We start from the raw sequence: 144,179 nt of genomic DNA, 5'->3' as shown, positions 1-144,179 counted from the left end.
CAAACATGTACTAAGGATTTCTTGTACCTGATGGGACCCTTATTTCTCCAGAGTAACTTCACCTACCTGCAGTCATTTGGAACTCCTGGGAAGACACACCTGTGTCTGGAAAGGAACTGCTGTACTGTCTTCCACTTTGTGTAATTCCCTTACTAAATATCCATGAACTCTGGCATTAAAGAAACCTGTCACCTTCTGACTTGTCCTTGTGTCAAGGATATCCATGGTCCCATTGGGACTACCACATAGAGAGCTTTAGGGAAAATGAATGTAGGACTTAGACACCACAGAAGTAGATGCACATTGGAGGAATAGATGAGTCTCCACTAAGGAAGTGAGAGTTGGAAAACCTATCTAATTCATTATTTTTCATTTTTGAACAATATAAAAAGTTTAGGAAAGTTCTGACACAAAGGAGCTTGATATTTTGTTTTTCAAGCAGATACAAAGGTAGTACATACACATTTTAATAAAAACATTTACTTTTTCCATTTTAAGAGGAAAAAATATAAAGGCACTTGCATTTAAATGTATCTGGGCTTCGGATGTAGCTCAGGGTTAAAGTGCTTGTGTATCATGCAGGAATCCCTGGGTTCTGTCCCAACACTGGAAAAATAATGCAGAAAAAGTCTAAAGAAGAGAATATATGCATATTTTTTTAAATGAAAGTTACCTATTTTTTTCCCATCAAATCTGATCTTCCACTTGAATTTACCTCATGGCCTCAAGGAAGCAGGGACCGCATTCTTCTATCTTATCTCCAGTGCTCATGATATTCTAGTAAATTTTTTAAAGTAGCAAAGGGCTGGATGTAATGACGTATGCCTGTAATATAAGCAACTCGGGCGGTTGAGGCAGGAGGATGGCAAGTTCAAAGTCAGCCTCAGCAACTTATCAAGGCCCTAAGCAATTTAGCAAGACCCTGCCTATAAATAAAAAAACATAAGAATGGAGCTAGGGATGTGTCTCAGTGATTAAGCATGCCTGGGTTCAATCTCCAGTATTAAAAAAAATGTAGCCAAGGAAATAATAGTTCTAAGAACTGTATACCACTTTACTGAACACCAAATTGGTGATCTTTATAGTAAGAACATGATAAATGGAAAAATGTGTCTAAACAAAATAAAACAATGAAAAATTTTAAGTCATTAGGACAAATTTAAATTCTGAGAAACTGTGCTTGTGAATATTAAGTGAAAAAGCATAATTAAGAAGGATATTCACTACCAAATTAATTCTAATTGCCTTCAATGCTAAATGTGTGGTAGAACAATGGATAATTAATATTTTTTGAATCAAGTACTCAAATATTTTTACAAAAACACATGTTATCATTAAAAACTCATGATAAAGAAAGAAATAATCCTCCCTATGACTTCTTTCAGGAAGTTGTTTTCAAATTAAAATTTTATTTTGGAAATGTTCAAAACTCACATAAAAGTTGCAAGAATGCTTCAAGTTGACACTCACATGTTCTTCTCCATTCTCCAACATGAGTACTTTGCCTTGTTGGCTCTCTCTATCCTTGTCTCTAACTCTTTTTCTCTATATTTCTGCCCATCTTTCCTCTTGATTCCTTTTCTTTAAAAAATTGTTTGGTGCAAGTCACAGAGATCATGATCCTACACCAGTACTGATTTAGTGTGCTTACCTTAATAACCAGATCAATCCATTACATAATCATAGTACCATTAATAATTTAGAAAACTTAATGTTGATAAATACCATTAGCCAGAATAAGTTGACTCTCTATCAGTAAGTTGCTTTTATGTGAATTCAATCCACTTCAAGTCAAAAACATTTGGAAAAAAAAATGCATCTATACTGGACACATATAGACTTTTTTCTTTGTCATTATTCTCAAACAATATAGTACAAAATTGACTAGTCAGCAATTACAGTGATCCCTCTGTATCTGCAGGTCCCCAAAAGTATATTCAACCAACTGCAATAGTGGGAAAATAATTACATCTGTATTGAATATGTACAGATTTTTCTCTTGTCATTGTTCCTAAACATACAGGATAGCAATTATTTACATAGCATTTACATTGTATTAGTTATTGTAAGTCATCTAGAGATGATACAAAGGACGTGGGAGAAAGTGCCTAGTTTACATGAAAATATGAAGCCATTTTATGTGAAGGAACTGAACATCCCTGGATTCGGGTATTCGTGGAGGTTGGGGGTGTCCTGGAAACATACCCCTTCAAATACCAAGGAATGACTACATGGTAAATGTTAAGTTTTCCTGACTGTCCCAAAATTGTTCTAAAAGCAATGTTTTTCCAGTTCAAGACCCCTCTTGGACTATGCATTGCATTTAAATGTCATGTCTTATTAGACTTCTTTAGTCTGGTGTCATTTTTCCATTGTTTTCCATGAAGCTGGCATTTCAAAAGTGTTCAAAATCGTTGTTTTGCAGCCTGTCTCTCAATTTGGTGTAGCTGATTAAAGTGATATCATCCAGAGTTGACACCACCCATTGATTAGTAAATAATCTATGGACAGATGCTAAGAGACTATGATGACTCTTACCTGAACCGATTATCATTTGTGATGATTTCAGAGTAGCATTTTTCAAATGTCATTATTTCTTCTTCATAGCTGTCTTGGCATGAAGAAGAGCTTTCCCTTTCATTTCTTGACTCGTTTGTTCATTTTCTGCCATTATTATGTATCCACAGGATGTTTGTTTTTTTCATTGAGTTGTAATCCACAAAAGTCACTGTTCAAGTTCAAACTCTATTTGTCTAAAGTGTATCCAGTGGCAGCACCTGCCAACTAGCCCCTGTGTCCCTTTTAGCATGCCCCCATCATTTTTTGAGGATTTCCCAACTTTGTGGCTCATCTTGTACTTTTCTTGTTCATCTAAGAGTCAGTCATTTTTCTGAAGAGCCCTCTGGTTCTGTGAAGTGGAGAGAGGGTGCCTAGAAGAGGGTAGATCAAAAACATTTTTTTTCAGACTTAAATTTTTTTATTAGCACATTATAGCTACACATAGTATTTGGATTCATTTTGACATAATTGTACAAGCATGGAATAGAATTTGCTCCAATTCAGTCCCCAGAACTTCTTTTGCTTCCCTCCTCCCTACTCCTATACCCTTTCCTCTACTCCTCTGGTCTTTCTTATATATATATATATATATATATATATATATATATATATATATATATATATATATTTAATTACACAAAGGTGATGTTCACTATGGTATATTCATGTATGTTCAGAGGATGGTTTGGTCAGTTTCAATCCATCATTCCTCAAAAATAGATGTGAGCTGGCAAAAGAGTCATCCAATTTGAAGATAGATTGATAAAAGTTATCTAGTCTAAAAAGGATCAAGCAAAAGCCAATTTGGGAGAGTAATAAAACCACATGACCATCTGAAGAGACAAAAAATTAATATAGCACAACACCTGTTCAGGATAAAAGAATTAGAATAAGAATAGAGGGGAACTTTCACAAGTAGAAGTGCTTCTAATAAAGGAATGTATTTAAACCTGGAGGTAGCATCATAGTTAATGGAAAAAGATCAATTCTTTTCCACCAAGATCAGGAAGATGATAATATCCACTCTTGCTACTTTCATTCAGCATTGTACCTAAAGATTAAGTCAGGGAATTTATGCAGAAAGACAAAAGGAAAAGGGTGGGGGGAGTTCAGAGTTTAAAACTCTGGCCCTTTTGCTTGCTCTTTTTTAGACTAGATAACTTTTATCACACACATTCTTAACAAGGAAATTTTGTTCCCACTGACCAATCTTTCCCCATCCCCTACCTTCCACATAGCATCTTGTAATCACTGTTCTACTTCTGAGACCCACTTTTTAAATTTTCACATATGAGAGAGAACACGTAGCAATTGTGTTTCTGTGCCTGGCTTCTCTCACTTAACATATGTTCTCCAGGTCCGTCCATGTTGTTGCAAATGGCAGAATTTAATTCTTTTTTATGGCTGAATAGCATTTGATTGTGTATAGATACCACTTTTTTTTTCATTCATTCATCCACTGATGAACACTTAAGTTGTTTTCACATCTTGGCTATTATGAATAGTACTGCAATAAACATAAGAGCACAGAGGTCTTTTCAACACAGTGATTTAATTTCCTTTGGATAAATACCTTGTAGTAGGATTACTGGATCATATGGCAGTTCTATTTTTAGGTTTCTGAGGAATCTCCATACTGTTTTTCATATGGCTATAGTAATTTACATTCCTACCCACAGTACATAAGATATCCCCATTCTCAATGTCCTCATGAAAATTTTTATTATTTTTTGTCCTTTGGTAATAGTATACATTGTAGTTTTGATTTGATTTGCATGTCCCTGATGATTAGTGATGCTGAACATTTTCCCACATACCTGTTGGTCAATTGTGTGTCTTCTTCTTCTTCTTTTTTAATTGTATGTCTTCTATTGAGAAATGCCCAAATGCCTACTCAGGTCTTTTGCCCATTTTTAAATTAGATTCTTCATTTTTTGTTATTGAGTTTCTCATTTATTCTAGACATTAATCCTTTATCAGATGCAAAGTTTGTAAATATTTTCTCACCTTCTACAGGTTGTCTCTTCACCCTGTCAATTGTGTGCTTTGCTATGCAGAAAGTTTTAAACTTGATATACTCCCATTTGTCTATTCCAGAAAATGCTATATAATACAATTTAGATTTTTAAAGTTGATCCTGAGACCCAGTGGAACATTCTGGCAGATATGCCACCCTGCTGTAGAAGGTACAGATCTTCAGCTTAAGGAGCATCTGGATCTGCTATTGGCAGTCGGTGTTCAGTCAAGTCAGGAGTCTGGCTGAGTTACCTGGTGGGAATTCTCTATGGTGATATAAACATGATGGAAGGGAGGATAATGTCCTGGAAGTCTGGGGTTGGGCCAGATGCTGAGTCTGACCTGTGGAGCACTAAGCCAGGGTCTTAACAACCACAGGAGGTACAAGTACAAATGCCAGTGTTTGGGATGGTCAGGCAGGTGCTCAATGCCCACCTGTGCCAACCTTTACAGCAAGGCTAGATTGGAGCCTGAGTATGTAGCATGGTCTTTACCTTGGATACCATGCAAGCATGTAATGACAGACCCTCGCTAAGGGAAGCCACTTCCAGCCAAAGAGGATGATGGAGTTAGGTGGAGGGAGGGCTATAATCATTCCTACCAAAAATCACTTTTGTGTGGGGAGAGAAACTAGTATCTCTCTTTAGGAGCTCCTGACTATAGTTTCATGGTAGAGAAGAAAAGGAGTCCAAGAAGGAAGTGAAGGAATGTGAGACAGGAAGAAAGCCCAGGAAGGCATTGTTACCCACAGAGGGCACAGATGCAGGCAGACCTGAGGTGTGGTATAGACAACTACTACTGTCAAGCACCATGTAACCAGTCAATGACAGACTCCATATGTGATGGTCATCCTAAAAGATTATACTATGCTGAAAATTCCTATTGCCTAGTAATGTCACAGCTGTTGTGGCATCAGAACACAACAGATTCCTCACACACATTTGTGTTGGTGCTGATGTAAACAGACCTACCATAGAAAAGTACAGCACGTATACGTATACTCATGCTCAATACATGATACTTGATAATGATCATCAAACACTATTTATTGGGTGATGTATTTATTACACTGTCCTTTCTATCCTTGTTTTGGAGCATACTCTTTGCACTTTTTCAGGGGGGAGGGTAAGTTTCCTGAACAGAAGGCTGCTGTGTGACACCCGCAGCAGCTTCATCTATTCACAGGTATCTTCTCTGGATTGCATCAAGTGCTCATGTCATGTGATTGACATAAACACCTAGCACTCTACCTTTGGTCACATAGCAAAAAATCTCCTGTTCACACATATCTTAGAATGTGTCCTGTTGCTAGGTAACACATGACCATGAATGGATGAAAAGGAGCACGGGAGAAGGCCAGGTGGTCTACTGGTAAAGCTGAGAATGCAAGGTGAGGGATGTGAAAATTCATTCATTCAACTTAACCTTGAAACAAAGGAGGCAACTGGGATGATGACTAGAAGATGGGCCAAGCAAGGACCATGCATGACAGGTTGAGTTTATAGGATCTACAGCATCTCATCCTGCTCACAGTTGTCCTGATCGTAAAACAGGAGCCTGTTGGCCAATCAATTTCAGTCAGACCCATGTCCTAGGGACACCCATGTCCTTCCCTGACAGCCCAATGGTGTCTGTTCTCTGGAAATCTAAGAAACAGAATTTCTTAAAACCAAATGTCTCCTGGTACCACCTGCAAAAACATCAAATAAGCCCAAGTTGAGGGACATTTCACAACAGAACTCCACAAGTATCCATATTATGAAAGACAAAGACAGAGAAGCTATCCAAGACTGGAAGAGCCTGAAAATACAGGACACCTGAAGCCAGAATGTGATCCTGGAGGGACCCTGGACCAGACACAGGGCAGTGGTGGGAAAATTGGAAAGCTCTGAGTAAAGTCTAAGATTAGTTGACAATATTGTTCTCATTGTTAATTGATGGACCTTGGTCCTGTGCTGTCTTTATAAGAGTAATAATATTCAGAGGAGCTGGATGAAGGCAAAAGGGAATGCTCTCTTATATTTTTTGTAAGTCTGAAATAGTTTCAAAATGAAACATTCAATTTTTTTTAAAAAAAAATTAAGTCTGGGCAAAAAAAATTAAAGCCCCTGAAATAATACTTTCAATATACAGTCATTCCTCATTATTCTTGGAGGTTGGTTCCACAACAGCCCATAGATACCAAAATGGTATAATATTTTCATATAAACTAGACATACTCTCCTATATACTTTAAATAATCTGTACATAACTTACAATAATGTAATATAATGCAAATGCTGTGTAAATAGTTGCTATACTCTGTTGTTTAGGGAATGATAACAAGGGAAAAATTCTGTACATATTCAATACAGATGTAATTCTTTTTTTCTAATATTTTTCAGTTGTAGTTGGTTGAATCCGCATTTGGGGAATCTGCAGACACTGAAGGTTAAATCAATTTTAAAAAAATATATTGTCTATTTCTTGAAGAATATAAGGTCTTTACAGGTTCATCTTGGCTGACAAGAAGAAAATAACCAAGCCTGAAAATGGTAAATACATGGTTTATAGCACATTTCCTAGCAGCTGCTTCTGCTGTGGAAGCTTGTTTTAAGGAAAATTTTGTATTTTAATAAGTGGCTTACAGTGAGGAGGCAGGGGTGAGTGACCTGCCAGCTCTGGAGCTGGGTTGACCAGGTCCCAGCCCTGAAATTGACTGCACTTCTAGTGTCTACCTTTTCCCCCTCTGAATTTATTCTTTTCCATATTTGGGTCTCCCTTACCACATGTTCTTAACTGATATGGAAGGTGCCAAGACTAAGGACTTCCTTTTCTTTAATAACGTTATTTTACAGCAGGGAGGATTTTTATATTGGAGGTAGTATACAGTCACAGAAAGCCTTAGTTTAATTTTTCTCAAAAGCCCTGCTTATCCTGATCATCTTATATCCATTTGTCATATCCCTAACACCAAAGAATATGCAATTCAATTATTATAGCATAGATGTAGCAGCATAAATTTTCATGAAATTAAAGTACCAACGGTGGAAAAGTGAGACTGTTGATTTGTTTCATATCCTGTGCATTATTTTATTTTGACTCAGAGCATGTATTTACTTCCCTCGCTGGAAAGCATGCCGGCAACAAAGGGCAGATGGTTACCACATTTTCCCATATTTTAGAGAAAGTTCACCAATGCAGATTATTATGGGAGGCAAAATTTGCTGTAAACTTGGAAGTAATGATTGTTTGTGGCCTATAGAACCATTGTTCCATGTAGTTCTCAGGAGCTGAACTTAAATTCACATCAACATGGGGAAGAACCATACTGTTTTGAGAGGGATTTGAGGTTAAACTGCCACAGCTACAAAGCCTGTGTCTGAGCTGTTCTGTTGTCTTCCTTCTCAGATGGTTGAACTAAGATCAAGCTTACTCAGTAACTCATGGATTATTGAGCCACACAACTTGCTCTTTAGGTTCTTGGCCCAGTGCTCTGTTCTGCATCCCCAACCCCTGCTTGTTTGGGTTTCATCATGGAGTTTATATTAGTGTGTTCCCTACCATGGTTAGTGGAGGTTAAGTGAACATCAGAAGATTCTGTGTGAGGCAGAAGCTGGTCCAACAAACCATTCTTACTCTCTGATGCTTATGCCAGCATCATTGGTCTACCAGATTAAAATGGAAACCTTCCATGAACACAAGATTTCTCCTTTGTGATCTTTTGAAAACAGCAGCAGAGACCACCTCAGAGTGCTTTGATTTTGCTCATTTTTGACCTCAGAAGAAATCTGTATGTTTTCAAAGCTTCAAGTGATCCCTGAACACCAGGATTGAGGGGAAATCATGGTGGTCCTCCCAATGCACTTCGCCACCACGAACATGAACCTTATGGGTCATCTCCCAGTACAAAAATGAAATAATGTCTGCATTTGACAAAAGATATCTCAACCTCTAGTCACCTAGTTGGTTTAAACAGGTATTTTTTTGTTTTGTTTTTTGTTTTTGTTTTTTCGCACAACCAAATTTTGGTGCAACAAAGTATCTGAATGGCCATGTGAAGCATTCTGAATTGATACTGGTCCTAATGTGGAGTCCATTTGGCACAATGCCTGCCCTTCCAAGTAGGGTAGTCCTCTACTCTGCAGAAAGAGATTATCTGGGAGCATCATCCTCCATTTAACCTTTTCTATCTCCAACTGGAGCCTAATGGCTTATGTTTGTGTTTTGTTTAACAAGGTTGTGGGGTTTTGTTTTTAAGAATTATTTTGGAATTCCTTCTTTGACAAAATTGTTAATAGACTGAGGCCAGATCAGGTAAGGATTGGTATTGAGAGAACCTACAGATTGTCAAGAAACAGGCTCACGAATACAGAGCCGTCTGAATTGCAGAAAGCAAACAGCTTGAGGCGACCAGGAGGCCATGGGAATGCCAACCTGGGCTTTGTCTCTTCACATCACTTCACATCGCTCACCTCTCATCAGAGGTGAAACCCAGAAGAGGACCCCTCCCTGGTTCATAGAGGACATCTGACGGCCAAGTACACCTCATGGGTAGGAGTTCAAATGTCGGTCTAGAGCTGCCCCACGAAACTTCTACCCATATCAAACTCATAGAATGGAGAATTCTTTTTCTTTTTTTTTTTTTTAACCTTGAAATAACACCGGTATGCTACCAAAAAAAAAAAAAAAGGCTTGCAACATAATACATTAGCTCCCCTCTTTATCTGCAGGGGATACATTGCAAGATCCCCAAGGCATGTCTGAAACCACAGATGATAGTGAACTCAGGGTTTTCCTAGATAGACACACCTATGCTCAAGTTTAATTTATAAATTAGACACAGTAAGAATCCACAATAGTAACCAAAGCTAAGTCAGAATAAGTCAGAATAACTATAACAATTTATTGTAATAAAAGTTATTTAAAACTTTTAAATTGTTTATTTCTGGAGTTTTCCATTGAATATCTTCCCACCGTAGTTGACCAGAGTGACTGGAACTGCAGAAAGAAATGCTGAAGATGCCGATGTGGGAATATCCTGATACGTGTTCTATTGAGGAGTGGGAGTGGGGGGTACGTAGGGAGGCTAACACATCACAGAACACTTTCTGCATGGTTTTAAGGGTTTATTGTTTTCCAGAAGGATGGGAGAGAGACTGACTGGGTACACAGAAGACAGATGAATGATAAGTTTCATATATTCCCTGTGACATAAGGTAAAACAAACTTACCCTGTTTTTACAAAGACTTATTTCCAAAAGTGATCAATATGGATTTTTTTTTAATCAAAAAAAGTGTCACAGACGTTTATAGAACCAATTATGAGGGCATAGGCTATATGTCTTTTTTCTATGAAACTTAGGCACATTTTTAGCAGTGTCTCAAAAAGCTCATCAGACAAGAACAGGCACCACATTTCAAGGGCATGAACCTTCCTCGCAGGCTTCTGAACCTCACTCCACCCTCCACAATCCAGGTTTACAAAAGCAGAAAAAGATCAAAGTTCCAAAAATTATCTTATGCATAAAACTGAAAAGCAAAGCAATTCATGAGCCCTGAGATCCACCCAGGGGAATTTTGCTCTCAGCTTCTTCCCTCCAGACTTCGGTATTTTGGGGATTACATTTCTGAAGACATGGTTTCAAAAATTTAACAATTCAGGTTGCCAGTATAGAACCATACAGCCTAAAAAGTCATTGAAAAATGTGGATTTTTAAAAATCATTTTTTGCACTTCAGGGGACCAAACCCAGGGAATCACATATGCTCAGCAAGTGTTTCTTCCCGTCCCTAAAATATGGATTTTTTTTTCTATCAACATAAGAAGTTTTGATTCCTACCATCATGTCAAGTGCTTGTTTTGGAACAGTAAATAAGATCAGAATTAAGAGCTAATGACAGAGGACATTGCATTATTTAGTTTCCTACAATAGCATAGACTTGGAACTCTATTATTGCTGCTCAGACTTGAAGACCTTGACCTCAGAGATGATTCCTTTAACCATTTCTCTGAAATAATTCCATTGCTAGTGGACATATTCCCATAAAACAGTACAAAACAGTCTACAAACACAGCATAAAAGATATTCTGCATGGCTTTTCTGTGGACAGAGTTTAGAAAATCTTGCTAATAAATGTTTCTGACTCCACTGCATACAGGGAAGACAGAGAATGTCCTAAGAGGTCAGGTTTCTCTATGATGAAGTTAGGTTAGAGTTTCATGAAATGGCGCATTGAAAGCTCCTCTCAGGCTTCCCAAGGAAGAAATGGGTAACTTCTGTAAGAAACAGAGGAAGTCTCACAGATGAACAAATCATGACTCTTCCATCATGGATGGCTCAGATCTACGAGTTGTTTGACTTCACCCAGCTTGGATGCTTCTTGATGCTTGTACTGTTTTTTCAAATACAATCAGCCCTCCAAATCCTCAGATACTGCATCCATGGAATCAACCAACCATGGACCAAAAATATTTGAGAAGTCAAGCACAGTGGTGCATGCCTGTAATCCCAGCAATTCAGGAGGCTGAAGCAGGAGGATTGCAAGTTTGAGGCCAGCCTCAGCAACTTAGTGAGATACTCAGCAACTTAGCAAGACCCTGTCTCAAAATAAAAATTAAAAATCCTGGGGATGTATGTCAGTGGTGAAGTGCCCCTGGACTCCATCCCCAATGCCCACTTCCCAAATATTTTTTTTTCAAAAGAAAAAAAAATTGCACCTATAGTGACCATGCACACACTTTTTTTTCTTATCATTATTCCTTAAACGATACAGAATAATAACTACTTACATAGCCTTTACAGTGTATTACTTATCATAAGTTATCTAGAAATAAGATTCCTCAGAATGTGACTTTATTTGTAGGAAACTTGATTACCTTTAAAATGTCAATCAGGTTAAAATGAGGCCATCCATTATGATTGCTATACTTCTAAAAATGTAACATCTGGACAGAGACAGAAATGCATAGAGAAAAGACAATATGAAGATCATCATGGTGTAGCCTGGCTTGGATCCTAGGCCCAGAGCCATTTAACTCTTCGAATAGGTGAAGTTAGGAAGGAAAGAGAAAATAAAGGTCATAGAGATAAGAAGACAGGTGGTCCTCTTCCCAGGGCCTGATAGAAGAACCAAATGTGGTAGAGACAGGCTGCATGTGAATGGCACAGCACAGGTATACCCAGGTACACTGGAAGCCCCTGGTGGAGTGCTAAGACACCTGTGATCAAAAGCACATGGAACGTGGACAAAAGTCATCAGCAAAATGAGAAATGTGTGCCCTTCCTTCCAAACTAGAGAGAGAGGTGGGACTATCCGGCTCCTGACACTTACTGGCTGTAGAACCCAGAGTGCTTGAAAATGTTTCTTGTGTGTTGTAAACTTTAAACAAGATTATGCACATCTGGTGTGTAGTAAAAGGGAGATCTCCAAACCAGCATTATATGGTATACAAGGTTTCTATTGTATATTCCAATAGGTAAAATAGCTTTTGTATCAATGGGATAGGTGATAAGTTAACAGGCACAGAAAACACCTACAGTCAGTGCTAGCCTGGGTTATCAATAGTATTCCTCTTTTCCTGCACACATGCTATTGGCCTGCAGACCACATCAGTGTTTGTCAGCAGTATCCACTGAAGCATGTGGGAAATGTGACTCACTAGGATGCTGAGATGGCGGGATTTATTGATCCCCTCTGCAATAATTTATTGGGGTCCCCACCCCATGCCAGGCAGTGCCATGGGGGCTTGGTGCTCCAGCATAGGAAGGTAGACCCGTAAATTTGGAGACTAATAGTGAGGGTTGTGATGAGGTTGTGCCAAATTTCACCTGTGCAACATGGCAACACACAGAACACAGGTGACACCTGTGAGCCTCTGAGAGCAAAGGAATCTCCTCAGATACAATGGCATCAATATGATAGAAAAGCCTTGCCCTCTTCAAGATTTGGCACAACTTCAGAGTGCTTTCCTGCTCCAGAGATTCTCCCATGGAGAAAAAGGAGAACCACGTGAGACTGCAAGGGAGACCAACTTCTCCTGCTTATACACTTCCTTCTCTTTCTCACAGGTGTTGGCCCTGAGAATGTTTCCAAATAAATCCCCATAACAAAGTGTGCTCCCCGGGAAATCTGATCTGCAACAGCAACGTAAGAGCATGAACTTATTGAAAGATGTTGTTATGGTTTAGATTTTAAGTATCCCCCAAAGGCTTATGTGTTAAAGCTTGGTCCCCAGGCTTTGGTGCTACTGGATGATGGTAGAACCTTTAAGAAATGGGGCCCAGTGGAAGGAAGTTAGATCATTGCACACCTACTCTTCAAGGAGATATTGGGACCTGACCCTTCCTCTCGACCCCTTCTGGCTCCTCACAGCCACGAGGCAAGCAGCATTGCTCAACTATGCACTACCAGCCATGATGTTCTTCCTCAACATAGGCCCAAAGTAACAAGACCAGAGACTATGGGAACCATAAGCCAAACTAAATTTTCCTCCTTCTAAGTTGGTGTTCTCAGGTATTTTGTAATAGCAATGGAAATCTGACTCACACAGATGTTGACTAAAAAGCATTTATAATTTGGAAAGAAAAACTTGCCTCATAAAATTATTCATGACTACTTAGGCAAAATTATTAATTTATATTTTTGCTACTCTACTATCTTGGGGACCAAATTAGACTTTTTACTTTTTAAATATTCAGGTTTTTTTAATCCATGAATTTTTATATTTAATTAAAACATTTCCTTATAAAATAAATGGTGGTACAAAACCCCAAAGGGAACAACCAAACAAACTAGCTTTATCAGCAAGCTTACCTGCATATAGTCTATTATTTATTTCTTATAAAATTTATTTTTATACAGAAGAGTAAATATAGCATATATGTTCTATTTAAATAATAGACAAATACTATCATATCTTCCACACAACATAAGAATTAGAACATAGACAATAACATCGATTGAAGTTCTTTGGCAGTATATTCACTGTGGTCCTGAATCATTTGGTGATAATTATCTTAAAGATGATAGACAGACAGATAGATAGATAGATAGATAGAAAGAAAGAATAGAGGTGACAGCAAATGAGATGAAAGAGGAGAAAGAGAGAGAGATGCACACACTTAGTGCAGTTTTTAAGTTTTTGTTTTTCTGTATTTTATTTAACTCGGGTTTTATATTACACAAATATATATGATTTGCTTTTTTACTAAATTATTGTTGGTACCGTTGGCTTTCATCACTGTATAGTACTCCACATATGATTACACCACGATTTATGTATACATTGTACTGTTGTCAGACATTTGGGTGGATTCCAGTTTCTTGATAACTATGTTCTTTTCACAAAGTGTGTTTATTCCAAATTTTTACAGTGTTACCATTAGCACTGCACTCATGTCTCTGGACACACGTGTGCCACCTTTTCTCTAGGAACGTATCTAGGAATAAAGATCCTAGTGCATGGGATATAAGCACATTCACTCTGACAAGTCATTCCAGACCCTTCCCAAGTGTTTGTCCTAATTCACACTCTCACACATAGCAGATGAGAGTCTGCATCTCTGCGCACCCTCACTAACACACAGTTCCACCTGACCTTAATATCCTGCCAATTTAGGAGGAAATGGAATGGAATGCCACTCGTTACCAACAATGAAAAGCATCTTTTTATTTGATTATTGGCCATTTACATTTTCTCCTCTTTTAAGTGAGAATTCAATGATCCCATAAAATTCTATTGAGCTATTTGACTTTTTATTATAATTCATAGAAGTAATTCAAATATTTAGTACACAAATTATTAATTTGCAGTGACAAAATATTTTTCCCATGTTTTATCTTTTTATCCCCTTTTCTGTTGTCTTTTGATAAATATGCTAAATTAAACTAGTTATTTAAGTAAAAATTAAATTCTTAAATTTTAATGTGGTATAATTTATAAAATGTTGTCCTTAACATTTTTATGTTATTGCCATCTGTTCCTGTTCTAAATTTGTAAAGAATTTTTTCTACATAATCATCTGAACATTTTAGGTTTGTTTTTTGTATTTATTTATTCTATCTGAAATTCATTTTTATGAGTGGTATTATAGAGAAATTCACTTTTCCCTCATTTGGACCACTAGCAACATTAATATTTAAAATTGTTTTAGTTGATAATGTATTTACATAGATCAACGAATCAGAGAAATGTCAAATTACCTAACTGAAAATTCTTAACTTTATTCTGCCTCACAACCCATTTCCCTGCCTATGTATCCAGAAAACCACTTTAATAATTCTTCTATGAACTTCAAGAATATCTTTATGTAAACACAAGAAAACATGAAAATCTATTTCCATGTACTTCTGTGCTGAATTCTAACAAAATCTGCCTTCTTACATGGAAGACTAGACCTAGAGGTGGTTGAGCAGGTCTACTGAAAACTTCTCATTCTTTCTGTAAGAATTCACAGTGTTCCACTATAGAATGAAATGAAACCACATTTTAGATATTTCTGTTTTCATTCATGGCGGAGTAACAGCGACCAGATTTATTCTTCCCCTTTAAGCAATTAGAATTTCTGAAGCTAAAAGCCAGAACGCAGGAAGCTGCATATAGAAAGAATCAACTGCCAAGATCTGAGGAACATTCTCCTGAGTCGGGCTGGATCATTTGAAGAAAACATAAAGTTAAATTCCTATTACCTTGAATTTGGCAAAGGACTTTTCCATGTGATGCCAAGTACATAAACAACAATAAAAATATACAAGTTGAACTTTAAAAAACATTTGGGTTCCAAAGAACACCATCAAGAAAGTGAAAGGAAAACCCACAAAGTGGTAGAAAGTATTAACATCCTGGTATTAACATTCAGGTTACATAGAACAGTTACAATTCGATCATCAGAAGACATATAAGTCAATTTAAAGTGGGCAAAAATATGAATAAATATTTCTCCAGGAAAGATGTGCAAATGTCCAATAAGCATATGAAAGATATTCAACATCATTTGTTAGAAAAACACCTTAAAAACCTCAATGAGATAATCTTTTATACCTCCTACGGTTGTTAGACTAAAAAAGTCAGATAATAACAAATGTGGGTAAGAATACAGAGAAATCATAACCTGAATACTCCACTGATATGAATTTTAAATGGCATTATCATTTTGGAAAAGAATCTGGCATTCCCTCAGAAGGATAAACAGAGAGATATCATATGGCCCACGAAATTCATTCTTAGATATAAACCCAAGAAAAATAAAAGCATATGCTCATACAAAACTTATAGATGAATGCTTATCATAGCATTATTCACAATAGCCAAAAGAAGGAAACAATTCAAATGTCCATCAACTGAGGAATGATACGCTGGCCTATCTATACTATATTAGTCAACTTTTCCTTACTGTAAAAAGAATACTTGAGATAATCAACTTAAAAAGATGAAAGGTTTATTTTGGCAAATGCATTTGGAGATTTCAATCTATGAATGATTGGCCCATGGCTTTGGGCTTGTAGCAACTCAGTCCATCATGGTGGGAGTGCTTGGTGGAGACCTATTCATCTCATGGCAGCATGCAAAACAGAAAGGAAGCAACCATGCCCCAACATCTTCCTTCAAGAACACATGCCCAGGGACCTAAGACCTGCTCTGCCATGCTAACCCAGCCTGCTTGTGGAGAACCCTTCCTGCTGCAGATAACCACATAGGCCATATCAGAGAAAAATGGTGGAAATTCAGGAGAACTAGTTAAAATTGTACAAACAAGTAAATTCCTTGGGAGAAAATGAATGTAGCAAATTATTAGGGGATTGAGAGGTTGACAGCTGGTTTCGATTCTGTCCCTTCAACACTTAGCCATTGAGTATCTACTTCATGCCAGAGAGTAAGGTGTGTGCTCTTTATATTTGTACCACGGAATTTAGAACTTCGGCTACACATCACTTCCACAGCTTCTGTAACATTCTGGGGCGAGTGGGCATGTGATACTGAGGCATAGGAAGGCAATGTTTAACTTCATACTATAAATATGATGGCTTGAGTTTATTCAACACTCTAAAAGTAAAACAATTAAAACCCTAGGAAACGCTAAAATGCTGCCATGGAATATAAACATTCACGTTGCCAAAGTATAACTGGAGTACTGGATTGCATTTTGGATCCAGGTGGAAGTAGATGAGCAGTAGGAGTTTTCTGCTGAACACTGTGTTTCCATAGGGACTGTACCCCAAATATAAGTTGTAGGCATTGCTTAAGTCTATTAATATCATCTGAATTGCTTTCCATATAAGTTGACTAGATTGCTGTCATTATCATCTGGCCTAAAACCCTGTCCTTAAACAAAAGGAAGCTACTCCATAAAGCATACCTAATTAGATTTTACCTACCAGCCCCACCCATCTCCCATGCTGCCTTGTCCTACCTGTAAAAGTTAGCCCAAGGCTTTGGGGCAGAGTCACTGAATCATGAATTTATACTGTTGGAACATGTTTTGTGTGTTTAAAAAAAAAAAAAAAACACCAAAATATTGAATTAAGTCAAGTTACCAGGGTGATTGTAGCTTGGTAAGAGCCAGATAAACTCATCGACAGAGAGAGATCAAGATATGGAAGACGGCATCAAAAGCTGCCGCTGGCATTGCTAATCACAGTGCATGCAGGCACCTGTGCTCACAGGTAAAAACCCAGGGGTGAGAGGAGGTAAAGCACTAAGCTGCATGCTTTTCTCTAGTCATGTGATTCTGTGCCCCAGCTGTGGGTGGGACAGAAGGGGTGTGTGGCCTGTGGCATCTTCAGTCTTGTTTCATTAGTCTTCGGGTATTATATCTTCTTTTTACAAATTGCTTTTCAAAAAATTTTCCCTTCAGTTTTCCTTTGTATTTTTATATTCTCTTTTAAATTTTTACATTCTCTTTTAGTTTAGACTGAAAGTTTTACTCTCTGTCCATATAATCTTTTCTAAATGAATGAATTATATTTACTCATGGTAGTAGGATTCATCATGCCATATTCATATATGCAGATACCATAAGTTTATCAATTTCATTCCCCAGTATCTTTCCTTTCCCTCCCTCTTCCCACCCAATCCCCTTGCTGTGCTCTACTGATCCCCCTTCTATTACTGTTATTGTTATTTTATGAGTGCATTATAATTATATGTAATTGTTGTTATTGTTTTAATTAGTGCATTATAAACAATTATAATCACAAATATATATGATATATTCTGTGTGTGTGTGTGTGTGTGTGTGTGTGTGGTCATTGTTGTTTTTCTTTGAGAAAAGTTTATATGACTGGTAAGATACTGGTCAGCTACAGGCCAAATGCATATTCTAAATGGTCACCTCTGGACACACCGAGACCGCACTCATGGTACATCATGGTCCCTCACTTGTATCACAAGCCATTTTGGACTCTGGGTTTTTAGGAGATTTGACACTGTGCAAAGTTTTTCAGCTGAATCTCTATGATATGCCCAGGCCTGTTTCAATCTATGCAGTGGTGACTATTTTTAAAGTCATACAGATGTTTCTGATCACAGCCCTACAGGAAAATATGGATGTAAGAATACCTAGTTTCCAATGGTAGCCCAGGATCTTAGTGTGATTTACAAAATCATTCTGGGTGACTTATGTAGGATCCAAGGGGCACTGTGGGATTTCACACACAGAAAGGGCCTGGTTGGTGGGGGTGGAGTTTGGAGGGAGCCTTTCCATTATGACATTGTTTTATAACTTTTTAAATTACCTATATAATTTTTAAAATGATAAACATTAAAAATAGGTATTTCATATATGAAGCCATGTAGAATTTGGTTTGATACCAAAGAGCTACAGAGAATAGCAAAAGGAATGAGATTCTTCATTTGTGGAGCTGGCCCAAGGTCAACTTTTCAAATTCTAGATGGTCAAGAAGTTTTGAAACATATTGCCAGATTCACGGGTAACTTAAACATGTGGAAAATTATTTATGCACTATTTACATAAAGAGAAGAAAAGTTGATATTTCAGGTAGAAAACAGATCATATTCATTCCTTTTTAAATTTAAATTTATTTTTATTTTTTGCAATTCTAGGGATTGGACCTAAGGCTTCATCATGCTAGGCCAGCACTCACCGCTGAGCTACATTTCCAGACACTCAGGGCATATTCAATGTCTCATTCCAGTGACGAGGAGAGGGGCATCCAAAGATATTTCACAATGCTTGAAGTACACAGAAGAGGATTGTAAAGAGGTCTATAGAAAATAATTAATATGTGCACCAAGAGGTCCATCACCAAAACTAGACACATAATTGCTGCTTTCCTTAAAAATGTACCCCTTCAAAAATTTTTTTTATAAATCAAATACTCAATGTGATATATTTCCCAATTTGTCACAGAACACTTGCAGTTTTTAAAAAATCAAGGATAAACAATTAACCTAAGATCAAAAATTCTAGATAGGGCAGAGGATGGGAGGGAAAGAGAGGGGGCAGGGGGTTAGCAAAGATGGTGGAATGTAATGGACATCATCATTCAAAGTACATGTATGAAGACACAAATTGGTGTCAACATACTTTAAATACAACCAGAGATATGAAAAATTGTGCTGTATATGTGTAATAAGAATTGTAATGCATTCGGCTGTCATTTATTTTTTTAAAAAATCAATAAAAATAAATAAATAAAATTTTGAGACAGAGTCTTGCTAAGTTTCTTGGGGCCTCAGTAAGTTGCTGAGGCTGGCCTTGAACTTGTGGTTCTCTTTTCTCAGCCTCTGGAGACTGGGATTACAGATGTGTACCAGCATTTCAATTTACATTTGGATCTCTTGTCTTGTTCTGAAAGTCTTGTTACTTAATGACATTAAACTAATTGCTTTTTTTTTTTGCTTTATCCTAATGTGTATAATACATTCACAGTAAAGCAATATCGTTGTAATTATTATAAATATTGCTTCTGAAAAAAAATTTGAAGGACACTTTTGGAATTGTTTGAATTACCAGGTAAGTCCATTAAAGCTCTAAGAAGTCATAGTCTTCAAGAATTGATCAAAAACAATGAAATCTTTTCTAGTCTTTCTTGAGAATCTTTATTCTCCAATTCTCTTATTTCTTTACTTCAATTCAAATGTATTAAGATGCATTAAATTTAAACTATTACCTTTTGAAGCCTTTGACTCTCAAATCTCCTGAATGTGAATGATTTGGAATCTCTAGCTCAGGTGAATTCATTATGTGTCCAATATTCATAAGCAGAAAATATCAGATCCTAACTTTCACTACTGTTGAGGAATCTTGTTTTAGTACATCCTTCTCCTCTGTTTATTTTTTCTTCTTCCTTCAATATTAAATTTTTTGAGAAACATTTGTTTGGCCAAAGGATTAACAACTTATAATTTCACCTGCTACTAGTCTATTTAAGCCCATTTATTCCATTTAAGTATCAATAATATTTTTCATTAATGTTAAGAAACGAATAAGCCTATTCTTTTTAGCTTTTTACCATCCAACCCTGCCATATAACCCTACTCATAGTTAATGCTGTCTCCCAAATGTGTCTTGAGAGGAACTTTCCTATGTGGTCTATGCAGGCAATGTACCTAACTAAGCAAAACCGTTCAGAAGATTCACAGTGCCACCACAAAATGTTACATAATGTGGAAGTGCTTTAGTTTTTCTAAACTTTCAGTGCAAAATACATTTGAGCAGATTAAATATAATTGCATTAGTTAAGGAAGTGTCTACTTTCTTAATTTCCCTAAATTGTCATATGAGATTCAATCCAATTGTCATATGAGTTTGAATCCAAGATCAAACCAAGGAGCTGGTTACTTGGTGAACAGGAGCAAGGAAGTATTTTTTTGTTTGATTGTTTTGCAGGGCAAAGCAAACACACAATTGCTTTATGGATTAGTAACTTCATTAAGAAAGAATAATAAAGTGAGTATACATTCTGAACACCACCCATTGACCCGAGATAATATTTATGGATCACAAACCAACTATATAGATTATTTTTGTAAGGTTACAAAATAAACTGCTGACAGCAAATACTCAAGTGTTTGAGGGGCTATATTAGAAGAATTGGTTTTGTACAGTATTTCATTTTATAGCTGATGAATGGGGAACAGACCCTAATAATTATCTTCTTTTAAAAAATCCTTCAGAAAATTATAAAATATGACTCTGCAAATAAATATGAAAAAACTGAATGATATGAAATGGATGGTTTTCCTCGAACATGTGAAATTCCAAAAGAGACTTCTGAAAAGGAAAAACTTTTAATAGACCACAAAAGAAGCAGAACTAATCCCCAAAGAGCACTAGGCCCATTTACAGTGAAATGCAGAAAATAGCGTGTACCTCATTAATTGAGAGCAATGAAGAGACCCAAAGAAGAAACCCAAATCCCATGTGCACATGTGATTCAGTGTAAAACTCTATGGTTTTCCTTAAACTCCTCCTAGGAACCCAGATACTATGCTAAGTAGATCACGTGCATGATCTCTTTTTAACCCACTTAAGAAATCTTGGTGATAAGGAAAATAATAATTCCAGCCTCAACCTGCCAAGGCTTACTCTCTATTAAACACTCATCACATATACATTAATTGACAAACCTTGAGGTTTCTACTAAGTGTATATAGTATGTCTTTTCACGCTGGAAAATTAATATATACATAAAAATTAAACTGAGGGCTGGAAATAAAAGAAGATATTTGGGCCAACATTTCAGACTTATGCTGAAACAGTAAGAAGTGTATGATTCATGCCAGAGATATTTAGGGTTAAAATCGACTCTAATTTCACAACCCAAACGGGGAGTATTTAATATAATTATTTTTAATTCTGTATAAGAGTGAAAGTTAAATTACTTTTAGGTAGGGTACCTATCTGAGCTACTTCCAAAAATAAAGCAAGTGAGTTATGCTAGCTATTGTTAAGCAATAAGCTTTTATATGTTTTAGGTATAGGTGACTCCCACATGCCCTTGTGATCCCCTTTCCCACAGTTTCACTGATTATTAACATCTCTTGCATTAACATGGTACCTTTGTTACAAATGATGAATCAACATTAGCACATTTTTTAAGAGAGAGAGAGAGAGAGAGAGAGAGAGAGAGAGAGAGAGAGAGAGAGAGAGAATTTTTAAATATTTATTTTTCAGTTTTCGGTGGACATAACATCTTTTATTTTATTTGTATGTGGTGCAGAGGATCGAACCCAGCGCCCCTGCATGCCAGGCAAGAGTGTTACCGCTTGAGCCACATCCCCAGCCCAACATTGACACATTTTTAACTAGAGTTTACAGTTAACATTAGGACTCACTCTTGCTATTGTACAGTTCTATGAGTTTTGGTAAATACATGATGTCCTGTAACCAAGATCACTGTATCTTACAGAATAGTTCCATTGCCCTGTGTACTCCGCCTATTCATCTGGCTGAGTGTCTAGAAATCACTGATTTTTTTGACTGTTGCTGTAGTGTTTTTCTATTTCTAGAATATATATGAAATCATACAATATTTTCACCGTGGCTTCTTTCACCTAGTACTGTGTGTTTAAGATTCCTCTTTTTTTTAGACTTGATGACTGATTTCTTCCTAGAACTAAATAGTATTCCCTTATCTGGATGTACCATAGTTCATCCATTCATCTACAGAAGGACATCTAGATTACTTCTAGGGTTTTTTGGCAATTATGAATAAAACTGCCATAAACATCCCTATGCAGGATTTTGTGTAGACATAAGTTTTCACTTATTTGAGTAAAACTGATTGCTGAATCTAATAATAAGACCACTTGTCACTGTCCCATTGTGCATTCCCACCAGCAACGACTGAGAGCTTTTTCCTGCTACTTATCTTCTCCAACATTTGGTTGTGTTAGTGTTTTGGATTTTAGGTATTCTAACAAGTGTGTGGTGACATCTCACGGCTTTAATTTGTCATTACCTAACGATATGTGATGTTGACCATCTTTTAATATGCTTGTTTGCCATCTGTGTGTCTTTTCTCGTTCAAGTGTTTGTTCAGATCTTCAGGCCATTTAAAAAATTTGGTTAGTTGCCTTTTGACAGTAGAATGTTAAGAGTTCTTGAATATTTGGGATTTCCATGCTTTTAATTATCCCTTTTCGGAATCAGAAGTTTTTAATTTTACCAAAATCCCACTTATCATTTTTTCTTCTTTCACAGTTATGCTTTTGGTGATGCATCTAAAAACTCATTGCCAGAGTGATGAAGACAAACAACAACAAGTTCTGGCGAGAATGCAGGGAAAAAGGTACACTCATACACTGCTGATGGGACTGCAAATTGGTGCAGTCAATTTGGAAAACAGTATGAAGATTCCTTGGAAAGCTGGGAATGGAACCACCATTTGACCCAGCTATTCCTCTTCTCAGACTATACCCAAAAGACCTAAAAACAGCAAACTACAGGGACGCAGCCACATCAATGTTTATAGCAGCACAATTCACAATAGCTAGACAGTGGAGCCAACCTAGATGCCCTTCAGTGGATGAATGGATAAAAAAAATGTGGTATATGTATATATACAGTGGAATATTACTCAGTACTAAAAAATAATAAGATAATGGCATTTGCAGGGAAATGGATGGCATTAGAGCAGATTATGCTAAGTGAAGTTAGCCAATGCCAAAAAAACAAATGCTGAATGTCTTCTCTGATATAAGGGGAGTGACTCAAAAAGGAGAAGAGAGGAAGAGCATGGGAAGATTACCTCTACATAGGGAAGAGGGGTGGGAGGGAAAGGGAGTGAGAAAGGGAATTGCATGGATGGTGGAAGGAGACCCTCATTGTTATACAAAATACACATATGAAAATATGAGGGAAAAAAAAGAATAGCGCTACCTTAGATTAGGTAGAGAGAAGTAATGGGAGGGGAGGGGAGGGGTTGGGGAGATAGAAGGATAGTAGAATGAAACAGACATTATTATTACTGAATATATATATATATATATATATATATATATATGACTGCATGACCAGTGTGATTCTGCAACCTGTATACTCAGAAAAATGAGAAATTATATCCCATCTGATTCAGATGTATGATATGTCAAGGTCATTGTACTGTCATGTGTAACTAATTAAAACAAATAAAAAATAAATAAATAAATAAATAAAATAAAAACTCATTGCCAACGCCATGATCACTTAGATTTTTACTTTTGCTATCTTTTAGGATTTTTACTGTTGCATATTACAGAGAGTCATTCCACATATTGATAGCCTGGGAAGAGATCAAAACTTGAATGAAATATGGTTTCCACTGAACTCCTGTTGTTTTTGCACCATCATAAAACTGAAAAACATTAAGACCATCTGTACATGTATTTCTGTGGGTCTATTTCTGATTTCTCTATTCTCCTCTATTTTTCAAACTGTCTCTTCCTTTCCCCTCATGACCTTAATTATTATAGTAAGTACTGAAGTTGGATATCTAACTTGGCTTTAATAATTTATTTAAATTATATGGTTTTGCCTGTTGCTGATCATAGCAACCTGAGTGGGTGATGGATGAAAATATTCATTCACAGGGAAACAATTATATATTTTTTTAAATTATGGGAATAGAGGTAACTTAAAGAGAAAAATAATCTTTTAAATGCATTTTCTTTAAGAAGTTAGGGGAGCTTAAAACACAATTGTTTTTTAATTCCACCAATTCAAAGTTTTTAAGCAAAATGTCTCCTCAAAAAGTTAGTCTGTCCTTCTATGTCTTGATCCTTTAAATACTTAAAATGTGAATTCAGCATAGTTTGATCTCATCTTAAATAAGTAGAAGCCCCAGGTCAGGGTTGTATGTACATCTGACATTTTATTTTACTTTACCATGTGAAGCGACTTAAAAACACATCTGATAGGTGTATTAATGAGATGTGAGATCATTTTCTTTTTTTACGTAATGCTAATCTGACACTCCATTCAATAAAATCATTTCACTTTCACTCATGCCCAACATCATGGTGGCCTGTGTGTGAAATACAGAAATGAATGAAATATGATTAATTTCCTCAGAGAACCTATAGTCTAATAACCTATGTAAGCCCAGCCAACTTTGTGATTAAAATACAGCAGGATTATTTGCTATAGCACCCCTCACCCCCGACACACACACACACATACACACACACAATACTAATAAAAATTGGTGTGTCTGGAGTACAAATATCTAGAATAGTATGGAACTAATTAATAGTTTGTTAGTTATTAGTAATATAATAACTGTTGATGACACTCTGAAACATTAACTGAAGAATAGAGAATTCTCTTCTCTTTCAACCTTCCTTTTATAGCACATATGTATCAAAACAAGTCAATCCAACTTGAGAGCATAGTTTCATCTGTACACATAGTTTTGCCTGCTTCCAAGAGTGGAAGAGTTTAGAGTTGGGGTAGGGTAAGGCAATTGCATTACCTGTTTTCATCCTCCATAGACATCCAAGTCAGACTCTGTGTTAGTAAACTTTCCATTGTTGTGACTAAATTTCTGACATAAACAACTAAAAATCTTCTTTTTCAGGATTTATTTTGGTTCAGAGCCAAAGATTTATTTTGGCTTTCAGTCCAGGGTTGGCTGACTCCATTGCTATAGAAGGAGTACCTGTGGTAAGGCAGAATATCATGGCAGAAGGGTGTGGCAGAGCAAGGCTGTTCACCTCAGGGCAGCTAGAAGCACGAGGAAGGGTTTGGGACCCTGATATACTCATCAAGGATTGGTCTCCAATAACCTACTTCTTCCAACTACACCCCACCTCCTAAATTTTCCAGCACCTCCCGATATGTCATCAAATTATGAATACATTTATGGATTCTCCATCTCTCCATTGATGAGATAGAATTCCCATAGTCCAATCTTTCCCCAGAAGCCTAACCTCTAAATATTACTGCATTGAAGACCAAGTTTGTAATATATGGGCCTTTAGGGGACCTTCCAGATCATAACTATAAGAGGCTCCATACACAGCTATCATCGCTTGCCTAACTCCTTCCTCCAGGCTGTGCTAGAGACACGTCCTACATTGCTTGTCTTCTATTCTTGTTCTTGTCAAGACCCTGACTACAGTCTCCCTCAGGCTACTCTCGGATCTGGAAAAACTCCCTAGATGGATTCAGTCCTTATTCTCTGTCCAGAAGCAGCACAAATTGCACCTTGGCCTTCAAGCCTGGGGAGAGGGGTAGAGTGCCTGCCCATCAGAACTGTACTGCATTCTCCAATGGACATCCTCCAGGATGATTTTCCTTATACACAACATTCACATGTTTTCATTTACTGAATAATAGCTGTGTGAAAGTAAAGAATTGCCTTGTGGGATCAAGTAAACAAAGAGAAAAATAGCACAAACTTTCCAGTTGTAGCAGGTTTATTGAAGAAACAAATCTACTCCCAAATTCATCAAGGCAGCTTGGCATGAATGAATGGAACTACTCACAGGGAAATGGTTGTACTTCATTTTCAAAATTGTGGGGCAGGAGATATTTTTTTAAATTTTTTGAAAAAAAAAGTGGGGAGAATGTTGGATGAAGGAAAACCCCAATGAATATTCTAATGAGCAAGATCCTAAGTTTGCTCTGATTTTGATTATTGAGAAAGAAGCAGGTGTACTTCTAAAATATATACCTTAGAATCGTGTTTATAAATGAGTGCCACACTCTGTGATGGTTAAGATTTTCAACAAATATCCACAGATCTAATAATTTCTAATTTTGTGCCATTTCCCTCCCACTAAGCATATCAAAATATTGGTAGGCCAACTTTAAACGGCTAAAGGATCTTTTTAAAGGTCAGATGAAATGATGAATATTTCTGCTTTGGAGTCAAGCACCCACTTGGGACCAAGATCCACCTCCTCTGCCTGTGAAAGATGAGTCTGGGGACAAATTTCTTCATCATAATTATTCTCATATCTTATGCAGGATGGGTACAATGTAAGGTGCTACATGTTCAAAAAAGAAGAATATAGATTCAATCCATGTACTGAAAGGTTACAGTATGGTGAGTAAGAAGATCAGTAAACCCGTCATAAAAGGATAGTGAGTGCCATGAAGTAAATATTCTCTAATCTGCGGCAGGAAATCCATGTAGATTAGCCGTTGACAGTGTTTTTAAACTCATTTGAATCAGCCTGAGAGCTTTAAAACACCCCAGCATCCAGGCCACAACCCAAACTGAGGTTAGAACGTAGGCAGCAGGGAATTTTGAACACACAGGTGATTCCAAGACACAACCAAGTTAGAGAATGATGGTGCAGAGTTGGAGAGTATCTGTCCTATTATCTGATAGTAACTGAATAGTAAAATCCAAATAAGGTGTTATTTCCTGTAACACAATTGTGAGGAAGAAAAATTTTTCAGAAAAACCAGGCATCTAAGTCTTGATTTCATCTGGCCTAGGCATGTCACCAGCTGTGAGAAGGCCTTGGGTCACAATCTTGTGGTTTCCATACAAGGAGGGTCCTCTACACACACACACACACACACACACACACACATTTTAAGGTCAGCAAATATCACCAAGACTCTTCCCTGGGCTTGCTTTTGTTGCTCAGGAAAACCCAGGCAAGCCCAGACACTCATTCTGGGCATATTTGCCTTATTCTCATCAAACCATGAAATTCCAAATCACCTTTATAGGAAATGCAAACCTTGCTAATAATTTCCTAGGAGTTTTATTTCTTATCTGGTTTCCCCCATAGTTTCACAATTGATTCATTGTGCTATGAGATGAATTGTGTTTCTCAAAATTTGTATGTTGAGGTCCTCCTCCACTATCATCACCTCAGAATCTGATTGCATTTAAGAAGTTAACCAAGTTACATTGAGGTCATTAGGGTGAGCTCTAATCCAAACTGACTAGAGTTCTCATAAGAAGAAGAAATCAGGACACAGGGAAGACCAGGTCAAGACAGAGCAGCCTCCTCTAAGTCAGGAGAGAGGTCTCAGTTGAAACCAGTCCTGCCTGCTTATTGATCTAGGACTGCCAGCTTCCAGAATTGTGAGAAATTTAATTTCTGTTGTTTAAGATGCTCAGTCTGTGGTATTTGTTATGGCAGCCCTAACAAAGAAGTACCTATTTCTTCTAAAAATTTTTATCATTTTATTTGTGTTTATAATAGCAAAAATTTGGACTCATAGACACATACTTTTTTCCTACTTTAGAGAGCATGGTTTCTGGAACATGCTTTCTTAAATAGAAATCAGATGTTTCTTTTTTTTTTCTTTTCCAGAACCTATACCATATGTATTATTGTGTTTTCCAATTTCAAATACTTACTTCCATGTGATGTCAATTAGAAATGAAAATACAGACTTTCTGTATATCACCATCCCCACATTGAACTGTTCAGTACTCAGTTTGGAACATGTTTACCCCTGAGGCACTGTGTGATTGCTTACAAATTATTTTATATATGTCACTCATTTAATTACAATTTATCTGCCTTGTTTTGTCCCACATGGCTTCTAACTGACAAAAAAAGTATTAACTGAGGTTGCTTTTAGAAGTTTTTACTGAATAATATTATACTGGAATGTAATGCAAATTTCCTAATGAAAATCATATCATTTTATCAAAAGTTAAATGTATTTCCCAATACCTAGATTTAATCCCCATAACCAATTAGTAAATAAATAGACAAATAAAAGGTTTCCCTATAAGTTGGTCATATACATGTAAGGAAAAAATGTGTTGTTTTTTTTAAGAAACTTATTACAACCCCATTTGGGAAAAAAAATGTATCATAAGTAGAAAACAATCTGAAAGGCTGTACACTGGTAGTAGATTTTATTGATTACTTTTTGCTCATTAATTCCTGCCTCAAATTCCTAACTGTCTTGATTTCCAAAAAATCAGAATGAGAAAATATAGATAAAGCATCAATACTGGAATTTTAATAATTTCAGAGAATAGAAGTGTGTGAGTTTCTTGATTGATAGAGACAGTAAGCCCAAAATTATGAATAAAAATAGTTCCATATCAACTCAAGTCATTTTGAAAATTTAAAAGAGTGAATATAACATAAGTAAGATACCATAGTTTTCTGAAAGAAAGCTACAATTGTAGCAATGATATCAACCGGTCAAAAGAAAGGAATGAGAATTAGATTTTATCTTTGTCTTTTCCAGATAGCAACACTGGAAGATAGAGAAAAAACAGTGCTTTCAAAATTCTGAAGGAAAATGATTTTCAACCAAAAACTCTATTCCCAGCCAAACTATCAACTTGAGTGAGAATGTAGAAAAGCATCTTTTCAGACACTTTCTTAAAAAGTGTTCCACAAAATAAGGCCAATCAACTAACAAAACAAAACTTAGAAAACATGAGATCTGAGGCCAGAATGTGATTAAACAACTGTCAATAAGGATAGTATGTGGGGATGGTGACTGCTATATAGGAATGAAGAGCAAGTAATTCAGATGGAGTAGTTCAAATATTTGAGATTGAAGAATATTCAGGAATCTTTATTGTTTGCCAACCTGCAGGCTGAAAACATGACATGATAGAAGTTAATGGAACCATCTGTTCTATTGATCAAGTTCAAAAAGATGATAGCATGTAGCTGGGTCCAAATGGAAAGACAAAAATATGTTCCTAATCTGAGTAGTTACACAGACACTGGATACCTTCTGTTGGCAAGAGCTTTCTCCTCCTTACAGACAGCAATGAGGAGGAAAACTCAAATCTATCAGGACAAGATAACATTGTTTATATAGAGATGATCTTTGGCGTACAATGGAGTTATATCAGATGTGGTGCTTTGGGCAGTGGGTGTGGATGCTGCCCTCACCTCTCTTCTGACCTGAAGAGCTTGTAGTTCTTGATGCCTCTGAGAAGTCCTTGATTACTGCCATCCTTCACTGCAGCCCAAGAGACCACAGGATAAAGGCAAAGACTAGAATTTGTAAGACACCAGAAGATCCAAGATGGTAGCTCAGAGGCATTCACAGTGTTGCAGCAGCTCTCCATGAGGGAATTAAATTAGCAGTTCTGCAAAGGCAAATTGAAAGGCATTGAAGGTTGGCATTATTACTTCAATTACACCGAGCCTATGTGTTAAAGTTAAGATATACTGATAGCACAGGACAGCATGAAAGGACTCCTCATAAAAGAGGAAGAGGAGTCCATCTCAACAGGTGCACAAGTCTAAGACCTCTGAAAACATGAGGAAACAGGCAAACAAGTCTCCCCTCAAAAATTTACAGTCCTCCAACAAAGAGCCCTGAGACATTAAAGAGAATGAAATTCTAGAGGAAGACTACAAAAATTGATTACAAAAATGATTAATGAACTAAAAAATCTAAGCAATGAATTAAGAGAGAAAATACAGGAGGTGAGCAATTATTTCTATAAAGTGTCAGAGACTATGAAAAGAAACAATGGTGTTGCATCCATATAAACACCTCATAAGCTGTAAGTATTGTTAAGCCAAAAATTCATTGAATTCACTTAATGTAAACACCTGTCCTTCCAAACATCACAGCTTAAGCTATAATACCTTAAATATGCTCAGAACAGTTGCATTAACCTATTTAGTTGGCCAAAATCATCTAGCACACAGCTTATTTATAATATATCATTTAAAATCACACATGATTATTAAATACTATATTGAAAGTTAAAAACAGGATGGTTGTATGGGTATATTTTTGCACTATTATAAAGTTGGAGGAAAAATCATTCAGTTGAACCATTGTAAGTTGGGATCATCTATAAATGGGACATCTCTGGAAGCATGCATAAGACACTGGGTACCCTTGGAGTATGGTTGGGGAAAGCTGTGAACTAGAAATATACTCTCCACCTATTTGTTACTAAAAAAAGAATAAAACTGAAGTCATTCTATGAAATAACAGGAACAAGAAATAAGAAGAGAAAACATGAATATCCAAAACAAAAGGCAAAGTAGCCAACATATTTCTCTGTGGAGGCTGACATGGTTCATTGTCCTACAGAGCAATGGGGATTGAATCTCAAGACTCCAGAATCCCCAGGGTAGGGTGGTGAGGAGATAAGATTGAGCTGTAGGAAAGAATTTGTTTTAAAAGTAATAGGAAGCTTAAACAATGAAATCATGTTGGAGGTAAAATACATTAAAAGTCAAGCAAATGACAAAGAGATGTAAAAAGAGAGAGAAATGTTAAGAAAATTACAGGGCCAATGTTTAAAAGGAATGCACACATGGCTGTCTGCTATGGTGCCAAAGGGTGGGAGATGGATAGCCAAGTTAAGAGCTGAATTTGACCAACCTTACTCAGGAAGTTGGAAGCCTTTGAATGAATAGACTCCAGAACTCCAACAGCCACATGGGACAGATTGTGCCAATGCAATTGTTGTGGGGAGGATGATTCCTAGGGCTTTCCCATTACCACCTTCCAGAACATCCTATTACTTTATTTTCTCATTTCTTCTAGCTTATTTTTAATTTTCAAAATCATACGTTTATTGGGCAAAAATTACCTTCAGCATTCTGTTTTGTTGAAGTAGATCCAATATTGTGTGTGTGTGTGTGTGTGCATGTTTGCATGTGTATGTGTGGGTGTTGTATTGAGGAGTGAATACAGGGATAGGGCATGCTAGTCAAGTGCATTCCCACTGAGCTACACCCTGGACCCAGATCTAACATCCTCTTGGGTTTTTAGGGAAAGCCTGATGGTAATGGTTTGACTGTACCTCTTTAACTGGTCAGCTGGTCAGGTTTCCCCAGAGAAAAGTCCTGTCTAGAGAATGGAAATCGCATCACCAGACGTCTGTAGGCCAAGTGAGAACAGGGAGTTGGGGGTCTCATCCTATATCACTCAGTTTAGACACTGATAAGGATAAATTATCCCAAATCTGGTCTGGGACAGAACTTTTTAGATGGTGTAAATCACAACTTCTTTCTGGAAGAAGTTATGATTCCTGATCAAGTGTTTAAGCAATTAGCCGATAAAGTTTAATGGTACTGAGATCTCTGCTAGTACACTGCCTTCTAATAAGCTCTCTGTCAGGACTGTTAATGATCAGACATTCTTTACTTCACAGTCAGGATGAGTGATGTACAACTTTCTTTTGGTCTCTAAAATGTTACTACTATTAAATTGGATTAAGTTTGGCCTAAATCTTGTCTCCCTACCTGGGTGATAAATTGTGGCCCAAAGTGGCCTCTCTATATAGTGAACTGTGTGGTAGCTTGAGGTCTAAAGGAGTTGTAACTTAACCTAGTTTCTCACACTCATAGCTAAGCAACTGAGTTTTAGCCAATCGTAATGGCTAAACCCTCAGCCAAGCCAAGGCTAAAAAATTGCAAAATTATGCCCAAATAAGGTAAATGTTGAACTATATCAGATAATCTGTCTCACTGCCTATTTTCTTTTTTCCTTTGGCACTGGGGATTGAACACAGGAGCATTCGACTATTGAGCCACATCCCCAACCCTATTTTGTACTTTATTTAGAGACAGGGTCTCACTGAGTTGCTTAGTGCCTCGATTTTGGTGAGGCTGGCTTTGAACTCTGATCCTCCTGTCTCAGCCTCCTAAACCACTGAGATTATAGACCTGTGCCATTGCGCCCAGCTCACTGTCTGTTTTCCGATGATAAATATAGCTCAGTAGTTGGAGTAGGTACCGTCTGTATCATCTTTGGTCTGGAACGGTGTCTGGTTCAAGAACTAAGAACTTTTATTTATTTAGTAACTTATCTATTGAGTTATTTATTTATTTTTTACTCCAAATGAACTTTGTTATATTTATCTGGTCTCAGATATTTTGTTTAGTTTGTAACACTAGCAAAATTTATTTATGTAGGCCTGTTTCAGGTCTTTTTCCTTAGAATGAATTTGAAATAAAAGTATGGCTCATGTTTTTCGCTAAATTATATGAATATTTTTTAAGCCTTGTCATCGGTTCATTTCTGTGCTTTGGGTATAATATAACAGTTCCTAGAGCCCTAGACCAGGAACTTCATCTTTAAACTCTTCAGAGAAGCTGGGACCAGTGGTGGGCGTGTATAGTCCCAGTCAACTACTGTGAGGCTGAGGCAGGAGGATCTCTTGTGGCCAGGAGTTCAAGACTAGCTTTGACATCATAGTGAGGCCCCCATCTCAGAACAGAGAAGAAAAAATTCTTCAGAGAAAAAAAACCTCCAAAATACATTCCAGTCAAGAGAGAGAGAGTCATGTCCAGTTGGTAATGAGGCATATAATCCTTTTTTATTTTACCCACCCACCCCTTCATCCCTCTTCCAGGGCTCTAGAGTCTTGCTAGATTTCCTTCCTCTCAGGTGGCACACTGCCATCTCAGGCTTGCCCCGTCTTAGGGCTATGAAGCCAGTTCCCTCTTCTCTGTCAACCCCAGCTTCCTTGACTCGGCTTCTCTTATTATTTCCCATTTTGACTGTCCTCTTGTGCTTCTGTCTCTTTTCTATGGCTTAATAGAAGTTGGAGAGCAGAATGAATGCCTGCTGACCCTGAAACTTCTTGTGCTTATTTATAATGTTTTATCCACTCCCAGAAAAAGCCTGATAAATTCCGGGGGAAATAGCCTCAATGTAAAAATTTTTTTTAAAAAAATTTATATCACAGGGATCTTCTTTCCTTTCGCTGCATTCCACGTGCTTTCATAGGTACCTGAGGGTCATTCCAACTTATGGTCATTATTCAATCCACAATGGCATTTTTCTCTTCTTCCCAAACCGATTCAAATGCATCCATTCAAATGACACCAACTCAGACTTTTCAATACAAAGATCAGTTTCTTGGAAATCTAAGCTGAAATTTATATTTCCCTGCCCTTCATCTCGGAGTACTGTTTCCTTTTTTTACCTGAACATTAGCATAGCCCCACAAATAGCACTGTTGCATTTAGATCCTACTACAGAAAGGCTGATGGAAAACTGGCTAAACACATCTGAGATCAAAGATTTTGAAGCTCTCAGGCAAATATTTATCTCAGGAATGTTTCTTGCTCTCCTCAATAAGGCAGCTTAAATATTTCACATTCCCAAAGGAAGGAAAAGAGACACAGTAATAGGTAGGGCACTTGTTCTGTCAAAGAATGTTAGATCATCTTCTCCAATACCTGCAAGTTAGAACTACGATAGGGGACCCAGGAAGTCGCAGTCACACAGGTCATGTCATTTACCCAGGTATGTCAACAGGTCGTTATAGTCAGTCACACAGTTTGTAAAAGTCACATGGATTCATTACAGAGAAGCGGATTGCTTCTGTTCTGTAGGTCTCACAGGTTGTTTCTATTTCTTAGGTCATTATAGTCCCACAAATCCTTGTAGTCCCACAGGTAGTCACAGTGACACAAATCATTACAGTCACACAACAGGTAGTTTTGTCACATGCGGTATCTCAGTCACACAAGTCATTTCAGTTGTACAGGTAGCTACAGTTGTATGAATCATTTCAGCCACACTGGTTGTTACAGTTGAACAACAATAGGCTTATTCAATCGCGCAGGACCTTTTATTTCAATAGGTAGTCACAGTTGCACAAGTCACTTTAGCTGCACAGATTTTCACAGCCTAACAGGTCATCTCAGCCACACTGTTACAGGTGCCCAGGTAGTTTTTGTCATGTAGATAGATTCGGTGGCACAAGTCATTTCAGTCCCACAGGCAGGCAGAGTTGCATAGGTTGCTCACTCTCACAGGTAGTTCTACAGTTCATTTCACTCTCACAGACAGTTATAGTTGCACAGGTCATTTCGGTTTTACAGGTCCTTATAATCCCACAGGTCATTTGAAGCCACACAGAGCATTACATGGGTACTGTCAGTCATATGGGTCATTGAGTTTGCACAGTGCGTTTCAGTTATGCAGGTAATTATAGTTCCATAAGTTTCCGTTTCACAGGTAGTTTCAGTAACTGAGATAGAACTACTAGCCATCAGTGTCCATACTCCCTCAGAACAAAATGATCACTGTGATGGCTGACCAGAAGTAGTGGCCTTGTCTTTATAAGCTCCATTTCTTTTTGTGTATCCATCACATTAAACTTAATGTGAGTGTTTTGGGAGCCCTAATGTTTTTCCAGTGTTTCATCCCATTTCTTAAATGTTTTCACTCTGGCCAAACCCCAAATGTATCTTTGCCAAACTCCTTCCTCTTCAATCTGTCTACGTTTCAAAGAAAATTTGAGCCATCTGTTTCTGTTTCGTTGGCTTCCCTATTCAAAATTCTCTTTGGTAGAAACTAAGTGCAAGAAGTCTTTTAAATCTCTGGTTAAGCCTTCCACACCCTTCTCTGAAACACCTCACAATGAAAGGGTCGGCAGAATCAGGATCTTTTTAGAACACTTGGTTTTGACCAACTGCCTTTCCCATTTCCGCTAAGATCACACACCTGCTCACCAGTGAATGTTAATTGGCACATGAGTCCAGAGGGGTTGGGGCCATTTTAGCATAAATGTATCACTGACCCAAATAACCCTATTCCCTCTGCATTTTTTAATCTACTCTCTGTTTGTTTAGGGGATTTATTGCAGGATAGTACAGTCAGAATTTCTTTTTTTGTATACTTTTCTGTGTTTTAATAAATGCTATAAAAACAGAAGCCATTTATATTAATATGTTAAAAATAAAAGAAGAATATAATGATATTGTGCTTCTCACTTTAAGCAAAATAAGAATCCTATATAATAGGGGAGTAGTTTGTTTCATACTGACTTAAAAATAATTATTGAGAATAAAAAAGAACTTGGTACCAATATATTTTTGTATCCTGAAATCTTTCATTCAGCATTGCATCATGAGCAAATTTTACTAAACCTTATCTTCAAAAACATGAAAAACAGGATTTTATGGCTGTATAGCATTTAATGGCACAATTATCCTTTAATCTCTTTCCAATTTTTTATCTTTATAAATCATGGTCTGGAAAATCCTTGCCCATATAACTTCCATGGAATAGATTCTTAGAGCTAGGATTCATAGATGAAACAGTTTCAACATTGCCAAATTACTCTTCATTGTATGCTTTAAGACCTTTAACTATAGACTTATTTAACTTAGCAATTGCCCTAGAAGTCAAGGAGCATTTCAGTTCTTATAGATTCTTCTGCTACCAATTATGTGATCCTTTTTGTATTAATTTTAAAGCACATTTATTTTACTCTTTGATGGAGACTGAAATAGCTAAAGATTCATTTTCTGATCCTCTCTAGCATACTTGAAGGAAAAAAAAAGAGAAATATGCCACATAACATTTCAGTTAATACTGAACCACATATACAATGGTAGCTGTACCACACAGCCCATCTTTATTGAAGATCCTTGTTGTAAAGATGAAGGTGAGCCACACACTCAACTTCCAGCAGTCTAACAAATCCTGTGGCATTTCTGTCCCTGTTATGTTTACATGTGAGGTGTCCCCCAAAAGCTCTCAGTGTGAACACATTCAAAGGTGAAATGATTGGGTTATGAGAGCCTTAACCTAATCCGTGTGTTAATCCACTAGTAGGGATTCACTGGATGGCAACTGTTGGCAGGTAGGCTGTGGCTGGAGGAGGTGCATCAGTGGTGTGTAGTGGGCTATACCATCTATGTTTGTTTTAGTACACTCAACAATATTTGCAAAACAAGGCAATTGCTTAAGGACTCATTTGTCAGAACATATCCCCATCATTAAATGACACTCAACTATAATGATTTCTGTTTAGAAATATAACTGGCAACCTCCAATGATGAGATTAATCATAGCAACTAGCCAAAATAATTAAATTGTGTAAAGAAAAAAATTTTTAATATCTTTATCTAATAATGCATTTCAAGGTGGAGCTATAAATAGGATGTTGGGAATGACAGATATGAGATTCCCAAAGGCTTGGGAGAGAAAAACTGACAGCGGCATCAATAGAAATGACACAGAAGAAAAATAATAATCAATAAGCCAATATGATGGAATGAGATTCAAAAAGCAAATAATATCACAATTGTTTGTAAAATGTGTATTTGATAAGAAGATAAAGGAAAACAATGATGGAAAATTACAAGTAATGAGAGACCAAAGGACAGGACTTAACAAGAGGCAAAATGTGAGCAATCATGTGTGGACAATTTTGAGCAAATGTTTTAAACTTTGATGACGTATATCATGAAACCTAGAGGGTGACCAGATAACCAAACATTTTAATGAATCAGGGCAAAAGTTCATATGCAATAGAAAAGCAGAACAATCATTTTTCTGAAACCAAACAATAAACAGAAAGAATGATGTCATTAATTATAGAACAACTTATGCACCCTAGATAAATTATAGCAAAAGGAGGAGGAGGAGGAGAAAGAAATCAAAGCTATTGAGGTAGCACTAGACTTTAAATTAACAAAGCAGATCATGGCCTTAAATTGTTTGCTTATTAAAGTATAAGTTAACTTTTCTGAATTTTATTTTTTAAGTGTGTAATATGGAATGAATAAAGTCTATATCACTTGTAACTCAGTTTCTTTTAGGAAGAGGATATCTGTAAGCTGTGAAATGCCCTATCAATGTGAGTGGTCTCTCAACTGAAGACCAGGAAGAGCTTTAGGAGTTACCAGCACTGAAAACCTTCAATACACCCAGAGCACAGAATAGCCTTCCCAGTCTTTGTACTCTGTTGACCTAGATGTGAATGTCAAGTTTCCTTTGAATTCCTTTGTCCAAGACCATCAGGAAACCATGCCACCTTTATTGAAGATCTTTGTTGTAAAGATGAAGGTGAGCCACACACTCAACTTCCAGCAGTCTAACAAATCCTGTGGCACTTCTGTCCTTGTTATGTTTACATATGAGGTGTCCGCCAAAAGCTCTCAGTGTGAACACATTCAAAGGTGAAATGATTGGGTTCTGAGAGACTTCACCTAATCAGTGTATTAGTCCACTAGTAGGGATTAACTGGGTGGTAACTGTAGGCAGGTAGGCTGTGGCTGGAGGAGGCGGATCAGCGGGGGTATGCCTTTGGGGTATATATATTTTGTCCCTAGTGAGGAATGCACTCTCTGTTTCCTGTTTGTCATTTCCTGAGCTGCTTTCCTCTGCCCCACCCTATCACCACAGTGAAACTGCCCTCTATGAAGACCTCTGAAATCACTAGACCCCAATAAACTTTGACTCCTCTAATGATTCTTGTCAGATTTGGGTCATTGCAGTGAAAAAGCTGACTAAAGCAATCCCCTAATGCCGTATCACTCTTCACAGCTGAACTTTCCCTCTTCTACACCCATCCTCACGGGCTCTTTTCTTTTCTCTCTTCCCTTCCTCCTTTCTCTGTGCCACATGGAACAATCTGCTCTCTCAGTTACTCCCCACCCTCAATTATAAACAGAATTCCTTCAAGATGCCCAGGGACACCATGCCCTTTCAATTAATAGGATCCATTCTCTTTGGAAAGTACTTGGCACAATGGAGCAAAAAAATAATAGCCAATAAAAAAAATGTTAAAAAAAAAACTTTTACACACAAAAAAAGGGACTAGGAGAAATTTTGACTACTTTACTGGAACATTATGCAAATCACATCTGTTCGTTGAACAAACAATTTTTGGTGTCTGAAGAAGGAATGAAGAAAGCTAAGAAACACACAAAAGCATCAGAGGGAGGGTGTCGTAGATGCTCACAGGGGGAGACTTGGCCACTTGAAATACAGATCCCTGAATCTATGAACCTCAAGAAATTTCCCCTACGAGTACATAATCTTGTGCAGAAGAAAGACTATGGAGGTGAACACTAAATGAATGATACATAAGTGAAATAACGAAACTTCTCAAGACAAAATTAAAAGAGGAATCAGAGATCAGTACCCAACTATTTGCTAAAGAAGTGTGGAATCACTAACAGCCACAAGTTAAAAGTAAGAAGACATCATTACAGGCTTAAATCATCCAGGAAGCTTCATGGAAAATGTAGGCCTTCATCATGCATGAAGAAGCCATGGGCAAAAATCAGGGAACAGCATTTCAGCCAGTAAGCACAGTGTGAAAAGGGAAGCCCAGGCCCAAGAAAGAGAGACAAGAGGGTGTAATGCAGACTTCACTTGTGGAGGTGAGAGAATGAGGACTAAAGCCGTGCCTGGATAACTTTGATTGTCAAGATAGAACCTACTCAGCAGGAATTCAATGACATGATGGTGGTGGGCCGAAGGAAGGTTAGTTGAACAGAGGGATACAGGATGGATTTGGGCAGTGACCTGTAGGAAGGTAGGGATTAAGAGTCAGGAGGAATTGTAATGCTTAAAATGATAAGGCCTCTGGTCCAACCAAGTGATGGCAGAGGAAGCAGAAAGGTTAAGTGCAAATCTGCAAGATTTGGCAATTGATTCAACTTGAAGTTGGGGAGATAAGAAAGGTAAATAAGGTGTCAGTTATTATCCTGCAGTGAAAAACGAAATATAACAATTAGGAATGTGAATAGAGAACCAACCCTCAGGTGAGAAAATCTTTGCTAGCCATTCTTCTGACAGAGTATATGATATCTAGAATATATAAAGAGCTCAAAAAAATTTCCCCCCTCCAAATCAAATAACCCAATTAATAAATGGGCAAATGAACTAAATAGACACTTCTCAAAAGAAGAAAAACATATGGTCATGAAATATAAGAAAAAAATGTTCAATCATTAGCAATTATGGAAATGCAAATCAAAACTACACTGGGATTTCATCTTACCCCAGTCAGAATAACAGTCATCAATATACAAGTAATAATAAATGCTAGAGAGAATATGGACTAAAAGGAACACTTTTTACACTGTTAGTAACATGGCAAATTAGCACAACTGCTATGGAAATCAGTAGGGAGGCTCCTCAAAAGACTAGGAATGGAATCATTGTATGACCCAGTTGTACCACTTCTCAGTATTTACCCTGAAGAATTAAAGGCATCTTACTACAGTGATACAAGTATACCCATGTTTATAGCAGCCCAATGCACAATAACCAACTATGTAACAAGCCAAAGTGTCCATCAATAGATGAGTGGATAAAGAAAATATGGTATACATATACATGTACGAATATGTAACAACAAATCCCATCACTATGTACAACTGTAATGCACCAATAAAAAGTGAGGAAAATTGAAATATTACCACCTCCTGATTGGAAAAGGAGATGTAGGAGACGGAGTTGGTAAACAAAGTTGACAGGTGAAGTGCAGCTTGTGTGCCAAAATGCACAACCCAGAGTTTGAAAAGTATGAAAGAAAAGTCAGGCAACATCAGAAAATCATCAGAGCTAATGATCAGAGCATGTCTTTCCAGCCTCTCCCTTCTCAAATGAACCATCCCAGCTAGGGATTTTCTGCTGGAAGTTTCCATTTGTATCTGGAATGCCCCTCACAGCCCATGAAAGAGCCTCCTTGGAAACCTCAGTTGGTACTGGCAAAGCCCAGATGGCCTCTGGCTCAGGGGCACAGTAGAGTCTAGCATCCTGGGGGACATGCTAAAGTACAGGTGCCTTCATTTCCTGCTGAGTACAGCTTCTTGGGCAGCTTCTCCACATGGATATGTCAAAAGCCTTGCAAACAGTCAGCCAAAAAGGGCAAGATGAGATAGGGTAGCTCACCTGACAGGTGGAGGTGCTGAAGCCCTGTGTGCACCAAGCCTAAGACATCACACCTGTGGGGGTAAATGAGGCCGACTCCTACCAAGTCCTTGTGTTAACCAGTTGTTGCTTTTTTCCTTCTGAAAGGGACTCAGGTCCTCTGAAGCATTTTAGTGAAACTTTTGGGGCTGTTGACCAGTTTAATACTTCAAAAGCGCTTGGCTCTAGGCCAAGGGCCTTCTAGAACACTGTATTGTTGATTCCATATCGAGAAAAGTCGTGTCTATGCCTGTCTCTTTCCAACAGAAACAGAGAAGTACGGCTTGGTCAGTTCGGTCCTGCTGACCTGAAAACATGACATCCTGTCTGGCAGTCACTCTGGGGTATAAGCAGCATGGACAATGTTCCGACTACTTCAAACATGAATTTTTAATGAGCCAAAATAATAAAATCTAAACTTGTAAATAAACCTAATACGTTCCCAAAATGTTTCTAGTCTCTAATGAAAATAGCTACTGTTTAATGGAGCATTTTATGGTTGTATTAATCAGTAAAGCATGTCATTTCATAAAACTGCTTTTTAACTAACCACTGAATGTCTCACACTTTATAATAATTTTAAACTAATCATGTTTACTAAACTGATCAGGCTTTCCCCTCCTCTCTTTAGGTTTTGATTTAATGTTCTGTGGGAGAACAGAGCACAGTCTTGAAAGTTTGTCTTTTAGGGAGGAAATGAAGTTAAGGGGGGAAAGTATTCGGAGGGCAGAGATAAATTATAATAACAAAACTTGCAAAAGAATCTAAAGAAAGTCACTGGCAAGATCACCTGCTGGTTTGTACACCTATGAAAACAAACCATTGGTTTTAGAATAAAAATAGCATCTTAAGTAAATGATAAGACCACATTAACTGGGCCTTCCAGGTATCAGGATGGGCTCAGATACTCAGGAACTTGGCCTTCAAGTGTTATATCATTCAGGGAGAAAATCTTTGCCAGCTACTCTTACAACAAAAGGTTGATATCCAGGATATGCAAAGAACTTTAAAAAAAATTAACATCAAAAACAAACAAACAAATAACCTGGTCCATGAACTGCACAGACACTACTCAATAGAAGTACAAATGACCAATAATTATATGAAAAAAATGTTCAATATCTTTGGCCATTGGGCAAATGCAAATCAAAACTCCATTGAGATTCCATCTCACCCCAGTCAGAAAGGCTATAATCAGTAATACAAAGCCAAAAAATGTTGGCAAGATTGGCGGGGAAATGAATGCTTATACACTGTTGGTGGTAATGTAAATTAGTACAACCATTATGCAAAACATTATGGAGGTTCCTCAAAAATACTAAAAACAGAGCTACCATATGATCCAGGTGTTCCATTCCTTGGTAGATAACAGAAGGATTTAAAGTCAACATAATATAGAAATAACGACATACCCATGTTTACCTCAGCATAATTCACAATAACCAAGTTATGAAACCAGCCTAAGTGCCCATCAATGGATGAATAAATAAAGAACATGTGGTGTATATATACACAATGGAGTATTATTCAGCCTAAAGAAGAATGAAATCCTGTCATTTTTAGAAAAATAAATGGAACTGGAGATCATTTTATTAAGCAAAATAAGTCAAACTCAAAGAGACATGTGTCATTTTATATATATATGAAAGTAGAAAGGAGACTACTAGAGAAGAGGAAGGGACAGAGGGAGGAGTCAAGTAAAGTAAGGGAGGGTAATGAGGGCGTGGATGTGATCAAAGTATGTACAAATGTGCCCCAATGAAAGCCATTATTCTGTATAACTACTATGTACTAATAAAAAAGATTTTATATTATTCTACCAAGAGTGGTTGTGGAAATTAAAGACCCAACCTCACTTCAGTTCAAAGAGCACTTGCTCTTCAAGACTGAACTAGGAAACTGATGAAAAGAAAAAAAAAATACCCGCTAGCATATTAACAAACAAGAACGAATTTACAAGTTGCTGCTTGTACTTGTGTTCTAATGATTTGATAGGGGAAGAATTTCATAACTATGCCTCACTGTTAAGAAGCTAAGTTTATATTTTAAGCCTCTGCCAATTTGCTAGTAACTAAGAAGGTAAGCATGAAGACAGATGTATAATTATGAAGTTTTATGTTACAATAGTGTAGTATTAAGTTACATGTAGTATATATTATAGTACCTATAAATTTAAGTATAAATACATTCTCAGAGTTTTCTACTACTTGTTCCTTATAAACCATAATTGTGAATTAATTCCCCCCTTAGTTTATTAGAATTACTATCAATTAAAATTTATTAAGCAAACTTTTCTAAAGAAAGTCACTTCCTGATTGTAAAAAGAGCCCACTTGGAGGGTGAATTAACAGCTTTTTTTCTTTTATAACTAGGGTATAATTTAGTAACTGATGGTTGCACTGAATTTTTTACTCAAACTGAGCGAAAAGAAGTCACTCTGATATTTCAGAGAGCTGAAAAAACAGAAAAGACTTTCCATTTATATCAAGACTCTAGCACTATTTAGTTGAAACAGAACAATAAATAAAAATGCATGCCACAGGTGAATTTTAAATTTTTCAGTAGGTTGGAGGCATAGCTTATGCTTAGCATGTAAGAGGCCCTACATGCCTCAATTTCTATCACCAAAAACAAAAACAAAAGAATTTTTTTCCAGTAGTTACATTTTTAAAAATCAAAGAGGAAAAATTAAAATCAATTTCAAAAATTTATATATCCAAAATATTATCATTTCAGTTTTCAGTCAATTAGAAAATATTAACATGTTTTACACTCAAAATATGGTATGCATTTTACACTTGTAGCATATCTCAATGTGAATGAGCCACACTTAAGGTTGTCAATAGCTACCATATTGCTATACTGATAGTTTGGTACCAGAATGTATATTAATTAGTTCTGGGTCAGTAATTTGCTCCCCAAAAAAGGCATACAAATTACATTACTATTCCAATTATCAATTTGTTTTAAAATTTTTATTGTGGGGAAAACCAGAATAGATTGAAGGAGACTGATACGATTAAATATATTTTAAATCTATTATTTAATTACTTCTTCAGAACATACCCGTATTTGGAAATACAACACAGCGTTAATGTTCTAAGTATGGAAATGATTAATTAGAGATGACATTTTCTGTCATATTCCTTTCATATAAAAATAGATGGACTACAATGCAAAATATCTGATCAGAAAGATATGTGTGCAATTTTCTTTCAAATTTCAATTGGAGGTTTCTAATGTAACTACAATTTAATGGTCAATAATTTCTAAGCTATAAATAATAGCAAGATTTTCAGATCCATGCCTTAACATACACCCTTGAGAAAAGTTAGATGCCATCATATCAACATAGAAACAACTAAAGATGATGATTAAAAATTTTTTAAAAAATTACATGAGTAAAGCAATCTTTGGAATAACACCTGTGCAAGATTGCCTCCATTCATATTTAACCGTATTAAAGCTTGAGATGGAAGGATTTGATTCCTATGCTTCTCCTTAGTAGAATCATGGTCTAATGGATTACAGAAGGGTAAGCTCTTCACTTGAGACAATGACTTTGTGGGCTTTAGACTTCTTGGAAACAAAACCCAGTCTCTGTGAGGTTAAGTCAGATCTTTCAGATCTTCCTCCCCTTCCGTTGTCTCCTAGAGGAAATATTTCAGGGGAAGCTCTGAAAACTGTCCTGAAGCCCCTGTACATGTGACTACAGGTCTTAGGCTGTTTGTAGAAGGAGCAAAGAGTGCCTATGTCTCTTTGCATACTTGAGTACAGTGTGAATTCTTCTATTTCTGGAGATCCCTGAATCTAAAGGAAAAACTCCAATTGATGATGTAAAAACACAGTGATGCTTCAAGCATCAAATCAACAGGAAATGATTGGTCTGGGTTCCACAAAGGTCTGCAAACTTCTGAATTTCAAAGAACAAAATAATTCATTTGTAAGTGGCCCCAATGGGAATAGCTTATTTTATCATGCAAACCCAAGATTCAAATCCTACCTAAGTTCTTTACTAATTGTACAACTTTCAGTTTCAGCATGAGCTGACCCTCTGTGTTCCCACCCATATAGAAATGACATCTATGTCATAAAGAAGTTAGGAATATGAGATGTCATCTACAAAGTATTGCCTGACAAATTGTAGCAATAAATGGCAGCTGCTATTATGAATTAATTAATTAACCAATTAGCCTTAAAACGTTGTTTGTATTTCTTTACTGTGTTAGTCACCTTTCATCACCTATAACAAATATCTGAGGCAATCAACTTATAAAGAGAAATATTTGGACTTGGGTTATAGCTCAGTTGTAGAGCACTTGCCTAGCATGAAAAGGCATGAGTTTAATCCTTAACACCAAAGAGAGAGAGAGAGAGAGAGAGAGAGAGAGAGAGAGAGAGAGAGAGAGAGAGAGAAGGAGGGTGGAAGGAAGGGAGAGAGAGAGAGAGAGAGAAAGGGTTTATTGGGTTCACACTTCTGGATATTCCAGTTCATGGTCAGTTGGCTCCAGTGCTTTTGAGCCTGTGGTGAAGCAACACATTGTTATGAAATAGGTACAGAGCAAAGCTTCTCACCTCATGGCCAGGAAACACAGGAGAGGAATAGGAAGAGGCTAGGGTTCCATAATTCCCTTCAAGGACATGCCCCCAATGACCTGAAGGTCTTCCATTAGACCCCGCCTCTTAAAGGTCTGACCACCTCCCCAAAGTACCACGGACAGGAGGCCACACTTCTAACACAAAACTTTTTAAGGGACACTTATCCAACCACAGAATATTCGGAGGGGGAGGGGGACAACCATTAAGGTTATTTACCAAAACAGAAAGCCAAACCAACCCAAATTATTCTGTCAGAACATTTGATTTTTTGGCACCTATACTTATAGGGTATCTCTTTGTTGTTAGTATTAAATAAGTGGACTGACCATCTAAGTTCTGGGCATTGAGATTCAATTCCCACACCTAGCCTATGCCATCTCAGATTATCTAATATCAGCATCTCAGATGAAGCCTAGGGAGAATGTATGTGAATATTTCTGGCCCTTTAGATACTTGGAAATAGGCTTTTGCTTACAGGGATTATTCGATAAAAAGAAAGTTTGCCTCTACCAAAGACAGATGGACTGGTGGACATCAGATTTCCAATCCACTAAGCCTGTACATTCCAGTAGAGGACAGCAGAGAAGGAATCTTGTTACCAGTACCTTGCCCTCTTTGAGATCCCTCCAGCTCAAATAACCACTGAAGCAAAAGTCACCAATTGGTTATGTGTTATAGGAATGGTTTGGGGGTGAGGGCTGGAGGGTATTGTTGAAATGCAGCAGCAACTGGGGAGTTACATCACCTCTCTTTCTGCTTTCTTTGACTTGAAAAACATAGCAAGGGGTTTGTCTTCAGAAAGGCATACCATTGGTTGATGATTATGATTATGTATCCCCGTGGCAGAGGAGGTGAAACAGGCAGGGTGTGGTTAGGAAGAAGCACCTGATAAAGCAGTGCTTTTTCTATGTCAATTAATATTAGTAGATTAACAACGAGTCTGTGTCCACTATGGAGCAGGCCTTGTTCTACATGGTACAGGGAGATAGTTAAGACCATTCATGTAAAAGTCTTGCACTTTCAATTCTTGACTGTGTGACTTTGGACAAATTGCCTGACCTCTTGAAGCCTCACTTCTTAGAACTGTGAACTGGACATCAAAATAGAACAAACTATTATCATTGAGAAAAAATAGAAAATGTTTATCATAGTGCCTGACATGGAACTAACAAGCATTTTCAAGCTATTTTCTGACAATTGAAGAATTCAAACTAAATTTTTTTTGTGTGGAAAAAAAAGTGACAATAATACCTGCTATGTCTGAATTCCTGTTACTTGAGTCCATTAGGCAACATGTCCAAAGTCACACACCTGGCTAACTGCACAGACACAATTTGAAGACAAGAAGCAGGCACTTTACATCTGTGTAAGGTGCTACCTACACTGTGGGTGAAGCCATTGTCCTTGGGAGTGCTGAAACAGACTTTGGCTGGGGTGGAAGTTTCACTCCAAGAACCACTTCAACCACAATTCTGTATGACCTTAACTTTTCCACAGCAAGACCAAAGCTGTTGCACAGAAGGACATTAACAGAAACAAGCCTCAGTCACTATTTTACCCAGGTTGTAGGGCTATTTACCCTTTTGATAAGATGATTGAGAAAGTCTCTCCCTGGAGACTTTTTGGCCAAGAAGTCCTAATGTATTAATACAATCCTGTTCTCCTTTCTTTTCACACTGTGATTGTTATACAGAGTTATAGCTGTTTCTCTTTGAAGAAGAAAACATTATTAGTCTAGCAACAAAACCAAACTTATTCACCGAAGAAAGGTAAAAATTGTGGATAGAAAAATCTTCATAAAATCAGCCCTCATCACCACCTGATTAAAATCTTTGTCAAAGCTAAAATAATTCCCATGAAGAGAACAGGAAAATCTAGCTAAAGACCAGGTAAACCTACTCCTAAAAATTTATCATACTTACCTACTATTAGTGAATAGTTTTTAAGTAGGGCTCTAAGAAAAGGCAAGTTCTAGAATGTTCACCTGGTGCAGACCTGGAACACTGGGTGTGTGTTTCAGAAACTATGAGTCAGGTTATGAAAAGCAACAGTTTCTTCCTTGGCACTAAATAGGCAGCTCCTTAATGTCCAGAGGGGTTTCTTCCCTGACTAGCTCTAATGCTCAGTTCAGATCTGCATTGCATCCCGAGTCCTATATCAGTTTCTGTTGCTGCTATAACAAATCATCAAAAACTGGTGGCTTAAAACACCAGATTTATCATCTAACAGTCCTATAGGCTGGAAGTCTAAAATGAGCCAGAATAGGTTAAAATCAAAGAGTTGGCAGGGTCAGCCTTCTGGAGGCCCTAGGGGAGAGCCAGTTTCCCTCCCTTTTTAATTAAAGGCCATCTGCATCCCTTGAATACATTGGCCTCTGCTTCCTTCTGCTTCTGTTGCCATGTTTCCTTCTCTCTCTGACCCCCCTGCTTCCTTCCTACAAGAATTCTATGATTTCATGGGCCCACCCATATAATCCTGGATAATATCTCCATCTCAGAATTCTTAACTCTCAGACACGTGCAAAGTCTCTTTGCAATGTAATGGGACAGATCCAAGTTCTAAATATTAAGATATGGACATCTCCGAGGCCAGCTAAACATAAGGCCTAAAGATGGGAGACCAACACTGGACTTAGAACAGAACTTCTGACTATCTATCCCCAGGCAGTGAGGGCCACTAGAAGTGCACCTGCACAGCTTTGGAGGGTTTGCCTGTTCACTAGTTCAAATTGATAGCTCTTCTTGGAAACACCATGAAACTTTGGGTTTATTCACTGACAACATAATACACAACTGAGAAAAAGCTTCCGCCTAACTTACTCACTTCTCTCCCCCACCAAAAAAAAAAAAAAAAACTGAATAAGGGATATATGTATAAGAATAAACAGTGTCATAATTTCCAATGACCAAATTACTGAATTTATTTCTAGACTTAGGTATCATAGAATTTCATTGGGTTTTCCATTAGGACATTTTTTGTGGGGGGCTCTGACATTTTCAGAACCATGACGTTCGTTTCCATGGCTGTTTTTCAAGAGTCAATAAGAAAAAATAATAGAAAGTAATTGGAAAGTAAAACATATTTGAGGCCATAATATCTCAGTTAATGAGCAAGAGAGATTATATTGATTTTGTTTTATAAATAATATTAACCCTCAATAGTAATTAACACACAGTAAGATTGTTTAACTTACCTGATAAGACAGGTGCATACATTTAGGGTATTAATCTTTGAAAGGATATTAGTATCCAGGAAGTCATTGATCTGTTCACCAGAATTCATGTCAATGAAAACCATACTGGTTCTGCCCATGAAACCACACGTGATATGTGAAATGACTTATCCTTCCTAGAATACTTATGATATAATAAAAGAGTTATAATAAAAAAGAAAAAAAGAACAAAATAGAAGCCACTATGGTCAGCATTTACAAAACAAGTTCAAATATAACAATAAAATCATGTCCCACCAATCTACGGTTAACAATTTGAAATTTACCAAGAAAGATCCCTCTACAAAGATCATGTGTTATCCTGTAAATGTATCTTTTTATTATTCTAGAAGATATTATCTTTCACTAACTCTTAATCTTTCCAGTTTTTCCAAAGAATTCATGACTTGATTTCTTATGTTTGAGAATTGAACATTTTTGACAGAGAGGCAAAATATCCAACCAATTCTGAGCCATTTATTCATGAAACAACACTAGTCATTTGTGTTCTGGGATCCTCTGGGTAGGACATTTTAATGCTTTTCATTTTCCCAGCTACTGGTTAGCAATAGGTCAGAAGTGGAATTGATAAGGGTTTTAACACCATCTAAATAATTAAATTCAATTAAATCTTAAGGGCTCTTTCAAAATATAGTGAAACAATGCACATGAAGTTCAATATGTACTATCACATATTAGGCAAGACAAAGAAAACACTGCATGGATCAGAATATAGAATCATGCAAAGAAGATATATTGAAGCACATACTGTATGCTGGAAAATCAAGACAAACCTCTTAGTTGATATTAGAAATACAAATAATATCTATTTGGTTTCTAACTTTATAATCTATCCTTCAAAAATAGTTTTTAGGTTGGATGTTTCATGTGATATGATGAAGTTAATCAAATATATGACACTATGTAAGCTTAGATAGATCATTCAGAGAGAGCTGATATATGATTTTTTTCATTTCCTTTTTATTTTGTATATTGTCCATATATTTTTCAAAGAGTACAATTACTTTGATGAACATAAAAACAATTTCTAAGCAAATGGATATATGTGTGCATATATATGTATATGTGTATATATACATATATACAAAGATGTATGTGTGTGTGTGTGTATGTGGCTACATCATAGATGGAAGAGGAGCAAAAATGAAGTAAATGCACTTATAAGAGATGCAGAAACGCAACACAATACAAACTAAGGCAAAAAAATAAAAGCCACAAAATAAAATTGAGTCATTAACAGAATAGGGTTTAATTTTTTTTCCCCTGAGGTTTCTCGATTTTTGTTGTAGAAGAAACATACTACTTCCAACATAGTTTGACAATGGGAACTCTATATTGACCCAGTTCACACATTCATGGCAGCAATACATATTTATAAGCTGCAGTTTTGGAATAAAAAATAAAAAGAAAAGATGCACATACAGTAAAGTGTATTGGGATGGAGCAAAGCCAGCTAATGCCACCACCCTCAGGTTTCCTGTCTAAATGTGATGTCTTCTCATGGTAGTTAACCACTATTGATTGACAAGACCAGTGAATATTTGCTGACTGTATCTTGACAAATTGTCTCATTCACTATTTGCTAAATCAATGGATAATATCCCAGTGCCTAAATATCATAAAATTAAATGATCTGTGGAGATTTAACATTAAGATTTGTACAGTTTCTCCCTCCCAACCTTAAAAAATATGATTGTTTTTATTATCAGTGGCTCCAAGCTACCTTAGAAGGAACTGAACTGATATAATGAAGGAAGTGATTTATTTTTGCTGACAGCTTTCTTATATTTCATAGTCACGTGACCAAGGTGACCAAGGTATCTTTGATCTTTATTGTATCTCCTCTTTGAAACTTCACATGGAATTGCTTTCCTCTTGGGTTTCATTGTGTCCTTATAATCAAACAAGTAGCCTAACTATGTAACTTAAACTTATTATAAGAATATATAGAATATAGGCAAGATACTGACACTAAGCAGTTAAAGAACTATGGTGATGTAAAACTAGCAGAGCATTTAGAAAAAATTTTCATCTACTGGAGGCATGCTTGTTTATTAATGCTTGATGAAAAAAATGAATGAATGAAGTACCAAAATGTGACACAGAAAATGGGTATTTTGTGCAATAAATTAGAGGGAGAGATATAGAAATAGAATAATGGAAAGTGAGATTATGGGCAGGATTTTGAAAGGCAAGAAATCATGCTAGGTAACAAGGAAACAAGGAGTGAAATGAGCCAACACAGAAAGACAGATACTGCATGATTTCCCTCCATATATACAATCTAAAACTGTGACTCTCATAGAGGTTGAGAGTTGAATAGTAGTTACCAGAGACTGGGAGGAAAAATTAGGAGAGGTTCATTGATGGGTACAATGTAAGGAGAAATAAGTTCTGGTGTTCTATAGCATAGTAGGGTGAGAGGATTTTGAATGTACTCAGCAGAAAGAAATTATAGAAGTATAAGTTGCTGGATATGTCAATTACCCTAAGGTGATTACTAGCTACATATGCATATAGATCATATTCATATGCATGTTATTGAAAACATCACATTGTACTGCAGAAATATTATGTGTTCTATCAAAATAGGATAAAATAAATTTTTAAAAATACAAAAATGGAAGTGAAATAGAACAAGGAGCCAAACTGAGACAAGGGGAGCCATTCTGTCTTTGACAACTCTTGAGAGGACTTCCTGGGGCAGGGGGCTATGCTGGACAACAGGCAGGTGAACTCGATGTAGCAAGCTAGTTCTGCTTTGAAGATGATCTAGAGTGGTAAGAGGGACTTTGGACTTGAGGAGTAAGCAATTGAGAAACTTCTGGAAGATCTTGAGCAAGAAAGTATGATGCTAGAGGTGGCATTGTTTGAGACAGTAGATTGAACTGGAACCAGGAAAGATGGGAGAAAGAGGAGAATGAGAAGTCTTCTAGGGCTGAGATGAAGAGAACATGGCCCAGGATGGTTTCTGTGCTACCTAAGACAGGCCTTTATGGCATCCCCAGCAGGGACTTCAGAGAAAGAGTGAGCTGAGTTAGTTACTGGTTTAAATAAAGGGAATAAGGCAAACACAACAGGGAAAATTCTTCCAGTTTTCAAATATGATTTCCCAAGACAGTTAAAAATCCATTAAACTGAATGAAGAAGTTGGAGAAAAACCACACAACCCAGTCGTAAGCACAGAATACCAGCAAAATGAAGACACCAACATCATACAAAATAGTTGAATCTTTTAGGCAAAAAAAAATCTTCCAAGTAGTTATGTTGGGAACATTATAACTTAGATTTTATTATACTTTTAAAATTGTATAGGATAGGTTGGGATAAAGGGTCATACAATTTTTTTTTCCATTTTGTAGCATATGGTAGACCCAGGAGGAGCAAGAATGGCAGAAGTGAACTGGTTTGAGATGTATTAAATTTGGAATGGGAATATAAATATCTGATTAGCTCCAAGAGGCCATTATAACACAGTCTTGGAGTTCCTCAAAGTCAAAGATGAGAATGTAAGAAAGACTTGACAAGTTTCATTTTGACAGAAGATAACTCCAGCATACAAAGAAATTAACAATTTTTATTCTTCATATTCTATTTTTGTCCTTGACAGTATCTTTGTGTGTGTCATGTGACTACAATTATATGTGGAATTTTGCATTCTGTTTTTTTATTATGTCCTCACAAGCAAGTTCCCCCAAACTCTAAAATCTTTGCAAAAATATTTTTATAGTTACATAATATTCCATTGAGTTGTAGCATCACAACACATGATTTACTTGAACTCTTTCCAATAGTACTCCATCATGTATTATGCTACAGTAAACATCTTCATATACCAATTTTTTGTTAAATTACCTCACTTAAGATAAACCCTCAGGATACCAAATCAAACTATTTGAACAATCTTTAACTCTTCAATTCCATGTTATATTTATTTTTGTTTTGTTCAGTTCACAAAAGTTATCTGGACATCATGAAAATTTCAAGATTTTAGAACTACAAAGGAGAGAAAAAGAAAATTCCCCAAGATCTAGACTCCCAAAAGGAATCACTGTCAACAATTTGTACTTATCTCCTAAATCACTTTTTCTTTTCAATACGTGTACTGACATCTTATTAACAATTTATATGAAACTTTTATCATGTTCTTTTCACATGTAAATCCTTTATTCTACTTAATGGAGTCATAAGATGTCTTTGTATGGTTAGATCATGATTTATTTATCCAGGGAAATGGATAAATAAATCTAGGAAAATATATCTGATCAATTGTAATTTTTTGACATTAGAAAAAATGCTACAATAAATTTACATGTGCATGCATACACGTGTCCATGTGTATAATTGTACTCTATAAGTATTTAAATGGAATTCATTGATGTTTTAAAATTGTACTCAATAACACATTGTTTAGTAGAAAAAGCCAGTCACAAAAGACCAAATTTTTTCTAATTCCATTTATATGAAATGTCCAGAATTGGCAAATCCATAGTGATAGAAAATTGATTAAGGCTGAGGCAGGGGTGGTGAGAGGAGTGACTCCTTTTGAGTACAGTGTTTCTTCTTTGAGTGACAGCTGCACAACTATTTGCATATACTTAAAATCATCAAGAAGTAAAACAAAATAATATAAAAATAAAATAAATCGTATTGTTTTTCAAAAACAGTTTCCAAAGCTGCACTGAACACTCTTTTCACCTTACTGTAAGGTAGTCTGGTCCCTTCCACTAGGATGATACTACTTCTGACCTTTTCAAGGGTAGATTTTTTTTTACCTCTGGTACCCCTCATACCATGGGAACTGAAGGATTCTTCTTGCCCTTCATTTCTATTTTTTATTTCTTTCTCCCTCTGTTACAAAAACAAAGCAAACCAAACCAAATAGCAAATGTGACTTTGAGCTTCACATAATGCAGACCACATATCCCATTCCCAATGGTAGCCACTCCCAATCTGATTCTTCATGATGGTCCTTCCAGGTAGATGATCCTTTTCCAGTTGCATGGTCTCCACTTTCTTGATCTTCTCTCTTCCAATGACCTTTCCTTGACCTCACCATATCAGTAACTGTAGTCATCCATGATCTCAAGTTCAAGCATTCATTCTCCAAGCAGGACCATCTCCCCTAATTACCTCTGGAACCACGATGCTCTTTCTCAGCTTCAAAGAAAAATCCCTTCTGACATCCATCTTTTTTTTTCCCAACGTATACTCCATGAGTCCCAGAATTCTGAGCCATTGAGTTATCCCTCTACCTATTTGTCCTTCTGCATCATCCCCCATTCCCTCTGGGGGGAAAAAAAAAGTCTGCTTAAGTACAATCCATTGCCAGTGTTCTACTTGTACTTGTGCAGTTGAATGTGACTAAAGAAATTCACAAAATGATGATGACATATCTCACATTGAATGTATGACCACAAACCTCCAGAGGCCTTTCCTGCCACTAGGCCACCCCTTAAATGTCCCTCACCCATCCACTATCCTTTCTGTTAGGTGACAATTTCATTCCTTCTACTCTCAGCCAGCCTCCAATGGCTCCTTTCCCTTCCTAGGATTGAGATGAAGATCTTGTTTCCTATTGAAATGGCAAAACAGAGGAGCTAAGAAAAGAAGTTTCACATGCACCTGCCACCCTATCTACACAGCCACCAGGACAGCTTGCTATGAGCTCCACTTCCCCTCACAGTCTAGATGAATCACCTGTTTCCATCTGCACTACCCAGGCCCCCTCCCAGCCCTTCTCACCTACTCAAGGGGTGCTGTTTCAGCAAATCCCCTCTTTTTATCACAACTTCACTATTGGATCATTGCCTTTAGTTCTTCCATATTTGGAAGTTCGTTGCTGTTCTTTATAAAAAAAAACAATAATAATTTTTTAAAATTTAACTTTTTAAATTTAATTTCCTTTCTAGCTACCAGCTCTTTATTCTTCTCATTTAGAACAAAACTTCTCTAAAGTTTTCTGTGCCGAGTCTTAAATCCCTCTCTTCCCATTATCCTTTCAATCACACTTATCAAGCCATTGCCATCACTGAAATGGCTGTTTTCAAAGTCTTCACAGAGCCAAACAATAGTCAATTCAGTCTTCATATTACTTGCTTTTGGTAGCATTGAACCACAATGTCCCATTCCTACCCCTGTCCATTTTCTTCTAAGTCTCGTACTGTATCTTCCTACTGTCTCAATATTGGAGATCCCAAAGGCCCTCTTTGGACATCCTTATTTCTTCGTATATACTCATTTTTTTGGTGGTCTTATCAAATCTTCCAGCTTTCAACACTAGCTATACATTTGTGTCCTCTAAACATCTGGCTGGACTTCTACCTAGAGAGTCCCCTTCCTCCCCATCCTTCATCCCCACAGCCCCTGTTACCTTTATGTTCCTGCCACAAACCAGGCACACCTCTGCCCCAGGGCCCTTGCACATGTGGGCTCCATCACCTGGAACTCCTCCCCCAGATGTTTATAGCCTTTCTCTTTACTTCAAATTTTTGCTGAAATGTCACATTCTCAATGAGTTCTTCCTTGACATCTTACTTGGAATTATAACACCACCTGTCTCACATCTTGGTATATCTTTCACATGTCATAACTTTCTCTATATCACATGTCACATAAATTCCTATTATTAAATTGTTCATTCATACTCTATCCTTCATCTCACTCCACTGAAACATAAACTAAATGGCAATGGGGATTTTTGTGTGTTCACTGATTTATCTCCAGTGTCTTAAATAGTCTCCTATTCTCAATAATTATATGTTGAATAAATGAATGCCAGGGACATCATGTAAATGTGCCTTTTTCATTAGAACATTGACAGGTCAGAGTATTCCAATTTAAAAAAAAAATGTTTTATTTAGTTGATTCTAAGAGACCTCAAGTTTCCTAATTTGCATTCATTTAAAAACTATCAATTCCTTAGTAAAATTTCTGTCTGTTTATTATGCCTATTTAGGGCTCATATTTTGTTTGCCATGATCTCAACCTAAAATAGTACATATATAATGAAAAGTCCTGGTGATTTGAAGATTTAAAATGCTGCACAGAATACACTGCTATTAATAACTACAGCCAGCATAAAACTTTCTCATATCTTGAAATTAAAGTATGATTTCAATGATCTCACTAAAGGGAACACTGCTTTTATTCCTTGGATGTGCCTTAAAAAGTAAAGTGCAGAATATTAACATCAGTCAAAAATTCAAGGATTCTACCATGAAAATAAAGAGGTGGGAAGATCTTTACTTTCCAATGCATACTGAGTACCTAAATGTGGCTGGTTCTTACTGAGAGCTTCAGTCAATGTAAAACACAGACCAGATTTTAAAAACAGCATAGAAAAGAAAGGAATATATAATTATGTATGTATGTGCTTATATTGGTTATGTGTTGTAATCATGATTGGGATATGCTTGGTTAAATAAATTGACTTTGACTGTTTTATGTTTTTACTCATTAATGCATAGATTATTTTAAATCACATATTTAAACAATACTAGTTTAGCTGATAAAAGACTAGATAGACATAAAATTGTGATGTGTGGCACTAGATTGAATCCTGGCTTAAGAAATAGCAAAGAATTATTTCAAAATATTCTTCGGGCTGGGGTTGTGGCTCAGTGGTAGAGCACTTGCCTAGCATATGTGAGGCACTGGGTTCGATCCTCTGCACTGCATATAAATAAATAAAATAAAGGTCAATTGACAACTAAAAAATATATTAAAAAATATTCTTGAACCAATTGGAGAAATTTTATTATGGGTAAGGCGTGAGAAATTATGGAATTATTGTTAATTTTCTTAGTTTGATAATAATATTTTAGTTTTATAGGAGATTGTTCTTATTCTTAAGACAAACACGTTAAAGGAAATAAAGGTAAAGTATGGCTAAATTTATTTTCAAATATGTGTCAATATATGTTTACAATTTAATATTTTATAATAATAATATTATGTTTAAGTATTTGATTTATTTGTCACAGAATATATGCATATAATCATTTTTATGTTTATATAGTTACACATTGATACATTTACATGTATCTCTATATACATATCTGTATATATACATATATAGCAAAATACTAACAATTATTGAATCTAGACTTAAGTTAAATTGCTTTTCCTTGTCCCATGCTTTCAACAATAATTTTCTATTTTAGAAATTTTCATAACAAAAAGGTTGCAGGAAAATGAATGGCCTCCCTGCAATTTGTTAGATTAAATTCAAATGTCACAATTCTATCACAGTGACATCCTCTTAGAAGAGAGCCCATATAAAATAGTCACTCATGGTCACTATATAAATTGTGTGTTTGTGTGTGTGTGTGTGTGTGTGTGTGTGTGTGGTACTAGGAATGGAACCTGAGGTCCTCTACCACTGAGATACATCCCCAGCCCTTTATATTTTTTACTTTGAGAGAGGGTCTTACTAAATTGCCCAGGCTGGTCTAGAACTTGTGATCCTCCTGTGTCACTGGGCTTGCAGGTAGACACCATGGTTCTCAGATATAAATAGCTATTTTTAAACAATGTATAAATTTCACATAAGCTTATGAACTAATTTATCTCTGAATACACTAAAATCTCCTTAAGTCCTTAAGTCCTCAAGCTGTTCATTTTGTTTTGAAGAAGCAACCCTTTAAGACAGCATACTACTAGTTAGAAATTGCCACCTTCACTGACAGTAGGTGGGTAGGTTTTAACATTCTGTGCCTTTAGCTCTTTCCTTTGGTATCATGGTATGTAGATATCTCTTGAACCATATTCACAGGCCGTACCTGAGATAACCTCTCTCAGATTGATTGACATTTCCAATTTTCCCATTCACACATATTTCTGCAGAGCTAAATTGATGAGTTAGTCTTAAATGCCCAAGGGCTTCTGTGGGGAGGCTCTTAGGATGACATGCAAAACAAAACTTAGAGCAGCACACAAGACTACTGACACTGTGTTTGACAAGTTCAAAGACTGAGTAACACTGGTTGTGAAATAAAGCTAGTTTCGGTAACATTTATTTGGAAGAAAAAATGTTGTGATATTACCATATTACTTCAACAAGGAAAGATTCCCAACACCACTACAAACATAAAATGGTAAAGCCGAACAGATTTGTATATTTGATGTTGCTCTTTTATGGAAAATATTTAATATGGTCTAAAGAATATATCTTTGAGATATCTCAGGCATAATGTAATGCCTGGACTGCCATAGCTCTTGGGCCTCCAGAAAATCATTCTAAATGAAAAATGGTCATGGGATCGGGTGCCCTAAAGAACACCCAAGTGGAATCAGAATGTTTGGAGGGTGGTAGAGTCAACATGTAAACTCATGCTGAATGCATAAAGTCAAGATTTTCTAGAACTGTCCCCCAACTGGTTTCTATCCTGAACTCCCTTTCCCCCAAAAAAACTTTCTTTCCCTATTTCTTCCAATTTAAATCTCCCTACTTGTTCTTCTCTTACTTGCCTCTTTTCCTGGCAGGACACTTAACATGTGTCACTCCCCTCTGCCTACTAAGCTTGACATTGGACAGAATTGAGCCCTCAAGTTTAGTGAACAGCCTGGATCATAGTAGGTGCACAGCAAGTACTCAGAGTGTCTTTCAACTTATTTTATTGAGAGCCCACAGTCACAAGTACAGTTTAAGAGCAGCTCAGTAGACACACACACACACACACTCAGTACACATACACACAAGCCTCACTGTAAAAACTGAAACAAAAGTTTCATGAAAAAGTATTTTATATTACTATGCAAAATGTATTCTGTGCTTTTAAAAAAATTGTTAGTTTTTATGTGTCAAGACCAATAAATGTATTTCAAACTTAATAGTGAATTCCATTTTTAAAATTGTGGAAGTAGCCCCTGTTAATTAGCTTATCAAGGAGCATTACTGTGGAAAAATGGTCTTTCACTAAAGGCAAATAGGTTTTCTTGAGGTCTTTTCTGCAGTCACCTGTCAATGTCTGCAAAGGATTAATTCCAAGGCCCCCCCCCCACAGACATCAAAACATGCTCAAGTTCTTGTTATAAAATGGCATAGTATTTGCATTTAACTTACACACATTCTCTGGTATAATTTAAATTGTCTCAAGAGTACATATAATACCTAACATTATAAATGCTATAGAAACAGTTGTTATGCTATATTGTTTAGGGAATAATGACCAAAACAATCTGTACATGTTTGGTATAGATACATTTTTTTCCAAATATTTTCAGACCATGGTTGGTTGAATCCATGGCTGCAGAACCTACAGATACAGAGGGTTGACTATTTACTACTAGTCTAATATTTATCTAGAGAAGAATCACTACTTTGGATGCTCTATCAACTTCTTACCACCTACTTCCAACTAAAAAGCATGGTGATGTCAGCCTCTGTGTTGCTCCTTCCACTCTGTTGCTACAGTTACCTCTATTTAACCCCAGTACTTTCTTGGTGCAGATATTCTATGCTCTCAGTCCTTGAGCCAATGCTGAGGAAAAAGTGGGGGAAAAAAACTTAGCCCTACCATGCAGGCAAGTTGGGGATTGAGTCATCCTCCTCAGACCCAGGACTGGGAGACTGGTCTCAGCTCTGGGTTGCCATCTTTTCCTCCTCATCCCACCCAAGTTCTCAGTGCCTAAGTAGCCCATGAGTGGCAAATGTCCACACAGACGTGCTTTAGTGTCTGAACAGGGATCCTGCCCAGACCCTCTGCTCTTCTTAAACTTGGTGCCCTTCTCTGAACCCCAAGAAGAGTTAGAACCTTGAGAACCCAGTCTGGTTCTGGTTCTTCACATGCTTCGAATGCCTTTCACATCCTTATCAGGTCATTGGTGGGTGCTCAATAGGTCCCAGGCTCTGCCTATGCTGGTTGGAAGGAGAAGGAGTGAGGCCCTCTTGAAGTGGTCTTTCTCAGGATGGTCAGGATATGGGCCTTCTGGAACCAACTACTACTGAGTCTGGCTCCTTAGTGAGTTAGCTTCCTGGGATCCTGAGGAGTCTCACGCTCCACCTCCACTGGTCCTTTTGAGTCATGCCCTGTTTGCTATGTCCTTGGTATACTATGAGTTGTGTACTTGGCCTCATGTTCTACAATGAATTCAACATCATGGTGAATTAAAGATCCCAAGGAAATATGAAACTAGCTCCCACCTGTATCACTGAGGAAAATAGAAAGTGAAATGAGAAATTCAAATTCTTCTTCCTATCCTTTAAGTCACCAACACTACTTCAGCTCATTTCAGCCTACAGAGAAGCTTAGCTTTTGTTTACTTGTCACGGTCCCACAGCTACTTGCCACTTAGGGAAAATGAGTTCACACTCTGATTAACAGTACTTCTGTTTTCCATCTCAGTCCTCATTTCTTCTGTGACCTGTTTGAGTTGGCCTCCCTCCCCTGCCATGTAGCACCAGCCATGCCTCTGCCAGGAAGACACCTCTAAGCATCTGCTGGAATGGATCAGTTTGGGGGCTTTGAGTACCACTCTTGCAAGGGATAGGGTAAGAATGGAGGCTGCATTGTCCATCAGTGTCCTCCTCTTTTCTTCCCCTGGGGTTTGGCTACTCAATTCCATCTCTCACAAGAATCACTTTAAATGAAGCATGCAACTGATGGAGGCATGCTGGGCTCATGATTGAATGGAGACAGAAAAGAGGATGAGAACCACTTTGGGATAACTTATCATGGGTCTATGAGTATAAGGGTATCAGGGTAGCACAGGCATGGGGAAACTGATGGCCAAGACTACCCCTCCTGGAGCTGAAGGGTGTGGAGACATAACATGGGACGCAGGGAGGACACTGTGCTCTTCCCAGCTCTTCTCTATCATGCACCTGGGGCAATAACTGCCACTCCTTCTGTGAGCCCATAGCAGGAGCAGTCATGTGACCTGGACTTGTTCTCTTCCTGGTGCTGGGGAGGAAGTCCAGAAGGAAACCACAGGAAGGAGGAAGAAGTGAATATTGAGTGTGGCCACATCAGTGAAAGCAGCTTTATTCCAGCAAAGCCCAAGCCCTTGGTGCTCCTGAATAAAACAGTTCCTCCTCCACCCCATCAACTGGGTATTGTACTGACCTTTGGGCAGGCATGGGCTAAATACCTGCTGCCATGGATATGAGGTGGTCCCTGAATACAGGCTGCCCAGATATGCATCCCAACCTCTCCCTCTCACCCTCCTTCTATAATATTTCCTATATCATAAAGCTAATTGGAAGACTAACTTAGTTAATAATATATAACACTGAAAACAGTCATACATTATAATTGCTCAGTAAATGTCACTTATTATTTCCTACTCTATCTCACCAATGAAATGCTTGAAATCAGAGAGGTTAATTAGATCAGAGTGGTTAATTAGATCAGAGAGGTTAAATAATTTGTCCAAGATCACATAATCTAAAGAGAAAGATTGGGGACTTGAAGCCAAGCTTATCTGGCCCATTGTCCATGGTCACTATTAACTATGTTTTATCTGTATATGCCATATGGCCCAAGTCTTTTTTGTCCTCCCTTGTTCCCCTTGTAAAGAAGAAAAGAGCAACAGCTTCATTGTCAATTGATCCCAGGAGTTAGTTCTGCCCCAACACCTGCTTGTGCTCAGAGCTTGGCTGTCATTTTTTCCAGGTACTAGAGAGTGAGGGTCAGAAATCTGAGTTCAGGGTAGAGATGGTGACTCAGGTTCAGCATTTCAGCCTCTACCCAGCTTCTGCTAATAGAAAGGAATTGAAATTAAGGGCATAGGAGATTAAAGGTGTAGAGACTGACTGGAGTCGATCTTGAAGTGATTTCCCCACACACTAGAACTTACTGGCATGTGAATGCCTTCCTTCAAAGTCTGTGTTTCTGGCTGAATGATCAGAAGTGTGGCTGATCAGATCCCAGCTGGATGTGCCAGAGTAGAAACCTCTGGAAGGTCCCCAAATGCCTCTGTGCATGGAGCCTGACTTGATGATGAACAATACAAATGTGGGAAAAAAATGATTTGCCAATCTGGGAATTGGCCTCTCTATGTTTAAAAATACACTGTATTAATAGAAATTTTGAGGTTCAATAAACCAACAGATAAGGACATGATCGCCATTGAAAGAGTTATAGATGCACTCTGTGCCACGGGGGGCCACATGGGGAAGCACCAGGGTCAATCAATAGGCAGGGGGAGGGGAACTGGTCAAGGACATTTATGGTGCTTTCCAAGGGAAGAACAGGCAAGGCAGGGCTAACAGGCTTAGAATTCGCCAGTTTGGATCCCTTCAGTGATTCTGGGTCATAGATGGTCCCTAGTTGATGAGCACTTGGTAGTGGGTGATTAAGACATGTAGCCAGTGTCCTGAGTGTGAGACCTCAGTAAAGTAGGTGGTACCAGTGCCACAAGGTGCAGATGTTCTTAGTGTGAAGGTCATTAGTCCCTGTCACATGGCTCCCCGGATGAGAACTCGCCCTTCAGTTTACTGGCCCAGGCCTGTCTCACCCACAGCAAATTCTGATGCCCAAAGCCAGTCCAAGGGCCCAGGAGGGCTGCACATATAGCATATCAATATTGGATTCTCAGAAAAGGAGGTGCTACAGTTAGAGTCCATATAATGATCACTATTTACCCAAGATAAATAAAGGAAGACTCCAGCAACCCGGCTGTGCTGTGCTGGCGCAGCAAGAGTTGGTCACAGCTATATGGGAAGAGGGCTGCCCTGGAGCTAAGGAGACCTGAAATCCAGCTGCAGGTTGCCATATTATTAGTCCTACAACTTCGCAGAGGGCATTAACCTCTCCCAATCTCAGTTTCTTTAGCTGTAAGTGAAGGTTGGGACAAGGCAGTCTCAGGATAAAGCTTTTATTTTTGTTTTTATTTTATTATTTTTTATTTTTTGGCAACACACTGAAGATCTTTTTTTATTTTTGTTTTTTTAATTTGTTCTTTTAAGGTAAGGATAAACTTTTGAGCCTTCCATTTGTTAGAGATGTAGAACACAGCCTGTCCAAAAAGATGTTTAGAAAGACACAGAAAAGGCTTTAAGATATTCTTCTTCTGCTTGAGAAGCTAAATGGTTTGGAGTATTTTTATTCTTCTACACACCAGCATGCTTTTCCTGAAGAATTGATTTTAACTACAAGTCTATTGCCTCTTTCATTGTTAAAATTGCATTTTTTTTCAAATGTCTCCCAGGTTCAGGTACTATCCCTTTTGTGTGATTCTTCTCAGTTGTCAACACACTGTGTTTTATACATGTATCCATACTGGGGAAAAAAAAAAGCCATGGTTACAAATTAATATGAAAGGACCTGAGCACAGGAGGAGGGTAAGAAAAAGCATTTTAAAAATCCAAGAGAATGCAAGAGATATGTACCTAGAAGGGTTTTCTCTATGAGACAGGTACTTAGCTTCCAGAAACTTCCTACTCAACACCAGCAGAGATCTGGTCCCCTTTGCTCTTGGGCCAGAACTTTTTGCTTTTTGTTTTTTGTTTTGTTTTGTTTTCAGATTTTTATCTCCAATCTAGTGCAGTGAATGACTCTTGATGATTGCTATATGAGAAAAAAAAATGTGAATTTTCAGTGAATAAAGTCTTTGGAGAGCTAGAAAGACATTAACACATTTACAGGTGAGAAAACTTCTCACCTGTAACTTGCATTTCCTGGGCAGCGGTGAAGCTGGAGCTGAGACATGGGCTTTGGATTCTGTCCAGAGGCCTCCGCCTGCTATCTTTTCCACAACAGTTTTCAGGAAATCAGCTGAGAGAGAATTTTGTGCACATTCGGGAGGAGGCTGATCCATACCCAGGAGAGGTCTATGAATTTAGAGAACTCTAATGGAATCTCAGTTGACATCAAAAGTTTTGAACTGGGATTCTAGTGTAAGTCTCACTGATCTCTGAACATTTACCCACTCCCTTGGCCCAATGGGTCAGACACTACAGTGGCCCTGCAGCCACTGTGCCAGAACACTACAACAACATCTCCAAACTTCACAGTCCAGAAGCAGAAAAAAGATCAAGAAAATAGGAAAAGGAGGACATGACAGTGGGGACTCATCTGCCCATAGGATGATTCTGGTGATTCCTTTCTCCCTTTCTCAGACCTAAAAATATCTTCCGTTTCTTACCCTCCATGTTCCATTTCTTATTTTTGCTGCCTTTTGAAATTTTATTTGCCTCTGGAAAAGGTAAAACCATGAAGACACTTAAAAATATCAGTGGTTGCAGGGAATTGGGGGGAGAGGAGAATAAATAGGCAGAGCAGAGAGGACTTTCAGGGCATTGAAATTTCTCTTTTTAAGGTCTGATACCATAATGGTGGGTATATGTCTGTGGACATTTGTCCAAACCCATTGTTTTAGTCAGTTTTTTTTTTCCCTTCTGTGACCCAAAGACCTGACAAGAGCAATGTAAAGGAAGAAAAAAGTTTATTTGGAGGCTTATGGTTTCAGAGATCTCACACCATAAATCACTGACTCCTTTCCTCAGAGCCCAATCATTTCACCTCTAAGTTTTCTTCTATTGTCTCACAAATGAGCTTCCGGCAGACACCACCCATCTAAACCATAACATGTCACCCCTGGCCCCTAAAAGCTCATGCTCATCTTCACAATGCAAAAGTATATTTAGTCCATTTCCAAGAGTACTCATAGTCTTAACAGTTACAGGATTGCCCAAAAGTTGAAGTCCAAAGTCTCCATTGAGACTCAAGGCAAAATCTCAGTGTGAGGCCTGGTTAAAAATCAAAAGCAAACTATAGATTCAGTATGTAAAAGCACATAGTAAACATTTCTACTCCAAAATGGAGAATTTGGAGCATAGAAAGAAGGGATGAGGACAAAGCAAGATTGAAATCCAGCTGGGCAAACAGTCTTATAGCTCCATGTCCCGCATCTGGGCTACATGGCATGGTGATGGTCTCTCTGAAGGGCTTGTATAGCTCCACTCCTCTGGCTTTGTTGGTTGTAGCCCACAGAGTCTCTCTCTTGGCTGGTCTGTGCTCAATACCTGTGGATTTCCTCAGCAGTTATTCCTCATTACTGGCTTTTCTTAATCTCAGGGATCCCTACTGAGACTTTAGCTTTCCTTTCAAGGGCAACCCACAGCCCTGCTGCACTTTGTGTAGCCTCCCAGGCCTTCCTTTGAACTCTTGGTGGAAACCTCCATAACCCCCTAACTCAAGCATCCTGCATTCCTCCAAAGCCAGCATCATGTGGCTCAAACCAAGTTCAGGCATCATCTTGAGCAGCAGCCAAGTCTCCCAAGACCGGGACTGCAGCCGCCTCTAAGTGGCTGGGCAGCCGACTATGGTGAAACAACTCCTTAGGTCTTCCTGTACAAACAGGGTGCTCTTATGGTCTCTTATAAAAGGATTTTTTACTTTTATATCCTTGAGCCTGAGATGGGTATGGTCTTACCATTTCCTAAGTTGCCCTCAAGCCATCTTTTGTATTGTTTCTGGGTGAAGTATTTGGCAGCATATCTTTAGTGGCTATGATATCTTTAACAACCACAATTCCCTTAGCCCCAGTTTACTCACATTTTTCTGGCCAAACTACAAGTTTTTCAAATCTTTTTTGCTGTGCTTTCTTCTCCTGATGGTCACAATAAATTTGACTAAAAGCCTCTAGCAATATCCATGCCACTACCTGAGGCTGCATTGTCTTGAAATATCTGCTGTCAGATTAATTAGTTCACCATCTTTAAATTCAGCCTCATAGAAAATCTCAGGACATGGGCAAAATATAGACAATTTCTTAACTAGAGTGTAACATGAATGACCTCTATTCCAATTTCCAAAAGAGTCCTCTTTTTTTCTCTGAAACCTCATGAACCCCATCTTTAATGTCCACAGTCCTATTAGCATTCTGGTTTTCTGAGCTTCCATCAGAATTGCTCATTAAGCTCCACTTATAACATTCCAAAGTTTTTCCAGTTTTGAATTTCTAAACTGTCCAGAATTCCTCCCACAAACTCCAAAAAACTCCAAAGGCTTCTGAACCACATGGTCAGTTTAGTCATGGCAATGTCCCCATTTCTTAGCACCAATTTCTATTTTGGTCAGCTTTTTCACTGCTGTGACCAAAAGACCTGACAAGAACAATGTAGAAGAGAAACAGTTATTTGGGGTTCACACTTTTAGAAGTCTCAGTCCATAAACTGCCAACTCCATTCCTCAGGGCCAGAGTTGAGGCAGAACATCATATTAGAAGTGTATAATGAAGGAAAGAAGCTCAAGATTTAGCAGAGAAAGAGACTCCCCTCACACAGACACAATGTGTTGTTTGTCAACCACTGCATTATGTTTTGTGGCAGATCTTCTTATGTTGGGATTCAGATAAGCCCTCAAGGGGTAGATTCTGAGACTCAGCAGATGCTCAGTGGGAAAATAATTATTTCCAGTGAATGAATGAATTGCCCTTGACATGGCCATCTCCTCTGATTCCAATCCTCATATACTCTCCAAAGCTGTGTGTGGCTACCCCTTCCAATAACCATGTTCTCCCTAGTTCTCACTTGGTTCATAGACCACACTTCAAGTGGGTTATCTTGTGAATCTGAACCACACAGAAGTCTACATAATGTGATTGTGCTCACACCCAGCAACCTTGTTCACATGGATCCCTCTCTGACTCCACTAAATTCATTGCCTTTCAGGCCCTTGAGCCCCATTCCTTTGGTGCTTTATATAAAAGGAGAAAGGAGAGAGGGGTCAAATTCTTCTTCACCTTTACAACTTTTAATGACTCTAGGTCAAACTTACATTCTCTTCTTTGTTTTTTCAGATTCCCATAGGTCTCCCAGAGACAGCAAATAAACTTATCATGCTCCCTCCCTTCCCAGGAGGTGGAGCAGAAGCTCCTATAAGGGGCCTCCTGAAGGTCATACACTAGAACTCACAGTAAGACAAGATTCAAGGGCATCCAGGCTGTCTGAGAATCAAGAATCTTGAGGGAAGTCCCTCTGGGTTCTATGCAGCTACTGCACACACAGAGAGACAACAAATGTGATATTCAACTATATTTTCTTAGCATGGTTTAAGGAGCCGTGGCTCCAGGCTGTCATGTACAGTTGCACATTATTTGCACTGAGCAAAGAAACAAGGCTGAAGTCTAATCTTGTACTTTGTAATTTGACAGTGGCATGTTTCCCTCCTTCTTCCATGCAGATAGGACTCATTTTTTAAATTCACACAAAACTGTCTTTTTACCTCTGCCTCAAACATTCTCTCATATATTTTTTTACCCACCACCCCAGTCAAGGCCCTCAACGAAAAGCCACACAGATGTTCTATGTGTCGCAGTCTCTCCCACACCTTCCACTGATCAGTCACCGCAATGCAGAAACACAGTGACAGTTAAGTACACATTACATTTCCCCCCACCCTTTGCTACCATGGAGTGAACCTAGGGGCCCTTAACCACTGAGTCATATTCCAAGACTTATTTATTTAAATTTTGAGATAGGATCTCACTAAGCTTCTTAGGACCTCACTAAGTGGCTGAGGCTGGCTTTAAACTTACTCTGAGACAGTCTTAGAACTTCAGGTATTCCTTGAACTATGGTGGGATCATGTCCCAGTAAAAACATCATAAGGTGAAAACATCATGCACTTAGCATATCTAATTAATCTACTACACATCCTAGCTTAGCATCATATCACACTTCTGGGATGCTGGTTGTTTCTCCTCCTGGTCATTAGTCTGGGAAAAGATCTAATGCAAAATTCACAGCCCATTTCTACTGAATGGTATTGGTTTCAGACCATTGTAGAGTTGAATTTGTAAATCTAGCATCTTAAGTCAGGGATGTCTGTAGTTGAGAATACTCCCTGCATGACCAACTTCCCAACAGGGCCACTGACACAGCATACTGAGTGCTGTACCAGTGCTTCCTGAGTGGTTTTCAGGAAGCCGTCCATGAGATACAGGAGGATCTTCTCTCAGCAAGGAAGCCAGGGAGAGATAGGCCTGGCATTGGGAACTTTCTGTGGCTCTCCCACAGCAATAGATTATCCAATGCACGTGACCTTTCCCTTTGCTCTTCTAGGAAAGTTCCTCATAGTAGCTCCAGAGATAGGCATAACCCATTAGGAACTGCACAGCCCACCTTTAACCTTTTTTTTTGGAGAAGAATAGTCTATAGAATCTCTTTGATGTTTCCAGATATAAATAAAACAGGCGCGGGCTCCATTTTGTCCAGAAGCTCAATCCATCTGATCAGCTTGCCCATCCTGCCCCCGCTTTTAAAACTACTTTTTGTGTTCTATGGTTTTTTTGCCATTTTATTTCATTTACAGCTTTTATTTCTCATTCAGCCCATTCCACAGAGGGGAACCCCATTCCCATTACCCATGTGGGACGTAGGTGAGAGCGGCTCTGACACCCAGTCATCTGAACGAGCCCTACACACCCTTCTCTTCCCTTGCACACCTGATCCAGCAATTCTGCTTCCTGTAGAATTTAACCATTTGTCATCCTCCTTGGGAAAACCTTCCCTGCACTGTCTAAACAAGGCTCTTTAGGATCTGACATGCATGTCTGTGCAGCTGCCTCTGTGTGGGGTCCATTTATATCCTGTCCGAGTTCCAAGGACAAGGACAGTGTCATCATTTTGTGGCTTCAATACCCTGTGCAGAGAAATGTGTTTTCAGGGCTTCCCACTAGTGCATTCCATCACAAAAAATTAACATGAAGCAGGAATAAATTTTATCTTGGCAACATTAATCCTGGCTGTACATTCTGCTCTCTAATTAGGATGAGCATCAAATTCCAAATATACAGGAACTGTAGTACTTTCAGCCACAGCACAATTTCATAGGAAATTATCCTGACCATTATTCTTTTGTCAATCCTGTTAATAAAAGGATCATTTATATTACCAATCTTAATTATTACCCCAAAATATATATGATTAATAAACATTTAGACTGCAGAGAAATATGTCTCCAGTGATCAAGAGTCTCTATGCCTTTTTTTCCTGAGGATCTTTCACTTCCTTAATTAATGATGATGATGATGATTGTTGTTTTGGTTTAGATAGCAGATAATCCCCAAAAGCTCATGTGTGACACAGTACAAGAATTTTCAGAAGTGAAAAGATTAGATTATGAGAGGTGTAACCTAATTAGTAGATTAATTCACTGATGGGTTAACTGGGCAGTAACTGTAGGCAGGTGTGATGTGGCTGGAGGAAGTAGGTGGGGGGGGGTGAATTTGGGATTTACATTTTGTCCCTGTTGAGAAGAGCTCTCTCTGCTTTCTGTCACGTCACGTCTTGAGCTCCTTTTCTCCACTACAGCCTTCTGCCGTGATATTCTGACTCACATTGGGCCCACAGCTATAGAGTTGACCAACCTTGGACTGAACCTCTGGAACTGTAAACCCAAATAAACTGTTCCTCCTCTAATTTTTCTTGTCAGGTCTTTTGGTTACTGCAACACAAAGATAAATGAAACAGTGGTGATATGATGCCCATATGATGCCTGATTACAGTCTTCCTTATATTGAAACATTTCAAACATACAGAAAAGCAGAATAACATCATGACAACCTCTACCTTCAACTGAGATTGAACAGTAACTGACAATTTATTACATGATTGCAAACGTTTTGTTTTAAATAAGGCTCCACAAATACAGGTATATCCAGATAAACCTAACTCCACTTCCTTTCCTCCCTGATATAACTTCCCCACTCAAGTTGGCATGCACTAGTTAGTCCACATCTGTTTTAGACTTACAGTGTCTGCATGTGTTAAAAAACTGTATTCTTCTTCAAACTATGTATTTAAATACTACACAAACAACATGACATACAATGTTTTATAACTGTGGGTTTTTTTTTTTAATTTAAGCCTTAAAATTTCTCCACGTTGATATAGAGATCCAGTCTATTGGTTTTTAACTGCTGTATTGTTTTAAAACTAGTTTACCGATTGCATTAAAACATCATCAATATGCACCTTTGTGCACTAAGTTCCTGGTACATGGTTGCAAGGGTTTCTGTAAGGTATATGCCCAGGATTGCAATGCCTAAGCTGTGCATAATATGCAATGCAGCTTTGCTAGATAATGTCCAAGTGATTTCAGAATGGTAACAATGGACACGAAGACTAGATAAGTCCAAGAGCTCTGGCCCCACCCCTACTCCACTGCCCAGCCCCGCCCCTACCCCCACTGCCCAGCCCCGCCCCTACCCCCACTGCCCAGCCCCGCCCCTACCCCCACTGCCCAGCCCCGCCCTTACTCCCACTGCCCACACCCACACCAGAAGCTAACTGGCTGATTACGGGATGTGGATAGTGCTTCATTTTAATCTGTGCTCACTTAAGACATCTCGTATTCATTGGCTGTTTGAATTTTTCCCCTTTGAATTCCTTTTTATATCTTTTACCCATTTTTCTATTGGCCTTTGGGATTTTTTTTCCATAGGGAAGAGAAATTTTAAAAAATATTTTTGATATTTGTCAGATTTATTTATTTATTTATTATACATAACTTCACCCACTGTCAGAGAGGTGTTATGTATTTCCTGGTATGTTATAATTCTGGTATGATTGTGAATGAGATTTTTCTCCTGTTAGCTCTTCCATGATTTGTAAATTGATATTGATGGTATATGGGGATTTTTTTATTGTTTTGAATTTTGATATTTTATTTAACAATTTTGGTGAACTATCTTGTAAGCACTCAGGAAATAATGTCACATTTTTTCTTTTCTAGTTCTTACAGCACTTGTTTCTTCTCTTGTCTTGCTCACATTGGCAAGACCATATAGTTTAAGATATGAAACATCATATTGGGCAGCCACATCTCATTCTTGATTTTAAAAGGGACATTTCAAGTTTCATAGTGAAGTGCCAGACTTCTTGTACTTTCTAGTTCACTTTTTATAAAATGTACTGGTTATTTTCTTCCATGGAAATTTCTCATTTGGTCTCTATTAACTAATTAACTTGCTTAAGATTCATTTATATTTGCTCATGATTTCAATCTCCTGTTGAGTTTACACATCTCTTACCCATTTTATATGGATCTTTATCTTTCTATCTTGATTATATTTTCCAGGGATCTATTTATATCTTAAGCTTATTTAAAGCAACAGATTTTTAGTTGTTAATCCTTTATGTTATTTTTTCCTTTTTTATTTCAATGATTTCTGTTATGTGATTTCTTTCTTTCTGATTTCTTTAGATTGATTAGGTTGTTCTTACCCTAATTTATGGAACAGGAATGTGAGCTCATTAATATTTGTAACATTACTATTTAAGATGATAAATATCCTTTTAGTTATTGCTAATTTAGGTTTATATCACAGTATTGTTATGCAGTATATTCATTGTAGAACATATCTAAATGTTTTTAAATCACATTATAATTTAAATAATGTTTGGTTTTGTCTTGAGTTTTATATAAATATGTTCATTATTTTAGTTGTAACAATCAATGGATTTTTGTTTACTCATATGCCTGTGTACCAATCATCAAATTATATGATGTGTTAGTAGGTTTCTGTGACTGTGACAAAATACCTGAAATAATCAATTTTTAAGGATGAAAACTTCATTAGACTCACAGTTCTAGAGATTTCAACCCATAGTTGACTGGCTTGATGGCTTTCAGCCTATGTAAGGTAGCACATTCTGATGTGATGTGTGCAAAGGATATTGCTCATCTCATGGCATCCAGGAGAAAAAAAAAGAAAAGTAGGAAGAGGCCAGCATCCCAATATCCACTTTGAGGCTACGTCCCCAATGACCTAACTTTCTCCCACTAGACCCCAGTTACTAAAGATTCCACCATCTCCCAATAGCACCACTGATGACAAAACCTTGAGCACATGAACCTTTGGGGAACACTTTTAATCCAAATTATATCACAAACAGAAGATTTCAGGGCTGCAGAAGATTTCATCATACCTCTTCCTAGTCCATTCCCATCTCCCTGCCCCTGAGGAATCTGCTGTTCTAACTTATATTTTATTTATAAGTTTTGATCATTCTTTTGTGTGTGTGTGTGTGTTCAACTCCATATTTTATTTGTATACAGCTCCAAATTCTGCAAGTAGGATGGAATACATCAGTAGAGATGAGTCCCAGAGGTACTTCCAGCAGTCAATCGACATTAATTACACTGAGCCATCTTTTAAACTTCTTCCTCTATGTAGTATTTTTCATACCTTTATTTAAACATAGAAAGCATACTTATTTTATATTTTGTGTGACAATTCTACTATCTTAAGTCTCTTTGGCTTGGATATTGCTATCTCTCTTCTTTAATAGGGCCCCTTTGCATCAAATTCTCAACTTGAGATTTTTCAAATTCTCAGATTATGTGGATTCAGGATGAGAGCTTACCTGAGAGCCAACTTAATATCTAAAATACTTAGGTGGATTTTTTTTTCCTTCTTTGGTTATTGACAGGTTTCAAGGCAGATCAATTCCTTTGCAGTACAATAGTACAATATGCATCTGTGTTTCTAAGACTCCTTTACTCTGATGTCATCATCTTTTGGATTGGGGAATTCTCCCACCTGATACTACAATTTGGGTAAGATATGGATTTGTCTTCTCATCTCTAGGCAGTGAAAGGTTCTGAAAAAGCAAGTCATGGGTATTGAGTTGGGCGACTGTCCATAGAGGGAATACTAAATTTATGGCTTCATTTATGTTCTGGACTCTATGGGGGTAAAGCATGGTGATCCTTTTCTTTCAAGGTCTACATAGTAAATAATTTCTTATTTGCAGATAACAGACCTGAAGGGCACATGGTTTCTGTTGACTGTACCTCTGTTTTTTTTTTTCTTAATTTGTCATAATTCTTTAAAACCACACAAAACTAAACTTAACCCTTGATATGTGCGATGCAGACCATTGGGCACACAGCTTGCAAATTCCTGATCAAGAAGCTATGTTCCCCTTTCACTCTTTCTCTCTTTACTTCCTTGTTTTGTTTTGGCCAGTGAGATTCTTCACAGTTCACTGATACATGTTTAAACATTATAAAATGCATTGTTTCCTCACGTTTTCCCTAGTTTTCAGTTGGATTGTCGGGATATCCAGTATAATTGAGAAAAGAAGTTTCATTTTTATTTTATGCATTCTCTAATTTATTTAGATTAATGTTACATTTGCTATTTTCTATTCTTTTTATTTTTTATTTATATATGACAGCATAATGCATTAAAATACATATTATACATATAGAGCACCAGTTTTGCTTATTCTTTTTCATTTCCAAATATATTTGAGTATCTGCTCCCTACTGTCTTTAGAAAAAAGTTAGTAACTTGATTGAGGATTATACTGCATCTACAGATTAATATAGGGAGCTTAACATAAATAGCACTGAGTTTTCCAAAGCAAATGCATATTTCATCACAGATAGGTTTTGTATAATTTCTAGCAACAGCACTTGCTATTTCTCATCTTATCTTTTGTTATTCTTAGATTTTAGAGGCTATTGCAACTAAATTTAATTTTTTTCTTGTGTGTTACTAAAATATAGAAATTCAATGAGTTTTATAGATTGACATCCATGTCAGTTTCCTATGAGTCTTCTAAATCCAGTATTAGAACAGTCATTTTTATGAATCCTTATGTACATAATTTTGTCCTTCCCTTCTGAACTTTGTGGCTTTTATATCTTTTTTTCTGCTTTATTGCACTAACTAGTGTCTCTAGAACACTGTTGAATTGACTGATGAGATGGACATAATTGCTTGTTCTTGGTTTCAGTGAGGAAGCATTCAATATCTACATTAAGTATGATGGTAGTTGTAGAAATTATCCTAGATCCCTGGTTTGCCCAGAGTTTATTATATGAACAGGTTTCTAATTCTATCATTTTTCCTTGTGTGTGTTAATGCAATTATTTGGTTTTCTCCTTTATTCTGTAATGGCTTGAACTCTTTTAATAAACTTTTGAATATTGAACTAAATTTATATTCCTAGATTTAACCCAATTTAATCATGTTGCACTATACATATGTGTGTGTGTATATATATATATGCACCTATATATACATATGTGTGTGTATATATATATATATATATATATATATATATATTTGAATATGTTTTGATTTTGAGTTAGCTGTTTTTATTTTGAGCACCGTAATGATATTATTCCACTATTTCCTAGACTCCACTGATGTTGATAAGACATTATTCATCACTTGGGTCATTCTTTCCCTGTAGGAAATGTATGCTTTTCTCTGGCTTTCTTTGATATTTTCTTTTTATAGTACATTTTCAGAATTTGACTGTTTGTGTGCCTGAATAGTTTTTGTTTGTTTGCTTTTACCCTATGTGATTTTTGATGAGCTTTTTAACCTAGAAAAGTTAATGTTGTTTAAATAAATTTGGGATAGTTTTAGTCGTTATTTCTTTTTTTAATTATTATTTTTAAAATACATGACAACAGTGGAATGCATTACAATTCTTATTACACATATAGAGCACATTTTTCCTATCTCTGTATATAACAAAGTATGTTCATGCCAATTTATGCCATTATACATGTACTTTGTTTTTGTTTTGTTTTGTTTGTGTTTGTTTGCATTACAATTATTAATACACATATATACCACAATTTTTCTTATCTCTGTTTGTACATAAGGTATGTTGACACCCAATTCAAGTCTTCATACATGTACTTTGTATAATGATGACCATCACATTCCACCATTCTTGCTAATCCCCTGCCCCCTCCCTTTCCCTCCCACCCCTCTTCCCTATCTAGAATTAATCTAATCCTCCCATGCTCTCCCTCCCTATCCCACTATGAGTCACCCCCCCTTATATCAGAGGAAACATTCCACATTTGTTTTTTGGGGATTGGCTAACTTCACTTAGCATTATCTTCTCCAATGCCATCCATTTACCTGCAAATGCCATGATTTTTTTTTTATTTTTAATGCTGAGTAAAATTCTATTGTGTATAGTCATTATTTCTTGAAGTGCTTTTCTACCCCTGCCTGTCTTCTGTGGACCTATGTTATATTCATGATAGATCTCCACTATCAATGGGCCTTGTTGATTTTAATATATTTCCCCAATGTTCTTCACATGAGATCATTTGTATTAATTGTCTTCAAGTTTGTTAACCCCTTCTCAACTCTTTCTCATTTGCTGTTAAGTACCTCAGGGCTTTTTAAATTTCAGATGTACTTTTCAGTTCCAGATTTTCCACTCTGGTTCTAATGTCTATTTGTGTACGGGTGTATAAACACTGGGCAGAGTAGGCAATGTTTTGTGAGGATTCTGGATTATGTTGTCTTCCTTTGGTGAGTGTTTTAGTCTGGTTTTTCACTGCTGTGACCAAAGACCTGACAACAACAATTTTAGAGAAGGAAAAGTTTATTTTGGTGATCACAGTATCAGAGTTCTCAGTCTACAGGTAGCCAGCTCCATTCTTTGGGGCTGGGGGTTAGGCAGAACATCATAGCAGAAGGGTGTAGTAAAGAGAAGCAGCTCAAGACATCACATTAGGACGCAGAGAGAGACTAAGCTCAGCTCACCAAATATTATCCCAAAGGCATATCCCCAATGACCCACCTCCTCTAGCCACATCCTTCCTGCCTACAGTTACCCCTTTGTTAATCTCTATCAGGGGATGAATTCACTGATTGGATTAAGGTTTTTGTAAACCAATCATTTCACCGCTCCACCTTCTCTCACTGTTTCACATATGAGCTTTTGGGGAACACCTAATATCTAAATTATAACAGTGAGTACTAAACTTCATTCTGGGAGATGGTAGGTAAATTTCTGGCAACCCTTCCCCCATGGATTTGTTTTATTCTGGCATTGCCTGATTCAGTTGTGTGTGCTTAGTCTGGGTTATAAACTTTTCTCTGGGGCCAGGTCCTTGCTCTGGGGTCTCAGCTAAATGTTTAGTGTGCTCTCTGCACTCTCTCCTCCATCTGGTCCTGGGCTCTGAATTTCCCTGCCTGTGGGAAAATGGTGTGGGCCTATGAGCCCCTTGACCTCACAACAGCTGCTTACTTTTGGGTTGGCAGGCTGCTTGAAGTCCCACCTGTGTAAAGCACAGACTAACCCTGGATCAGTGGCACACAGTTAACTGCATAGATCTCTAGACCCCTATTTAGCAGTTCTTCTTTGGTACCTGCTGCTAGTTTCCCAGGTCCTCTTGCAGCTCATCCTGCCTCCAAGTTCAGCAGGCATGCTCTATTTGTGCTCATCTCACTGGGTCAATCCAGAAAGTAGCCCAGGCAGACAGTGCTGTTGTTTGGATACTGGGTGGCCCCCCAAAGTTCATGCATTAAAGGCTTGGTCTATCAGAAGCCTCTATTGGGAGGTGATGGAATGAACCTTCTTTTGGAAGTGGTATCTATTAAGAGGTCCTTGAGTATAAGAGGTTTGCCTCAAAGAGGATTGTAAGACCCATCTCATCATCTCTCTCTGCTGTGATCGAAAATGTGACCACTTGCTCCAACATACTCTCAACGTTGCCATTTACCTCCCTTACCAGAGACCTAAGCAATAGGGCCACCCCATCTTGGACTTGAACCTTCAAATCTATGCATTAAATAAACCTTTTTTCTTTATAAAACTAGCTGACTCAGGTATTTCATTGTACTAATGGGAAGCTGACTGAAACAGAAGGTCAGGAGGAAAGTGTGGCTTAGTAGATTTTCTCCATCTTTTAAGGATCACAGTCCTGCACTACCTTCTATCCAGTGGCTCATATATTTTGCCCATTTTTCTAGCTTCTTACTGTATGTCTGGCTGGTCACAGTGATTCCATCATGGTTGGAAGTAGAGGCTTGGATATCTAATAGCTATGCCGTAGGATGTCTCCAACCTCTGACTATTCCTTATCTGGGCAGCATATTTGCAGCACTCACTCCCATGCTGAGAAGCAGAATTAAGACATGGCTAAGGGCTTGCCCTCCCAGGCTCTAGGCCTCCTTTACCTTCAATACCTCTGAGACCCTTTTTCTGTTACTTCATTGCTCTGTGCCTCCATTTCTTGGGCTCTGTGGGTTTTTTGTTGTTGTTTGTTTATTTGAATGTTGTTTTGTTTTGTTTCATTTACTTTGTGCTAGGATTCTATCCAGGATACCACATTCCTTTAGTAGTCACTAAGTTCATTCTGGCTGTGACGATTTCTCCAACTTTCCTTGTTTTCAGTGACCTTCCCAGTTTCAATAAAGGCTGCTCAGGTATTTTTTTTTAGAACCTCCCTCAGTTGGGGGTTTTGCTTCTCTTTGCAACTGCAGTTTGTCTGCAGGTCCAATGACTAGGTTGGGGTGTATGTTCCTGGGAGGAAGGTCACAGAGGTGAAGGGCCCTTCCTATCACGTCATGTCACGGATGCATGCTATCAGCATGACTTATCACTGTTGATGCTGAACTTGATCGCCTGGTCATGGCAGACATTCTCTGGTTTATTTAACTTGTTTTAATGGGAATTCCTCTAGCCTTGCTTCCAACCAACAGAAGGGGAATTTCTTGGAGGTTGAGAATGTGTTAATTCTTGACAACTTCCTCATGGCTAGCACAGTGCTGTGCACATTCAATAAGCATCTTTATGCTAATTAATAAAATCCATTCTGTAGAAGCAGAGGAGAGTCTGAAACTGACATCTGGCTGGTGGTGAGGCCAGTGCCTCTGAGAATTCAGAATCCCCTGTGGGAGCATTCACTGAGCTGGGCTTTCTCACCCCCAGGGTCCAATGTGAAATCTCCCCATGACTAGTTCTGGCTCTGAATCTATTATGATCCCAATTCCAGGCAGCTGTCATTGAGTATAAGAAAAGGAGGGAATAATAATTAATAAAGACTCTTACAATTTGACTGCATCATACCAAGCCATAGACTGTGTCTAGGATATACTTTGTAAATATTTGAAATTTATGAAAATTTGTCTTGAAAATATCCCTATATTTGTTAGTTGTTGTTGTTTAAGCTAAGCATACTCTTTATGAACAGCTTAAAATATCAGTTTCTCTGTGACTTTCTTATGAAGAAAATTAGAACTAGAAAACACTGCTAAGCACCTGGAAAAATTCCACTGGGATTGGTGCCCTTTAAGCAACTGATAACATTTAAACAACTTCATCATAATGAAATTTCACTTCATGATCATGCATTTTAAAAAGTCTAGCCAGGGGCCCTGAAAGTAATTCTATAACCATGCAATGATCCCCTGTCCATTAAGGTACAAAACTATGTTACAGAAAATGTTCCACAGAATTGCTCTGTGTTTACTAAATTACTCTTATCCATAATCAAACTTTAAGTTCACAGGTTCAGTATTTCAATCCACTTATGTTTTTCTGTTATCATTGCAAATATTCCCTAGTATATTTTTATTTAGAAAAAGGTTAAGGATTATTTTTATTCAATTATCATTTCTTACCTTGTTCTTGCACAGTTTTTCAATGTGATCACCTCCTTAGACAATAGAAGAGATTTGTATGAAGATGTGGCAGGTTGGTGAAGGAACTGCTTATTATTTTCTCTATGCCTTCTCTACCATAGGCATGTTGAGAGAGAACATACTATGTCCTCTGAGAGACTGTGAGTCAATGAATTCCTTTCCCTACAGAGCCCTGGGAGTAGCCTGAAAAGTAAGAAAGAATCTTGACCCTGGGAGTTTAGGGTCTTCTGGGTCTCGTGATGCAATGGCTTATTTCAGGGTGATAACTTTCACCTAAATGCCCTGCAACATATAGAATATTTAGTTTTATTTTTGTTTGGGGAACTTGCCATAGAACAATAAAATGTATTCCATGTAAGAAGTTGTTCTTCAAAGAGAAAGAAGCTCTTGAGAGAAACCAACCAACAGAGGTACTAATGGACCAGTAGCCAACTTTCCTCAATTCCTCTACCTTCCCTCTGTCTGACTCTGAGGCCACACATGGATCTAAATATTTTCCTTTAGTCTGACATTTCACAAGTGAACTTTAATAAGAAGTAAATGATGGAAGAAAGAAAAAACACATAAAAAACAGCATAAGAGTTTTCTGATTTTAAGCAAATCATGAATTTTCTTAGGCAAAGGGAACAGGGGTCCCATGATCCTCTTCAAGTTCATTTATGTTATGTCTAAAATGTAACATGAATATGTCCTGTGAAGTTCCTCTCTCCCAGTATTTTCAATGCTATCTTGTTTTCCAGGAGCAGGGTAACTAAGTGGTCTACCTTAAATTTCTGACTCCATTCCAAGACATACTCTGATTGCCTGAAACACAACATTTTCTTGTGTCTGAGATGGGAACTCCATTTCACATTTATTTCCCATCTCTCTTCTGGAATAAACTTTGCATTTTTTTTCTAGTGGTGAATCTTACTGAGCAGCACAGTTTGTTCTATCTTGGGTTGTGAGCTCTGCCTCCCCTCTGGTGCTCCTAGATGACTCATAAATGCAAGCCTCACCCCCACCCACCAACACACACACAGAGATTCGCAAAGTCTACCCATTCCAGGTGCACAATTTAATAAAGCCTTAGCCACATAATAAAAATAATATGCATACAATAAAGTTGGAACACAGACAGCCATAGAAGATAGCTCCTCTCACACCTGCCTTTACCACAGTAATGAATCTCACAGCAATGCACCCTATAGAAACTGTAAATACAGCCTGAGTGAAGTGAATAAGTGAATTGGGCCTGCAAAGTGATTTCTTTCAACCTTCAGGTACAAAAGACAATATAAAGTTCCATGACTAAGATACAAAAACTTCATATTTGGGGAACTTATCACCAAGCAAATTATTAGCAATAGGCCCATGATTAATCTTCTGGTATACCCACAGGCCAATAGGGCCCCAGGAACAGACAGCCAGACACTGTCTTTGAAGTGGGCAAATGTGACTTGTTTTCATTCTAGAACCCACTTTCCTGACTTCATCTCCAATGTCCCCTGCAAGCTCACCTGAAATTCCTACAAAGCATATCATTTCTAAAAAAAAAAAAAAAAAAAAAAACTAGGCCAAAATATTTGAGTCTTGAACTTCTAATCTTTGTTGAAAGTTGGGTTTTTTTTTAAATAAACCAACTTTCTGATTAAAAAAAGCCCTCTGGGGCATGAATAACTTAGGGCCGATAGAAGAAGTCCTCATTTTCCTTGTTTCTACCCACATCTCTCTTTTTCCTTAGTATCTGCAACACCCTAATTCTGGTTATTTTTATATTTTCTGTTTTTGTTCTCCCCCTGGCTGCTACATCTCTGTTTCTTTGGCAAGTCTGTTACCCTTGACATGGCCACTAAATGTTGTTATTCCTCAAGGCTAAGCAGGTGCTCTTAGATGTGTCCACAGAGCTCCCTATTTTCAGGCCACCTGTGCACAGGTTTTTCCCCCATCTGGAATTCATTTCATCTTCTTCTATACTTGCCTAACTCTACCCATCTTTAAGCATCATTTTAAGTACCATCTTTTCACAAATATCTGCCCAGACCCTCCCAGGGTAGCGTTCTCAGCCCCTGTGGAGAAGTGTCCCTGATGAAGACCCATGACCCTCCATCACCTTGATGAGCAGAAGGGCAACAGTTGTCTGTCTCCTCTTTTTAACAGGCACTGTGTGACAGGTGTCTCCCCATGAGCTACCAGAGTTCTTGACAAAAGGTAGATACATAAGTATTTGTTAAAGAAAGGAAATGGGCAAGACAGAAAACAGGATCCAATTCTTGATAATAAGGAGCAAAGAAACTTCCAGGCAATATTATCAGCTCCTGGTTAAAAATATACATATATAAAGTAGACAATACCTGGGAAATGAAGAGCATCGGGGAAGGAAGTAGATCACAATTTTCAATATGGATATTTGTGTTGAATGCTGTAGTTAAAATGACTTTTCCCTGGGACAGAAAACTGCATTATTAACTAGAAGCAGAAGACAGAGGATAAAGCTGTCAGAAGAGCTGGAATCTTAATAAGAAACCCTGGCTCCTTTGCTGGGAACTCTTGTTATTTTGTTCTGTATTTATCCAGTGGGTTTCATATATCTCAGTGCCTAGAGGGTCAACTCCATTGCTTTAGGTTCAAGGTGGGACAAACATCGTGTTGGGAGGGTATGGCACATGAAAGCAGCTCAAGATATGACAATCAGAACACAATTTTCTTTCCCAGGATTTTTGCATTTTGCAAACTCTGTTCTGTGCTGGGAATTGAACCCAAGTCCTCGTGCATAGCAGGCAATCACTCTACCACTGAGCCACATTCCCAGCCCTGAATATCAACATCTTTAACATCCATGACGATCATCCCAAAACACCCACAGATGACAGTATGAAGATCCTACAGAATGTTAGAAGATTTATCAATGTCCGCCAGTGTACATCAATTAACTGTGTGTATTTGGAAAGATCAATTACAACTACATTTACTCAGCAATTGTGATTGGCCAATGCAAGCAAGATTTGGGTGCCTCTTGATACCTTTCTTTAGGGAACCAGATCTCATCAGAATCACTTGACTCTTGGAAGATGCTATGAAATGAATATACAATGCTGAAAATAATATTTATTTTATTGTCAGTGACAATTCGATGTCAAATTGTAACTGTTGGAAACAGCCCAGTGTAGAAGAAGCCCAAATCAGCCAGATGATCTCTATGAATCCTTTTATCCTCAGAAAAGAAAAATAATATTTATCCTGCTTCATGGTCCTGGCAGAGAACACATGAGATAACGCCTGTGCAATTGTTCATCAAGGACTTCAATGTCATTTTATAAGCATATTCCAAAGTAGCAAAAATACAACTGCTTAAACTACACAACTGAATTTTAAGAAAAGATCTTAAAAATAAAATTTCATTAATTAGTATTTAAAAATAACATCTTTTCCTCCTCACAATAAGGTGGACAAAGCACACAGTATGCCCAGTAGAGAGTAAAACTGTGGATCTAGAGGTTTAAGACTGCAGGTTCATCCATCTTATTGGTACATTAAGAATGAAGGTGACTTTGTGGTTGTTTGCAGAGGATAGTTGGTACCCAAGATAGATGGAACCCAAGGCCTCATTCATGCTAAACATGTGCTCTACAGCTGAGCTACACCTCAAATATAGAGCACAGGTTTTCAGTTGCTATCTGGTACTTTTTTCAATAATACTTTATTAGAAGTCATTTTTTTTTCTTTGAGTTACTACAAAGGAAAAAAAAAGAAGACATCAGAAGTGGTTGATTTTTACTTGTCAGTACACAGTAATCTAGCACATGTTTTCTACTAGAAATATTTATTTTTCCCTACACTTCCCAGAAGCCTGTGCCAGACGGGAGCTCAATTGCAGCTTTTAAAAATCTCTCTCTGTAGGTAGCTCATACATTGTTGGTGGGAGTGCAAATTAGTACAACCACTCTGGAAAGCAGTACAGAGATTCCTCAAAACAAGAGCTATCCCACTTCTTGGTATTTATCCAAAAGAACTAAAATCAACATACTATAGTGATACAGCCACATCAATGTTTATTGCATTGTAATTCACAATAGACAAATTATGGAACCAGCCCAGATTACTTGTCAATAGATGAATGGATTAAGAACATGTGGTATGTAGACACAGTAGAGTTTTACTCAGCTATAAAGAAGAATGAAATTATAGTATTATAGTAAATGGATGGAACTGGAGAATATCATGTTAAGTGAAAGAAGCCAGAAATTCAGAAAATTAAGATTTACATGTTTTCTCTCGTATATAGAAACTGGGTCAAAATAAGGGGAAAAGAGGGTTGAGGATCAGGTATCATTAAGATATAGGATGATCAGTAGAGTAGAAGAAAGAGATAGGGAGGGAGAAAAGACAGGAAAGGAGAGGAAATATGGAATGAATTTAACAAAATTGCTTGATAGGCATATACAAATATACCACAGGGAATTCCACCTTGATGTATATGTATAAAGCACCAATCAAAAATAAATGGAGAGAAATGAATGGAAAGGAAGATCCGTAGAGGAAGGAGTAAAGAGGAGAAATGAGGGGAAGGAAAGGAGGAGCACCAGGGGCTGAAATGGAATAAATCAAGTTCCATACATATATGATTTTGTAAAAATGGACCCAACTATTTTGTATAACAATAATACTCCAATATTTTTTTAAAGAATGTTCTTTACAAATTATTTATGCTTTTAAAACCCTGTGATATTATCACGACCGTGACCTTTAGCTTACCTAGAAAGGCTGGGGTTTGGTCTGCGCTTCTCAGACATGGTTAATTTCTGGCCTTGCAGGTTCCTAAGTTCCTAAGGCCAAAGCAGCAGGGCGTGGCCACCAAACCCACAACATTTCCTATAGGTGAATCCACAATTCTATTTTCTCAAGAAAGTCCACAAAGACTCTGGTTGCCAAAAGGGCACAAGATAAGGGAAATTAAATAGATGCCTCTGCTGTGTTGCCCACGCTCATGGGCACCCATCATGGCCTCAGGAGAGAGCATTGGCTGGAGGTGTCCAAATGTGGAACTCTTTTTGCTCGCCTAAATTTATAGAGGTTAATGGGAATTTTTAATTTAAATTAGAATTGATTTTTTTTTTCATTTCAAGAGTGAGCATAAAATAGAATGGTTTTAAGACAAAGAGTTCCCATGAAATAGTTACTGCAGTCTATAATTGTGTTTTATTGAATTCAATCAAAAAAGCAGGGAACACAGGAAAATAAGAGGGGCTTAGGGTATAATTCAGTGGTAGAGAACTTGGTAGCATGCATGAAGCCCCAGCTTTGATCCCCAGCACCACACACACACACACACACACACATCAAAATGCTGTATTTTTTTAGGTCAAGAAGCACAAAGCCTTGTTGTGGGTCTATAAAAGACAAGCAACCAAGAATCTTTAAACCACATCTAATCTTGTAAGATGCTAGATCTGGGGGGATCGGGATCATAGATGGCTCACCTACAGAAAGGTATTTAGGAGGTCAGCAGCAGGACCAGAAGTTTTGCTCTTTAATGAATAGAACTTGTATTCTCCTGGTTACTCATTTACTTATTTATTTATTCATAATTAATTCTTGTTGAAAATGCCAGGCACCATACTTGGCACAATAGTATTTCAACCTGTGATCCTCTGCTTCTGCCTTAGATTAGAGCAGGTGTAACAAGAGATGTTGTGGCAGACAGGGCCAAACGATCCACTAACCTGGACAAAGCCAGTGGAAAGGGACTCAATTCAGACCCACCTAACCCCAAGTGTGCCAACATCTATCCCCACCAGAGGCCAGAAGCTCTCTCCTATCTGTGCAGCTTCCTGCAACTTCATTGGCAGGAAGTTCCTAGTGTCTAAACTGGGAAAAGCAGAAGATGGAGTGGACCCTGGGTCCAGAGAGGCCCAGAAAGTGATATCAGGGAGCACAGAGTCCAGACCAGAAACCAGAGGGAAGGACCCTACTGCATCTTCAGCTCTCATGTTTCCTAGTTGTGAGACTTGAGCACTTCACTTTACTTTCCCAACACTTAGATGTCCAAGGTATAAGACAGTAGAATGATAATATCTTCTATGTGAACTAAATGAGATCATGTGCAGAAAGCGACTAACACAGTTCCTGGCACACAAAAAGATTTCTTTAAATGTTAATTGTTATTATTGCAAGTACTTTTTTCTTTTTTTAACAGTGCTGAGAATTGAACTCAGAGCCTCATGCATGCTAGTCAAGCAATCTACACTAAGCTACATCCCCAGACCATGTAGAGCAAATTTTTGAGATGGGAAAAAGTTAAATACTTTTTATCTCAAGGGAACATTTTATCTGTTAATTGTTAGTTAATTAGATATCACCTCCACCAGGGCTCTTTGGCACAGCCCCCATTTGCTGGTTCTCTCCCACTATTTGCACAACCAACATGAAGCACTCACCAAACCATGTCTGTCTCCTGCCTGTGCTTTAACCAGACTGTGGAGGGTACATATTTGAATTTCTAGCATATGTTACATATTCTCAAAACAAATATATATATATATATATATATATATATATATATATATATATATTGAGCAAGTGCTAATAATTTTTTGACAAAAATATTGATTTAACAAAGAAGTTATAATTCATAAAGTTTTCTTGAATCACTGATTAAGAGCTATGGAATAATATACAGAAATAACAACTCTGCAATAGGGGGCATATTCCTTTTCAGATCCCTTAAATACAACCCCAGTTCTGACCATTCAGGCCATGAGACACATTAAGACTTGCTTCTGCTTTTCCCTTTCAGTAAATCACTTCACGTATTTTCTCAGTGAAACTTTGTAGTAATAGAGATCACAGTGATATCAGAATATTCTAGAATAATGAGCCAACAGGGCAGTTTTAGCTTGGCACGCTAATATCATTCTGTGACTTTTTTCCCAGCATATTCATTAATAAAGATCTCTTCCAATTAGAGTCCTGGAATCTGGTGAGAAAATAAATCTTAAATCATGAAGACAGCACAGTCGTTCTGATTCTGGGAAGAAGCCAGAGTAGGTAGAAGCAACCTGGATCTCAAACCACTGCTGTCCTCTTGTGGCCTGGCAGATGATGTGCTTTTGGTTTTTAAATCAATTTAGGCAGAAACAAAAGCTTCCAGCCCACCCTCCTCATGCTCTAAAAGCTCCTGCAGAAATTGAGCTCAATTTTCCAAAGAGCGGATAATAAGGAGGAAATCTTTACTTAATGAGTTGCCCAGGATGAGCATTCCTTGGGACTGGGTGGTGGACGGATGAAAACAGCTGTGTCTTTAAAGGAAGACGGCTGCGTTTTGGAGTGGAATTTCCCCAGAACCTCAGTCCTGGAAGAAGGGTGTTCTTTCACGGGTGTGCCAGCACCTGGGAGTAAATAGCACTGTAAGATGAGTGCACACCAGAGCTGGCACAACTCAGTGTGTCCTGTTACCATGCAAGAGCTGGACATGTCTGGATCCAAGTCTTCTCTAAATTCAGGAAGGACTGCAGAAGAGTTCACATGCTCTGTCTTACCCCCAGGAATCATTCCTTTTCTTCTGTGAGTCTCTTACCCTGAGCTTCATTAAAATATGCTTTGTCATTTTTGTCATTTGTTCATTTATTCAACTAACAAGTACTCTAAAGCACCTACTTTCAACGGGGCTCAAGGGATTCTCAGATGGATACATCCCTGTCTCCTCTTGGTGCCTGCATTTTTAAATATTAGACTTAAATTAATCTCTTTCTCTCACTCTGTCTCATGCAGATTTGGATTTCTGTGCTCTTGTGTGAGATCATGTTGCAATCCATTTTAGCTACTAGTTGAGCCAACTGCTAAGTTCTCCATAGCGTGCACATTTATGCCTGGAGCAGATTGAAATCCGTGTGGAAACCAGGGATAAATGAATCTTACATCAAAACCTTATTAAGCCTAAAAGATGCTCTACTTCAGGCATCAGTAATAAGAGGTCTTCTCAGCCCCACCACCCCGGGTGAGAGGGGAGATGATCCAGGATGATACTTAGATACTGTGTGGAACCCCAGTTTCCCTGGTGTAAGGCAAAGATCTATTCTGTGGATGCCCGGCCTATGGCTTCCCAGGGTGGTGATGGGTTCTCCCACATATTCCCTGATGAAGTATGGAGGGGATGCTTCTGAATCCTTCCTTTCTGTCTTTTATGATTCTTCCTTGCTTTATCTTCTGATTAGCAAAATACAGGTTGAGGACAGGGCGAGTATCCCTTATTCAAAGTGCTTGGGATAAAAAGCACGAAGGATTTTTTTTTCAGATTTTGAAATATTTGCATATGCATAATATATCTTAGGGATGGGAGCCAAGTCTAAATATGAAATTCATTTATGCTTCATGTATACCTAATACACACCCTGAAGGTGATTTTATACAACATTTTCGGTGTGCCTGTTTTGACTGCAACCCAGGTCAAGTGTGGAGTCATATCAGCTTTGAATATCAGTTTTTTAATTTGAATATCAGTTTTGAGTTTTGGAGCAGTTCAGACTTTGGATATTCCGATTAGGGATGCCCAACTTATAATAAATTCTAGATGTAGCACTTTTGAAATATTTTGAAGTTAAATAGTTCAGCTTGCCCACTGCTGGGTCTTTCAGGAAGGTGCACTTTAGCCACAGGGACCTCCTGGCCATGAACTTCAGGTCCCATACCTAACGGGCACTAATTCACAGAGGACAGACCAACAGAATACTCTTACACTTTTTTGCTTCACTCAGCATGCAAGGACCAAGGGGTAGCCTTTATAGGGCTCTTCAGGTTGGGTTGCTTATTTTCGGCTCTGAGCATTCATTTCAATATCCTTTCTATGCAAATGGCAACGTTGCAAGGAGATTCTGGCTGGGGGCCTATGTATGGTCCAGGGAAAAGAACGTGCACAGAGAAAAGAACCTTTTGCATCAAATATATTAGTTCCCTTTGTGAGCCCCCATCCTCAATCAGAGGAAGCAGTGTTCCCTAAGAGTCAGGCTGACCTTAACCCAAATCCCAGGTCTGCCATTGAGCCATGTGACCCAGATATGTTAGTCAACTTCACTGACCTTGTTTTTTTCATCTGTCAAATGACTATAATAACATAACTCTTATAGGGTGGTTATGAGACTTAAATGAACTTAAATAAAATGTCCAGAGAAGTGTCTGGTGCACAGTAGTTACTCAACAAATAGTCATAAGTATGTACATTGCATTTTGCCTGAAAGGAAGTTGGATGTCATAGGGCCAATGCAGGGGAAAGAGGAATACCATCCCCACTTTTCTAGAAAGACAACATCTTGAGGACATAGTGAAACCATCCAGTAAAGTGTGCAAAGTTGAGTTCAATAAATGACCAAAGGAGTCCAATAGGCCTGACTTCTTCTACATGCTCAGTGCACAGATTAAACAAAAGAAGGAGATAGATGCATCTGTGAACATGTCAAAAATCATCTTCACAAGAGGTGGATACTGGGGCTCAAAGGGAGCTGAGACATCTTGATGCACTGGTGGATTCAGAATCAAGAAGAACATCCCTAACAGGAGTGGAGCTCATTCCATCTACTGCTCAGGAATCCCAACAGATCAACTGTCTGTAGATACAAACATTTATAAAAAGACATTTGAAAATTCCTATTTTTATCCCTTCTCTTAATAATTTACTGCTGACAACACAGTTCTTTAGGGGGAGGTCCTAGTTGTACCCACTGCCTCATGGTCAGCCTGTGCAGACTCCTGTAGCAATATACCATAGACTGGGGGCCTTATAAATCATGGGAATTTATTTCTCACAGTTCTGGAGGCCAGAAGTCCAAGATCAAGGTGAATTCAGTGTGTGGTGAGGGACTAGTCCTCATAGATGGCGCCTCTCGCTGTGTCTTCTCATGGCAGAGAAAGGAGGCAAGCTCCCTGGGACTCTTACAAGGACACTAATCTCATCCAGGAGGGCTCCATCTTCATGATTTCATCTAATCTGAATACCTTCAGAGAATCCCACTTCCTAACATCATCACATTAGGAAATAGGACCTCAGCAGGTAGGTCCAGCATCCCTAATTGAAAAATCTAAAATTTTAAATGTTCCAAAATTGAAAATTTTCTGAATGCCAAAATGACATCATAAGTGAAAAATTCCACACCATGAAACTGTTCCCTGTACTATATGAAAACATTGTATAAAATTACCTTCAGGCTATGTGTATACAGTATATATAGAACATAAATGAATTTCATGTTTAGACTTGGGTCCCATCCCCAAGATAACTCATTATGTATGTTAAAATATCTCAAAATCCAAAATCTGAAAAAAAAGAAAAAAGAAAAAAAAAAAAAACTTCTGGTACCAAGAGTTTGGGACTTATCCAAAGTTTTGTGTGAATTTGGGAGCAGGGGAAAACATGAGCTCTTGGTCAATCGTACACACCAAAGATTTTTCAAGCTCCACTGAGATTACCATCAACCCCAAAATAGGAAATGGGGATTGGGGAAAACTATTGTCTGGAAAGTTCAACTAATGCTTGGTAACTATTTATAGCCAAGACCATTTTGGAGCTGCTAGAAGCTCCAGCCAGCTGCCCTTTGTGGGCTGCCCTATGGTTGAAGAATATTGAGGTTTAATAAACCTGACTCTAGTTGAACAGCCAAAGGGAGGCCTTCCACTATAACTTTCCACTCCTCAATCCAAGGTCATACCTTTCCCCAAGGTGTAGGCTTGGTATTCACTCTGATTCAACCTGTGCTTAATTTAGCACTTACAAAGCTCCAATATCAGGGTCTTAAAGCCCTTAAAGGGCCACAGGGAGACCATCAGTCATGCCACTTACTGCTTGCTGAGTGTCTGGGTCCCAGCACTCCAATCTCTGTGAGGATGTGGAATTCAGGTCCCCTCCAAATCTAACCTACATCCACAAAAGGGGGTCAGCTCATACATCATGAGTGTCACTACCAATAACCTATTATGCTGATGGACAAGTTTATTAGAGACTTCTTTTTCTTTCATACATATCAATCCTGAAACTACCTAGTGAAGGAAGTAGAGTAAATATTATCTCCCCATATGCCCAGGTCTAAAGAGATTCATGATCTGTCCAAGTCCATGGAGGTGACTAGTGTCCCTGCTTGTCTCTCCGAGACGGGAGATTTTCACGACATAGATTTTTATGGTAGTGAGCATTTTGCAAATAGCAAGGTCTTGATTGCTAATTAAGCACTTCAAATAAATCAGGGCACTCAGACATTTTTCACTGCCCTCAATACCAATACCTGTGGTTTTTCTTGTTTGTTTTAAAATGTGTTTCTGGCTTCTTTAAGAGCAATTGAAGGTGTAAAGAAAATGTAACCTGATTCCCAGTTTTCAAAATAGAAAACTGAGAATAGATGATACACAGAAAAATCTGGAGAAATGTATAAACAGGTTTAAACAGAAAGATGAAAATGTAACAGAAACGATAATGGTCACAATTGTCTCTATTGACAGGAGTTGTTCAGAACACCACCACCTGGGATCTCTCAGCAGGTGTCCCTGCATCCACCTGTCTATGCATGAGGGCAGCATCCCCTGTCAGCCCAGAAATTTAGGCAACAATCTGTTTGATAGATGTGATTCAAAGGTGGCCCCCTTGTGTGGTGTCCTGCAGGAAGTCACGGGGCACACAGACAGTGACTCACAGCTTTGGCTTGGGCAGATCTGAGAGACCTATCAGTTATTTTGTCTACACTGAGGGAAGGTTACAATAAGCTGATGTCATTGTGACGGGCATTGGTCTGTTCCCATCTGAAAGAATTCCTTTTCACCGGTGGGGGGTATGTGTTAGATCTTTGTTTACCTTGCTGTTGAATTCTCAGCCATTTCCAGGGAATTGCAAGTCACCAACTTTAGTGAAATAATCAAGAAGATTAAAGAATTCTATTTTTTTCTTCCTAAAGCAAAAAGTTCTTTTTTTCCTTTTTAATTCACAGAAGAGAAAATGAATTTGCTTTTATGATTTTTTTTTATATCTCTTTTAACAATTTTAAATACATCTGAAAAAGAGAGGCCTTTGGTGCATTTAATAATCAAAAGAAATAAGTGGCTTTCTCATATTAAAAGTATTGCACAAAAGGTAAGCACAGAACTAAAGAATGCAAATGTAATTTATACTAGCTGAAGGTATTCTGATTTACTAGAATTATGTACTAACTATACATAAATTAATGAGATTTTTGTTTGTTTTCGTTTTGTTTTGTTTTGTTTTATTAGTTGCTCGTGACAATATAATGATCTTGACATATCATACATTTAAATCACATGGGATATAAATTCTCATTTTTCCAAGTGTACAGGTTGCAGAATCACATTGGTTATACGGCCACGTATATACATACAGCAATACTAGTGTCTATTTTATTAGAGTTAAATAAACTATATATACGAAATTAAAAACACTAGAAATAATAATAATGTAATATTTCTTGAATTAATGAACTTCCTGATCATTTTATTCTGGATAAAAAGCAGTTGATCACATCAATAATATATAATGTATCAAATTTAATCAATATAATTCAAATATATTTCAACATGTAATAGAGTTCAAATATATCCAATTATAAGTCAATTTAAACATATTAAACAATGCTCACAACTGTTGAATTAAAAATAAAAACAAGTCTCAGAAGCTTAAACAAAAAAGAATGATTTCTCCGCCATTTCTGGTAAAAAGAATCAGGTACTACCATAATAGCATTGTATTTACAGTTCATAGCAATTGGCATATTCTGGTCAAGGGGATATAAAAATATTTCTAGGTGAAACTTTTGGAAAAATATTTTAAAAGTAAAATGTTGTGACTAGATTGTGCCTTGTCCTTTTAGTCTTATACTTTCTTTGAGTAGAGAACATGGATGTGATGGCTTAAGTGCCAGCAACCATCTTGTGAACATACAAAAAGTCTTACATCATATAGATGGTAGGATGAATTTTAGAATGAAGCAGAGTTCCTTCTGACATCAGTTGATTAACTTCTTGTTTGTGAGAGAAAGAGAAGTATCTCTCTTATATATATCATGGAATTTTCTGTTAAATGGGACCAAAGAATTTCTAAATGATGCAAATATGTACTATAAGGAAGGAAAATGCTGAGATAAAAACATGGCGCTTTTATTGTATATTTCTTGTTCATTGTTATTAAATATGACCTGAAATACTTGAACTGATAGGGAAGGGAGTTCAGAATGAAATTGTATCTGCCATCTTAGGCCAATGTCTTCCAAGTTTACACTTTTCTCCTATTTTTTTTTTATAAAATATATACCACAGATAAAGGATTATATGGCTGATTGATAGATGATGGACATGAAAGATATAACAGACTGAGGATAGATACATAGAAGATGGATTCGAGAAGTGGGTAGATGATAAATATATAGATGGATAAAATAGATGATAGATTAGATAGATGTGATAGATGATAGTGACAGATTGATATAGATGATGGAATAGATGATAGGTATAGATGAGTGGCAGAGATAGATAGATAGATAGATAGATAGATAGATAGATAGATAGATAGATGATATATAGATAGAAAAGGAGAGGGAGAGAGAGAGAGGGAGCAAGAATAATCAAGCACACACCACCAGCAGCTTAAGACACTGAAGATTCCTGCCCACTTACATCCTGGGTACCCCTTCCCTGTGATGTCATGCTTAATCTCCTCCAAAGCAACCAGTGTCATGGATCTTGTTTAGCGTTTCCTGGATCTTCTTTATATGAACATATCCTTATGCAATGTTGTTTAGTTCTGCATACATTTTACACAGGTGGTATCATGCTGTTTGCATTCTTCTGGAACTTCTTTTTCATCCAACATAGTTTACTGAAACTCATCACATCATTCCATAAAGCTATAATTCACTCACTTTTTTAACACCATGTGGCATATCCATTCTCTATACATATTTTGGTAGTTGTTTCCAATTTGGAATTAAGACCATTTTTCAAATGTTTCTTGAAGCACATATGTAAGATTCTATCTGGTTAAATATTTAGAAGTGGAATCACTATATTGCTGAGTTGTTACTGGATTCTGGCAAATTATCTTATCAAGGAATTTGTAGCAATATACACTTCTACCAGCAACACATAAGACTTTTTGTTATTCCATATGCTCACCAACACTTATTCCTCTGCCAGAAGGAAGAAAAGCTGGCCTGGAAGAGCTATGGGTCCAACCTCGAAATGCTAGGGGACCAAATTGATGTATCCCCTTATCAGCCTACCTGTCAATTAAGTCTGTCAATCATTCAGCAAATTTATTTTTTCACCATGTAGTCATGAACCTATCTCATGAGATAAAAATATGCAAAAGAAGTTAAATGGTACAAAGAGCTAAATATTGAGTCACAGATGTCCCAGATTCAAGTTCCCAGTCACTTTGTTTTTATGGGTCTAATTCCCTTGAACAATAAGGACATCAGACTTAGATGGCCTCTAAAGACCCTACCAGGCCTGAAACTTTCAAATAACATATTTCTATTTTGCAAAGGAGAAGACAGCCTTATATTTGACAAGTTGTGAGACTTATTAAAGTTCTGGAACCTTCTTACCCCATAATCCTTCAATTCAGACTGTGAATTGTTACTTCCAACTACTGGTTGAAAAATAGTAATAACTGTTACTTGAACTTGGCTATAGGGTTAAATTAAAACTTGTACCTACAGTGACTTGGTCATTAACCATTGCTTACTCTGGAAACACTTAGCTTTCTATCTTACTCTCTGCTCTTGAGGCTTACAATTCAAAACACGTAGGTGTCTGCAAGACCTCTTCATGGACATAAGATTCAGGAAGTTATACATGGCTGTCCCTGTCTTGAAATCCTCAATTCTCCTGTGCACAAGCGAACAAATTTTCATTTTGCACTGGGCCTCTCAAATTATGTAACTGGTTCTGGGCGTTTTGCACAAAAAGTACCTTTACAGAAATTTCTTCATGAAACTGATTATAATAAAACCAAGAGAACAATGTAAATAGTTTTTAATAAAATATGAACAGGCAGGGCGCAATGGTGTATGCCTGTAATCCCAGTGGCTCAGGAAGCTGAGGCAGGAGGATTGTGAGTTCAAAGCCAGCCTCAGGAAAAGTGAGTCACTAAGCAACTCAGTGAGACCCTGTCTCTAAATAAAATACAAAATAGGGCTAGGGCTCAGTGGTCGAATACCCCTGGGTTCAATCCCTGGTACCTCCCTCAAAAAAAAAAAGACAGTATAAACAATATTTTTATTCTTCTTCCTTTTTTCCCTGATTTCCTTTCTTTAATTATAATCTACATGCAGATAATAAAATACTACTTTGGAAAATCTGGGAAAAGAAGTTTACCCTTCTCCCACCTCCACCTCACAGGAAAGGAGGTCTTTTTGGATACTTTAAGACAGCACTCCAACATTCTCTACCCACATGTTGAGCTTATGAGAAAGAAGTGGGGAAAGAGAGAGGGAAGGAAGGAGGGAGGGTAACTACGGAGCTCACAGACATTACCACATGCACATGCATACAAACATGCCACACACCAAGAACCTTCTATCCACAGCATACTTGGGAATTTTTACCAGGCTCATCAATATCTGATGGACAGTTTATGGAAAGAGGGATTTCATTTCTTCTTTTATAGAGTGTTAAAGATTTTTTTTTAAGTTGTTTCAGTGTTATACATACCGGGAAAGAAATCCACAGTGTTTCTGAATTTGTTTCAGCCTCAATTTAAGATTACCCCATTAAATAAAATGTCTTAAAAGCTGCACGTCAGTGTGTTTTGACTTAAAATTAAAAGAACACCGCAATTCTTTTGATTTTGTTAATATCCCAAAAATAAATATTTGACTCATAAAGGTTAGGGAAAATTCATTCCTGTTTACAATCGCCGCACATGTCCTGCACTGGTTCCAATTCTGTCAGCCAAACAGCTGTCCCCTTCCAGCCGGGCTCTTTGGCCAGCTGTGTGCCCGGGGTTGTTTGAAGACCTGTTAAAAAGCGTTTACGGACTTTCATATGGACAGGTGTCCCTTCATAAAGCAAAGCTGCCTTCTAAAGAATGTAATAAGAAGGATCATGCATTGAACTCTATAAAATAGTTAAAATTGAATGCAGGTAATGAAACAAAAGGGATGCCCAGACGGCCGAAACAATAGGTGACTTTTTTGCCAAGTTGCCTTTTGCCTTTTGTGAGAAGGTGAGGGATGCTCTTGGGCCCCACAAACCCAGAGCATTTCTACACCAGAAATGAATGCTTCCTCCCTACAGGGAAACATCCCCCTTGGTATTTTGCACTTGCAGGTGTTACAGCAGGCTCTCTAGAAAAGGGACTCCTCTTGTGGAAACGCCTTTAACTAGCAATTGGTCCTTATATAAGTAAGTCATGAGGGTGTCTCCAGATGTGATATTGAAATTATAGGAAAAAAACCTGTCCTTTTGTAACGTGTATTTAAGCCGTTGGGTTCTTTGGTGAATTTGAGGAATGAAATACATGGACCCAAGGGTAAGAGTGAAGTCACAGAGTTTATTAGAGTAATAGAAAGCAGAGCTCCCGAAGGGGAGGAGCCCCAAGATAGGGATGTCTATGGGTGTCTGTTGTCCAGGGGTTTTTAAAGGCATAACTGATGGCCAAGCATGGGTGATTGGCGAGATGAGGGATGCTATCATGGACCAATCAAGCTCTTTAAGCTCTGAGTTGAATAAGCCAATCAGAAATGCATAATTTCAATCCCTCATTTACATCTGTTAGAAAGAGGAAGCACTTCAGGTAAAGGTCTGCTTGTGGGCAGCCATTGCTAGGGGTAAGGACAAGTAAGGGTAACTAAGGAAAGGCAGCTGTGGTCGAAGCTGTGAGGAACAGAGAGACAGGCATTCTAACTTTGAAGAAAGCATTGTGGTGATGCTGGCAGGGAGCAGCAAGTCACAGGATGTCTTTCAGACCTTATTTCTCCTTTTAAGTTGGAATGATGTCACCCTCCCGCCTGTCCTTCTCCAAGGCCCTTATCCTGGCTGCCTATGGGAAATCTATCTTCCTTCCACTTCCACTGTAACCCCAAGCTCTGCTCCAGCAGGACATTGATAGTCTAGACCATGGCAAGTTTTGCTATGTGAGTCAAATGTTAGAAATATGCACACTCAAATCACCTGATTAATTGCCAGAATAGCACTACTTAGAATTCCTCTCTGCAAGCCATAAGCCACCCACCCTTACAAAGTTGGAAAAGAAATTGAGAGTAGTCATTTAGAAACATTTCTAGCAAATTTTTTTTAACATTTTACATTTTGAAATAATTGCAAATGTACAGAAAATCTACCAAAAGAGCACCAAGGGCTTCCTTCTATATTCTCCTCACCAGACCACCTTGTTGTTGACATTTTATCTTACGGCCCAAACAGTCTGTGGTGTGTGTGTATGTGTGTTCCAGAACCATCCAATAATAAGATGAAGAATTCCTTGTGTTTTTCTTACAAATATGAACAGTGCTCTACATGACCAAAATATAACCATCAAAATTAGGACATTGATCTTATGGTATCATCATCTCCAATTCCCATTCATTCTTCTCTGGTGTCACTAATAATGTCTTTAGAGGTTCCAATTCAGGGTCACACATTGCTTGTAGTTTTCAACACCAGCTGGAACCCTCTGAAATAGTTGTTCAGCCATTGTCTTTCATGATCTTGACATTGTTAAAAAGTACAAATCTTTACTAGATAGCAATGTCCCTTGGTTTGGACTTGTCTGGAAGTTCCTTGTCGTTTGTCCATTTCAGGCAAGAATTCCTTAGAAATGACACCATGTTCTTCTAGTGCATCATGACCATGTCTGGGGCCACCCAACATTTATTTGTCCTGTTGCTAGTGATGCTATTTTTACTCGTTGGTTAATGTGGGATCTGCAATGTCTCACCGATAGAAAGTAATTAATGGATACTTTGTGGGGAGAAGCTTTGAGATTTCATCAAGAGAGACCCTTCTCTTCCATGTACTTATTCATTTTTATCAGCATGAACTTGTAAATCCCCATTTTGCTTAAAGGGTTACAAACTGTAACCACCATTATTTATATTGATGCCTAAATGTTCCCTTGGGCCACAAGGAGTGCTTGGAACTGGCCCCTGAGTTGGCTTAACAGGACCACATCGTTTTGAGCATTTCTATACTTTCTAGAAAAAAACAAGTGTTCCAAGCTGATCTTGTATTTTCTCGGACAACCCTGCAGGTAGCCATGTCTCAAGCAGGTCCTGGTTCCTTTAAGTGGGGTGTGGCATTTAGAACCCAACCTAGTGATCCTGGGCGTACTCATTGTTACCAGGGTGCCACTATTCCCAGGCCCTCCCAGCATACATTGAGCTAGGAAATATATGTATACATACATGCATGGATATATACCTACCTGAACATATACATTTTATCTCTAATTATATACGTTAAATATCACAAGTTCACAATCATATGTCCAATTCCGTCCAACACTACAGAGTTTATATTTAACCATTCCTCCTTCCACGTATGTAATTTCCTTCTCCAACTGTGTGAAACAAAAACTCTCATCAACCTCTATGGACTTGTTTATTGACTCCATTTCTTCTCCAGAACGAATCTCTCAGCTGATCTGGCTAAGAACAAGGCCCACCTGGTAGCATCCTCTTCCTGGACAGGTGCTGACCAGGAAAGGTGAAGGGGAGAGAGAAGGAGAGAAAAGAGGATTAGGCAGGAGAGGAGAGAGCAAGGAGTGAGAGGAAAGAGAAAGGAACTATTTTGTATAGCAATTTGACAGAGTAGCTTCATGCTTGAATCCAATTTTAAAAAAAAGCCAAGGGATTTGTATTTTGTATGTCTTAATGTATTTTCTAGCAATTTGTTTTACTGTATTTTACAAAAGTAATGGTCTGTCAAGGTTTTGAAATAAAAATCAGACACGACACGAGCCCATCACCATAGGTGGTATGAAGAGAAATGATCCAATCACACTTTCATCTGCAAAGCAAACCTGGGAGTCAACAGAAATCTTTATGCAGCTTGGGCTATAGAGAAGAGTTGAGCAGACAGACTTTAAGGCTTGCCAAGACTAAAATATTTACTAGCTGGCCCTTTAAGGGAAATGTCTACTGATCCCAGATACAATATTACTATATCATTTACTTATTTATTATGTATATTATTATGTTCTCCCCACCCCCACCACTAAAACAAAAACCCATGAGGACAGGGGTTTTGTCCATGATTCTCCAAAGAACCTGTGAAAATGGTTGGTGCTTAGTAGTTGTTCAATTAATATTTACTGAACTCCAATGAGGGAAAAAGTCTTGGGGTTACTATGGTTTGAATCTGAAATTTTTTAGACATCTCCTCAAAGGGGATAATGGGACTCTGGACTCTTCCTCCTCTTTTTCACACTCAGCCACAGGTGAAAGCCTTTCTTTATCACATGCTCCTGCCATGATGTAATCCTAAAGGCTAAAAGCAACAAGGCTACTCAGTTATGAACTGAAACTCCAAAACTGTGAGCCAAAGGAACTTTTTATAAGTTGATTTATCTCAGATGTTTGTACAGAAAAAAAAAAAACCTAATGAAGGGTCATGGATGACAGTGGAATTGAAATGTGTTGGATACAAGCCAAATCAAGTCAGAGCCAGAAGGAACAGTTGTTTTCCCAGCTTGTAAACGCCTGGACAGGTTCTCTTCCCATGCTCCATCCTTCCTCAGTCTTGGGTCAGTCCATCATTAGGCTTCCTCTATGAGGCTCAATCATCTATCATTGATTTGAGGTCAGGCTTCCATTTCCAAAGATGCAGCTTGATCCCCTAGTATAAACAGGACTCTATTTCCAGGAATACCTAGAAAAAAGAAGAGCTAATGCTCACGAAGGTTTTGAACTTCATGTACAATTGCTGCATGCATATATTCATGGGTGTAGCTGTCATCAGATTCCCAAGACGCAAATAACTGTGTGAATCTCAGTTAAGACTGACCCCTTAAAACACCTTGCCCTGGTACCAACCTGAAAGATCATCCCTTGGTGAATGGCCCTTGGAGCCTCCTAAGGTGCACAACATTGCTTGCCAGAACACGGCCACACTACTTTTCTAGACATGACACAGCCTAACAAAACTGGGAGCTTTGACTAACACATTGTCATGGAAGAAGACAACATTAGAAAGACGTTAGATGAGACTGCAGCTGTCTTCCCAGAATGGGCTGTCTGCTTGGAAGATGCCATGAGAACAAGATACCCTTTATTCTAAATGGCAACTGGTGATTTAAGGAGATTTTTAGGGGAAATAAATAAACACCTGCATTAGTCAGGGTTCTCTAGAGGAATGCAACCAGTAGAGAGAGAGAGAGAGTATGTGTGTGTGTGTGTGTGTGTGTGTTTGAATTTACTAAATTGGCTTACAGAATGAGAAGATGGATAGTCCCACAATGATCTCAGTATGTACAGAAGGAGATGATGAAACCCATCTGTTTAGAGAGGAAACAAGGTAGACTGAGGCCAGATCACATTACATCCTTTGCCAAGACCTGTATTATGGTAAAATAATAGCAGATTTTTGACAATGCCTGGTCCCCAAAAACTTCCTTCAGACAATTTAGTATAAATACTTCTAAATATCTTTGCAGAAAATTACAAAATGCCACCTTCCAGAAACATTTGCTGCTTCACTACTTACCTCTACATTACCTACACCAAAAGGGAACTGAGAACAAGTAAATTCTGTGTCCCTCCAGAAAGCATAATCAGCCTCAGGCCTATGGACAAAAGGCATCTGCAAGCCTACCTAATCACCAAGTGGGAGGCTTGGATGCTCAGCAGACTATGCACGGGGCAGAAGTTGTTCCTGTCTCCTGTATAGTCCTAAAGGAGTTTGGGTGCATATCCCCCAAACTTCCTACAAAAAATCTAGCCAAGATTCAGAGCCAACTCTAATCCTCTGAGCACTCAGTGAAGGGTGCCTGGCTGGGTAGACCACCCACTCAGTGCTGGACCCAACCCACTTCCTCTGAAGCCACATTCACTGGAAGTGTAACACTCTTTTGGCTTGGTAGGTTTTGAGTGATTTTCATTAGATTAAGAGGATTTTGATTAAAGCACATGCCGTGTTTCATATAGGAAAAAAAAATCGCTAAGTCCCAGAATCCATAAGCATAACGATGCTGTGTGTTTATAAAGTGCTCTCCTCCCTCCCCTTAGCATGAGAAGCTCCAAGCCCTTCACACATTTTGTGTTATTAATAAGGAATATCTACATATCCTTCTAAGTAGAGTGGGAGAAAATGTGATCTTTAAATATAATCAGTGCTAAAGCACAGGAACTGAGTGAGATGGATTGGAGAATGAGCCAGAATTTGAACCCAAGTAACAATGATTTGTATGTTCAAGTTTGTTCTTCAAAAGATGTCACTGCAGCAAAGAGCAGGAAACCTGGGAGGCCTTGGCCTTGAGGAATACAACAGTTGAATCTGCTTACACCATGTACAGACTGGCATGATGAGTAAATGACTCATTAAGGTGACAAAATAATTACGTTGACAAAATAATTACATCGATGCTGATGGAGATTGTGGTGATAAGTGATGATGGACTGATGTCACCTAGCCCAAATGTATCCCTCTGAAATGCTCTCAAGTTAGCACCAAAGAACCAGACATGCACTTTTGTTGGCTTGCCATATGAGAATCATGTAAAGCAATGACGCATGACTGGGCCCTGTAGCAGGTTCTCGGAAGCTACTGGCCTCTCCCTCATTTCAAGTGGTATCATTTGCATCTAGGCCACTTCTCTGGCAGCTGATCATTCCTAGGGACATCTTTAGCATAATAGTCTTGGACTGTTTAGCTCCCAGCATTCTTTAAATTTTAATGCATGTGTGTATTAGATGTCCAACCTCATAGTAAATTCTTTGAGGGCAAGGATTTTGTCCTTTTCCTCACCACTCGCTACCTCCTACCCTTAGTCAGAGCCTGTCCCAGTTTGTTGGCCGTGAATTCCGGCTGAGTGGGAGTGCTGGGCTTTAGATCTGAAATGTCCCCCAAAGGCCTGTGTGTTTTATAAAGGCTTGTTGTTCAGCCCACAGTGTTATTGTGAAAAGGCAGGACTTTCGGGAGATAGGGCCTGGTGGGAGGCCTTCTGGTCATTGGGGGTGGCCTTTTGGTGAAGTTATTAAGACCCTGCCCCTTTCTTTTCCTCTCTCTTATGTCCCAGACATAAGGTGAACAGTTTGGCTACCAATGCCACCATGACGTGCTGCCTCTCCACAGACCCAAACAACAAAGTCGATCAACCACGTAAGTTGAAACCCCTAATGCTATGAGTCAAAATAAGCCTTTTCTTTTTTGTAAGCTGATTATCTCAGATATTTGTTACAGTAATGGAAGGCTGACTAAGAAAGCTTAGTGGTTAGAGAAGCAGCCTAGTCCACTTCTACGTCTGAGAGGCAGATACTACTGGCATATGGGAGGAGGCAGGGGTGGAGAAGGTAACCTGGCAGGTGATCTCGGTGGGGAAAGTCTCCAGAGGAGAAGGACTCTGTCCATTCCTTTTTAGGATGACTCACTTACCACAGGTCTTCCACACCTCTACCATGCCAGGCACAGGAGCAGGGAGGAGGAATGCAACCAGAGATGTGCCTAGAACTCCCTATTTCAGGGAGCTACAGGTCCAGTCAGACAGCTGCCCCAGGCAGGTCTCTGTGAAAACATCTCAGAATTTTCATTGCTTTTTTTTTTCTTTTTCCTATGAAATTTCTTTCTTCTCATTTCTGTTAACTTAGCTAGTTAAACTGTCAGGCCAATTTTGAAAAGGAATAAAATCTTTGTCCCTCCTCCCATCCTGAAGCCAAAATCTATTTTAGTTCATATAAAAATGATCAAATTACAGCTTTTGGCATGTTACTTAACTAGGAAAAAATAAATTGGATTAACTAGTGCCAATAAACTAAGTATTTTCAATTAAATTCTAACATTAGTAAAAATATCAGTCATACCAGTCTAAACCCTAACCAACTTTAAAAACAGTATGTGTAACACTCAAAGCAGCTGTCTGCAAAAACAGCGTCTATTGCTCATATGAAACTTTGGGCAATAAAAGGAATTACTTGAGGGACCCAGCACTTAGGCACAAAGAGCCAGGCAGGTCTGGGCTTTCCATAATAGGTAATTTCAGCCAAAAGAAAAAGAAAAGCATCCTTTCCCCTAGCTTTGGTCCCTCAGAATTGGGCTAACTCCCACAGATGGAAGAGTCCACTGTTGTCGGAGGCAGATAAAGCGACCTTCTGTTTGGTGGTAAGAGAGGTCTTACTCTAGCACATTCTAGGTCTATAGGCTCCACCCTGGAGATCCATGTTCAGGTACCAACACAAGGGCTAGGAAAGCCCCCTGAGCCTGTTTTTGTTCACCTACTAGGGGTTTTCCTTTAGATCATCCCCAGACTGTTGCACATGGCCAGGAGAGCACAGGGCTGCAAGTGCACCTACATGCTCTGTAGGCCATGGTGACTTAGACCCCTCCTAATGCATATGGCAGGATGTGCACTTGCTGCTCCTGGGCTCATCTGCAGTAAGTTAGGAGACTTACTCATCTCACATAAATGGGGGACCTGACTAAAGCATAGTCATCCAGTGCTCTCTTCAACAAAAATTTGCTGAACATCTTGAGGTCTGGTTGTGTAGTGAGGTTTGGGGGTTGTGCACTGATTTTGATTTAAAACCATACGATTAACAAGGATGATTGAACATGACACTGACTTAAAGATATTCATGGTTTAATGAGATAGATAGATATTCACTGAGATTATCCCGGTGCAGTCTGGTAAGTGTTTTAATAGGTGAATGTAGCACATAACCCCAGGAATAGAGGGTAGCTGGCCCAGGATGTGTAGAGAGAAGGCACAGAAACCACACATAGGAATTGAGCAAAAAGTATGCAAGCTGGACATACTGCACGTGTATACATCCACAGATATGCAGATGAGGCGGGTCTTCCACCAAATGTTGATACTCTCTGCATTGTATAAAAAAATAGAAAGTCATTAATCACTATCTGTTTAAGATTTAAAGATTATGAGCTTACATTAAGATCTCATTAGTTTGTAAGGCCATTAATATAAGATTGTTTGCATTAAAACAGATTTTGCTTTTCAAACCAAAAGGGAGGGAATGGGCAAATTTACATTTGACCTTTCTAAATTGTGCAGAGGATTTCACTTCAACAACTAATTGGCCTTCATTTTATGAGTGTAAACAGTTCAACTAATTTCTGGCAGGTGATTTTTATACTTTATTAATAAATCAATTTCATATGCTAAAATGAAGGCAATATATGTTTGCTTAGAAATGAGTCATTTTCTGCTCTGAGCAGCATTTTGCAGGGTGGTCAACAACCTAAGGGATCCTGGAAAGCTCTTGAAAAAAACAAATAAAATGCCAGACTCATCATATAATGTGCACTTTAGTTATAAAATGGCTAAATCCATCAGGATCCAGCCAGAAAAACCTGAAATCACAGAAATTTTTTCATCAGAGTAAATTTAATATGGGAACTTTATTATACAGGTGTCAGGACTTAACAAACAGGGAATACCCTGGTAATCTGGAGGTACAATTGTAAATATTTCAGATTTGGGATTTTTCTGATTTTGGAATATTTGCATATACATAATGAGATATTCAGGGGCTGAGACTCATGTCTATACACACAATTAATTTATGTTTCACATACATCTTGCAGCTAGAGATAATTTTACAGAATAATTTTGGTGCACCTGCATTTTGACTGTGACCCATCAAATGAGATCAGCTGTGGTGCTTTCCACTCATGGTATTGTGTCAGTGCTCAAAAAGTCCTATATTTTGGAGCATTTCATTTTTTTTTTTGGATCAACCTATGATAACTGCAGGAAGTAGCTATTGCCCCTGGGCTGTGGACACAGAGAAAAGATGTGGGAGTTATGGGTACCCAGAGTTCAAATAAGGAGGCCCTACAGAGCTGGGCTCAGACCTCCAGGGAGAGATGCAGCCTGGATGGTGCTGGTATACCTGAAGAAACACAATGAAGTGGGTCTGGGAATGTGAGGAGCTGGAGGTGACAACCTCTCACCCCATCAGTGTTTGGGGAAGTGGTACCAAAAGAAACCACTGGCCATGGAAAGGAGTAGTCTCTGGCTCTTACAGACATTTGGTTTCCCCTTGGTGCTCTTGTTGTCAGACTCGAACGAGGATCTCCAAGGCAAATGAGAATAGCCCCCAGGACCACAGAGCAGGTTACCCAAGGGTGGATTTGAAGTGGGAACAAGCACTTTATAGCTGATGGTTGAAGACACGATACAATGATCTCTACTTTATTGCAACATGAGTATCTTCCCCACAACAAAAACTTCAAAATTATTTACAGAGGGTAAGAAACAAATTATGATGAGAGATAGTATCTAATTCATGTTCTCTGATTTAGATGAATCTTCCCAAGAACTCTAGCTTGTTCATGTTTTCACAAAGTGAGTGTGGCCAATTCTACCAGGCTTGCTCCTCTTCTCCATGACTTAAAGATACACACTACAGCTCAGCCCTCCTGCACTTTGTTTGAGGTCATGTGACATGGAACTAGAGGAGGGTGTGTAAAAGAATGTGATATATGCCAGTTCCTCATCTGGCCATAAAAATTCCCATCTCCTTTTACAGGTGTTGGCGGTGATATCACCCATGTGGGAGGGGCCATGTGAAGAGATCCCTGCCTTCTCCTGCTACCCTACCCCCCAGCAAAGGTGTTGCAAGCTGAAGAAACATTGAGATATATTTATCACAGCTTACAGCAACCTACTCTAACATCAACAGTTCACTAAATTAGTAAAAAAATTAATTTATAAAGATATACCATTACTCATAAATACTCAGAGTCACAATGAACAAATTTGCTCATAATGACCCAAAAGCAGTATGCATCTCACTCATGCTCTAGAACCTAGAGAAATTGATTTAAAGATCATTACCCATACCTCACTCTCATTAGCACAACTAGTCCAGCATCATATTGCTAGCTAGTGATAGAGGTAGGTCCTGCATCCTGCCCTAGTTTTTTGTGAAAATTCTTTCCCCTTAGATGGCTGCCAGAGTTGGTTTTGTCAGTGCTGGTGAAGCCAGATTTAAAGATAGGTAGTTAGTATAGCTAGGTAAATCAGGTCTGATATCCAGTCAAATAAAGAAAATGGAGTCCATAAAGAAAATAGAGTCCAATCTGAGTCTAGGTAATCAGAACTCCACCTGGGAGATTGAAACAGTAAGTGTCAACAAAGACAAAGGGTTTAAAAGGAAAAAGACAAGAAGTTTTGAAGTTTTGTTGAATTGGAAAAGTCCCTGGGTCCTTAAAACAACCTGGGGATCATTTTAATTGATGTCATATGTAAATGGAAAGAATACTGATAATAGCATTTGCAGAAGTAAAACAGGATTAGAAAACACAATACACATTTCCTTTTATATTCGCTTCATCAAATATTTTTCTTTCTCATGCCAGCTCTGGTAGGAGTGGCTGTTTGGTAGGAACTGGATAGGTCTATGCAAGGGATCTCTAACCTCCTGTCTATGGACTTGAGGTAATGAACTTGAGTTACTCTTTGGCATTAGCTTTACTCAAGGGTCAACAAACTCTTCCTGTAAAGGGCCAGATAGTCAATATTTTTGGCATTTTGGATCATAAAATGTCTGTCACGGTTACTCAAGTCTGCCATTGTAGGAGAAAAGTAGCCCTCAATGATATGTAAACAAGTGAGATTGACTGTGTTCTTATAAAACTTTATTTATGAAACAGGCAGCAGGATGGATGTGGCCTGAAAGCCATGGTTTGATGACCCCAATCCTACTCATTAACCTGAGTTTGCAGATGTCACAGATGTAAATCTATATAATGTAATCTTTGCTTCTCTTTCAGTTGTCTAATCAAGTATGGTACCAGGACTTAAGAGCATGAATGACTCACACAACACTGCAGTCCTCCAGGGAAAAGATTTTAAAAGGAATGCACCATTAACAAGGTGGGGCGATGGAAGGGGGGATGAGGAGTGAGGCTTGAGCTGGAAGCTGGCAGGCTGGAAGTAGAAATTTTTCTTCTTCTCTAGTTGGATAGAAGAAGTAGGATTCTTCTGATTGGAATCAACTGTCCATTTTTGTTGACCACTGTGCATTAGCAATTACAACAACAACAGAATCACTGTCTTTCCTTGCAGACTTGCAATAGTCAGCCTTGGTTACCTGTTGACCATGCCTAGGATGATTGATCATAGTCCATCATGAGGCCACTGAAGCATAAATGCCTGCTAGGTGGGGGATTTTTACTTTTGTCTGCTTTATAAAAGATTGCATAACACACCTACAATGAGAACAGACTTTTAAAAGCAAGTGTAGACTGTAAATGAATCATCCTCTGTTTTAGGTTCTCAAGAGGTTTGATGCTACGTGCAATAAAGACAAGATGAGAAGATTGATGTGCATAAGCAACCAGCTTGCATGGGATATGACAATAATTCCATTTGACATGTTATTTTATTATTATTAAGTCTTCTTACTATTTTAAAATAAGTAAGCAAGTAAATTTTTATTATTTTTATGAAGGAAACAAACGATCAATGATAAAAGTAAATGATTCATAGGAAATTTAGGTAATATCAAACGACCATGCTCAGTATAAGGCCACTTTTCTCCTCAGATAGTCTTATTTTCTCATAAGTATCCTTGCAACAATGTTCATCTGGCCTTCAAATTCTAGTTTAAGTCACAATTTCAGAAATGTCCTGTGCCTGAATTGGCAGAAGATGTTGCCAGAGTTCCTGACCTGTGAATTATTTTTCTAGTAAATTTCTTTTAAAGCAGTCCTCTTTGGAATTTCATTTTGGGAATTCTTTTGTCATAGAAGAGCATGGTGGACATAGAAATCTTTTTGTGGTTAAAATAATTTGTGGCTAAAATTCTTAAGAGACTGCTCTGAAGGGTCCCTAAGTAAGGTATGGGCACAAGGGATATGTGAGTGGGATTCTTGTACCATTAGCTCCCTCAAAGTCTGCAGACCCCCCAGACTTATAGCTGAGAAGATGCTGGCAGCACACATAGAAGGAATGCAGTTTGTGCAATCCTATTGGGGTAAGTGAGCCTTCTTCACTTGGGTTCCCCACTTCTCTTTACTGGCAAAGTTCCTGTTTATATAATTGAAGAGTGGGCCACATAGATATTCATGAAGCTAAAATGTTAACAGGAGCCAGGCATGATGGTGCATGCCTACAATCCCAGCAACATGGAGAGTGAGGTAGGAGGATAGCAAGTTTGAGGCCAGCCTGGGCAATTTAGTGAGACCCTGTCTCAAAATATAAAGGGCAGGGGATATAGCTCAGTGGTAGAGTGCCCCTAGGTTCAATTCCCAGTGCTGCAAAACAAAACAGCAAAGTCACCAGGACAAACTGCAGCCAGAGGAAGCTTGCAAAGAACCCCTGAGACCATGTCACTAGGGTCCCACAGTAAGACAGGCAGAACCAGGTTACCTATAGAGAATGGGCAGTTCTTTAAGCTGGACCACAGGGAGTTCAGCATTAAGGTGAGTGGAATTTGATTATGAGGACTTAAAAGCATGTTTGCTTTTATATATATATATATATATATATATATATATATATATATATATATATATGTTTTATGCAGACACAATATCTTTATTTTACATTTATGTGGTGCTAAGGATTGAACCCAGTACCTCAAGCATGCTAGGTGAGCACTCTTCCACTGAGCCACAACCCCAACCCAAGCATGTTTGTCTTTTAAAAGATAAAATAATAACAAATCCTAGCTTTGCAGATCTTAAGTGGCTTTTATTTGCAATTCTAGGATGCTGCAAAAGTCTGTGAAAAACAAAAAAAAAATGGTTGAGAATGTTCTTCCCCACCACATGTGCAGTTTGTATTCATAGCCAGAGAAAGAACTGACTACAGAATATTGGAACTGAGGTACAGAGGGAACTACATTGGACAGAGTTCAGGGCTATGTTATGAGAACATGGTTTGTATAGTTGGCCACCTATAAAGCTCAGATGCTGTGATCGGCTGTGATCGGCTGTGATCGGCGAAGACTCAGCTATTTTATTACAAAGGCAGGTTCCTAGGGTTAGGTTTCCAGTTAGTTTACCTGCTAAATGGTGTTGCAGTCATTACATAATGACTTCTATTGAGGCTTCCTCAGGCCAAATGTAGTTTAATAGCCTCTTTCTCCTTCTAAAGTATTCTTTGTAACAGGGACCTGCAAGTTTGTTTGTTTGCTTGCTTGTTTCTTTTAAAAGCCAGGAAGTAAATATTTTTGGTTTTGCAGTACGCAAAGTCCAGCCACAACTACTCATTTCCACCTAGCCAGAGACAATATGTAGATGAACAAATGAAGCTATTTTCCCCCAAAGAACTTTATTTACAAAATCAGACAGTGGACCAGACAAACAAATAAACAAAAACAAAATGCATACATTGGAATAGTATTAAGCCTTAAAAAGGAAGGAGATTCTGACACAGGCTACAGCATGGATGAAACTTAAAGACATTGTGTTAAGTGAAATAAACCAGTCACAAAGGATAAATACCATGACATTCCTCTCATATGAGTTTCCTAGAATCATAGAACTCAGAGGCAGAAAGTAGAATGGTGGCTGTCAGGGGCTGGGAAAGGAGGAGATGGGAAGTTAGTATTTAATAGGGCAGTTTGGGTTTGGGAAGATGAAAAAGTCCTAAAGGAGAAAAGTGGTGATGATTGCACAACAATACACATATACTTAGTGACACTGACCAGAACACTTCAAAAGGATTAAAGTGGTAATTTTTATGTTACGTGTATTTTACCACAAATATGTGCATATAAACAGGTTGTAGCTGACCTTGCTCCATACTCCTCTAGGGTAATGCAGTAGTGTACACAGAAGTATTTGATTTTCCCTCTGCAAATAGTCCCAGTGCTTCTCCAGCATCAGTTCTCTAGGGTGTCGAGGGATATTATGGGGAGAGAATTTGCAGTGCCATCATATGAATTCCAAAAAAGAAAAGAAAAAGAAGGCTGAAATTTACTTTTTTTTTTCTGGTGGGCTGGAGGAGTCATTATTTATTCTCAAGAACAGTCCCTTCTAGCCCTGTTGGAACATGTACGCTGTTCTTATTACCTAGCAGTATTTCCTCAGGAGCTAATGCAATGGCTCAGGATTTGCTCTTTCTCACTGTTAAAGGCCAAACCTCTGAATAAGGCTCTGATAACCATGTGGTGTTCATCCACAATGTACAGGTAGATTTTTTTCGGTCAGTTATTGTTATAGATTTAACTGTGTCCCCCAAAATTCATATGTTGAAGCCCTGACCTTCATGTGATAGTGTTGGAAGATGAGGCCTTTTGCAATCAGCTTTAGATGAAATCATGACAATGAAGGCCTCACAATGGGATTGTTTGTTTCCCTGTGAGAAGATACTAGAGAGTGTGCATTGGCTGAGTTTCTATCTATCTAGCTAGATAGCTAGTTATCTTTTTCTCCCTACCCTATGAGGATCCAGTGAGAAGGCAATCCAGCTTCAACTTCAAAGACCAGAATCTGACCTGCTGACATTTTGGTCTTGGGATTTCCAGTCTCCAGGAGTGTGAAAAATGAATGTGTGTTAAATTATTCAGTCTTTGGTATTTTGTTATAGCAGCCTGTGTTGACTAAGACAATCATGGGTGTATATGTGTGTATGTGTGTACACATATCATATAGACATAATCAACTATACATATATGTGTGTACATGTACACACAAGTACATATATGTTACCAAATGTTACTGGGAGTTAGTCCATATAGAGGTGCAGGGATGGAGAGAAGGAAAAAATTCAAGTCCGAGGCTCCCCCATTCACATTAAATCTTAAGTAATTTTAAATACTCTAATGGAATAAAGAGATTTATAACCCCAGAGCAGGAAATTGTCAATTCAGGAAAGAATAGAGCAGGGAGTGTCCAACAAAGATACCTTTTCTTTGCCCTCCTAGGGTGTGGGCTAAAGTTTGATTTGATTAAAACGCACCCACAAGTAAAGGGCAGGGGTTGGCTGGGTCAAAACAATCTCATTTCCTCTTCTTATATAAACTCATTAGCAAAAACACTGATTAGAGTTGTCGCTTGCCATCTAGAGTTACATGTCTTTTTTCTTTCTGTTCTCCAACAGGACTCACTAAGAATGGTGCTGAAAGAGGGTCATCGGAACATCACTTAGAACCTTCACCATAGCTGGGCTGGCTTTGAACCTGTGATCTTCAAGCCAAAGACCTGGGAACCTGTGGCCAACATTATCATCTTGCCCATAGACCCCTCCGGGGCCAAGCAAACCTGCCTCCGTTGTCCCAAAGTCTCAATTCTTACCCTTTTAAGCGATTTAGGTTATATCCTGATTCTACTGAGTGTCTGTGAATAATACTAGGAGGTCTGTAGTTATTTTCATCACTAATAGCTTTATGGTGTTTACATAACCTTGCTTTGATACTGCTATTGACTTTGGAGTTATAATTGCTACTACTAATTGAGAAAGCTTGATGATAGATGGAGGCAAATTGACCAACCACTATGTGGGAAACGGCACAGTGGCAGTCATTAGAAACTAAATGGCACAGAACAATTTTAATTAGACATGACTAACATCAGCTGTCTGTGTTCTCAGGGTGATTACAGCCTGGAGTTCAAAAATACTGAAAGTCACATTACCTTGTTTGATCTTGAGAAGGGAGGGGCTGTCACTGGCCTCCAAGAGCTTTCCTCTCTCATTTTAAAGTGAGTGTGGCTTTGATTTAGGATTAAGCAGCTGGATGTTTTCTGCTTCCTTGGAGAAGTCCTTCTCTGAGGCTTATAACCAACAAGACAGAGAAGTAAAAGTGGTCATTTATATATTTGGAAAGCCAAGGTTTAGCTCTTTGCTTTTTCTCCTTGTTAAATTCCAAACCTTCCTCAATTAAAAAGAAGTAGGCAGGGAACTGTAACTATTAAGAGTGGCCCAAGCGCTAATGTAAGGGCAGAGATGCTTTATTTAACATTCTTATGCAACGTTAATCCTGAAACAAAGTCAAAGTGCTGAAATAAACGTCACCACCAAAGAAAAACTGTAGCTCAGAGGACTCTGAAGAAACTTCTAGAATTCTTTTCTCTTACCTTTCATCCTTGAACAAATTATATTTGCCATGAGAAATCAACGACCATCGACCATCGTACGTCTCCTCAACTTCTACCTCAAGCCCTCCCCCTCCGCAAACCATCTTCAGTGTTCTTCTGAACATCATCACCTGGGTTCCTGCTCAGCCCACCTCCAAGCCACAATCAGCATCTCTGGCCCCCTCCCCACCCCACCCCCAAACTCCTGGCATTTCCTTCTCCAAGATTGAAACAAGATTGAAACCCATCTGCTCCGACTCCTCCTTTCTCAGCTTCTGAATCCCACAGTGCTTGTGGGTTTTGATTTTTATTCTGGTGACCTTTCCTTTCCTGTGGTCACTTTCTGAGGTTGGATTTGCCTCCCTGGTCTCCCTGAACTCCTGGAATAACCTGCTCAGTTGTCCAGAAGCTTCCAGTCTCCCCATGTGACCACCCTCCAGGCTGCTGCCAGGGCAATTGTCATCAAACACACTTTAATGGTTTTTCTCTGCTAGTTGAAAACTTCAATAAGCCCCACAAGATAAGATCCAAACTACTGATAGACCCTGACCAGGTCTCTGCACGCATTTCAACCTCAAGTCATTTCACACCTTGCTCCACTTTGATCAAAGAAGTCTTATCTCAGCCTACAGCAGCACAGTCTGTGGAGGTTCCTAGTGGACCACTGTTCACAGTACAGAGAAGTACTCTGGAACAAGAATCAGGCCCCAACTCTCACTTCACCAATTTCTAGCTTTGCAATTTAGACTTTGGAAAACCATCCAACTTCTCTGAAACTGTTTCCTCAAAAATGTAATTCATCATAATTTGTGTGTGTGTGTGTGTGTGTGTGTTTTCAGTGCTGTAAAAGTGTGATTGAATGCTTGGAAATGATTCAGCATCCTGCTGGTGGTGGAAAAAAAAAGTCTTTTTATTGGATTACTAGGAAAAAAGAAGAGATTGAGGAAGCCATTGAACAAAAGCAGATTTCAGATAAAAGAACAGTCTTAATATGGAAATTAAAATGCAAAAGATCGTCTGATGTAGCAACAAATTTAGGCAGAATATTTCATCTGCTCAAGTACTGCATGTGATAGAGATCACGTTTTCTATCTGATAACGTGATTACAATGTTGTGGTTACAAATATACCATCTTACCTGTAAAAAGGAATGCATGCCGTCCTGTCTGAATCTGTACCTATATGCATAAACATACACCATAAGAGGTTACTTAATCCATTAAAGTGTGAAGGTTAACAATTCATTGACCCTAAAGTGCTTTGAGAATCTCAGAAATTGAAGGCATTGGATTGAAACAATTGTGGATATAGAATGTGGAAGATAGACTTGCACACACTACAGCGCTCTCTCCTCACAAGCCCCACATGGTTGGGGCCTCGTCATCATCTTGCAAGGACAGGGGGGTGACCAGTGGATGTCCACCACCACCTGGTCCATTGAGGTGGTACTTGGCTCCTTGGCTTTAGAGCATTGTTGTTGTTGGCTTTTGCTTCTCCCCACAAGCAATTACCTTAATGAAACTCCCTCTCTCTTTTACTAAACGAATTCTCTTAAGAGTGATGAAATGGAGGGAGGCCCTCCCTCGGAACTTAGGGTAGCTAGCAGTCATTTAGAACAGGTGAAAGATGACTACCTCATTACAAGTTGCTTGCTTACTATTTTAAATTTGCAAATTACATCCACAAATGTGCATAAAGGGAAAGATTAATGGTGCCTGCACAGAATTCTGAGCCAGAGGCAGACCCTCGCCTGAGGCTCACCGCTCCCATTAATCTTGCCAAGACTAGGGGAGGCGACCCCTGCCAGGGGTCCAGATGTTGCTGAATTCTTCACTCAGCTCCACCACATGCTGGCTTGACCAGCCGGGTCCTGCCTGTCTCATCTTGGGTATCTCTGCTCTGCCCTTGGAAACCCTGAATCCGTGGCCATGAAGAACATGAAGCTCACATGGAGGTGTGGGAAGCACATGGGGCAGACAGAGGGCAGAGGCCACACCTGTGAGCGACCACTCTTTGAGGGGCACGTGCTCACAGTGGAGGCAAATGACCACATGCTGTGGTCCAGGCTTTCTAAGAATAAGACTGGTGAATAAACTCTCAAACTGGTCATGTTTGGTGGTAAGATCGTTTTGCCTTCATAATTCTGTAATTTCCAAAATAAGCATTCCAAAATTCTTATTGTATTTATTATAAGGAAAAATAATCAAATATGAAATATCATTTGAAATCAAAATAGGGTTTCCAACTATTAAAAGGAAACAAAATAATATGAGCTCTCCCTTTTGTGTGTTTTGTACATGGAATATATTTAATATTATAAAAACTCTACAAATGTGAAAGACAAATCTTTATAAAAAGTTAAATATTCTTCAACATCTAGTTCATATACTGTCTTCTCCATCAAAAACTTAATGGCTTCCACGTGTATAGTACTTTAGAGAGCACTATTTCTGAGAAGAGGAAAAACAAGACATGGGTCATTTTTCCCTGTTTTGCACACATGACAATAGGTTGAGAGAGGTAGCACAAAGTCCTGGGTCTTCTGACTCTCCGTGTCTGGCCAGGATAGATGATGCTCAGTGGTCTTTGGCAAGATGAATTTCTCCCTTCTCCATATAAAGATGGTCCGACAAACAAACAAAAATTGGTAAATAATTTGCTAAAGCCAGTTACTTAAGAAAGATATATTTGAAAAAACAAAAGCTACCAGCCTCTAGATGACAGCTCTTTCACAGAGGTAAGGAGCAGCTGTCTGGAGTTCCAGGTTGATTATCTCTGCTTCTGCTCTGCTCATGACTACAACTACAGAATTCATCAAAGCAGCCAATCCACAGAAGGAGTAAAAGAGCTATGGATGGATGGATGGATGGATGGATGAATGAATGGATGAGTTGATGGATGGATGGATGGATGGAAAGACGAACAACATAAGAAGTAAATGTATTTGCTTAAAACATGTAGAACTGATCATATTCTGACTCGGTGTTATTCTCAGATATATTCTTACTCTCAATGAGTTCTCTAGGGAATTTTTAATGTCATGCTTTCGTTGTTGTTGTTATTGTTGTTGTTACCTAAAAAGTTACTTGTACACAGTGGCAGTGACATTTTAGTGATCCCAGTTCATCCCAGTTCACCTGAGACTGTCCCTGTCTTAGATGGAAAGGTCTCGTCCGTAGAAACCCCTATATCTAGATGGCTTCCTTAGGATAAAACACTGCTTCAATAATTTGCAGTCTGAATTCATGTCTGTGTTTAAAATCACTTAGAGCAATAGCATGAAGCTTTGAGCATAGTGTTTTTAAAGCTGGGAGATTGCTTTTGGTGGTCTGCATTTTTTTTTCTGCCTCTAAAAGGCACAGTACTTAAGTAAGACATGGGCTGGACTCAGGGGAGTTTGGATTCAAGCCCTCACCAGACCACATCATTTCCCTCTGCAAAGCTTCATGAGCACCCCACTCCACTGAATTTGCTGGGCCAAGTACTTCATCTCAACAGGCTTCTCAGGTTAGCATCTTACTCCTCTTCCTCCAACACTCCATGCCCCGGTCAAGCAGAGGTTTCTCAAATTCCTTTCAAATACAACCACCCCTGCCCAACTCATTGCTTTGATGAAGTCAGACCTCTGAGTTTTGCCCTTCTCACTTCCACCTACCTTGAAATTTGGAAAAGTTATTCCCTCCTTCATCCCAAGCACTGCCTTGATAATGTGTTCTTTCTGGGTCCTCCCAAACTTTCCAGCACTCTGTGAACCATTCAGTCTCTCCTGGGCTCTGATGTGGACCCACATCCTTCCACCCAGGAGTTATAAAGCATGGAGAAATGGAAGGTCTTTGAGTTCCCCACTCGTGAAACAAGGAGGGTAGCTATCAACTGTTATTTTTATGATTCCATCTCTATATTCTGCAGTAGGTGTAAACATTTTTTCCCAAATGTGAGATGTCTGTTGCTTTACTTAAGATATTTATTATGCAAATAAATTAATATATGCAGAAACTATTAGTATAATGAATGTAGAATTCTAGGGGGACAATTCAGTATACAGAGACTCCTCAATAGTTCTGTTACATCTTCTATTTCTGCAAAGATGATGTTTTAGTCAGCTTTTTTTTTTTGCTGCTGTGACCAAAAGACCTGATAAGAACAATTAAAAGAAGAAAAGTTTATTTGGGGTCTCATAGTTTCAAAGATCTTAATTCATTGCTCTGAGTCTGAGGTGAGTGAGGCAGGACATCAGGATACAGGGGCGTGATGGAAGAAAGCACTTGGGAACATGGCACCAGGAATCAGAGAGAGACTGCTTCACTCACCAGAGAAAAATATATACCCCAAGGCACGGCCCCAATGACCTACCTCCTCCAGCCACACCCTGTTGGACTATGGTCACCACCCAGTTAATCCATTCAACTGTATTCATACACTGATTATATTACAGCTCTCATACCCTGATCATTTCACCTCTTTCTTGCATTGTCTATTACATGAACTTTTGAGGAACACCTAATATCTAGAGCATCACAGATGGCACCAGAAGAACATAAGAAGGCCCCAATTTCAAGATTTGTGAGACCTTGAACGACTTTGGAATCAATGTTTGGGCTTCTGTTTTCCAAAAGTGTCTAAATATGAAAACTTCTGTTGAAGGAACATTGAACACTAGTCATATTGAAGCAGACCAGGTACCCCCATCAAAAAAGACCCTCACCATAAATAAGGTACTCCACTTGTCTGAAAGATTTTTTACAAAGAATGTCAACAGAAAGGTTGACAAATGAATTCCGAACGTCAGTTGGATTTCTGCAAAGAGCATTGTGGTTTGAAGCTTTCTCTTCCTTGTAAATGCCAGGTTTGCATACAAAAGTTATGATAGAATGCAATCAAGTTTGTTGTGCAAAAAGATATTATCTCTGTTTTCTTGGTAAAAACCTGTAAAACCTCTGTCTGTCCTAAAATATGGGACAAAGAATGTTCCCTCCCACTATCATGTAACCAACCCACTGAGTATAAATCTAAAAGAATTTTCAGACCAAGGATCCAGAGATTTTTAGGCATTAGCCATTCTGGACCGCTGCAGCTTAAAAATGCTTCCTGAAAATTCCTCATTTGTCTAGCCACATATTTCCTATATCAATATTTCCCACATTTTGGTTAAAAACTAAAGTTAAAATTTCCATGTGACTAGATTAAATCAACCAAATAATTTTCTTGTGGAATCTCTGTTATAAAGTTCATAAAACTCTTCAAAAATTTTAAAACTTTGACCTGATTTCACACTTACAGAACAGCAAGAATAAGTACACAGAATTCCCAGAAGTGCTTCACCCAGATTACCCAAATTTTGCTTCATTGGGTTTATCTTTCTTATAGAGCCTTATACCTGGAAGGGCCCACAGAGAACAGGATACAGCCTCCTACTCACAGAGAGAGCAGAACCCACAGCGTCTTGGTGTCAACTCGGTGCTCACTGTCATTTCCCATCCGCACATCACTGTGCCGTTGAAAAAAAAAGACTTTTCAACAACTTCTTCCACCAGTGCTCAGTGTCTGAAGGACACTTTAGAAGAGTCTTCTTTAGAGTCTTCTCCAGTTGCTGATTCCACCAGTCACGCCCTTTTAGAATCACAGGTTTGGGTCAGCCAAAGTACCTGCTTTGGCTACTAGAAATAACACCATTGAGAAAAAGTGAAAAATCATTTCTTTAAATCCCTTCTTGGTTTGTGGGAAAGCATTATAAAGCAGCATCTATGTGAAATTTCTCTTGTCCTAAAACTTCTTAATTTTGTTTTCGTTTTTGTTTTGTTTTGTTTTTTTTCCTAGTGAAAAGTAAAACATTTCTGCTTTTGAAGAATTACACAGTGAGCATGTTTGAGATATGGCCTTTCCTTCTTTCCCTTTTTGATCTTGGGAATCAAAAAAAAAAGGTAGAAAGAATCACTGAAGAGAGAAAGATGGAATTTGCTTTAGAGAGTATTCTTTCAGTGAAGGTTTCTTCAAAGCTTATCTCCTACCTAGGGTAATGGCAGTCCAGTTCACTCTGCACTAATAGCTCCAAAGATATGCGTTGCAGGTGATAAAATCACTCATAACCACTAAACAAATTCCCATAGCAATAATCTGAGTTATAAATTCAGCAATGAACTTAAAACTAATGAGCAAGAGCAGGTATCCTACTCCAGGGCCAACCAGTTTATCTAGTAGAGCAAACATTGCCTTGAACATATAGTTCAACAATGCCCATTAATACAGGCACACACATTCTTACTGAGTGATTAGATCTGAGCTGGGATTAGCAGGCAGTGCTAAGACGTGCACTGGTTTTCCTGTGGCTCCTTTCCAATTTTCAGTTGGGCAGGGAGCATTTGAGTAGGGGGAAATCTTACTTGGTGGTAGGAAAGCTTACCTCTATTTGTATGGTTTCCCCACCAACATACTTTGATGATAACTTCCCCACAAGTAAGAGGAAGTGTCCTGAAAACTCTGTATTGAGTTTCACAAGTTGCACTAGAATATGGATATATTTGTGAGGCAGGTTGAGACCATAAAAATATACAAAGTTTACAGTACCCAGGTGTGGGGGCCCAGAGTCACCTGCAGTGGGGAATAGCCTTCCCACCTAAAACTGTTTGTGAAATTAAATTGTAGGGAGGGAGTGTGCAGGAGAGGGTGAGGCAAGCAGCTTGGACAATTCTCATGTTCTTGGCTGGGTCCAAGTTCCACAGTACTCTGTAAGCCTATCTTCAATTCTCAACTCTAAGTTCGCTGCTTCTTTTCAGAATAGATTGCAGAGCAGCTACTTTGGGGAAGAAAAGTTACTTCCATGTTGGCAGACATCTTCCATTTCAAGTATCAGAAATCACATTCTAAATACAGGAGTAAGAGAGATAGATTTTATCAGGAATCAGCATGTATCAACCAGTTAAAATTAAGCTGGAAGAAGCCTTGTATGTAGAGCACTGTTACATAGGAATTTTTGTTTAGCAAAGCATGGTGATAACACTGGAATGTGATCTTACCAACCCACTGTGGCTGATGACATGTGGTAGGGAGAGCCAGAGATTTATGGCCATCCCAGAGGAGAGGGACAGATGCCGAGGCCACGATCACTATGTCAAGGCTTCTGTTGAGATAGTGTTGCAAAGAGGGTTTCAAAAGGAATGGGATGGAGGAAAGTGGGGCTCCTCTAGTAGGAAGTACCGTAAGCTAGGAAAAATGTTCAAGAAGCCATTATGAACATTTTAAAATGTGGTTGGAAGGTCAAGAATTCAGGCTTAGGATATGGAGAGTAACTACCTCTGAATTTGAAAACTGAATGAAGAAAGTTACCCTTTTTGAATCCACTTTGACCAGTTACCCACTACAGAATGAGTCACCTTGTCTACTCTGAAGGGTTCCAAGCAATGTTGAGAGGTTGGAAAGCAATATAGAGAATCACTGAAGAATTCTCCTTCAGTTTCAGGAGCCATTTATAATGCAAGTTAAACAACAAACACATCCCAAACCCTGATGCACAGCTCTTGGCAGTAAGTGCAGCTCTCAGCCACATCCCAGATTCTTTGGTGACTACCACCTTCTGCAAGCTTCCTTGATATCATAGCTAGTTCATATCACAGCTCCTGCCCTTGAGAACAAAAGTCACCATCATTCAACAATTTGGATAAGGTCCTGCCTGCCATTAAAAGGACAATTAATATTTCAAGTAGTGTCTGAATTTTTTATGCTGTGATGTCTTAAAGAGCAATTTTGGACTTTATATAGATTCAAGGGGTTCTTTTTCCTCCTTTTTCATGAAAATCAGGCAGGAAAGTCTCAGCTACCCAGAGATAGTCCTGTAGAAAGTTCACAGGCACCTGAGTAGTTGGAATGGCTGCAGAAGAAGACTGGCTGGAGAAGAAGCATGGCTCCTCCCAGGAACAAGGGCTTTATGAAAATATCCTGCTTCCCATCCCTGGGAGAGGATGGAGGTTGGGTGTAAGGGTCAGGAGGAAGAAAGCTAGTCAAAAAAAACTCCTCTGAAAATTGGAAAAAGAGTGGACCCATCCCATTGTTTCCACTGAACCCAAGTCATGAGAACAGATTTCCTGGGGTCTCATTTCCTGTCTGTCCTCCTGTCTTTTCTCATGAGAATGCTGTCTCAGACTGTGGGCCTATTAAAGTTTTGACAGTTATGGGTACTGAGCTATCATGTGAGAATAAGGTAGAAGGGAAAACAAATTCACTGTCAACCAAAGCAGTAAGTCAAAGAGACCAAGTGCCAGCCTCTCCTTACTCTCTCGGGCTAGCTCAGCATTTGTTTACCAAACTATCCTGTCTAGATCAGTGAGAGTGTGAAATGGAAATACCAATCCAGTCTGACCACACCACTGAACACCCCTAATCTGAAAATCCAAAACCTGGGGTTCTTGTCCTAAGCATTTCAGAGAAGGGGCAACCTGCATCAATGTTAGATTTCTCCCCTATCTGTCAGGAGTAGTTTGACCTCATTTCTGCACAGAAACTGGAGTGGAACTGAAAAATCTCACAAATCTGTTGTTCTTTCTCCCTGTTTAGGATTCACCTCATTTTTTTTTTCATAAGGGTTATAGAAAATAGGATACAACTGTGTCATCTGTCTAAGGCCCAACGATAAATCAAAAGGTCAATGGAGCAATATTTTCACAGCTACTAAGAGACTAGTTTTCCCACTGAAAATGTGGGGAGGGTGAGAGACATCTGTGCTTCCTTGTTTTTTCTCTCAAATTTAGATAGATAAATGCATAGATAAATATAGAGATGATAGATAAATGATGGATGGATAGGTAGGAATGATAGAAAACATGATAGACCTGGAAAGACATCATAGAAAAATTGATGACAGACAGATATATGTACATAGAAAACTAGACAAAAAGCAGACAGAGGCAGTATAAAAGAAGAGAGAGAAAAAAAGTAAGGAAAATGATCAGTCCGTCTATTCTGTTTATTTTAGAGTTCTTTGTATTCTTTGGTTTGTATTCTCATTTTTCTTTTCTTTGAAATAAAATAAATATTGAAAATAGAAGAATAAAATAATAGAACATGGAAAATGAGACTGTGGATGAGTGAACCTGAATCACAAAGTCCTACAGCTCTCTACCAGCTTAGCTGTTGTAAGATTTCTCATCAGGGGCCATAGAAGGCTATATGGCGAGTCACCTCTCCACCTGGCCACATTTTCTAAGTGGACATCAGGTTTGTATTCTTCACTAGAGGTCCAGAGGCAATGCAGATGTCCATGAAAATATCACTCACTACATGGGAAGCAGCCCCCCACCTGGACAAGGTCTACACCTCTGCCCACACACTCATAGACCTTCTAAAAATAACATGGACCAGGCCATCCTTCCATCCAGCTGCAGTCTCAGGACAGGGACTTTCTTTAAAAAAGGAAAAAGAAAAGAAAAACACGTCTTCCTGTTTCACTAGCACTGGACACAGATGGCCAAGGACTCCCCATGCAGATGCTCTAAATTTCTCATCCAGTGTGACCAAGATGACCTAAAAGAGGAAAAACAAGCTCCCGCTCACTGTGCTTAGACACTCAGGAAGCCACAGTGTCCATGATGTCTTGACTGTAGGGCCACAGAGAAGCAGTTCATAAACTCTGCCTACTTTCCTGTCCTTCCACAGAGCAGGAGCAGGATTTTTGGAGACACTTTGGTTTGGAGCTGGATATTTCATCCTTACTCAGAAGGACCTCACTGCACACCCAGGCTTGTTCTTGGATGGGTCGGATGCTGATCCTGGGTCAGCTGCTGATCCTAAGACTCACCCTTATAACAAACGACAGATGAGGCTTCCTCTATACACAAAAGTTCAGCCAGGGAGACACTTGTGCTCCACATAACCCACATTGTTACCAGAATAAGCACACTGCCTCTCTCAGCCAACACATGGCCCCCTGGCAGCCTTGGGGAAAACAGTGTTCCAGTGCCTGGATTCAAGTGACTGTCCCCTACCCCACACAGCATCTCTCTCACAAGTCACTTCAGCCTCAGCCTCAAGCAAAATCTCTGAAAACCAGGAAATCTACAGCTGTTCCCACAAAACCTCTGGTCCGTCATCCTATTCTACCAGGCCCTCTCCTGGGGATTATATTAGAAATGGAATTAAGTTTTATATGAGGTTCTATTATATTGCCAATTTTCACTACATGCTGTGTAGGTGCATAACTTGGACTTGATCACATGTGGTACCTTTGTTCTCTGTATTACAATTTAGGAATCAAGTACTCAGTCCACATTATAACTTTCATTATAAAAATTTTCTATTAATAAATTAGATTAAACTGACATCATTTCAACTTGTAGTGCCTTTCCCAGAAACATAACCAATCATCAGTTCCAGGAATGCAGTTGTGACCTGACGGAGAAGGGAGCTCAAAGTCAAAATCTGTGTTCAAGCCCTTTCTCTGCCCCTCACTGGATGAATTTCTTAGGGAAGTCTCTTGCCTTCCTCACTACAAACTGCGGCTAATAATCATAACAACATCATGTGCTTGTTTTCATGATAAATCGTGAAGGTGAGTATAAAAGCACTTTATAAATGTTTCACAAATGTCAGTTTAAAAGATAAATACCTTTTCTTGAAGCCAAAGCAAAACAATTATCAAATGGTCAAAAAACAGTTTGTCAAATCCATAGTAGATTTGACAACATTCCATATATTGTTACATGTTCTCATTTGTAAATAAATTTAAAAGTACATCCTTTTAACAGAAGTTGGTAAAAATAAGTCCTGCATTAGCTTACTAGTATGGCCAAAACCAAGTACCACAAACTAAGCATCTTGGGCAATAGTGTTTTATTTCCTCGCAGTTCTGGAGGCTATAAATCCAAGATGGAGATGTGGACAAGATTGGCCTCTGAACTAGTGAATCCAGAAACTTGGGGCTGGCTTAATTTTTTCTACAGCTTGATTTGTGACCACAATTAGTAAACTTGCTACCTTTTCTTTTAATAAGGATAACTGTCATTCAAAACCATTTCCTTGTTTGTTTATGATAAATAAGCTGTGTCCTGAAACAACAAAAGGAAAAATACATAATTGAATTTGATCAAAATGTAAAAGTCAGATTTCAAAAAGACACCATCAACTGAGTAAAAAGAATAACTGACAGAATGGGAAAAAAATTGCAAGTAATATATTTGAATATGTAAACTCAATAACAAAAAGACCATTAACCCTTTTTTTTGATTCTTTAAACAATTATTTTTTTCATTTTTATTGATTTTTTAAAAAATAAATGACAGCGGGTGCATTACAATTCTTACTACACATTTACAGCACAATTTTTCATATCTGTGGTTGTATATACAGTATGTTGACACCAATTCGTGTCTTCACACATGTACTTTGGATAATGATGTCTATCACATTCCACCATCCTTGCTAACTCCCTGCCCCACACTTTCCCTCCCACCCCTGTGCCCTATGTAGAGTTCGTGTATTCCTCTCATGCTCTCCCTCCCTACCCTACTATGAATCAGCCTCCTTATATCAGAGAAAACATTCAGCATTTGTTTTTTTTGGGGGGATTGGCTAACTTCACTTAGCATTATCTCCTCCAACGCCATCCATTCACCTGCAAATGCCATGATTTTATTCTCTTTTATTGCTGAGTAATATTTCATTGTGTATATAGGCCACATTTTTTTAATCTATTCATCCACTGAAGGGCATCTAGGTTGGCTCCACAGTTTAGCTATTGTGAATTGTGCTGCTATTAACATTTATGTGACTATGTCCCTGTAGCCCTAATTTTAACAAAACAAAACCACAATAAGAGATACCACTTGCTACCCACTTAGGATGATAATAGTATATGTGGAAAAATTAAAACTCTCATACATTGGTTGTGGACATGTAAAATGGTGAACCTGCTTTGAAAGTTCTTCCAAAGTATGCAGAGTTACCATATTACCCAGCCATTCTACTAATTTGGAAAATAGTCTGGAAACTCCTCCAAAAATGTAGAGTTACCACACAACCCAGAAAGTCCACTGAAGGGTATATCCCCAAGAGAAATGAAAACATATGTCCACACAAAAACATATATGAATTGTTCATAGTAGCCAAAAGAATGGAAATCATCTATATGTTTATCCAGTGATGAATTAATAAATAAAATATGCTATACCCATACAATAAAATATTATTTGGCCATGAAAAACAATGAAATACTTATATAAGCTACAACACATATCCCACCCTACAATAATATATTAAATCTTGAAAATATTACGCTAAGTACAATAAGTCAGACCCCAAAAATCGATTTTTCCTGATTCCATTGACATGAAATATCCAGAAGAGACAAATGTATGAAGATAGACTAAATATTAATATTTGTGGGTGGGAGAAAAGAGAAGTGACTACTAAGGGAAACAATGTTTTTGGAGGGTGATGAATATTTCTAAAATATATTGTTACAATGACTTCACAACTCTGTGAATATACTAAAAATCACTTATTGTGCCCTTTAAATGGGTGAATGTGACATGTGTGAATTATATTTCAAGAAAGTTTTTATTAAATAAAAGGAAAGCAGACTACTAGAGTAGAGGGAAAGATGAGCATGGGGAAGTACAGGGAAATGAAATCTACCAAATTGTGCTGTTTGTGTACAAATATATATATTTGTATATAATATATATATTATGTGTGTGTGCGTAAAATAATAACACTGATTAAAAGAATAGTAAAGCAAGTGAATCAGGAGAAAGGAGGAGTGGGGAAGGAGATTGATTAAATTATGTTATGTGCATGTACAACAAGGCATAATGAATCCGCCTATTATGTATAATTATAATCCACCCATAACAATAAAATAAATAAAAGGAATAAAAGGAAAGCTATGCCCAACCACACCTAATGCAATCTCAATTATTCGTTTAACATGTCACTGTATTCCCACAGTCTTTAAAAGATAGAAACAGTATCTACTTTAGTCCCACCCATGAGAGAAAAATGATTGTTAATGCATTTGTAAATTCAACTGGAAATATGACACACCTTTAGGAAATTTGTAGCAGGAAACATATGAGAAAAGCATAATTCAGGATCCACCCCATTCCTTAAGGGTGATGGCTGTGAGCACACCCCAGGGGAAAGTGCATTGGTGAATACCAAGGAAAATCTGTAGAACTGCTGTCTTTAGCACTGCTGGACATGCACCCTAGGTGGAGTTGCCACCTAAAGATGTGGTTATACACAAAAAAAATGAAATTTCAATGCAAGTGATGATGAGCAACCTTGTTTATTTATCAAGTGTCTCTTAGGATAGTAGCTGCTCCGTAAATATTTTTTGAATAAATAAATGAATGAATAAAAACTTAAACATTTTTCTTACCTCTCACTCCTTTAGCGTTTGTCCTGAAATATGAAACACATGCCATTTGAAAATGGATTTGCTGCATGTTCAAGGAGAAGCCAAAGTTCAGTTGAATGGTAGAATTATCCATCTTGCTCTTACTAACAATAGATATTTTCATTCAAAACTAGAGATATGTTTTTTTTTCTATGGGTTGGATATTCCTTATCCAAAAAGCTTGGGACCAGAAGCATAAGGAATTTCTGATTATTTTAAACATTGGAATATTCACATATATAATGAGTTATCTTAGGGATGAGACTAAAGTCTAAACATAAAATTCACTTATATTCCAAATATACCTTATTCACATAGTATGAAGGTAATTTTATAGAATATTTAAAATAATTTTCAAGGAGCAGAATCTTCTACTTGTGGGATCATATTGATACGGCAAAGACTTACTGATTTTGGAGCATTTCAGATTTTTGATAGTTCATATTAGGAATGCTCAGCCCATAAAATAGAAGACATTAATCCCCATTCACAAATTTGTGTTAGAAATATAACAGAAGTGAACTGGCTTCTGTTAGAAGCTCCATTTAAGAGTAATGGGAACATTCTGCATCAACTCAGGATCCCTCCATAATTCCAGGGGAGAGATGAAAGATTGCCAAGAGGTGGGGGCCGGATGGAAGCTACTACAAATTGTTTCCTTGTCGTCATGGTCCATCCACACTGGTCCTACTGAGATACCGTCTTGGCTGCCAACCACTGATACAGGAAGGTCACTGCTGTCCCTCCACTCTTCCCTCATTATGAACCCCTTCATGTCTGTTCTCTGGCCTAATCCATGTGGCCCTCAGGCGGCCCAGGAGATGTCCCAGGACATGCACCTCTACAGGGCTCTGCAGTTAGGTCTTTCAGACACTCTAGGAATGGAAAAGTTCTGTCTCTTTCTCGTCAACCTCTTACCCACCACCATCTCTAGCAGCCCAGGAAGCCAGGGGCAGAATACAGAGTCGCTAAGAACCCACCTACCACTATCAAGGTCTGCTTCTCCTGGGATGATCGAACTTCTCATGCTTCAACTTATCAGGAGTCTTATGCCAGAATCAAGTCTTTTAAGATTCAAAATCCAAGATTTCAACTTGTTTATTATCTGGGTTCTATTCTATCTTCCTCTTCTCTGAGGAAATACAGGCAGAGTTGTCAGATGCCCAGGGAGGGAAGGAGAGAAAACAGAAGACACCAAGAAAGTCACTCAATAGTTCCAGTCCTGAAGATTCTACCAGAGAATCTTACAAAAGCTAAGAAGTGGTGGAAGATTTTGTGTCCAGGGAAGCAAGGATAGAAGAGGTGGAACGTGTTGATGCTGTACAAAGTGTGTTTGCAGTCTATCAAGAAAAATAATGGAAATGGAGTAGCACTTTTCTGAGGCACTCAGAATGGAGTTGGGAGACCATTGTTCATCAAATCTCAGACATGTCTACAGTGGATCCTTTTGGCTGAGCTGCAGACACACTCATTCCTGGATGTGAGATGACCTTTGAAACATTGTTAATCTCTTCTGACCTTTTGTATAATGGGCCCCTCTCCCCAAAATATCTATAAACTGAAACAGCACCCAATCTCCTTCTTACAAAACAGCTTAACTTTGCTAGCATCATTTATAATTCCTGACCAACCAGTGATATCATTTGTAACCCCATTGCACTTTAAAATTATAAATACAACCACCATTTTGCAAAACTTTGCACACCTTTTCAAGAGTGCTTGAATCTGTGTCTTCCTGAATTGGAATCCTAGTTATCCCCAAATAAATGAATTGGCATTCTTTTCCACTAGGTTGACTTTATTCTAGATCAGCAACCCTCCTCGGCTCTGGGGTGTGGATTGTGGCAAAGATGAGATGAAATGGGAAAAGTGGAGAAATAACTAGTCAAATTTGGAAGGTGAAATTATCTTAAATATTTGTTTTCATTCCTTCTCTCCTAGTCCTTTGTGAGGATGTCAGAGCAGGTGCCCAGACAGCAGACTTTAGTTCCAGGAATCAAATGCTCTGCTTTTCATGGGTCACATTCAGAGGTCTCTCCTAGGGGACACTTCAGAGAAGAAAAGGTCTCAAAAATCATGTCATTTTGGTGTTAAGTTTTTTGAGTTCTTTATATATCCTAGAAATCACTGCTTTATCAGAGGTACATGTGGTGAAGATTTTCTCCCAATCTGTAGGCTATCTCCTCACTTTATTGTTTCCTTTTCTGAGAAGAAGCTGTTTAATTTGAATCCATCCCATTTGTTATTTTTTTTTTATTTTACTTCTTGCACTTTAGGAGTCTTGTTAAGGAAGTCAGATCCTAGGCTGACGTGATGAAGATTTGGGCCTATTTTTTCTTCTACTAGGTGCAAGGTCTCTGTTCCAGTGCCTAAGTCTTTGATCCACTTTGAGTTGTTAGAGAAATGCAATTCAAAACTACTCTAAGATTTCATCTCACTCCTTTCAGAATGACAATCATCAAGAATACAGGCAACAATAAATGTTGGCGAGGATGTGGTGAAAAAGGTACACTCATACATTGCTGATAGGACTGCAAATTGGTACAACCACTATGGAAAGCAGTATGGAGATTCCTCAGAAAATTGGAAATGGAACCATCATTTGACCCAGCTATCCCCCTCCTTGGTTTATACCCAAAGGACTTAAAATCAGCATACTTTAGTGACACAGCCACATCAGTGTTTATAGCAGCTCAATTTATAATAGTTAGACTATGGAAGCAACCTAGGTGTCCCTCAATAGATGAATGGATGAAAGAAAATGTGGTATATATATACTTCAATGAAATATTACTCAGCTTTAAAGAAGAGTAAAATTATGGCATTTGCCAGTAAATGGTTGAAGTTGGAGAATATCATGCTAAGTGAAATAAGTCAATACCACAAAACCAAAGGCCAAATTTTTCTCTAATATGCAGATGCTAATTCACAATAAGGTGGTGGGCACTAGGGAAGAATAACATTACCTTAGATTAGGTAGAGAGAAGTGATGGGAGGGAAGGAGAGGGGATGTGGGGATAGGAAAGATAGTAGAATAAAACAGACATTATTATTATTATTATTATTATTATTATTATAATATATGACTACATGACCAATATGAGTCTGCAACATGTACACTAAGAAAAATGAGAAATTATATTCCACCTGTGTATGATATATCAATGTGCATAAATGCATTCTACTGTCATGTATAACTAATTAAAACAAATAAAAAAAATTTAAAATACAAAATAAACCATGTCATGTCATAAAAAGCTACACACACCATGTGCTTCTGGTCTAAGCAGAAAGAGGAGGTGTTGGAAAAGCTGGGATGACCCATGAAATCTTCATACATCCTCAAACTGCCAGAGAGCTCAAAAAGGCGGGAGGAAGTTACAGGAAAGTGGCATTTCTTCAAAGAAGAAAGAGCTGTGCAACCAAGAAGAAATTACGGGAAGGAGAAAGGTCCTATCCTAACTGTCCAGGTTGAGCTGGCTGGCATGGCAGGACTACGTAACAGAGATTTCCAGTTAAGTACACTTTGATCCAAATGGTCTCTGAAGTCACCGCCAACTAGTAAGACTCTATGATTTCAGGGTCTAGATCAAGTTTGACTGATGTCATTGGATATCGCACCAAATATGAAACCAAAGAGCCAAATAATCCATTTTTACGAACAGACACACTTTTTAAAAATTCTCCATCCTTTTACTAAAAATTAATTTCATTTAATTGCTCATAAAAACACATCTTAAAAATGTATACTTAGTTCAAAGCCCATAAAACAAGTAATCAATTACACTCTGTATCAGCCAAACCTCTGGATTTATGAGTTCACTGCAAGTGTCAGTAATCACTCAAAAGTCTGTGAATTGTGGACCAGCCTGTCAGAAAGCGATCGGCTTCAGCTGTCTTTTAACAGTCTCGTCTTTACACTGGCCAAAGTGATGATCAACATCAATAAACATATTCTGTGGATGATAGATGTGATACAAAACTTTACCAAACAATTTCATCTCAGCAAATATAAATTTATTTCACACAGCAGATCTGCAAGTTATTAATTTTCTGACAGCAAATTATATACTTTGAGATTATGTTTAATTATAAAAATAGCCTTCTCTGGGGAGTATATTGGCACTAGGTCAGTTTTCAAATCAGCCCAATCAGTGGGAAAAGAGAATACAGACATCTCGAAAGAAATCTTCAGTTCTAAAGATCTTTGGTTTCAAACCTCTTCCTTAAACAAAGAGCCTCTTCAAGAATTACTGGAATTTCTGTTTTTCTGAAATTTAAATATATCGTCACAGTTTGTGGGCTAATTTGCTATTATGAAATAGTCCATTTATGTTTTGTGATATAAGTATTCTCAAAAGAATCTCAGTTTAGACTGTTCTCTTTTCATACCAATCTCTTTTTTTTCTTCCTTCCTTCCTCTCATAACAAACCTCAACTTGCTTTACTTCAGGCACTGGATAGAGGAAAAATCACACATAATAGTAAATCTGTCATTTATTTCCATTTGGGATGAATATTGTCATATACATTATTTTCAAAACAGATGGGTTTGGGCAGTGAATAAAATAATTTAAGGAAGTAGCTATCCAGAAAACTTAGCCCTTTGTATCTGCAAATTCATTCAACCATTGTTCAAAAATATTCAGGAAAAAAAAATCTATGCTGAACATTATTCCCTAAAAAAATACAGTGAAACAACTACCTACATTGCACTTACATTTCATTAGATATTTTAAGTAAGATTTAAAGTCCAAGGAGGATTGCTTAGGTTACATGCAAATACACCACTTTACAAAGGGCACTGGAGCATGCTCAGCTCTTACTATCCATGGGGGTCCTCGGATAAAGCCCTCAAGGACACCAAAGGACAACAGAACTTGAGCTGAAAACTCTGCAGCCAAACCCAGCTTCATTGTTCACCGTCTCTCTTCTAAGACACTCAGCTAAGCAGCTGAAGTCAGTGTCAGCATGGGTAAGCCAAGAAAGACCAGTTCTCCTTTTGGTTACAAAAAAAAAAAGATAAAGTAGAAGAATATGTTTAAAAATAACCCACACCTTTCTTTACTCTCTGGTTTCGCTTGATGGTTCTTTCTCAGATTTTTTTTCCTTAATGGTAAACTTACATAATAGTGGCTCTGGTCTGCCTTGGTTCAGGCCTCAGGGTTTATTCCAACCAGCTTAATCTTTATCTCAAATAACTGTTTATATCACTGTTTATCCTTCCAAATGCCAGTATTGAAATGGGAGCCGATAGGATGGGCCCATTCAATACTATCACCATTTTTTTCTCTCAGTAAAGGTGTGAATTTGTGAAGGGACTGGTATCTATTGTCCTTATTTGAGTAAGATAAAGGAATTATAAAGTGGGGTGAACCCTACTTACAGTCAACATGAAAAATCCCACCTGAGATTACTCCTTGGAAACTGTAAACTAAATATGAAAACATTGTCTAGAATCACACCCTTCACAAGAGACTCACTATCAGGCCAAGAGAGGGAGGCAGGAGGAGGAGGCAATTCTAGAAAATGACCTGCTGTTCCTGGGTTGGCCAGTGAGCAAGCACTGGCCACGTGAGCTTACACAATCTAAGCTTCCAGCCCCTGGTTGGTACCTATATGGTGGTTCAATCAAGAGGCCCTCCATGCAAATCTAGGGGGCTTGGCATAAGATGCTTCTACTCCATGTCCACTCACCCTTCAAGCCTGTCCTCAAGAAACTCCCTCCAGATGTGAAAGCCTTCTGCTGGACAGATGACCCCTTGTGCATGCCTTCATGTGGTCCCTATTGAACTGGACTAGGGTTTTGGCTCATTCCCTACAACAACCTCATCAACCTTGAGCCCTTTAGAAGCAGGAACTACTATGCCTTGCTAACTACTTCTTTATCTCCAATACCCAATACTGTGCCCTATAAATGTTCAGTGAGAAAGGGCACAAATTCCTCTAGTTTCTCTGTCTACAATGTTCCCATTAAAACCTGGGAAGTTAACATTTCTTCCTTTAAGAAGTGTCTGTTTAGTTCCTTTGCCCATTTATTAACTGGGTTATTTGTGGGGTTTTTTTTTTTTATTTGTTTGTTTGGTTGGGTTTTTAAATTTTGTTTTGTTTTGTCTTGTTTTTTTGGTATTAAGTGTTTTGAGTTCTTTGTATTTCCTGGAAATTAATGCCTTCTCTGCAGTGTGGGTGGAAATTTTTTTTTCTTCCCATTCTGTAGGCTCTCTCTTCACACTCTTGCAGTGAAGAAGTTTTTGAGTTTAATACCATCCTACTTGCTGATTTTTAAATTTTACTTCTTGAGCTTTAGGAGTCTTCTTGAGGAAGTTGATTCCTAAGCCAAAATATTGGGCCTGCATTTTTTTTCTAGTAGGTGCATGGTTTTTGGTCTAATACCTAGGTCCTTTGTCCACTTTGAGATGAATTTTGTGGAGGGTGAGAGACAGGGGTTAAAATTCATTCTGCTACATATGGAATTCCAGTTTTCCCAGCACCATTTGTTAAAGAAGCTATCTTTTCTCCAATGTATATTTTGATGCCTTTGTCCAGTATGAGATAACTGTATTTATATGGGTTTGCCTCTATATCTTCTATTCTATTCCATTGGTCTTCATGCTCATTTTGGTGCCAATGCTATGCTGTTTTTGTTACTATAACTCTGTAGTATAGTTTAAGGTCTGGTATTGTGATGCCTCCTGCTTAGCTTTGCACATTAAGGATATCTTCGGCTATTCTGGGCTACTTATTTTTTCCAAATAAATTTCATGACTGCTTTTTCTATTCCTATAAAGAACATTACTGGAATTTTAATAAGAATTGCATTAAATTTATATAGCACTTTTGGTAGTATGGCCATTTTGTTAACAAATATATGAAAAAAATGTTCAACATCTCTAGCAATTAGAAAAATGTGAATTCAAACTATACTGAGGGGCTGGGGTTGTAGCACAGTGGTAGAGCACTTGCCTAGCATGTGTGAAGCACTGGGTATGATTCTCAGCACCACATATAAATAAATAAAACAAAGATTCACTGACAACTTAAAAAAAAAATCTATACTAAGACTTTACCTCATTCCAACCAGAATGGCAATTACCAAGAATACAAATTAAAACAAACATTGGCAAGGATGTAGGGAAAATGTTACACTTATACATTGCTGGTGGGACTGCAAATTGGTGCAACTACTCTTGAAAACAGTATGGAGATTCCTCAGAAAACTTGGAATGGAACCACCATTTGATCCACTTATCCCACTTCTTCAGATATATCCAAGGGAGTTAAGACCAGCATACTGCAGTGATGCAGCTACATCAATGTTTAAGCAGCACAATTCACAATAGCTAAGCTATAGAACCAACTTAGATATCCATCAACAGATGAATGGCTGAAGAAATTGTGGTATATATACACAATGGAACATTACTCAGCCATAAAGAAGAATGACTTTATGACATTTACCAGTAAATAAATAGATCTAGAGACTATATGCTAAGTGAAATAAGCCAATCCCCAAAAATCAAATATCAAATGTTCTCACTGATATGTGGATGCTAATTCACAACAAGGGTGGAAGGAGGGGAAGAACAGAAGTTCAGTGGATTAGACAAAGGAGAATTAAGGAAGGGAAGAGGGATAAGAATAGGAAAAACAGTGGAAAGATTCTGACATAACTTTCTTATGTATATAGATGAATACACCACAGTGAATTTCAACATTGAGACTGGGATCCTAATTAGAATAATATATATTCCGTGTTTATACAAATATATCAAAATAGATTCTACTGTCATGTATAATTAAAAAGAATAACAACATTAAAAAATCTGGGAAGTTAGGATACTTGAGCAAAGAATCAAGAAGGCAACACTCCTTTGCACAACATGTAGTTTTAGAGCAGTACCACTTTAGCAGATTCCAACTGCCAGGAACAAATCCCTAGAGAAAATGGGGGAAAAACTAAATGGCCCCAAACATGCTCCATTGGCATCTGGCAACTGCACATTTTCCTGAAAAGAACAACAAGGAGAGCACAAATAAGGGATTTCACTGATTATGCCTCCCGCCAAGAAACCCAGTAAATACACAAACTATTTCCCAGTGATTTTCCCATTAGAAATGTTTTCCCTTAGAGAGCAAAAAAATAAATAAATATTTCTAGGCTCTGGAATGGCTTTGAAAATAAAATAAAAACTAGATTGTGCTATGCAGGATGTAAACTGTTGCTGACAACCCAGACAGCCTCGTGTGTTCTTTGACAACACTTTATCTTGACAATTTTTAGTTAGGGACTCAGAAAAGGAAAACATAAATAGCTAAATAAATACCTTAGGCCTACATATAGTCCATCTGAACAAGGTCTCAGGTTACTTGTAACATTGTGCAGGGTCCCTCACCCCACCCACATGTCCTCTCAGTTAACATCTTACAGAATATGTTCACAGAGAACATCTTCATGGACGTGGCCCTCTATTTCTAGAATTCAAAAAGTTGATACTGAAGATTCAAAAGGGAGAGTCAAAAAAGGATAGATGGGGCTGGAGAAGGTTCCCAGTTCTGGGTCTAGAAGTCAGTGATTCTCTGCATTTTTTCTTGTAATCATTTTTAAGGCCCCACCAAAGAAAAAAATAGACTTCACTAATTTGGATCATTTAAAAAAAAATCTCTCAATTTATTTATTTATTTATTTTTTTAATAAAGACACAACATCTTTATTTGTATGTGGTGCTGAGGATCGAACCCAGGGCCGCACGCATGCCAGGCGAGCACGCTACCACTTGAGCCACATCCCCAGCCCAAAATCTCTCAATTTAATTTATATATATATATATAAAATATATGCTGGAATGTATGTACAGATAGATTATCTTTTAAATAAGATGAAATGCCAATTTTTATAATCTAAATAAAATTGATTCACATTTAATATTCCTTGTATTTAAAATGATAAATGAAACATACTTCAGAACATTAACACAAATCAATTACCACTGGGTATGAATAGGTGGTGAAGAGCTATATTAAAGTAATTAGTTACAAGGTACTACAAGCTAGGTAGAGACAAAATTATTTCTCCTCTCTTTGAAGGTGGCTGTATTAATGGTCCCAGGTGAGAAGAGCCAGGTAAACTACCTTCTTCCTCTGTTCTCATTTACACAAACAGCTCAAAGAAGATTTTCACAAACCCCTTTGCAGATTTCGAATGGTTTTGCCACTGTTTTATGTTCACAATCCCACTGGCATACTCCCATTTTAACATATCCCAAGGGTTTATCTGCATTATTTTCTAGGCCTGGAATAGTCCATTTGACTTAAATATTAGTTTAGGTACGTAAACAATATGCTGAAGGAAATATTCAGCCTAGAGTGCTCACTTTTATAAGTAATGTTTTAAAGTACTAACACAGGGGTAGGGACTAGCAAGTTTTCCATAAACTATAGCTATATTATATTTTTTTTAAATATAAAGACTTTGTATGTTTGTATGTACAACTTTGGTGCTGAAGTAGTTTTCTATTTAAAAAATGTTTGTTCAAAGATGGCATTTTCATATTGCTTCTATTCTAATTGTATAAATCTTTCACCTTTTAAAAATGACATTTTTCTAAAAATAGCACCAACTTTGAGGCCAGAATCCATTTAAAGATTAAAGACTGGTTTATAATTTTTTTTAAAAAAAGACGTTGATAATAGAGAATGTAACATCAAGTTACTTATTATAATGAGGTTTGTTTGTTTGTTTATTGTAACAAGGATTGAATCCAAGGATGTTTAAACACTGGGGCACATCCCCAGCCTTTTGTATTTTTAATCTTGAGAGAGGATCTCATTAAGTTGTTTGAACTTCCAATCCTCTTGCCTCAGCCACCAGAGACGCTGGGATTATAGACATGCATCCCCATACCCCACTTGTAATGAGATTTGATCTGGAACCAGATTTTGGTTAGTTGAAGGTATGGCTTATTAGTCTCATTAGTGTAATGCTTTTTTAGTAAAGATATTGCTCCTCAATAACACAATGAATTGTCAAAATCTGATTTCAGATATGGCCATTATACAGCACAGGAAATGGTGGATTTGGGGGTATGGATTCTCTTCCTTCCACCCTTAGAGACTCTGTTCCTCATTCTTTGTCTTTAAATGACCCTGGAAGTGGCATCCAGGACCTTGATCCTTCAGAAGCCAGACCCTCAGTGGAGTCATGGGGATTGTGGGTACCTCCTTCCCTCCAGATCCTTGGAGAGTAAGACCTGGCCTTACCTCTGACCTCTCAGGGTAGCTCATTGCACCCATCATTGGATTATCAATGAAGACCTATTGAGGCTGTGTGAAGACTCTGGGGGAGTCAAGAGTAATGGAGAGAACTGGGCTGGTGAAGGATCAGATTCACACAGGAGCAACAACTGAAATGCAGCCCACACTGAGGCCAAGAGCCACAGGGCAGAAGATCCTCACAGGGGACAGAAGGAAGGTGTGCAGGAGGAGATGTCAGGGCTTCTTCGGGGGCACTCCCAGCCAAAACTCTCAGTTACTTTTCTGTGTCTTTCACATCTAAGTAGAAGTTCATGTGTAGTCAGTGATCCCAAAGGTCTTAGAATGTGTTTAACTCTTGGTGGTAGAACCAAATGAGTATTTTCTGGGATCTTTCTTCAGTCTTGCTGGCCCACCAAACTCTACCTCTCATTCTGCAGCAATATGCCCAAGTTGTTACCTAGAGCACCAGTCTCAATTTGGATATATGGTGCATGTGCTCTCTCTCTCTCTCTCTCTCTCTCTCTCTCTCTCTCTCACACACACACACACACACACACACACACACACACACTAGACTCTGAGGTTAAAGTGTTTGGAAAATGTCACTTACTTTGACAGTTGCAAGTCAACTTACCATAGAATGTTACTAAAAGCTTCCATTAATCCCACAGCAAACACCTTGTCATTTAGTTCAAACCCATATTCCCCCAATTAATTCACAGAACCTTCTTTGTGGGAATTTCTATTCTTAAACCTTGTGTTAGTCAGCTTTGCATTGCTGTGACAAAAAGCCCCAATGACTCCATGGTCAGCTAAGTCCATTGCTCTGGTAAGGTAGAAAAGCATGGTCAAAGGGCTCCACAGAAGAAAGTTGCTCACCTCATGGCAGCGAAAAAGCAGAGAGAGAAGGGAGAAGGGGCCACAGAAAGAACAACCCTTCCAGGGCACTACCCGAGTGGCTTACCTCCTCTAGCCATACCACACCTACCTTCAGTTACCACTTAGTCCAGTCAAGCGAGGATGGACTGATTAGGTTACAACTCTCACACTCTAATAATCTTATCTCTCGACATCCCTGTATTAACACAGGAATGGGGGACACTTCCTATCCAAACTATAATAGACCATCTATGTTATGTGGAGCACATTTATAAATCACTGCAATGACAGCAAAGTCCCTCATGTATTATCTAAACCATGAGAAAATCTCATGGTATGTGTCTTAAACTAGTTAAAAAGAGATGAAGTTAGATGAAGAGGGACTGCAGGACACCAGAAGAGCCTTGAAGCAGTCTTTCATTCCTGAAATACCAGAGCCTGACAGTATCTTTATTGTCCATCCCCAAAATGATCCACCAGTTACTGTGTCCCCACAAACTATCTTTGCTTTCACTCCAAAACCAATCTGGATGCAGACCAAGGACCTCAAAGGCCAAAAGAGCCCACTTATGCTAAAGTGATGGTTTGGATGATGTCTAACTGGCCTGAGGTTTCACAGAAAATCCAGAGAAGGAGGGTTGGGACACTACATTCACTACCTCATCCTACAAATTCTACTCTTTGGAATGGAGGTGGCTACCACCCCTACTACTCCAGAACTGTCCTTCTTAAGAACTCCTTTCCATTTTACGCAGAACAGTTCATCTCTGCCATCTCTCTGTGCCCAAACATATATGTTAAAGCTTATCTAAGTACTCAACAAAACCATTATTCCTCTTATCAACAATCTTCCTGCTTAGAACTATATAGAGACCATTCTTTGTCCTTGAGTATGTCCTAGGGGAGGGGAGTTACCCTCAACTAACTGAAGTATTTCTTCCAACCAAATGCAATGCTTTCCTCAAGGGCCATTATAACTAATTAAATTCTCTCCTTTGCACTAAAGCCTAGAAATGACCTCTGTCAGGCCTCTCTAGGTTACACAGCCTAACATTCCTTTCAAAGTGATAAATTTTTTGTTTGGGCACATGGCCACCTGACTAAGAGGCACTTGTCCAAATTCTCTATGTTCCTAGATAGAGTGGTACTACACAGTTCTGATCGGGAGTATAAAGGGCAGTAATGTATTCAAGTGCCAGATCATATCCTTACAGGCAAGGGAAGCCCGTTCTCCCTTTCTCCTATTCCATGTCTACGTGCTGCTCAGCACTGTAGCATCCTTTTGAATTCCCCCAATCAAAGCTGTGTGGTGAGGATTGTGGAGCGATAGATAAAACATATACCTGGAACCCTGGTGACCAGAAAGCTGCCAGACCACTACATCTCCTACTTGGACTTGGTCAGAGGAGACCTTGTTATGGATTTGGTATGAAATGTTCCCAAAGTTCGTGTGTTGAAGGCTTGGTCCCCATTGCAGCAATGTTCAAAAGTGGGATTTTTGAAAAGTGATTGGATCATGAGAATGCTAACCTCATCAATGGATTCATCCATTGACAAGTTCATGGCTAAATGGACTATTAGGAGGTGGGACCTAGTTAAAAGAAGTAGGTTACTGTGGGAGGAGAGGATGCCATTGAATGGTATATCTTGTCCTTGCAAGGGTCCTCTCTCTCTTTCCTCTTTCCTGGCTGCCACGAAGTGAGCAGACTTGCTCCACCACATCCTTCTGCTTTACCACAAACCCAAAAACAATGGTGTCAGGCAGGCACGGAATGAAATCTCTGAAACCATGAGCCAGAATCAATCTTTCTTCCTCTAAGTTTATTTTCTCAGGTACTTTGTCACAGCAGTGGAAATCTGACTAACACAGACCTCTATCCTTTTGAATCACCAGAATTTAGGTCTTTTTACAATAGAAGACCAAGTGGCCCCTATTTTAGACTATTTTAGACATGACTGAGTCCTGGGTCTCCTACACAAACCTCAGAAGTTGGCCTTAACCCTGGGGGACTGGAGCCCAAGAAAATTTCAGCCCCTAAAATCTCCTCCAGAAAAAGTCGTCACCACACTAAAAAGCAATGAAGCAGCAAACACCAGTAAATCCTTTGGATTAAGACACAGTGGCCTTGGGAGGGAAGTGTGCCCAATGCCCCAAACTAGGACTGTACTTTCCCAGAGCAGTGCTCTTTCATGGCACCTCCCCGTCTTCAGAAATTCTCTGGAAACTGCCGGGAACATTCTTCTGACCCCACCCCTCAGTGACATATGGGATCTGCCACCACGGAAACCATGTAAAGACTGTTTGTCCTTTACTCACTTTTTTCCAAACAGCTTCATTGAGATACAATGCATGTAACATAGACTTCGCCCCTCTACAGTATACAACCCAGTGTTTCCTAGTGTGTTCACAGAGGTTTACAACCACCACCACAATCAATTTTAGAACTTCCTTTCTCTTCATCACTCTTGAGGTCTCAAAGGGGCAACATGTTCTAACAATTGTTCACAGTGAAGATCCCCTCTAGGCCAATAACTATAAGCACATATTAATTAATCAGTAACATAATGCAGCTACACTGTAATGCAAATAAACTTCTCCAGAAGAAATCTTAAAGGGAAAAAGAAGAACAAGGACAGGATAAACTTCACTCTGGTTAAGCCCTCCTTAGAGAAATGTCTGAGAAAGAAAGAAAAAAAAAGAGCAGAAAAAGACATTTAAGAATTCTACATATGCTAACTACTTGTTCACTTATTAGCAAATAATTAATTGATCATCTATTATGATGATAATAGGCTGTGAGCTATGTACTGTGAAATGGTGGGATGGAGAGAAAATAAATGATCAATTAGACTGGGCCCTTGGTTTGCAGGAGAAATTCATTGAGACAAAATCCATTTAGGAAAAGACAGGAACAGCCTACATGTGATGGGCCCCTAAACTGGCACAAATGACTGAATCCAGAGCAGGAGATAGAGAAGTGGTTAAAAAAATAAATAACCCAATCAATAAATGGGCTAAGGAACTGAACAGACACTTTTCAGAAGAAAATATACAATTGCTCAACAAATATATGAAAAAATGTTCAACTTCTCTAGTAATTAGAGAAATGTAAATCAAAATTACTCTGAGATTTCATCTCACTCCAGTCAGAATAGCAATTATCAAGAATACAAGCAAAAAAAAAAAAAGACAAAACAAGTTAGAATCAGATAGGGAAGTTTATGAAACAGACACCAGGAGGAAATTGACACAGAAGACCTAGAACTCAGGCCCATTCAAACAGAACACATGTTTGTGGAAACTGAGCCTGAGCAGAGCACTGTCTGTGCTTCTTGATTCAGTTTTATCATTTACAAAATACTTAACAAAAGCCTTATACTTTGTAAGCCATCATGCAACTGTCAGTTCTTTTTGCAATTGGGGGATGCCATGATCTTTTGTTTAGTTACCTTAATGTTATGGATTCCAAGAAAAAAAATACAAGACATTACCTATCTAAAAATGTCACTCTCCTGATATGTACCCAGGGGTGTGGGACCACTCTTTCTAGTGCTTTCTTAGCTCATGAGCTTGTCACAAACTGACAACTTGGGGAATACACAGAGATTAAGCAAAGGCCTCCGAATGGGGGAGAAAGTTTGCCATTCCACAACAGCCTCACCTCTAAGAGGTGTCAATCAGGGAATTATACATTGGGTGTGAGTTCTATGAAGGCAGAGATTTGTGTGTATATTTCAGTTCTGTAACCTTAGCACCTAAAACTGCTGGGTGCTAAGTAACTATTTGCTGAATGGGTGGATGTGTGGATACATGGTAGTAGGATGGATGAATGGAAGGAAGGAAAGAAAGGAAGGAAGGAAGGAAGGAAGGAAGGAAGGAAGGAAGGAAGGAAGAAAGAAAGAAAGAAAGAAAGAAAGAAAGAAAGAAAGAAAGAAAGAAAGAAAGAAAGAAAGAAAGAAAAACAGGTGGTTGAATGGCAGGCAGAGATGGGAGCAGGACTGCACATTGAGCTAGTGCTCACGCACACATTGCATCATCTGATTCATGAGCATATTGAATTTTGAGGTTTCGGCTTTGTTGGCACAATTAGTATGCTTTAATTTCTTTCATCAGAGGAAATCAATCCAAGGGAAAAAAAATTCAGGAATGGTACAATAAGCCTGAATATCCAACCACATTTTTAAGGTGACTAATGTAAGAAAACCAGAATGCCCTAGGCAGAATTGCTACATTTTGTTGTGATACTCTCGTGAACATTCTCCATAAAAATCCTATCAGCATTTTCACTTGTGGAAACATGTCATCTTTTTCTTTTTTTAATGGGGGAAGGGGGGAAAGCTACCACTGACTTTCTTTTCCCAGAAATTTAGCAAGCTTCCAGTTTTCAATCCAGTGTTTTTCTGCCCCCATAAGATTTTTGAAGCTTGTTATTCTAAGAAGCCACTTTGATCCTGGATTTTCTGCCTCTGAGCACTAGTGTTTACCGCAACACTTTCTGCTTTCCAGAGAGATTAGGAAAATAGATATCAGCTACTCAAGAAGTGGGACCATTATTGAAGCCTATCAACATTGTTTGCAGACACCCTGGACTCTTGGCTGGCTAGTAAATTGCACAATGAAGAGTTAAATGCCTAGGAGGGGATGCACCTCACCACTCCTGACATCAATTATATAGCCTGGGGACTAGATTGGAGAAGTGTTTAAGTAGTGAGTGAAGCTGCACTTGGAAAGGAAATAATTGCTGTTTATGCTCCATGAAGTAGATTTTAACTTGAATTTCACCTTGCAAAACCCTATGGATTCAGAAATTGTAAAGAACTCATAATCTGGATTGAGAAGCTTCATTTATATCACAACCTGTGCTTTGTCTGCTGTGCAGTTTTCTCTAAAGTCATTGCCTTCTCTATGCCTGACTTTCTTCATCCAAACATGGCCATTAATCCACTTGGTGATGTGGTGCTCTGTTTTATACATAGACTCTGTGCCTATACACTCTTCCTGGTCCTAGCTCTTTTACCCCCAAAGCTCTGATCTTCTAGAGGAGACTGCACTAAGGAGTGTAAAAAAGGCAAAAAAAAAAAAAAAAAAACAGAAGAAGAAGGCAGACTCTCTAAGTGGGGGAGTCAGGGAAACCTCCATCCATGGGCCCTGGGAGGCGGGAAGGACTCCAAGAGGCAATTCAGAATGGTACATCTCAAGACACAGGACTTCCTGACCCAGAGCCCCTGAGTGACAATTCCTGAGCCCACTTCCAATACAGAAGTAATGAAGCCACAGCCTTTCAAGGGACTAGGCTTAAGGGGATAGGGACATTTCAGCTGTAGCTATGAGGGCTAAAGGCTGGAGAAAAGTCCCCCAAGGTTGGTCCACATGAGACCCTGGGAATCCAGAAAAATTTCCTGTAAGTCTGGGAAGGGCACCCCAATAACAACTGAGTGAGAATTCCCCGTCAACAATAGAATATTCCTAATAGAATAGGGAATAGAGTAAAATTAAATCTTATGAACCAGATATGGTGGCATGCACCTGTAATCCCAGCAGCTCAGGAGGCTGAGGTAGGACCATCACAAGTTCAAAGCCAGCTTTAGCAACTTAGCTAGGCCCTGAGCAACTTGCAAGACCCTGTCTCAGAATTTAAAAATTTTAAAAAGCCTGGGGATGTGGCTCAGTGCTTAAGCTCCCCTGGGTTCAATCCCCAGTGCAACAAACAAACAAACAAACAAACAAAAAACATCAAGTCTTATGAAAGTAAGATGGAAGCAAAACTGATTTAAAGAAAATGATAGACCAGGACATTGTACAAAGCAGGAACACCCTTAGTGTGACACTCCCACCTGATAGATAGAAGTGGGGGATCCACGCACACAGAACATAAGCCTATTGTGAAGAAAACAGTAAGTGGGAGTGAGCTGCAACATGTAAATATCATTGGAATGCCTCACAACCGGATGTGAAAACAGCTTGACAGATGTATGGTTTTAAGGTTTTGTGCTCAGCAGTCTCTATCTGGTGAGGAGTGCATCAACTCACCCCACCTTCCTCATTTTCCTCCTGGATGGTTTTAAGATGAATCACACTTTAAATCGAGTAGGAAAGTTCAAGGTTACTTGGCATTTTGATATTAAACTGTTCCTAAGCTAGGGCGAAAAAAAAAAATCTAACCAAGTATTAAAGCCTTAATTCAAAGGAGCAAAAACTTTCTGTTCTGCATTACAGGATATGCTCTAAGAAGAAAATTGGCATCAGTCTAAAAAGTCTCACTGCCTGCTGGCCTAACTTGCTACAAGGGATAGAGCTAAAGAGCATCTGCTCATCTTACAACCAAACCTCTCCACGTAAAATAATGCCAGAGACTACTCACAGGAAACAAGAAATTGGATCCAAAACATTTGATGTGTTTTTATTGGGACAGCAAGTGAGTGGGGGAGGGGAAGTTGGATGGAGTGTATGTGGCCAGTGTGTGTGCGCACACGCTCCCTACTGAGCTCTTTTGTAGGTACAGTTTAGTTTTAAAGATATGTGGCAGATGGAGAGATAGGGAGATAGATAGATAGATAGATAGATAGATAGATAGATAAATCGATCGATCATCAGGAACAATTTAGATTGATGAAAACTCCTGCAATCTAGTGTCACGGGCTTCCTCCCAGGGATTTGCTTCTGGCACAGTCATGTCAAACACATCCTCTACAGCAGACCCTCCCCCACACAGACCGCCCACGCACAGGACTTTAATGATCTGGGGCAGATTCATTTACTGCTCTGTCTCAAAAAATGTACAAGATGCCTTACAGATGATAGATCTACAGCAGTGAAATCCGTGATTGTGCCTGGCAAGGAGCCCAGGAGCCTCATTTGCCACAACAATCTCCCTGTAGCTCACCTTTTTTACCCTTTGCAGAGCACACACTTGAAAATGCCTCCCCAGGCTGCAGCAGAAGAGCAAAGTTGCCTCCTGGCCCTTGGAAGGAGCTTCTGGTCCAGCTTTCCTTTCAGGACTGGACTTTCTGGACATGTTCTTCTGAGAGATACAGAACTTGCTCATTTCTTTTAACTACCCTGTTTTATAAAATCTCCTTCCCAGACAAGAATACAGTTTGGCCTCAAAATCAGAAAGCAGAAACTCTCAACTAGAAGGTGAGAGCCAAGGTGTGTTCATCACACAGCCCATTTCTAAGACACGGAGCTCTTTCTTTCTCATTAGATTGAAGCAAGGGAAATTCTTCTGAAAGTGGAAAGGACAAGTAATCAGATTAGCTTCAGAAAAGCAAAAGAATACTAGTATTTTCCCAAAGGATCTTTAATGCAACCACCAAAAGAAATGTTGGAGGATCTGAGGATGTAGTTCAGAGGTGCACTGCTTACCTATCATGCATAAGTCAGGGTTCCACTTCTAGCACTGCAAAAAAAATGTAGATAAATAGACAGACAGTTTGGGGTTGGGGATTTAATTCAGTTGTGCAAGCCCTTGGGTTTGTTAGCCAACACCACATCAAAAAAAAGGGGGCGGGGGATGGGAGGAGCTCCCCAGCACCCAATACAGAGTGTTTCCAGTTACAGGTGGGTTATGATCAAATCTTGGTAGCAAAACCACAAGACCAAATCAGAAGAAACCGTAACAATAAAAATTGCAACACAGAGAGTCTCAGAATGCTGTAGATCTTGGGGATGCATATCTTTGATGAATCAATAGAACCCATTCATTATACTCAAGGGAAATGCTAGGATAATATTGCAATCCAAGCTAGGAAAAGCTAGATCCTCCCAGCTTTCCAAGCAAACACTAGACAGATGGAGAGTTCTGGGGCTCCTAATACAATGGGAGTTCCTATGTAAGAAAACACAAAAGTACTTTATTTTTATGATAATATCACATCTTTATCACTAAAGATCAAAATGAACCTGTAAATGAAGAAATCTGACCAGCTCTGAAATTAATTCATTTTACATTTTAAATATATTTTCCTCATGACTTTATGGACCTCTAAGTATGTCCTCTGACCTTCTGGGTGTTCAGAGTAATCCTTCTTGGCAAGTGCAATCATGACAGGCACAGCCATCTGATATACTTTTTTTTCCTTGAAGTCTTAAAAAATAACCTTCTAGGGCTGGGGGTGTAGTTCAGTTGGTAGAATACTTACTTAACCTGTACAAGGCCCTGAGTTCAATCCCCCTCACACACAAAATAATAATAATAATAATAATAATAATAATCTGTCATTCTAATAACTAAGTCCACAAGTTGCCAAATCAAAATACAGTGAAGAGCAAAGAAAGCCCAGTGATTTTCCAGAATCTGCTTTTCTGTTTTGATAGCAATGCCAGCCTCCTTTGTTCAGCATGGGGGAGCTGCTGTTGACTTTGTGTATCTTGCTTTCTCTCATTTCTACTTGGTACTTTGAGGAAATCGGCCAAATACCTTACTTAAGTCAGGGCCTTGCTATTATGGACATGAGTGTCAACAATGGAAAAGGAGTACCCCATATGTCATAAAATTAAAAAAAAATGTTAGAATAAAATTAATGCTTCCCTACTCTCTGCAGAACCATGTTTACATTTGAGCCTATACCTCAATATACATTCAGAGTTGTGAAAGTATGGAGAAGGGTTATTCTTTCCCTCTTCAACTTCCAGGGAATCATGGTGGCATCAGTCAGTAAAACAGAATGATAAAGAAGGGGATCTGTTTATAATCAGTAAAGCTCCAGGCCAGGAATATAACACAGATCCATTCTGAACCTGCGTGCTGAGAACATTCGGGCATAAAGAGAGCTTACTTTTAGTGGCTGGATTCCATCCACGCTTAACTTTTTAAAGATGTTTTCCTTATTTATGAATTTTATATGCAGGGGTATATTTAAACTATGGAAAAGGCATGTATATCTAAAAGGTTCTTAAGTATCAACCACTCTGTATTCATTATTGGGGAGCTAGAAGTTAGATTTATCACATCATAACAATATGATGTTCAATTTCCCACTTCCAGCAGAATCCCCATATTTGCATGAAAATGGATTTCAAAACAATTGAAGCTGATATGACCTGTAAATTAATATTTTTTCATGTAAAGCTTTCTTATTTTTTTCTTTCTTTTTCTTTGTGTGTGCGTATGTGTGTTTGTATGGGTGATACTGAGAATTGAACCCAGGGCCTTGCATATTCGAGGCAAGTACTCCACCACAGAGTTACATTCCCAGACCTTTTTATTTTATTATTCTTTTTCTTTTTTTTTTAATTTGAAATACTAAGTTGCCCAGGATAGCCTAGAACTTGGGATCCTCCTGCATCAGCTTCCTGAATAGCTAAGAATACAGGTGTGCCCCACTGTACCCAGCTCATGTAATGCATTTTGATAAGCTTCTAATATTTAATTAGGGGATTTTTGTCAATATGCAAGCACAGTCAAAAGGGTTCTCCACATCTTATTGTCTTATTATGACTTAATTTCCTTTTGGCCATTCAGTGAGGTCTTTTGAAATGAGCATTGTCTCATTGTCTCCATTACATGATCTCCAAGGAATGCTGAAGTTGCCAGCCTTCAGAGTGTGCATGATCAAAGGCATCAATCTGTGGGCAGCATAAAGACTTGGCAAAGTTCTCACAATGGGAAGAGATTGAGAAGCAAACTATTGTGGGTTCTGGGAAAAGCAATAACCTCAGATGCCACATGTTATTGGCTGAGGATCAGGCTACAGAATGAAGCTGAGTTGCAAAATGGCACATAAAAGAACTGCATTGCTACTCTGGCCACCTGAGTTTGACTCTCAGAGATGATGTGAGTTGAGGACACTGACACAGTCAGTGAACCAAGTTCTTGATGGGATTTTCTTTTCACATCATGTGACTTCTCCAAACCAGTTCAAGATAAACCATCCCTGTGAGAAAAAGGACTTGTGTTAACTGCATTCACACATTTCTGAATCGCACAATGTTTGAAGCCTCCTACATTTATTTACTCGTTCCTGACCTTGTGCAATGGGGCTGCATGATGACTTATATTGACTGACATTCTGTCTCTATTGATGGAGATTAAATCCAGAGCCTCACCCATGCTAGGAAACACTCTAACACTGAGCTACATTCCGGCCCTTGATTGGTATTCTTTTAATCCCTTTCTTTTACTTCCTCTGGAAGACTTTTTCAGCAAAGACATGGCCAGATAAAAAGCAACATCAAGCACATGTGTAAAAATGAAATGCAA

The sequence above is a fragment of the Marmota monax genome, unplaced genomic scaffold (assembly GCF_021218885.2).
Source record: "Marmota monax isolate L192 unplaced genomic scaffold, Marmota_monax_Labrador192_F-V1.1 WCK01_AAM20220418_F8-fsc00029, whole genome shotgun sequence".
NCBI lineage: Eukaryota > Metazoa > Chordata > Mammalia > Rodentia > Sciuridae > Marmota > Marmota monax.
This window is presented reverse-complemented; position numbering follows the sequence as displayed.